The following is a 143,609-nucleotide window of genomic DNA, read 5'->3' on the forward strand; positions in this document are numbered from 1 at the left end:
CACCCACCCCCGTCCCGCACCCGTTTTTTAAAACTTTCTTTCTTAAATTTTATAATCTTATTTCCATAAGTATCAACCTATTTTAATATAATATTACTCTTTAGAAACATATTTATTATAATTATTTTGCTCTTTTGAAAAAAGTTTATTAGATAAATAATTATTAATATAATTATTGTGTTTTTGTTGCTATGAAAAAATGAAAAAATATGCATTTTTTAAATATTTTATGAAAAATAAAGTTTTCGCGGGTGGGGGTGGGGGCGGAGCCGGGAGTTGAGGGCGGGGTTGGGTGTTCAATTTTTACCCCTGCTATGGTTTGGGGACGGAGGCGGGGGCGGGTACGGGTGCATGGAAGCGGGGGCGGGGACGGGGATTCTCAAACCCGCCCCCGGTCCGCCCCGTTGCCATGTCTACGTATTGGTCATTACAGGACATGCAATTTCTATATAAGCAGATCCTCCTGCCATTGACTTTTAATTGATGCACTTTTCAGGTATAACAGTACGCAGAACTTTTTTTTTTACATCGTTGTTACCCCAAAATACAAATTTCCATTAGACCATTGGTTTTGTAAAAAATAAAAACAAATAACAATCGACGTTTCTGTAGCCCAAACTATATTTAGACACACCCATAAAAAATTTAACGTTTGCATTCACAGGCTATGGGTATACATCTGACACTGACTATTATATAAAAAAAATATAATCTTTTTAGTTTTTATGATTAATAAAATATATTATGTCAACAAATAATAATATACAGTACGTCGGCGTATTTTTGCATAAATATTACATATGCTAAGTTTAACAATGAGTACATCTTATACTACAAATAATTAGTATAAGTATAAATCCAAATACTTTAATCGTTATGTGTAATTAGTATAAGTATAAATCCAAATACTTTAATCGTTATGTGCAATGTTTAGATATTTCAAAATATATACAAAATTAACAACATTAAGATGATATTTTTTCCATATCAAATTTAAATTATAACCACGTTTATAATTTTAAGATAACATAATATAAAATCTATACATTTGATCAAAAACGTTTTTTATTTCCCGTGCTTGGCACGGGTCACTATACTAGTTGAATCTAAACTTCACTTACTCGTAACTCCGTGTTTGTGGTTTAGTTTTGTTGTTGTTTGGTTGGTTTTTTATGTTTATCATCTCATCCTTCGAGTTTGATAGGGGAAATAAAAATTATAGAAAAATGGTACATCAATTTGGTTTCTCAGATTAATGATTACTAGAAACCTATTGATTATTAATTTTTTTGGTATAATTACTAGGAACCTATTTTTTTTTTTTACGCTAAAGAAAAATATATTAGATAAAAAAGAAAGAGGTACAGAGACTAGGGGAAATTAGACATGACCCAGGAATACATCATGATGACCAAGTGGAACAACCGTAAATTATTCTAACAAAAATTCACACATCACGCGTGCAACCTAGTGAACCCGCGTACGTGCGTGAAACCAAGTTACAAATAAATATGACGAGTGAACACCTGCAAAGAACATTTAGGTTTTAAAATGGCGAATAGATTGATCGCCAGTACGGTACCAGAATCTAAGTGCCAACAGCTCCATAAATAAAATAGCAAGCTAAAAGCTCTTTAAACATTCCGTGCACAGTCAAGGACTAGCAAGGATACCAGGAACCTATTATTAGAGAAGAATGGTTACTAAAAAAATGCACTAATACCTATTGTTTTTGTTAATTAATGATTTCTCATTTTTTAATTTTTTAAAAAATAAATAAGAGAAATTAAAGAAAACAAATTCCTATTTAAGATCAGGGCAATATAAATTGAGATTTTTTTTATCTCTCAAAAAAAAAAAAGAAATTGAGATTTTTTTTTTATGCATAAGCTTGAGAGGTAAATATAAGAAGTAGAAGAAGTCAAGCAAAGATACTGGTACCATAGCAACTGTTATCTTAATATTAGACTTTTTGAAGCCCTGTTTTGGGTATCAATTGACACGTGCCACATCATAAAACAATACACCTATTAATCACAACTTATTAAAATATGTTTTTTTATCCTAAAATAGCTTTCAACAACTAAGCATTCAGAGAGAAGGAAAAGAGACCCATTTCACTTGAGGTTTCACCCAAAAAAAACAAAACACAAAAGATGCTACGTGTCGATGACCAATAGAAGAATATTTCCTCTTTCTCTCTTTTCCTTCTTTGCTTTCATCTTTTCCCCTTCCCCACCTCAAAAAAAAACACCATTTTTGGTGAAAAACAAACTATGTACTGTACAAACACAGGCGTGAGGTTTTGTTTTGGAATCAATTTCAAATTCGAATTTATCCCGCTCTGCAATTTCTGAACTATCATTTCTCTATCTGATTCAAATTTCCCCCTTAAAAGGTCAAACGAACATCCCTCTCTCAATTTGTTTCTTTCTTTTTCTTCTTTCACTATCTCTTCCTTCTTCACTGCTGAGTTCTTCCTTTTCATTGGCTTTGTTTTCGTTCTAGCACTGTACCAGACCAATCTATAGTAACAGAGCTCTTCTTCATTAAGGGTAAGCGGCTTTCTTTCATTATCTTACTCAAATTTCACCATTAAATCAAAAAACCCTAAATTTTATTTCTAACCTAGCCCTTATTTTTTCTTCAATCGTTGTTTTTGAATTTTTTGGGACAAGTTTGCTTCATTCCCAGTATAGCTGTGTTTGAGTAATGTATTTATGTGCCAATATTACACAGTTTATTTGACAGATTTGTTCTAATTTGATATTTTGACATGATATGGAATTTTGTCTTATTCTTTGTAGTTTGATATTTTTTGAAGGTTTGAGAAGGAAGCAGCCTATGAGCTTAGTAAAGTTGCTTGCAAGTAAGTTCAATTTTATGGAATTTTTCTTTCCTTATCCTAAATATTTGCCTTTTTCTTTGTACTGATCAAATATGTATTTCAAAGCTTAAACTTTCCTAGGGGGTACATTCGTATATGTTTTTCTTTGTAGGCTTTAGTATCGATTTCACGAAGGAGTAGCTTGCTACATGCTGATTTTTGTTGCAAGAGCAAGGTTTGTCTTTTTCTTCATTGTCTTTTGTGATTAATTTCAATCACCTTTAGTTTTTTTATATATTTGAAGTGAAGTTTGATTAGAGAACCTCTTTTCCTATATTGTCTGTCATATCGGCCATATGCTTAAGATTTTTAAAACTATCATTATTAATTGAAATATTATATTTTTTATAATCATGTCTGACCATATATGCAGTGAGTGCATTTCTAAATGTGTTGTTTTAAATAACATGCAAGCTCTCCAAATAGTGTTAATAATGATAGGAGTTAATTTCATGAACATAACTTCATTCTTGACTTTCTTGCGTTGTTAAACTTGTGTTTTTTACTTTCTGTCACTATATTTTAGTTGGTCACCTGGTCTTACATTTTTAAGGCACAATATGGATCAAACAAGGTTTGATTGTCATTTGTTTTTCCTAGAAACAGAGAGGTCAGTTGTAGTTTGTATGTAAAGTTAGTGTGCAATAATTTTCACAAAACAAAGGTTCTATTAATGATATATGGTACGACATTATCACATCATTTGATCCATGTATTAGTAGTTGTTGTTGTTGTTTTGGTTGACATTTTGAATTGAATTGATTATGTTTGGATGATTTTCCTCTAAAAACAAATTTTGATATCAGTGGGATATATACAAAAACACAAACTCACTAACATAGAAGAACAGAGGAGGAGAGAGTTTACTTCAACTCTATATTGCCATTCAAAAAAAAAAAAAAAAACTTCAACTCTATATTTCGTTCACTTAAATTGATTTTAGACAATGGCTGGTTCATGCCCTTTTATAATAGCCTTAAGAAATTACTAAACTTATATGCTAAGTAACTTGATCATTCGGTGTTTGGTGTAAAGGTGTATGCGTCTGCTTTTAACTTTCTTCTATATATAACATTGTGTTGGTTTCCATATCATGCATCTGATCTACTTCGTTTCATATGTCACTTTTTTTATACTCATTTTTAACTTTTAATGCAAATTGCTTGCTTCTCATATAAATTCATGTCCTATATAGAAGACAAATAAGGAATTAGTATTTTGGTATTTTTTTATTTTTTTTAAAAGTTAAAGTTGTTAGATCTGTTGAGTTGATCAGAATATGTTTTTAGAAGAAATATGACATAATCAATATCAGAGATTATTTTTTAGGATCTTCTAAAAGAGTATTCCAAAACCATCAATTGAAAGATTTACTTAGAATGTTTCTGATAGTGGAAAAAAGGTTTTCTAATTTTGGAGAAAATCGATGGATAGAATTAACTGTATGATAAAGTATTGTGGGGATTTTAGGACAAATTGTCCTACTTTGTGCACATGATATTTGAATTGTTTAGTTGTTTGTTTATTTGTTTTTTTTTTCTTTCTCCATAGCTTTTGTGACACAGGCTATTCATCAATTTAAGAAAGAGCAAGTTCTCTTGCAGCAACAACTGATTCCTCTGGACATGCTCCGTTACATTATCTCAGTATAAGCAAGTATTTGACACTAAATTTATGTGGTGAAGCCTTTTTACTATAGGAAATGTTCAACTTTGTAAGATTTGAACAATTATGTAACATTCGAACCATCTATTATATTGTTTAAGACTAATGTGCAATGTTTATTTTTGGATTGGTTCCTTGGCAAAATCCAAATATATGATGCCACTAAATTCTAGAGTTAGACAAAAACTTAAATCTGAACAAGAGGATGACATACTATTATGAAATTGTAATTTCTTAATTTATATTTGTAATTTTTTTGGGTACAATAGAGGGACAATGATCCAGAGTGTTTTTTTGTTTTACATTAAGCTTTACAAATAAATCAACTGTAAAATATAGAGATGATTTAAAACAAATTAAGTATGAACAAATATAACATGTGATCTACATGAATCTAAATTAATAGTGTGATTAGACAAAAAGTTATTTGACAATAAGTTTTGGTAGCATGATTAGTGTTTTTTCCTAACTTTTGCTGCCTTTTTTTATTGGTGTTGGATGGATGAATAATTTCACATGAATTTTTCACTCTTACGATTGACTATAATTATTAATTTTTGTGTGCATTCTATCTCATTTGATCCCTCAAATTACTTTACAAATATTATTTCACTGGCTTATTTTGTTTAAGATTTGATTTCGTTGATATGTAATGAGATTATACTGTTAAACTATTAGATAGGTTGGCACTTTATAAAGTTATTACATGTGGTTAAACCGGTGGCAAGAAGATATATTTTCCTCAAATATTTGGAAGACTTGCAAATATCAAATAAGTGGATAATACGTATCAATCAAGTCAAATATTTATATGTGACTATTAAATGTGTGATGGCTTTATAAATGTAGTTATCTATGGTTAAATGGGGTTCAAAAGGATATATCCTCTCTGTTTGTTTTTTTTTTTGTCGATAAGAGGATATACTCTTAAGTGAGCAATTATCTCATCAAAAATTAAGATGATTAAAAACACTAAATTCATACACAATTTCTCAATCCGCAATTCAAAAACACAGGGGTTGTAAGATATATTGTAAAGTATAAAAATAAAATAAGTCAAAAAATTTCATTTGTTGAGTTAACATTTTATAATGTATTTTCATTAATACATATATGTTAATATCAATGTATTTTACATTAAGTATAACATATATATATATATATATATATATATATATATATATATATATATATATATATATATATATATATATATATATGGGTTATGATAGAAGACACCTTTTGTGAAGGTGTCTTTTATCAAGTTACTCTATGAGCATTTGCGAAAAGACACCAACTTACTTTTAGGAAGGTGTCCTTTATCAAAGTTATAACTAAAAAGTGAAAATCACACCTTAAGGTGTTGCTTGATAAAAGACACCACCAAAGGGTGTCTTGTAACATAACCCTATGTGTGTGTGTGTATATATATATATATATAAAAAATAATGTGTATATTTATAATTAACTTGCTTCCCGTGCGTTGCACGGGTGTAATCACTAGTCTTTGGGACAGTTGGAAGCCAAAGCGAGTATAGGGCGACACGTATGATAACTCGAGCAGTCTTTATCTCAATAGGATGTGGGCTTCTTTTGTGATGTTTTTCAATCTAATTGTTCAATAATTTAAAAAATTATTACCAATGAAATAGTTTTTTATTTTATTTTTATTTGATCAATAAATACTAACACACCTTTGTATCTTTCATAGGCTATTACAATTGATTCCTACCCTAAGCCACTCTCACTCGAAAAATACTTCCATGACATAGCTTGTGTGCCATTGGTGCCATTGGGAAAATCCAGGACATTGATGTGTGTGGATGTGTGTGATGTGTGTGTGTGGTGGAGATGCAATGGTACACAAGCTATGACACCAATGACACACAAGCTATGACACCAAAGTGGAGTCCACTCTCACTCTCATACTTGTTTCCTGTATTTTGAAGACATTTTTTAAATTTCACTTTTTTTTTTTAATTTAGTTAAAGGTAAGACCATTTACAATGGTCACCAACATTAAACAACCTTCAACACCCACTTTTTCAATTCTCAACACTCCACATCATTTTCTCTCTCTTAATTCAACACTCATTCAACTTTTACCTCTCCAATGGTTGTTTTCATTCAACACTCTACCCCACCACCTTTTATTTCTTATTCTTATTTAATTTTATATTTTGTTTTTATAATTACATAAAATTACAATTATCGATTATAATTAAATTAAAATAAAGAAACACTTAACAATTTATTTTTTTGTTTTTTGTAAAAACAAAATTTATTTAAATAATTTATTTTTATTTTCTTAACTTAAAATACATATAGAAAGATTAAAACTTCACTTAGTTTACTAATAGAAAGATAATAATAAGATTAAACAACCTTCAACACCCACTTTTTCAATTCTCAACACTCCACATCATTTTCTCTCTCTTAATTCAACACTCATTCAACTTTTACCTCTCCAATGGTTGTTTTCATTCAACACTCTACCCCACCACCTTTTATTTCTTATTCTTATTTAATTTTATATTTTGTTTTTATAATTACATAAAATTACAATTATCGATTATAATTAAATTAAAATAAAGAAACACTTAACAATTTATTTTTTTGTTTTTTGTAAAAACAAAATTTATTTAAATAATTTATTTTTATTTTCTTAACTTAAAATACATATAGAAAGATTAAAACTTCACTTAGTTTACTAATAGAAAGATAATAATAAGATGAAGATAGTGAAAAAACTTGGTTTTTTTTCTGTGTCCAAATCAAATGAACCAAGTCTCTATTTATAGAGAAAAAAAATCATGAATTTTGGTATTTTTATTTTTTTTAAATTATTTTAAAACGAAATAATTGATTTCCAATTATTAAAATTTTTAAAAACCGGGAAACCAATATAATCGCAACACGTGTCCCCCATCATTTCAGAATTTTCCTTCTCTCTCCGTAATCTGCACTTCACGCATCCTGTCTGCGCGTGTACTACACGCGCCATATTTGGTCCAATTAAGCCGAGACACATGGCAGATATGGCAGGATTCAACTGTGTTGAATGCATTCAACCTCTCTCTCATCCATGTCACATTCAACACACCATTAAACATACCATTGGAATGGAAAAGCTTGTTGAAACTCACATTCAACAGACCATTGTAAATGGTCTAATAAATAAAGAGTTATTTTAACTAATTTCAACAAACATTTATACCCCAAAATTTATAATCATTCTCCAAATTTTAGTATTGCACAAACTGATCAATAATCTCTTTTTAATAATTCGATTAATTTAATCTAAAACTATTCATCTACATGGTATATTTTGTTCCGGATTAGGGTATTACTTGCAAGGTGTTGTGATGAAGACGAGATTTTGTTTTTGTGACATCCTTTTTGTATGATGATTGTGGCTATCACAGAGTACTTCCTTCTCTGTGCAAAGATGTTTCTAGGAAGGTACGTACTATCAAGATAATAATTAATTGAATTTCTAAAGTTTATTTCAATTGTCCGAAATCAACTAATTGAATTGGATTTTATATTATTGCAGCTTGATCATCTGTACAGGTTTGTACCTTGTTGCATGGGAAAAAGCAAGGATTACAAGAACGCTTCAAATCCAAGTCTTGATGTGAGAAGTTTACCGGAGCAGAACCTACTGAAGGAGAAGGAGAGATGGACCTGCCTTAAGCGTAAAAAATCTAGAGCTTTGAGTCTTTAATTTGCTGGATAGTACTTTGTTTGCTGAAACTTTGAAGAAGAGGTGGACCTACCTTTAAGCATGATAAATCTAGAACTTAAGTTTTTAGTTTGTTGGAACTTTGTTTGGTGAACTTTGAAGAAGGAAAATGGGAAGGGTTATAGCAATATTAGTTGCAACAAATCTTGTTCGTTATATTTAATTTATGTTTTGTTAAAAAATTCAAGTTTTTTCTTGGATAGAGTCTTATAATAATATTATATACATTGCTAAAGTCTTGTGTTATTTACAATTAAACTGTATCATTGTTGTACCAAAAAAAAAAAAAACTGTATCATTGAAATTGATATGTCATGAAATAATTGAATTGATATTATTATATTTTATAATTGTTGTAAATGTGTTATAATATGTGTAATCACACGAGATCCAATATTTTCAGAAGCAACGAGTTGTTGGGATCTTGAAACTTGTGTATGAGTGCATGTGCGTGCGTGCATGCATGTGTAACTAATAAAAATAGAGCATCATATTCATATTTAACACAAGACACTCAAACTCTTAAGAATGATCATTTATGTGTTCATATGTGAATTATGAAATTTTTGATAAATGTGAAGTACTTTTGAATCTAATTTTACGCCTTTTACACAATATGAAATTTGTGATAAATGTGAAGTATTTTTGAATCCAATATTTTCAGAAGCAACGAGTTTTTGGGATCATAGAGTAAATAAACGAATATTATTAGATGTAATTGGACATCCTTTTGTAAAAACCGTTCAAATCAGATTTTGATTGGATTTTTCAAAACCGAACTAATCACATACATATATTTTAATTCTTATCCTTTTTATTAGTTTAATGTATTGCGTTAAATTATTATTCATTAGTTTCTAATTTTTTTTTATATTATTCATATATTTCAGAAAATAATTGATCATCGTCATTCGGTTACTTTAATATTATTATTAATATTTTTTGTAGATAAACGAAATAATAATAATTAAAAACTCTCACATTGAGAGAGAGCTCGAACCCTAGTCAAGATTTCATGTCTAGCTATTGTAGCATTTTTGCCAGTTGAGCGAAGACGTGTGGACTATTAATAATTTCTTTTATAATTTAGATATTCAAAAATCCATCTAAATTAAACCGCGTTAAATTGAATCGGATTGTTAAGCCATATCATATTGGAGGAGACAACATATTAGAACACGGTCTAATTGGTGCAAAACCCAAAATAACACACCACACGGATCAAACAAAAAAATTGTTTGTCTATTATCTTCACATCAATAAAACTTGAGTAAACACACACTTACATAAAGTCATAAACAAGTAAGTACATATTAGTACAACAGTAGTGCTATTGCTATATATATCTAGAGAAAAAGCTTTCCGAAATGGTCCCGACACACAATTCAAACAATCAAAATCGGTTCTTTCTGAAAAACACGGCAGTCATGCTTTTAATTTTTTTTTTTTTGGAAGAAGTCCATCATATAAATGTAAAATCTAAAGGCTGTTATGTTGCCAAATCAGTCGTGATCAGCTTCACGAATATTCCTTCGTTGTGTTTACTATTATCCTTTGAAAAATGCTAATTATAGCGAAAGTTTATATCAAGAAAACATCCCGACTATGTATTGCAGTTGGCTTTTATTGTGGATTTTCTATTTATTTGCACCAACATCCCTTGATTTCTGCCCAACTCTCTTTTCTCATTGGCTGATTTCTGCTCGGGATGAATTCTGGATGAATTTAGTCGCTTGATATAGCACAACTCTTATCCTTTTGTATAGCTGCCAAATCTCAAAGCATATCAATCAGAAATGGAAATTTTCTTAACCACAGTTACAAACAGAAACCAAAGAAGCCTAGATATTATCCTACCGCTAGTTTAAGGACACATACATACTCTTGAAGATGCAACATTTTGCTCCAAGGAAATCAGCTAGAAAGGCCATACACACTGCATCCTCCTATACACCATTACCTCATTACAGTACTAGAATTTGGTTTTAGGCCCAACATCATCTCAACACACATTTCATGCAAACGGCTTATATATAGAGCATGGATGGAGGCAGGAGTCTCAGTAACAGATCTTGTACATTCTCCTTCTGGTGGTTTCAAATCCAGCACTGAAGCCAAATACAGAAGCTTAGGAAACATTGCTTGTGGATTCAAACTCTGCCTCAGAGTCAGAGATACTATACCAATTCTCACACCTTATCATCTATTAACAAACTTGGCATCATTTCACACACACAATTTGACCCTTCATTTCAGTACTAAGCATACAGAGTTGGACATGATCTTAGTAAAAGATAAATGTCATATTAACTACAGTTTAGAGTCTCAAAGTCTGCCACATTCCTTCCCAAGATTAGTATGTGGATATTTTAAGTTATGATCTACGTACATACATTCTGTGAACTGCGATACACTCAAGTTCTTGATCAATTTCATTCACAAATCCACCCTGAATTTGTGAGAGTGAAAGTTATGTTAAGAGTAACGGAACTTGTTTGTTAATTGGGTCACAATTCAAACAAATTGAGTCATGACACCTAAACTTGACTAGTATTTAAAACTCTGAATCTTTTTTAACAGTTACACTCCATGTTCTTCTTGGTCTTGATCTACTTATGATTATTAGTTAACGATCAAATCTCAAGATTGGTGCTTTATTCATCTTCTCTCATGTCCAAAACACTTCAGATACATTTCAAGAATTGTCACTCCTGATTTCTACCTACTTCCTCTCTAATAGATTCGTTTATGATCTTATCTGGTATGACCATTCATCAAAAAACAAAAATATAATCTTTGCACTACCTATCTTATGCTCTTGTTGATCCTTTATCACTCCACACTCAGTACTATTCAAATAATGAACAGTCAATGTTGTTTGGTTTTATTTTTGTGAAAACTACTCATCAAAGCACAGGGTTAATGCTGGAATGTAACAATCTAAATTGCAACCTGATGATGAACTTCTGCTACCCGACGAACTGAATTATATATTGGTTTCTGAAGGAGCTCCAGGCTCCAGCTCTCTCTTCTCCTCAGATGTTGTTCTCCATTAATTAGGAGCATAGAAATTTCAACATAAATATAAAGATTTTGAAAGTTCAAACAGAATATGGAAAAACCAAATGAGTATGGGAAAAGTAAAAGACAAATATATGTAATGGAAACATGACACACAAGTAGTTGTTAACGTCGTTCACCCTCGCAAGTGTTTAATCAATGCACTTCCTTGTTTGGCAAGTAAATCCATTCACATGTCAATGATGCAAAATCTGAGGACCATGCTAGTTTCCTACATTTGGTTTCATTTAGATTTGAGGTGGGTCTAAACAGAATTTAAAATCTGCTTTACTGTTTTTTGTTATCTGCAAGCTTCTTAAAATATAAGGAATATGATCTGTTTTTTTTCTTCCGAAAACCTAGTAATGATACAGGCTTTGGAACCATAAAATCTTGGGATGATTTCAGTGGGAGGTTGTTAATGATAGAATGAAGTGTGGACTAGCCTTGTCTAGAAACACTACAGCAAAAATCAAAAACAGGAATTGACAAGTCCTTTCTTTTTCCCTACCACAGAAGGACAAAAATGAGAACTTCAGCAAAAATGTACTTCCTTTTCCTAACCATAATGTTTGCCCTCTATTAATATTAGAATGTGAGACGAGAAATAAATGGTCAATGTTTGGTTAAAAAGAAGAGTATAATAAACAGTATAAGGGAAATTGGATGCTTTTTTAAATGGAAGGCCAATCCAAAAACAAACAAAAAAAAAAAAACTAAACAAACTATTTATGTTCAACATATTCAATTCTGATATGCATGTGAATTATTCTCAATGCTAATACTGAAACTACAAACTATTACAAGTATTTTCCACTCTAGTTAGATCATTGGCTAACAAAAAGGAAATAGGTCAAAACACAATGACCATAAGTTAATTAATATACAAGTTACTCAACTAGAGAAAAATCAACATCATATTGTAGATGTCTAAAACACCATTCGAACTTGAGGAAACTTGTTCCATGAGAAGCTGGAAGCGTGATGCGCTTTTGCAATTTTTTATTATCCCCTGAATACACACTACATGTTGCAGATAAATGATCGATGACATACACTGAGTTTCTCTCATATCCCCACCTGTTCGGGTTGCTCAATGCATAGCAGTTACTCCTATCACTATCTGAACCAACGAATAATGCAATGTCGCCCAAAGTGTTCAGTTTGACATAATTCATGGTTGAGAAGTCTATCTTGTACACATTCCTTATCTCCTCGAACATTAAATCAACCACTAAAAGTTGTTCATCACAATTAACCAACCTAAGGTGGGAGAATGCTACATTGGGAGTACTCTTCAATTTTAGAAATTTAATATTTGCAGAATTCAAGCTGAGTACCCCTATGTTGGCCTTGTGAGTGACAACATATATTATATTATGCAAAACCACAAAGTCAACAACCCTCCCTTGATCTCCCGTTGTCGAATAAGTAGCCCAACCACAATTTCGAGATTGAAATACATGCAAACGACGTTCGCATAAAACCACCAAGACAAATTCCTTAGAGCATTTGCCAAAAGCAAGCAAGGCACGGTAAATAGAATAAGAAGATTTAACTTCAGAGATAGGGGTATTGATTACCTTCTTTATTCTTGTAAATGGATTGATTAGCATAAATGAATTATTGCACTTCGTCGTGATAAAATATCCACTAGAAAATGTAACATATGAGCAGAGGAAGCCCTTCATCATCTCCAATTGATAAACTTTTTGGTCCGGTATGCTAATAAAGGAATACGATTCCTTGACATGATCCAAAATTTGAAGAAGTAAGGGTTCTTGGGATGCCAAAAAATTTCTCCCATAATTTTCATGAAAAGCCCTCCAATTCTTGCACACACCGGCAAACTGAAAGTGGTCGTCAAAATCTAGTTCTTTCGAAATGATATCAAGCACATCCCAAGGAAGTTCACGGTTCTCTTCTACTTTCTTCACCTTTTTTCCTTTGTATCACAATAATGACAATGTTAGGTAATATATAAGCATATGTTTTATTTATTTATCTGCAACATAAAATGCATGAACCCCTAACCCCTATTTTAATCCTCCAAAGATAATGACTCCATCAGTTCATTACATGAAAAATTTATATCATCAATGTAGGACTCCATTATACTCAATCAAACAAAGATTAAACAATTTAAACATGACACTATATATAACAATGGTGGATGGCAACAAATAAAAAACCATGGCATTACGGCATATATACATGGTAGAATCATGGCGGATATATATAGCAAAAAAAAGTGCAGAAAAATATATCAACATATGAGAAGTGCAATGAATAATGATAAACTACTAACCAGTTGTCAGAGGTGTGATCTGATGTTGCTTGAATCCGAAACTTAAATGTGTATGCCGTTTAAACAACATCTTCACTTTTGCTTTAAAAAACCTTTTAGGATTTGTATATATATAACTTCGTAGGAGTTTGAAAAACTGGTCATTCTTTTTCCTGATGTATTGTTCATGGCGAACTCTAGAAGACTCGTCGTAGTTTAGGGGGATGTTCATCTTTATGGCAGACAGGGATTAAGATTTAAGAGTGTGTTAAGATACTGATGGAAGTGAAAGGAAGTTTGTGTTTTTTTGTGTTGTCTTCATATTATTATATAATAATAATAATCTGTTTTATTTTATGATCAAATCTATTTGATTGTATTTTATGATCAAATCTATTTGATTGTTTCAAATAAAAAAGATTTTGAACAAATTTAAATATGATTGTGTCACGTTTGAGTGTTGTTGATATGATATTGATTGGTGGTAATTAATACAACTCTGTTTTTGGAAGGTCAAGGGAGGCTTCAGCCAATTTATGCATGAATGAATTATCGTGTCAATTTGATCCATAATAAACTAATAAAATTAATTATAAGTTTCTAAACTATACTCCTATATCCATTTTGTTGGTCTCTTTTGAAGGACTAAATTGATGATGAAGGTATAATTTCATGACATTTTAGTTAATTTTAATAGTTTAAAGATTAAAAGATTAAATTGGTAATAGAATGATATATTAAAAATTATATATATATATATTTAAGAAGCTAATGAAAATATATTAAAAACCAAGGACATCTTCTTTAGCACAAGTTGTGCTAGAGCAACTAAATGTCGAAATTGTTTACATTACAAGGTCCAAGCCACTACAACAACGAAAAGGAGAAATTAAAAGACTGCTTTTAAACATGATAAAGGATTTTGCCGCCAAAAAAGATAATCAGAATCGAATAAGACATAATACGACTTTAACCACCAATAAGTATGCATCTTAACCTTTTCACACAAGCCTGAATAAGTATACTCTATTGTTGAAATATCATGCCATTTATTTCCTTCTAGATAATGCAGAGAACTGAAATCCATAATATATTAAAGGCTATGCGAGAATTTTTAAAGGACCCATCTAACCCATCAAATTGCAAAAGGTGATCATGTGTGTTTTCATGAAAAGCTGTCGAGATGCCTAACCAACTAGAGACCACTAACCAATGTTCTCCAAACACAATGCAATTAATAAAAATGTGATCTTTATCTTCCACAATATCAAACAACACCACAAAAATTACCAGAAACTGCCAAAATATGAGGTTGAACCAAACTATCGTTAGTTGGAATCCGGTTCAACATCAAACTCCAAACCAAAATGTTAAATTATCATCTTTATTATTTTCTTTATCTCAAATTATTTGTCTATTTTTTTGGTAAATAGACGAAATGACAAAACCATTATAAACCCACACATATAAGTAGGGGTGTCGGGGTTCGAACCCAATCAATGCGTCTAGCCTAACAATTTCAGCATTTCGCCGGTTGAGCTAGGACTTGTCTGGTCAAATTATTTGTCTATTTTATAATATTAAATACAACATTTATTTATGTTCATTAGCATACCCCTATTTTATTACATTTATGACATAGTATTTATTAATAAAAAAGTATGGAAAATGTTAACTTGTGCCCTCAGGGCACAAGATAAGGATCTTAAAATAGAATATAAAAATAAATATTACATTGAAAATATAAGTTTTGAAGTTTTTAAGGTTATGAATGCACAATTTCCAAGATTAAGTTTCTACATTTAGTTTCTTATTTTGTGCCCTTAGGGCACAAGTTAACAAGACCCAAAAAGTATATTAGGATACCGGAAGTGAGATTGGCAAAACCAAACTTCGATAATACATGTTTTCTCCTCAAAATAATACATGTTTTCTAAACCACTAGCAATATATTTATTAATGTTAATATCCTTCCTTCAAAAAACAAAATTTATCCAGATATCTTGATAGCTTGATCTGATCATTGTGTTTGTTATAGTTTCCCATCTGTATTTAAGCTGCTCTCATCTTTTACAGTACAACATATTTATTAGTATTAACTTATGTTTGGTTCCGGTAGTCATACTTGATTTTCGAGGTCTAAAATTGATTTTAACGTCTTTGATTGTTCTTGTGTAAACTTGATTTTGGCCAAAGAAATAATTCTAACTTAAAATTATGATTTATAGTTTTTGATTATAAAAATGATTTTAAGGTAAATTTTATTTTTCAAATCACTTGAGTTCAACTTACTTCTAAAGTAAAATCAATTTTATAAAATCAACTCATTAGATTCAATATTTTCAACACCAAACCAAAGATGCACTCAATTGATACACATAGTCAGATATACATGTGATATTTAATGTTCAGAGATGGGGAAAAAAAACTGAAGAATCAATACAAACTTTTATTTTTCCAAATTAACATTCTTACAAGTATGCAAAATGAAAAAACACTCACTTAGATTTTCCATTTCTATAGTACACGTAAGGAACATTATTAGATTCGGGTAAAACTAACCTCTTGAAAAGGGAAACAAATATTTCCTATTATTAATCACATTTCTAAAAATCTTTCCACCGCATCTTCCACCACAGAAGTAAGGAAAGATTTGCTATTTTTATTCCTAACAGAGCAATTAGCACGAATTTCTCCTTTGGTTCCAGTCAAAACATTAAGCTGTCCCATTTTAAGCATAGCAGCAACAAATTTCTCAAAGAACAAAGATTGATTCACAGCAAAGTTAGTAACAATATCCTTAGTCCTCTTATCAGTGTATAAATCTTGGTCCGAAGTAAAGAGAGCCTGACGGTTCATAAGATCAACATAGTATTTGTTATCAAATTTGTTGGGACTACGAATATCTAGAACTGTGGTGTTATCAGTGTTGGAAGTAGGACAAGTTTGTTTAAGGTTTATGCCATAGGTTTTGTCCATGACAGGGTCTTGTTTTGGGTAGAGTCTGTTTGTGAAAGAACTGCAGTGGCTTATGCCTATTGTGTGACCACCTGAGAGTGCTACTACATCTGTAGGGTTAAGGTTTTTTGTGGCAAGTGAGTTTAAGATTGTTGTTGTGTTGCTTGATGGTGAAGGAAGATTGTCTAATGTTACCTCCTGTGTTGCAAATGTTAATCCATCTCTCCTTCCTAAGGGAATTTTGTAGTCTGGTCCTCCTGACTGCAATGTAAAAACATGTATATGATTAATGATTTACTAATGTAAAAGCTTTAGTAACATTAATTTTCCAACTTCTCACAAAAATAAAGGTTTACTTACTAGGAAAACAGCATCACGAGCGGCAATGGCAGTGATATCAGCACAAGAGACGATTCTTCCACACTGCTTCTCTATATTACTACGAAGTTTTTCGATTATCTTGAAGGCCTCGGTCCTAAGACTCAAGTTTGGTGGTGCATCTTTCTCACTTGGCTCACTTGCTGATCCATCCAATAATACTGATCCATCACAACCCTGCATTTTCATTTTTTTAACCATAAATAACCAAATATAATAAGTTTGGATTTCCAAAGTTAGCTAAACAGATTCATGCTAATTTAATCACCACATATGTCAATAAAACATTGTATAGAAGCTGTACATTTTCACGGAAACACAAGCATTGTAATGCCTAATTAGTATTGTTTATAGTTAAGATGCACCTAACTAATTAGCTAAATATACATTAATTGTGTTTACCTGAACAAAGCAGTCATGGAAGTGAAGGCGAAGCAAGCCAGCAGCTTGACCAACATCATCATTGAAGATCTTCTTGAGCTCTTTTCTGATGATAGATTCAAGCTTAGGACATTTTGAATCGTAGAAGGTCCATGATAGTCCCTTCACTATAGGAGGAGGTTTGGCTTGTGCTTCAGACACTTTGATGTGAGAAAATGAAAGAAAGGTATGGATTAGAAGAAAGGTGAAGAAAGCACTCCTACAAGAAGCATAAGCCATTGTGATATGTAGAAATTAGAAAGGTAATGATTCAGATGTAATAGGCACACTAGTGTTTATAGTAATATGGGGTTGTTGGATGTACATGAATATATTTGAGCATGACAATGTGGAAAACTTATGAATTAAATTATTAATATCTTTTTGAGATTTTAGCATATAGTACTAATTTAATGAAAAATGTATTGGAATACAAAGTTTGACACAAAATGGAACACCGTCCTTTTTTTTGGACAATTTCAAAATATTATATATAACTTAAACACAAGATTGTGTCATTAACCAATTTTATTATTTCATTATTCACTAATATGTATGTTAGTATGTTACTAACCATTTATGTCAACATATTCACAAATTGCCAGAAGTATATATACTTTTATAAAATAAAGTGGTTATGGAGTACTCTTAATGGTCTATGGTGTTCCATTTCATGTCAAAAGTTGTGGTCCAGTAAACACAACTGTAATTTAAATTGAGTTTGACAAATTTTATTTTTCTTGAACATAAATTCTCAGCAGCCTGTGTTGATTATTCAAGGACGTCTCCTAAGCACACAGATTTATTTATTTATTTATTTTTGATTGCAGAAGCACACAGATTTATTAGACATTATACATGACTTGATCAAAATAAAATTTTGTTAAGGACACTTCTCCATTTTGTGTGTCCCTTAATATAAGAGTTAGTCTTACATCGTCACAACTTCAAATTAAGAATGTTTAAACACATTTACACAAATAAAAAAGTTTTAAAAAAAGGTAATTAATCACATCATTTGATATTAGTTAATTTTTTTAATTAAATTCTTTTATATTTGTATGAGTGTGCCTAAATATATTTTACCTGGGGTTGTGTCGAAATAAGTATATTCTCTAGTATATGATGGTTTTTAAAATTCCACATGATTTGTTTACAAAAACGTTTATATTTGATTTATAATTGAAAAACATAAAATATTTTTCTTTCTTTATAAAGCGATAGTTTTTTTTTTTTTTTTTTTTACAGATTATAATGCGATAGTTGTAGAGGTAAATTTATAAAAGTAATACATTTCTAACAATTTTATTACTACAATTATTTTTATTAATAATATTCATAAATTTTGTTAGTGCCTCTCCTAATGAGGGCAGAGGTAAATATCACTTTCTTAGACAAAAGTGTCTCCTTTAACTTTATATTGATATATTGATGTCTTAAAAATATTTGTTTACATTCTCCTTAATTCTTAATAGATAGAATCCTTGGATGAAGATTAGACATGATATATTTTTTTTTAATAGCCCTCTAATTTATAAGGGAAGGGGGGTCCTAGTAATTCAGAATTTGGTTTGATGGTATGACCAAGTTTGAAAGTGCCCTTAACATGGGAGCTCTGTGCAGTCTACTGTGGGGATAGACTTAGCGCCCTTAACAACTGTCCTTGTTTGAATTTAAGAACGAAACAAAGAACAGAAGTTAGCACAAAGCATCACGTCTATTTTCATAGATTCCATTCAATTTTGATGGCAACTTGGCAAATACAATAAGCCCTTTTGTCAACAAAACAAAAAAAAAAAACTAACAGAAAATGTGAGAATTTTTTACGGTTAATGATCACCGGAATTCTGAACTTCATATACAACATACAAATTGCTTAAGATTTTTGCTCTCCACCCAGCACGTTTTGCTCGCACCCTGCAAGCGTACCAAAAATACCCTTGCGCAAGTTAAGTCACGTAGCGTGACTTAACTAACGTACGTTGTATTTATGCGTGACTTAAGTCACGCACTACGCGAGTTAAGTCGCGCAAATAAGGTTGATTTTTTACTTTTTTTTAATGCCCTCTTGAGGTCAAAACTTATTTGATACCCTCTTCGGTATATGCCAAATAGCTCCTGGGGAAAATAGTGATCAGCCCTGGGGAAAACGACATCAAGATGCCCTTTTCCCGACCGGACCGACCACTACTTCCCCCAGAAGCCACTGGTATATACCTAAAGCGGTATAACCACCCTAGAAACTAATAAGAAACAAAGAAGCAGAGCAAGAAGAAGAGAAAGAGTGGGATGATAAAATGTGAGGAAAAGAGGAAGCATGTGAGGGTTTTTATAGCGGGTATGAGGTATATAGCAATTAATGAGTCAAAAAACGTGGTCAAATGTGAAGGAAAACGTGCAAAAACCATTGAAGACCATTGACTACCATCCAAGAAACGTTTGTGCCTCAGTTTTTAGAACCAGCCAATTTACGCAAGTTAACTTGCGCAGTGCTTATAACGTGCGTGACTTAATGAGGTGCTCTGCCTTGTTTAAGAAAGCACGCAGCGTGAGTTAACTAACGCTACGCATGTTAACTCACGCAGCGTTAGTTAACTTGCGTAACAATTAACACTTGCGCAAGTTAACTTGCGCAAGGGTATTTTTGGTAGGCTTGTAGGGTGCGAGCAAAACGTGCTGGGTGGAGAGCAATAATCATTGCTTAAACCAATCTAAGTTTGGGTCAAGAGGATCATTATCTTAGTTGGGTCTAGCATAAAAAGGAATTAAGAGGCTATCTTGTCATCAGAGTGGCAATATATTTTTTAAAGAAACTTTAAATTGAAAGGATAATGTCTCGGTTTAAAGTAGGGAATGAAGTAATGAACACATTAAAGTTCAAAGAACGATTACATAAGGATATACATTTATCTCCTTTAAAGAAACTAACAGAACTAAAATTTAAAGGTTCTGAATTCAAGATATATCTTTTTACCATTAAATCAACTATACTTAGTGTGTGTTTGGTATGGCGGCGGCGAGAATTGATTTTGATAGAATTGAGTTTGAGAGAATTGATTTTGATTAAAAGTGAGTTGAATGTGAATTGATTTCTGTTTGGATATACTTTTTTAAAAGTGATTATTGTGAGTTGATGTTGTTTGGATAGTTTGAATCAAAATTGATTTTACATGTGTAATGACCAAACTATCCTTTTAATTGTAATTAGAAATAAATATTTCATTCTCATTAGATAATTATTTCAACTTGTCATAAAAATAATTTTATTGCTTAAAAACATTTTAAAATAAATTAATTTATAAGAGTCATTTTTAATAAAAAAAATTATCAATTGAGTGATTTTTTAATATATAAGCTTAAAAAGATGTCTCTAAAAAAAAGCTTCAAATGATGTAAAAAAAAGTAACAGGGCGCCGTAATAAATAAATTGGGGATTAAAAAGTACTCCCTCCGTCCCAATTTATTTGACCTCTTGGCTCATTTCACACAGATTAAGAAAAATGTATAAATAAAGGGGAAAGTGGAATATATTGTATTGAGAATGATAAAAGTAGTATTATTTAGTGTTATATTGTATTGGGAATGATGAAAGTTGTATTGAAAATTGAAATGAGTCAGTTATTTTGGGACACTTTTTTTTAGAAAATATGTCAGTTATTCCGGGACGGAGGGAGTACACATCAAGACCTTAGTTAAGAAGATTGGACCTTATCCTCTAGCCATTATCCTTATCCACGTACAGGCTTCTCTAACCAAGAGAAACACCACTCCCACTCACAGCAAATGAAAGCTTACTCCATTGAAGCACCAATTATGACACCACTCATGCGAAAAACACTACATAACCCCCAACTATTCCATGGTTTTGAAATTCTATTGCAAACATTCATCTCTTCTTCTTTAAAGCTCACATCTCTCAGTTCTTCCATTTATTTCAGATTTTTTTTCCCAAAATTTTTAATTTCTCATTCTTGTTTCGATTGAGCCTTTTCCTCATTCTTCCTCCTTCATTTTAATTTTTCACCAGATCTGCAAAAATGAGCAGAAAGTGTTCCAGAATAGAGGGAGAAAAAAAGTGGAGCTAGAAGAAGCATGGGTAAAAAGGGAAAAGTATATTTGTCAGGAAAAACAAATTTGCAACCACGTTTGAGTTGCCGCAGAAGCTAAGAAATGTGGCTTCTTCTAAACCCACGTTTTGGGTCTAAAAGTGAGTTTCCAGAATTGCTTTTGGTTGCATCCAAACATCTCAGAAAATGATAAAACTGAGTTTGGGCTTGCAAACGTGGGTTTGGGGAGCGGAAACGCTCAACCAAACAGACACTTAGTGTCTGTTTGGTTGAGCGTTTCCGCTCCCCAAACCCACGTTTGCAAGCCCAAACTCAGTTTTATCATTTTCTGAGATGTTTGGATGCAACCAAAAGCAATTCTGGAAACTCACTTTTAGACCCAAAACGTGGGTTTAGAAGAAGCCACATTTCTTAGCTTCTGCGGCAACTCAAACGTGGTTGCAAATTTGTTTTTCCTGACAAATATACTTTTCCCTTTTTACCCATGCTTCTTCTAGCTCCACTTTTTTTCTCCCTCTATTCTGGAACACTTTCTGCTCATTTTTGCAGATCTGGTGAAAAATTAAAATGAAGGAGGAAGAATGAGGAAAAGGCTCAATCGAAACAAGAATGAGAAATTAAAAATTTTGGGAAAAAAAATCTGAAATAAATGGAAGAACTGAGAGATGTGAGCTTTAAAGAAGAAGAGATGAATGTTTGCAATAGAATTTCAAAACCATGGAATAGTTGGGGGTTATGTAGTGTTTTTCGCATGAGTGGTGTCATAATTGGTGCTTCAATGGAGTAAGCTTTCATTTGCTGTGAGTGGGAGTGGTGTTTCTCTTGGTTAGAGAAGCCTGTACGTGGATAAGGATAATGGCTAGAGGATAAGGTCCAATCTTCTTAACTAAGGTCTTGATGTGTACTCCCTCCGTCCCGGAATAACTGACATATTTTCTAAAAAAAAGTGTCCCAAAATAACTGACTCATTTCAATTTTCAATACAACTTTCATCATTCCCAATACAATATAACACTAAATAATACTACTTTTATCATTCTCAATACAATATATTCCACTTTCCCCTTTATTTATACATTTTTCTTAATCTGTGTGAAATGAGCCAAGAGGTCAAATAAATTGGGACGGAGGGAGTACTTTTTAATCCCCAATTTATTTATTACGGCGCCCTGTTACTTTTTTTTACATCATTTGAAGCTTTTTTTTAGAGACATCTTTTTAAGCTTATATATTAAAAAATCACTCAATTGATAATTTTTTTTATTAAAAATGACTCTTATAAATTAATTTATTTTAAAATGTTTTTAAGCAATAAAATTATTTTTATGACAAGTTGAAATAATTATCTAATGAGAATGAAATATTTATTTCTAATTACAATTAAAAGGATAGTTTGGTCATTACACATGTAAAATCAATTTTGATTCAAACTATCCAAACAACATCAACTCACAATAATCACTTTTAAAAAAGTATATCCAAACAGAAATCAATTCACATTCAACTCACTTTTAATCAAAATCAATTCTCTCAAACTCAATTCTATCAAAATCAATTCTCGCCGCCGCCATACCAAACACACACTTAATAACAAAGTAAAATTTGAATCTTTAAGAATATGTCTATATTTGTTGGGTACAAACAAACTAATGGATGAGAAATAATCTAGTAGATTAAAAATCAAATTATTTGGTAAAATTTCAGGTTGAATTACCTGATAAATATAAAATAACATACGAATGTATTGTTAATTACTATTTATTTAAATTATAAATTCAAACCCTGTTTGAAGTAGAACACAAAAAGAGATAAACTAGTAGAAAAGTGATATAAGCCCGCGAGAGAACGACTATTATCTAACAAGTTTACTGTTTTAAAAAAAAAAAAAAACAAGTTTACTTTAATCATTTAAACTTATTAGTTTATTATCCAATTCATTTTAAATGTTAGTTTCAAATAATTTTAAAATTTAAATAAAAAATTACACAGAACTCAATTAGGGCAATTCAAGTTTGTTTGAACCGATAAAAGTTAAACCACGTAATTTTTATTTTTTTGGTCAGGTAGTGTAGTGGCTAGAATTCACCTCATAAGGTGAATAAGTGGGGTCTGCATATAATAATGCATTGTCCTACCAACTGAGCTATGTTCACGGGACTAAACCACGTAATTTACATGTGATGGATATATTAACTTCATGAAATTTACAAAATAAAATAATATTATTGGAACCGTTTAATAACATATAAATTGTTAACATTTTGAACGAAGTAACCAAATAAAACCGTTGAACATAGACTCATTTTCAGTCAAAGAAAATATATGGAATCATTTTTAAAAGGATGTGATAATGAATTTAATATATCCATTTCTTTTTTTTGACCGAATATATATTCATTCTCTTATAAATTTTGAGTCCTTTATCGTTAAGTAAATAAAAATAAAATAAATCCAACATCTCTTTATTCTTTCATAGTCGTCGATATTTCAAGGTTGAAAACAAACAATGAAAGGAAATTAACAAACAGTCCGTTTTGGAGTCTATGAAAAACATAAAACAACCGATTTGATTTGCATCCAATGGCCTTCTTATAAGCCGGTAAGGATGTTAACTCCTATGTTTTGTTCTTATTGAGTGCCTCTAACTCCACTTTGGCAACATTTTTCTAATTTTCATCATCATATTTTGAGGGTTCGAAAAATAGATTTAAGGGATAAAGCAAAGTGTTTATGTGCATAAGAGAGATACAAGTTTCAGCACATGATGATAAGTCAAAGATATGTTTGTAGATATTCAGGTGGTTTGTGAATTCTAGTAGATTCTCCAAGTGGTGGATTATGATTTATTTGTGGAACATTATGTGATAAGTTTGATTCAGTCATTTAGACAAATGAGAATGCCCAGAATGAAAAGGTAGAGAAGCACTGTAATCATTAGACGAATGTAATGAATGTTGTGGAGGTGGATCATGAGATGTATGAGGGTGAAATATTACATGTCAGTGTTTAAGTTTTTTATGTGGTCGAGGCATCATTCGATCCTATTTAACCTGGTTAAATACTTATAAAAATTTAATATTCAGACCGGATCAACTAACTGGGTTCGCTTTAATATGATTCAGTGATGAGGAGGTTCAACAAATGATTTGGTGGTTCGACCATTAACTTAATGACTCAATACCTCTGCTGAGTCGATGATCGAACTAAGTTAATACATTAAATTTAAAGTGTGAACTTGCTCAAAAATAAAAAATTAAAACACTTTTGATATTCATTCTAACAATTTATTGGGGATAATATTCAGCATTGTCATTTAATATCGTAGATTTTAACTATTTTTAAAATCATTCAAATTTTAAATTAATTATTAGAAAAATTATTTTTCAACAGACCTGTGAACACATGCATTATACACGCGTCGGAGATTGGCCACTGACGCACGGATAACATTAAACCCACCTTCTCTTTTCATTCTTCTTTTCCTTTGTGGTTCTCTTCTATACTTTCCTCTGCCTATGGAACAAAATCCTAATAACTAATTGACTATGTCTATGGAGTGAATTGCTTGGAATATAAAAATAAAAATACAATCAATAACAATAATATGATATGCAATTTCCTTCCAACAAAAATGAAGGTTGGGCCAGATGACAGGGTTGGGAAGTAGGGATATCTTGGCAGTAGATTGCAACTGGAATACCTCCACTTATTGAGAGCGCTGCTCTGGTAAGACAGCACTAACCTGAACTCTTCAGGTCATTCCGTCCCGAGCCTTGAGTCCGAATCAATCAAAGGGATATCTTGGCAGTAGATTGCAACTGGAGCCAGATGACAGGGTTGGGAAGTAGGGATATCTTGGCAGTAGATTGCAACTGGAATACCTCCACTTATTGAGAGCGCTGCTCTGGTAAGACAGCACTAACCTGAACTCTTCAGGTCATTCCGTCCCGAGCCTTGAGTCCGAATCAATCAAAACCCATCTCAGGACACTCCCTTCAAGGCTGCTCCGTCCAAGATTCTTCCGACACAACAACACATGTCACCGGCCACTTCCAACACCTTATTACCCCCACTTGGGTCATAGGCATGCGCAACCAAGCCCGGTATCCTCGATGCTCAAACTGCTCACATATAAACACTCACACAATTTCTTAATTGAACGATGTGGGACTTGTAATTAGAATTGTTTTGTTTTGTTTTGTCCTATGCATAAATATATGACTCACTCAATCATGTAACCAATGGGTCAATTAGGAACGATGCCTCAAGAATATACTTTGCATATATCTAGTTAACATAAACTGCAAAATTGGACTTCCTTAATATTGTATGCATATTGGATAGCATGTACATTATTAGGATGGATATGATCCATACTCTAATTTTAATTGGAGTCTCCACTAATATATGGTGGAATTGATCTTTCAAATTAATCTTTGAATCGGATTTCGTTTATTTTTAGTTTTAGAGAAATATTTTGATGTAAAAATGAGTTCAAACTGAATTTACATATTTGTAATTAAGAAATAACTCTTACCCTTTATCTCTGCGCACAAAAAAACACTTATCCTTTATCTTTTTTCATTGTTTAAACATTCCGATTTTGAAAGGAGAAATCATGGTAATCCCATTGATCAAAAGTCCAGTTAATTATCATATCAACTAGAATTTAAACTTGAGTTCTACTAAATAATTTATCCTCATTAGCCATTTGGTTTTGAGAACTTTTATATTAGAATAAAACTTAATTAGAACAAAACTCATAAATTTATAAGCCTAAGGCAAAGCGCAATTTAAGATTTACACCTCCTAGTTAGGCAACTCAATTGGCAACACAACAAGAACAACAAATGTACTCACTTATGGATAGCATTTATCAACCGAATTGTTTTTGATTAATCAACTGAATGAAAACTAATATAATTAATTTTATAGCAATAATACAATTTAAATACATCAACTAATCCTACTTGCAACAGTATTTCATTTGAATGTTTCTATTTACATGAATGTGATGATCAATTCTCAATTCTAAACTCAATAAAGCATACTTCTTCATATGAGCATTGAGTCTAATAATTTGACAACCTCTGGCATTTCAGGTCTATCTTTCTGTAACTCACCAGTACACATACAAGCAATACGTACATACTCCCGAACACTCTCCTCCTTCAACCCTTCTTCTCTTGGAATATTTACATCCAACATCTCTATTTCAGTGTTCCTTTCCTTCATCTTTCTTGCCCAATTAACAAGCCCAATATCATTTCCTTCCAATTTCACTGCCAAGTTCGGCCTATGGCCCGACACGGTTTCAATCATCAACACCCCGAAACTATACACATCCACTTTCGGGTTTGCTACATTAGACCCATCTCGATACTCTGGTGGCATGTAACCGATAGTGCCCGCCACCTGCGTTGACACGTGCGAATGCGATTTATCCATCCTACGTGCGAGCCCGAAATCAGCTATATGGGCCTCAAACTTAGAGTCCAACAAAACATTACTGGCCTTGATATCTCGATGAATAATGGGCTTTTCAAGCCCGTGTAAATAACAAAGCCCATGAGCAACACCACGCATGATTTTGACACGTGTTTCCCAAGACAAAGGAGAACGAACAAAATCGATTGAAATGGAAACCTCATCGTTTTGGTGAGTGGAAGAGGTTGGAGATGATTCATGAAGCCATTGATCGAGGTTTCCTTTTTCAACGAACTCGTAAACGAGTAACCGTTCAGGTCCAGAAGCCCAATACCCGAGAATTTTCACGATGTTGTGATGGCGGAGTTTGCTTAGCGTTTCCATCTCCGCTGCAAATTCACGGAAGCCTTGAAAAGCGTCAGGGGAGAGTTTTTTGACGGCGACGGTGTCGCCGGTGGAGAGACGAGCTTTGTAAACATAGCCGAAGCTACCGTCGCCGACGATGAGGGTATTGGAGAAATTGTCTGTGGCGCGTGAGAGTTCTTCCATGGAGATTTTGAGATTTGGATCCCATGACCAGCTGGCGTCGACGGGGAGGGAGGAGGAGCTGGTTGGATAGTGATTTGGGTTTCGAAGTGGTCGGGTTCGGATCTGGTTGTTACGGCGGGTTTGGGTGGTTTTGCGGTGTTGGCAGAGGAGGATGATGGCGGCGAGTATGACTGTGACGACGAAGAAACTGCCGATGGCGGCGAGAACGACTAGGGCAGCGTGATCCATGCAAGGCAAGAGAGAGAGAGAGAGAGAGAGAGAGAGAGAGAGAGAGAGAGAGAATAAATTTATTTAGAGATTTGAGAGAGAAGGGAAGAAAAAAATGGAATGAATGGTGTATGTAAGTTGAGTGGAAGGAATAAAAGGGTTTCGTGGAAAGTGTTGTTTGCAAGAGAGTTGACTAGACCAGTCAATGCCTTTAGTTTTGCTTCTCTGGACTTAATCATTCAAACTATACATACTCTGTTTTCTTGTTTTTTATTTTTAACATTTGGAATGCTGAATTGGAGCAATTATAATCTGTTATTAGTTGGTATTAGTTGACTTTAGAGGCTTGGAGTGAATGATTGAGTTTCCCTACCATCATACATAACATTGACTTTCATGACAATAAATTTAAGAGCACCTTCTGTTAAAACAAAAAATGAATTTCATTGATGCTCAAAGGTAATGTCATACTTAAATCACCTATGATGGGTTGCAGGTGCTCAAACTAATGTCAATGCTGTTTTATGGTGGACTACTTGTTGAAGCAGTCCACTAGTGCCCCTGTAAAAATATCAATCTGAGTCCAATTTCACACAGCTTCATGAATTTTGTGTAGTTATTAACCATATTTTTTTAGCGATTTAACGATACATAAATAAACAGTAAACTTATTTATTTTTTCAATAAGACAAGATAAACAGTAAACTTAGATAACTTCTCCAGTTGACAAACTGCAAGTGCTGGTGCACTAGGTAGCATAACATGGCAAAATAACAGACAAAGATTTTGGATTTGTTTATCAGGTCCTATGTTCTGTTATGAATTTCGGAAAAATAAAAATGTTCTCAGAGTTAGTGCTGGTGCACTAGGTAGCATTAACATGGAAAAATAACACACAGATTTTGGATTTGTTTATCAGGTCCTAGGTTCTGTTATGAACTTCGGAAAAAATAAAAATGTTCTCAGAGTTGTCCATGTATTCTGTGAATCATCAATTACGGATTAGATGAGGGCGAGAACGTCAAAAGCTTCATTTTGTCTTCGTTATCGACTTCAGTACCTTTTGCTTGGCCGGGTGCCCTTTGAGGAGTACAAGCAACATTTTTAATAATTGACGAGTAAAGATCAAACTCCGCCTTGAGTTTTAGGCAGGAAGCCTGTATCCACTTCTCTGCTACTGTTGTAGATACACTGTCTTGGGTATCCTTCTCGTGTTCTTCAATGGCAGGCCGTATTTCATTGTATAAAGAATCAAGGGCTTCCGTAGCGTCATCTTTTCTTTTCTGCATGGAAAATCTTTAAATGAGATGAACATAAAACCAGAGAATATAAATGACAATCACATGCTGCACATAATGAAACGACAATGAAGCATGTACGGATAAAGCAACAATGACCGTGATTCATGACAGTTCTCATTCAAGCTATGCCTGAAAATTCAATTATTTTGGCAATGAAGTTCAAATTGATGTTCTGTTATTTGTGACAGATGATGTGTGCATTTGGCAGAAATTATAACAGATCTATGTTCTTACAAATTATAACAAGGGTCTTCCAGATCGTACTATGAAATGACAACTAAATTATTAAAATAATCATCTTTGGAACTACAAAGTTAAAATACCAGGTAACTAAGTTTTAGTCCACTAGTAACATAATTGAAAGCTAGATGATGATATTCAGGAATTGTCACTTAAGAGAAATGCATAAGAAACGTCATACCTCATAATCTAAAATCTCCTCCTGTGCTTCCTTTGATGCTAAAAGGCCAGCTGCATACTTTGCATCAATTTTCTTCTGTATGCGATTTTTAAGCTTTCCCCCCTTTGATCTTTTGGTAGAGATGGACTTTCCTCCTGCAGTGTTACTTCGAATGCGCGATATCGCATTTTTTTGGGGAAGATCCTGTTTGGTATCTTGGGAGTACAACCTCATGTCCTCGCTTTCTATTTCAGTTTTCATTTTCTGAATACCTAAGCCATTGATCCCAATTGAATTCAGTGGTTGAATATTTAAAACAGTGGACTCCGATGGTTCTTCAGCTTTCAGTATAATAGCCATGGATTGTTCACTCTGTCCACCAACATTTGACGTGAGTTCATCCTCCGCAGAGTCATATAAAGGAATTTTCTCAATTGAGTATCTGTAGTCAACAGCATAAACCAAAACTTTAAAACCAGGATATGACAAGAAATATGAAATGAAGTAATCATGCAAAAAAGACAGTAAAATAAGAATACAACTTTGATATTGCAGAAGTTATATGGTTTTGGATAAAGAGGAAGGAAGAGATTGAATAAAATACTTTGAATTGCTTTCAGGTTTGATATAATGATCTGATACAAAAAACTAAGCACAAAAGTGGGGGCAGATTCAATCAAGCACAAGTTTCCGTGCTAGGATCTCATCATTATGGGGTCTTGGAGTGGGGAATGATTGTCATATACATAGATATCCAGTCAGTAACAGATAAAACGAAAGCAGCCTTTTAGAGATGAATACAGCACAGAAAAGAATAAATTATAAATTACCTGTCATCATCATCTTCCCATAGATAAGTATCCTCCTGCTCCGATTATTCCAAACACGAGGAAGAAGAGTAGATTGATTAAAACCAATAATAATCAATGAAAAAGAGAAGGAAATGAAGCTATTTCAATTGTTACAACTGCTAGATCTTTTTCATAAAATAAAAAAAAATAAAAAACATCATTTGAGCATGCATTCCACTATATCAAAACTTACATAATCAAATCAAATACAAGAGCCTGCCTCATTATTTATTAACACTGAATTTTCAATTTACAGTACTGTTTAACTTCAACCGTAATATATCAAAAGAATTAAAAACACCTAGCCATCACCTTTCAAGCTATTAGTGGGTCTTAAAAACTCATGGTCTACAACAGTCAACATCATGCCCATGCATTTAAAAGGCTTAACTAATAAAAAATTGCGATGAATTTGCTTTCAAGCGTTTTAACATTTATAGGTTACTAGTAATATTAACTAAAACTCACTTGAAAACCACGAGATTTTGCTCCAAGGAATTCAGAACATTTGAGCGCACCACAGAGGCAGCGAACCTTTGCACCTCCAAACCATTCAAAATTATAGTCATATGCCAGTTCAGTTCCAATAGGAATATCTTCCAGTGCAAATATTCCAACTCTTATTTCCCCCATGACATTCCATTTTCTTGTCTCGCAGTTTGGTTGACTGCAAACATAAAAGCATTCAGTTGATGTCAAACCTTGGGCGGTGGGAAATAGGAGGATAACAAAACAGGTCTACAATACTTGCATATTGGCAGGTCCATTTCATTTAATATTAGGATTTTTGTTTGAAGAGGTTTACCAGGAATGGTTTATAAATCTTGCAAGGCTTCCTTTTCTAGTTGCATCGATAGATTCAGACGCATTAAGAGAAATGATAAATGCATCCTTAAGACCTGCAAAAGCAAACAAAAGTTTTACAAAAACATAAAGCTAAATACTAATCAGATAGAAACGTTGATTTTATTGATGTTTGACCTTGAGTTTCATAAGTATGGGATCTGCGCTTGGCTTCTTTGCATGATATTACTTCTCCACAGTATTCAATGACAAACTGTCCTGCCTGTATGAAATAAAGAAACAAATAAATAAATGAGCGTATGGCACTACTGAAATAAAAGAAAAATAACCATATTAAGGCCTGAATTTCCCCAGTATATGATTACCTTAATTTCCTCATCAGCCAAAAGACCCCACCCTCGGCCTTCAGTTTTAAATAACTTGGTTTTTGCATATTCACATTTCTGAAATTTCTGCAAGCATGAGACATGGAACATGAATATATTTCATCTAGAGAAGAGAGAAAGAAAACGAGAATATTTCTTTAGGTACAAGCTATTGAATTCATCTTCCGATTGCAATGATATCTATAGCCGCACTACTTAGAAGAAAAGTTGTACAGAGTAACCAATTGTAACTACAGACTGCTATTAACTAACTAGTTCGTTCATAACTGAATGCCAGTTATGCCAGTTAAGTTAACTGACTAGAAACATCTAAAACATTTCTTGATATCAGAATATATCATATATGAATTGACGTAAGCTTCAATGCATCATCTGAAGTAAAGTTTAAGTAGGTCAAAGATTAAAAAAAGTATGCAATGAAAATAGGATATGAAAAAATTCAAGACGAGCAAACTTGACTGCTACTAAGAAACTTGTAGAACAAAATAACCAGGGAAAGCAGAATACAAATATGCAACAAATTATCCACTCGAAAAAAAATATGCAACAAATTATGACAAGTGCCTTCAGAGACACAGGTTAAAGCAAATAGTAATAACTAATAAATTCTCTTGACCAACTTTTTATCTACCAGCAGGATGGTTATAGTGCGAAAGACTAACAAATATCATCACAAACAGACCCAAACACGAACTCACCTGATTTTTACAAAGGATGCCACAAGGGCAAAATCCAGGGGTGCATTCAGTGCTGGTCAATACATTTAGACACCCATCTCCACAGGCACTGTCGGGATCATCTTCATCATACCTGCATTCACATATAGCAATATCCTCCTCCTTCTGCTTCTTATGCCTGCACAGAGATAAAGAGAAGTGTAAATGCATTAATATAACATTAAGATTTCTCAAGAATGCTGATTCAATAGTCATTCGATTTTCCATTCATCTGGCCTGGTCCTTGTACCATAGGCCATAGCCTTTGAATTGGTGGAATTGGTGGTGAGGGATCTAAATTCCAATGGGCTGGTATTCCATTGTTTGGATTTAAATAGGATATAATACAATTCGATTGGATAGACTCCATTATACTCCACACTCCACCTTTCCTACCCTCCAAATCAAAGGGTACAAGGTTGGAGTTAAATTTTTAATTGATTAAGTTAGAAAACTATATTCCTATATACAATATAATGTTCTGCTACTGCATGATGTTGTTACCAACTTCCTCTTCTGTATTATGAAGCAGGAAGGCACTAGATAACTTGTGACAGCGGGAGATTTTATGAGTTCGTCAACAGAATGGAATTGGAAGTGAAGTGGCTAGTGCGATATTTGATTTCAGGGCATCGGCAATGAACCACCTTCCATCCCACTGACTAAAAACTATCCCACAAGGCCAGAAGTCGGATGAAATTTCTAGAGAGTTTACTCTTTTAGGCGAATAGCAATAAGGATATTAGAGAAAGCTCAGCACTAAATCAATTGAAAGCTAAAAAACAAAAGATTCAGCACTAAAACAATTTAGTAGAACTAAAACAAAGGGATTTTTCACTAAAGATCCAGCATAAGCGGGGGGAAATGCATAGCCCATGAGAATGATGGTTTTTACTTTGTAAAGCTGTCCTGACGGTCTTCGCAAGAGTATGCGTACTGCTATCACAGTTCAAGCTATTCATCTAAATTTACATTAAAGATGAAAGAGAGAGGTGTACTCTTACAAAAGCAGAGGGATGATTTTATTTCGTACGTAGCAGCCTATCTAACAAATACAAGCACTGCGCAAGATTAATTTGGCGAAGTACACAAGCAAAAAATGCTCAAAATATTTTGGTTGCGAGGCGGAAGGGCAAAATCTGAAGCTAGTGAACAAATAATAAAGGTTTTATAATCAGAAAAAGAGAGGGATAAGAGAATTGGTATGAACATGACACATCAAAACATTTTAAACAAAATGAAAATATCCACTAGCTGGGAGATTAATTCAATATGGAAAAGTTTCGGGATGAAAAAAATTGATATATCCGCCGGCTGGTAGAGTTTGTATATGTGGTCGCCCAGTATGACATAGGTCAAAATATCTATTAGCTACGCGATTCTTACCGGAAGTTACATTGAAGAATATATCCATTGAAGGAAGATTGGACAATGGGGATCTTTACCTAATGATGCGGAGCGAATTCGGCATTTCTTGCTAGTTCTTCTCCCAATCTCGGACTCAGCCGTTTAGCCGATTCGCGCCTTTACTCTCTGTCTCAATCGAGCCGGTCAGATAGAGAAGTCAGGCACTCGATTGACATAAAGGAAGGTTCCGCCGTTAATTGATCGATCGATGTTACCGGGAAGCAGCAACAGAGACAGATTGAGTACTAAAGCTTCTTAGCAATCAAACTTATGTTAATTGAGAAGAGAACCTACAAGGGCCGGCCCAAGGGTAAGACCACTGAATCCCTTGCTTTCGGCCCACCAACAAAAATTGATTTGTCTTCAGTTTTATAAAGAAAAAAAGGCCTCATACGCAGATAAAAAAGTCTCGTATTATAAAATTTGATTTAAGCCTCAGCGAATATTGAAAATTATTGGACCGGACCTGGAACCTACCATAAGAGAGAAACTAATCCAAAGTAAGCCTAATTGAATACAGAAAAGTTCAAGACAGAGCAACATCAAACTATCCTATAACCTAAATAACTCATAACAGTAATGCAACTGATAATTAACATAGCGAACCAGTAATTAACATAACCAGTTAGTAATGCTACCGAGTGATAATATTTTTAACAAAGTTTAGAATCAAATTATATATTCCAATCATAAGTAGAAGATAGCAAATTAAATTGAATGACCTAAATAAATGATAAGAAAATGAATACTAAGTTACTAACCTTCGCATAAAAAAATCATTTTGATTGATATGAATGTATTGAGGCAAATCTTCAGCAGCATGAGGTTCCTTCAAAATAATAATAATAATAATAATAATAATAATAATAATAATAATAATAATAATAATAATAATAATAATAATAATAATGTACTTGTTATCACATAAAGTCGAATATGAAGGAAACAAAATTGTAATAAAGAGGGAAAAGAAAATTACCATATCAATGAATAACCTGAGAACAAAAGTTGGCAATAAGAGGAATGGGAAAATGGAAACGAAGCTTGCAGAAGCGAGAAAAGGGGTTGGGGGTGTGAAACTAAACTCAATAATGAAAATGATCGAAGAAATTTGAATAGGGAATTTGATATCTGCTAGAAACTAAACTCTTCTTGCGTTTGCGTTGGAACTGTAGTGGTAGCGGTGCTTTCCTCACTTCCCTTTTTCACCAACAAATTTTACTGTATGATATCTCGCGCGTATTAAGTTTTGGGTTAATTATGTTTCTAGTCCCTATAAAATAACGACCTTGTAAGTTTAGTCCCTACTTAATTTTAATAGCATTTTTAGTCCCTAATTTTGTTTTTCTGCACTGAGTATTAGTCCCTACTCAATTCAAATTTGTTTAATTTATGCTTAAACTCTTAAATTTTTGAACAATTTTTTGCAGACATGTTTAGAACATTACTAATAGTTCGTCCGCAAAAAATTATCGCAAAATTTGATTTCTACATCCAGATTTTATTACTTTTTATCTTTAACTTTTGTCGTTTTAAAAAATTCATATTTAATTCATTTCATGTCAGAAAATTCTAAATTTTAGTAAACGAACCTTTCATAGTGTTCTAATCTTGTCTCAAAAAAATCGTTCAAAAATTTAAGAGTTTAAGGATAATTAATCAAACTTTGTTTTAGCAGGGACTAAAATTATAAGTAAATTTTTTTTATAGGGACTAAAAATGCTATTAAAATTAAGTAGGGACTAAACTTACAAGGTCGCTATTTTATAGGGACTAGAAACATAATTAACCCTTAAGTTTTTACAGCTGGTGTAAAAAAAAAAAAATCATCTGCATTCAATAAAGAGAAATTCTTACATGAACTGATACCTAAGAGATCATTCTTACACCCAATCAATTAAAATCAAACATCTCATTAAAATAATAAAAATAATTAATATCATAATTTTTTTTCATTATTTTTAATATTTCTCTCTCCTTTTTCCACTTTCTTTAACCAACAAAACCCACCCACCACCATTTATTGTTTTCATTTCCTTAATTAAAATCACATTTTTTTAAAGTTAATAACATGTGTCGTATTTTTATTGGTTGGGTGTCTTAGGTAAGAGTTCGTGCAATAATATCTCTTCAATAAAATCAGATTCTAGTGCTATTTTGTAACAAAAAATAAATAAATTCTAGTGCTATTTTTTGTGTTAGTGTGTAAAATATCTTTACAAATGTATGTGTATCTTGAGTGTATAGAAATCAATATCATGATCTAAATCCTTATTAGATATCAAATATTGTATAAATGTTTAGTTGGATAAAATCTCAATTTACTTCTTAAGTATTATCGTCTCCAATTTAGTCTTTAAAATGTATATGAAACAATCAGATATTTTCGAAGGGACAATTCTTAAAATTTATAAAATCTATCAATTTAGTACATAGATTATATGAAAATCTATTATGTTAGTCTTCACATCTTAATAGCAACACATATTGAAATTTGTCGTGAGAGTCTCTAACATAGCATAGAATAAAGTGATAATTTCGTATAATTTAAAACTTATTTATTATTTGTATATATTTAAGTAACTAAGTTGAAGCGAGACTGATATTTGGTGTAAATTGATGGTTTATTCGGTCTTGATGAGTGTATCTCTCTCTTTTTTTGGTAGATAGACGAAATGGCAAAGCCATTATAAACTCACACACACAAGTGGAGGTACCGGGGTTCGAACCCCGGTCATGGCATCCGACCTAACAAGTTCGGCATTTTGTCAGTTGAGCTAGGACTTCTGGATGAGTATATCTCTCTTTTATTCGATAATTTCTATATTAAACTACACTCGCAATCTTAAATTATAAACGCATTTATCGGTCATACATTTTTTTTTCTATAAATCATCAAGTTTTTTTTTTCTCTAGAAGAGTTTAACTTATTTCACTGGCAATTGTCTGAGCGATACAAGGAAAAGCATAAATTACAAATAGTGGCAACTATATAAGAATGTCCTTTGCTAACAGATGAAAAACTATATTGACTTGTCGACTAATGAACTCAATTTTGATTGAAAGATAGTTTTACAATTATTGATGATGTCGCCTAACTCTAATTTATTTGAGGAAGGGGAAGAATATTGTATAACACCTACTTAGAGTCAATTCAAAAACAACTTCAATCCATTGAAAGACTTCTAACTCGTTTAGTGCACAAAGTAAACCAAGTTTCACCAACTTGGACAAGAAGCGCAATAGAAATTAGGGGTGAGAATAGGTTAGACTGAGTTAGGATTTGCAAGGCCTAAGCCAAAAAATTAAGGCTTAAGCCCAAAAATATAAGGCTTAAGCTTGGTCTGTCGACTATTTTAAGCTTATTTTTTGAAGACTGCTCTTTAGACATCAAAGACTGTTATCACACACATGTAAATAACCTTCAATACCCCCTCAACTGCAGTTGGTTGTGTTAATTTTTCCTTTGTAGCGAACTGTAGTTAAACATCGTTGGGGGTATTTTGGTCATTTGCAGGTGTGATATCAAATATTTCCGAGTAAACATCAATCTTCGTTTTCATAGGCTTGTGCAATGACCTTTTAAAAGTTTGTTATGGTCTGCTAGCTTGTTTAAAAGTCTATATTATATGAATATCTTAAAATAAAGATTTTGATCTAAGGTTAAATTGACTGCGAATTCATAATTAATGAGATTAAACTCCATTTTGATATTTAACATGAATTTTTAGAGAATTTGACTATATATTATATCGTATTTCAATTCTAGTTTATAATAAAGTATTTAAATAAAATATTTAAATATGCGAAAAATCAATGTATACAAATAAACTTAATTTACTAAAGAGATTAACAAATTTACAATAATTTAATTAAACTTACAAAATGTAATGAAATAATATTATTCATGAAAAAATATTATTATATTTACTTAGGTAGCCCAATCTGATAGGCCTACGGGGCTTTTCTTATGGCCCGTGACCTGACATTTTTAGCTACATAGACTTTTAAAAAAGTCTAAGCCTTCGCTATCTAGAAAAAAGTTTGGTCTAGTCTGGTCTGTCGCAGGTCAGACCGTAAGCCCCTATAGGTCGGTCTCGTCTATTCTTATTCCTAATATGAATGTTCACGATACGATTTTGATAGGTTTTGAGGTAAAAAAAAAAATCATTTGATCCAAAATAAAAATTATGCATGGTTTTGTGTAGTTGGCACTTTTTTTTTTAAGAAAAAAACCTGATCTTGTCTCATCCAATTAAACACGGTTTTATTTGAATCGAAATTCAGATACCTAAAATACAATTGTAATTTTTTTATTAATATCACACAAACACAATAAAATTATAGATCTAATAAAAATATATTTGAAATTAATATTATGGAATGAAAATATTCGATTATGTTTGAAACATATGAAGTGTTAAAAATATAGATTAAAATAAACTAATATGTATTGTTATTTTTTTATAAAAAAAAAAAGAAGAAGCAAGAAACAATAAATTAATAATGCAGGATATTATACTAATAAAAAATAAATAAGTATGATTATTTTTTTACAAAAACAAAACGATATTCATTCATTCAAATTGATTGAATATGTCCTTGTGAGTTTAGCTCAGTTGGTATGGACAATGCATGAAATATGCAAGGTCAGGGTTCTGCAAGGTCCGGCCACCACAAAAAAAAAATTGATTGAACATATGAGATACAATAACATGATCAATCAACATCGCTAAAAACGTAAAGGGTAAATCTGCGAATAAACTCACAACACCCAATTTAGTAGCATAAAACGACAAAATGCCTACAAATAATATGATAAAATCTAAATCACCAGAATACTCGTGCTTCCGGATCTACAACATTGTTGTCCAAGTCGTTGATTGAATTTGTGATTGACTGAAACTGATATTTCAATATGAACTAAACGAACATGACAACAAGACGCAAAATCAAACAACGACGAACAATACAACGCCGCACTCAGACGATGAAACCACAAAAAATACAAAAAAAAAACTCGATATATGTGAAAATCACTTATTTAGACCGAAAGAAATGAAAAAAATAAATGCAGAGATATGATTCTAGGTCAAAAATTGTGCTAATACCACCATCCTCAATAAGTGAAAGAGAAAAAGAATTTAGAGAGAACTTGACGTTTCTCTCACTAAAAAACTAGAGTCGACTTTGAATTAATAAGTATTAAACTTACTTATTTGCTTTAATTTTGGAAAAAATTATCCAAAATCATAGTCGATGGAGCAATTTATACAAAATGATATCCAAACACATTTAATAATATTTAATTTTGTGCTGATTTCAAAAATTTTGGATAAATTTACCATTTTATTTTAGATCAGTTCAAATTTAAACAACCTTAAAAAAGTAACCAAAAAAAAAAAACAACCTTAAAATGAAGGATACCACCACAAGGTCCTAGCAATCAAAAGTTACATTCCTCATTCTTTGATGTTTTGTTATATCAACTATTGTATAACCGTAATTGGTGTAAATTGGATGTTATTTTGACGGATCAAATACTTAGATGGCCTATATAATGAACATATTGCCAAATGTATGGAAGCTATGAGAAATGAATATTGTGTTAGATTTAATAACAATCAATCATTTGTAAAAAAAAAAAAATCATGTTTCTAAAATAAAAAATACAAATATTAGTTACGAAATGAGCAATAAATTGAGCCCATAAAATCACTTGTAGTCATTGTTGCAAAGGGGGAGAATTTCAAAGTGGAAACCATTTTTACACTTTTTTCTGCATAGTTAGTTACATGTAGCGTACTCCAGCTCAGATTAAAGGAAAAGCCATGTGGGAGTGTTGCATCCAGATTACAGAACAAGAAAGGCACAATTAAGAATAAAAGATCTGCTATGCTTAAAAAAGCTGACTTTGCTATGAGAATACCTTGGTTTGGGTAATGCTTTAAACAACAACTTGGGTAAGGACTATTTATCATTATTTTTATGAGGAAAAGGTAAAAAAATTTGGCAAGGGATGAACGTTAAAGCATCTCAATCTGCCACGGTCAAGCTAAGACCAACAAAGCCAGGTTGGACACTTCTCTTTTGTCATTTGCCTCTCTGCTTTTTTGGACCCATGCATTGCCATCTCAAACCGTTATTTACTTTAATATTGGAAAAGGTATAGATTTCATGTAAAGAGAAAATGATACTATTACGAAAAATAAAATATTTATATTAGGTATGTACTATATGATTACCGTAAAAAATGTTAATATATGGCGGTGAAAATTAAATTTAAACAATTTTTTCTATGTAAAACTTGAGCAACAACGGTCGAACGACTATGTAAGACTTAATCACTTACATTTGAATTTTAACAATTTTTTTTTTAAGTTTGAGTCACTCCTAAGAGAATTTGACGTCACAATTTCATCAAAAACTTTAAGACATATATGTGTATGATTTTATTCTTTTATATCCTCTATTTTTAATTGATGGGAGAATAATCATTCACACTTGAATTTCAACAATCTCTCCTTCAAGTGTGAGCCACCCACGTCATTAGATTTGATCCACACAATGATCTCAATTCCACTACCCAGCAAGTTGAACCATGATTTAAAAGTTTAGGACCCAAAGAGATTTTGACATCACATCTTTATAAAAAATCTTTACCTTATGTGGGTTATCTATCTTATATATCTAAAATGTCTTTCATCTTTAACCGATATGAGAGTAACCACTCACACTTGAATTTTAATATTTGTTATTTTCATTCTTTAAAAAAAAATATTTGTTATTTTCATTAAACAACTACCAACCTCATTGATGGTTTAGGACACAATTTGTATACAACCAAATACAAAATTTTAGACTTGAAGTCAATTTATTTGTGTTAGCGGAAGATACAATCATATGTGTAACGATAAATACTTCTTTGATTACAAACTTAAATAAAATGGATTTAGACATAGACGCAAGTGGAAAAAATTAAAATAAAAATGAATTAAAAATGTCTTTTTTAAAATAATCAAATAATATGTATTTTGATGTGTCTAAAATAAAGTATATTAATCGGTATATGGTTAAATCTTTTTATCTAGGCTTGTGATCAAGACTCGTGTGTGAAAGTGTAGAAATACATTTTCATTTGAATAAAACAAACTTCTGCACTAATTTCTTGTCATGACCAACCTTACACACCCTGTGACAAATGAAAAACAATCGAGTATCTCATCAGAACCATTTTGGATCATGCCCCTATAACATGGACCCCACTAGTAGTGGGGTAAAACTAAAAAATAAATAGTCAGAACAATTTTCACTGTGACATAGACAGTGACATGAGTCATATAATGAAATGAAATGAAATGAAAGAAGCACAAGTTTTCTTTTTCACCACACAATATTTATTAGTATTTTTATTTCCTCAGCTCAAAAACTGAAAAACCACACTTTCTTTCCTTTTTCTTTCTTTTTCTTCTGCTTGAAGCTTTTGCATCGCATTCTAAAACAAAACAAAGCCCACAAATTTTGACCCTTAATCCAACGCACTCTGATTCAACTGAATGCAAATGAACAGTTTCCATTTCTGGGTCTTACCCTTTTTCTCTTTCTCTCTCCCTGCTTAGTTTCAACCAGCAGGAGGAGTATTCATGGCAGCAAAGCGCGTGTACCAAGTTTGGAAAGGAAGTAATGTAAAGTTCTCTTCTTTTCCTCATTCTTTCTTCTATTTTTAGCTCATTTTTCATTTGGGTATGTTCTAGATTTCTGGGTCTGTGATTTCTTTAGTAGGCTTTGAATTTCTGAGCTAGTTTTTGTTGCTGGAATGTGTAAGCAAAGTAAAAATGAGATTTTTATTTAACATGAAGTGTATTTTCTTCTTTGAATTATTAGTTAGGTGTATGTTGAATGTTGAGTATTATTGGGATGCTGAGATTGTGTTTTTTTTGTTTGTTTTGGGAATTCTACAATTGTATAATCAGTGGGTCAACCAAGTGATTCGGGAGAATCCGAGTTCGAATCCAGACTCAAACATATTTGGCTAGACTTTACTTAGCTTTGGACCGAACTTTGTACTTATGATTACGAGGTCTCATTTCCTAGGAACCGGAGGGTTAAAACCAAAAAAATTGTGAGTGTTGGGTCTGTATTCTGCCTGTGCCTGATTACAGCTGGCTTGCTCCTCAGTATATTTGTTATTATTGGGGAGAGGTAGCTAAAGCAATACTTCAGCTTTTGATCAATTTTCCATTTGTATCTTTGGATGTTTGTTTTCATGTAAAACAATAAAATCATGTCAGATATGATTACAATCACTGGCTTGCTCCTTCAGTTATGCTTTCAATGTTTGTTGATTATTGAAGAAGGATGACATTCATGTCAGGTGTTTTTTTGTTGGTGATTATGTGCTTTGAGTAGAGCTATCATGGAGGTCATTTGCATTCTCCCTGTGAAGTGACTTCTGACTGTTGGCTTCAAATGCGAGCGATTAAGTCCCACATCGATTATGAATGAGAGCAGTGTTGGATATATAAGAGAGGTGACCATATACATAATGCCTTAATGTTTTGGGTGGAGATGCAGTGTCAAGGTCTCTTAGGGTCCTGGAATTTGAGCCCATTCCCGCTCCCGGCACTCCCCTAGACTATGGACTCCCCAACACTAACTAAATATAAATTGTAAAGTTTGTGAGTAAAATATTAAATTGGTTGGATTAAATGGTCTGGAGGACTTGAGCAGTGATTATGTTTCATGTTTTGTTTTACCCCATTGATAAAGTAAAGGGTGAGAACCCAAAGAAATAATGACTTCTGAAGTCTGAAAGATATAGTGCATGATAGGATTATTAGCACGTACATCAAATTATAGTTGAACTCTTTAAGTCTTAATAGAAGTATATGCATAAACATGGTAAAATATAAGTTGATATTGATACTATATATAGGCCACTCCTCTGTTGCACACTTGCACCTACTGAAGTGTTTTGGTTTTCTAGTCAACATTGGGTTTGTAGTTTGTACTATTAATGCATCAGGGCTTTTTCTTTATATATTTTTCAGATTGGTTTCCAATCTCCTATACTGTCTTTTTTGAACAATGTAGCATTCTGTTAATGCTGTAATCTTTTGGCTGATTTCAGAAGTTCTTTTCTTTCTTGTGAATTATTTTCAGCTAATTATTAATTTTTACCATATCTCGTAATTATCTCCTGAATCTTTTGCAGAAATTCATATTGGGAGGGAGGTTGGTATTTGGACCTGATGCCAGGTCCCTGCTTATCACTCTGTTGTTGATTATTGTTCCAGTTATCATCTTTTGTGTATTTGTAGCAAGGCATCTTCGGCATGCATTTTCTTCATATTATTCAGGATATGCTATTTTAGTAGTGGCAATTCTCTTTACTATCCACGTAAGTTCTGTTAAATGTTTCTTTCATTTTTTAATGTGTTTATCCATTTATTTCCATTGTTGGGACTTGGTTTGTGTTTAAGGTCCATAGTCTCAATTTAAATAAGTTAGTGTATCCTAATATATTATATATATTTACCATCTTCCTACTTACCTGTTAGATGAAGCACGGACACTCCTCGAATTAGGTGTGTTCGACGCGTGTCCGACACGACACCGACACATATGATTAACTAAATTATGTCATTTTCTCAAATTATTACCGGTGTCGGTTTTTGTATCGTGTCCGTGTTTGTGTCTCACGATGCATCTATTAATGTTTTTTTCCTAATACTGTTTGATTTTACTAAAGGAAGGTCGAGAGCTGTTTTTGTGACAGTTTTATTCTTATGTTATTGATTTTCTCCAATCTTTTGTAACGATCTATATACACAGTATAATCCCACAGTATATATTTTTAGGTCCTGGTGCTTCTCTGTTTTACTTCTGCACGTGATCCGGGTATCATTCCGAGGAATTCACATCCACCAGAAGAAGAGTTTCGTTATGAATCTTCTACAGTAGCCGGACAACAAACACCAAGCCTTCAGTTCCCACGAACAAAAGAAGTAATGGTCAATGGCCTTCCTGTAAAGGTGAAATATTGTGAAACTTGTATGCTGTATCGCCCTCCTCGTTGCTCGCATTGCTCCATATGCAACAACTGTGTTGAACGTTTCGATCACCATTGCCCTTGGGTGGGCCAATGCATCGGTCTGGTACGATATTCACAGTCATTTATGATACATGTTTTCTTCTTCATTGATGTGCTTGGGTTGTTACTCGTTTGCTTTTGTTCTAATTTTTTTTGGGTTTTTCCAATGTGCAGAGGAACTACCGTTACTTCTTCATGTTTGTTTCTTCGGCAACAATTCTGTGCATCTATGTGTTTTCCTTCTCAGCATTTTACATCAAGGTTCTGATGGATAATAATGATATTGGGACGGTGTGGAAGGCGATAAAAGAATCCCCTGCATCTGTGATTTTAATGGCTTATTGTTTCATCTCTTTGTGGTTTGTTGGTGGACTAACTGGTTTTCATTTGTACCTTATAAGCACAAACCAGGTCAGTCAATTTCTCTTTTACATTTCTGTTTTCTATATCATTTATTGTATCTCATTTATTGGGGTACTCTTAGAGTAGTTTGTAACTATGCAAACCAAGGAAATCTGAAAGGGCGATTTTCAAAGAATTAATTCCAAAGTGTATTAATTAGAAATACAATATTCTTTGTGACTGCAAATCTTTTGAATGCACAAGGCATGCTATGGGATAAAAACTATATCATGTCTATGTTCATATATCTTATTAACTGTACTATTTTGTTATGTGGAAATTAATACGCAAAGGTCTGCGTTCCATGAATATTTTCATCATTCAGATTAGTGCTCTTTGTTTTACAGACGACCTATGAAAACTTCCGATACAGAGCTGATGGCCGGATCAATGTTTTTAATCGAGGTTGTTTAAATAATTTTCTGGAAGTGTTTTGCACAGAAATAAAGCCCTCAAGGAACAATTTCAGGGCTTTTGTTCAAGAGGAGGTACAAAGGCCGCTGACTACAGTCATTTCCCGGGGACGTGAACCAGATGATTTAGGTGGAGATCGCCGTCCTAAGGTTGAAGATGATCTAGATATCGGTGAAGATCTATTGAAGATATCACAGCGTAGGAATATTGAGCAACTCGACGAGGACATTCAGAATAGAAGGAGCAATGGTGCGCCCCATAATACAGCTGAACCCGATTCAATTTTGTCATCAGATCATCGAGCTACCACAATACGATCTGATGCTAGGCACTCGAGTTGGGAAAGAAGTGGAAACTGGGAAATTGCACAAGATGTCTTTGCCAATTCAAATGTCACCGAAAGCAGAAACTATGTCTCATCAAAGGAAATGCGCCAATGACAGGTACAGTTTGTCTTTACGATATCTTAACGATGTCGAACATAGCTAATGTGGGATTACTTGGATAGTAAAGGTGGAAAAGAAGTGCTCCTTTGATCAGATTTTGAATTGGAAGGAGTTAAGTAGTTGAACTTTCGGTATAAAAACTAAGATTACCTTTTGTGGTTATACTAGCTATTTGGGAAGGCATATAAATACATGTTTGTAGTTGTTTAAGAGACAAAGTGTCTTGGTTATGTTTCCCCCATTTTTTAACTGTCCAATATGTGGATCTCATCTTTATTTGGCTTTATTCTTTGTGTAAATAATTAGTTATGATACTGAAATTTTTTTGCTACATATATTTCGTTTTAGGCACTGTAAAAAGTGGATTATCCTTGGTATTAATGTGCTGACGGTTCTGTGGAGTATTCTCTATAGGCAAGTCAAAGATCGAAAATATGACCACTTGCTTAAAAGATCCGAATTCCTTGCCACTTGGACCACATGCTTCTAATTATATTTTGTTTTCCTATTACATTTAATACATATTACTCCCTCCGTCCCGGATTAACTGAGCCTAAAGCTCATTTCACACGTATTAAGAAAAATGTATAAATGAAGGATAGAAAAAAATAGTTTTAAATGCACTTGTTAAGTATTGATATATTCTCCGCTATCATAAATGTAAAGTGGAATATATTGAATTGGAAATGATGAAAGTAGTATTAATTAAAGTTATAAAGGGAAAAAAGTAATTAATATTGTATTGAAATGTGAAATGACTCAGTTATATTGAGACAGTTTTTTTTTGCAAATGGCTCAGTTATTATGGGACGGAGGGAGTATGATGAATACATAAACTAATTCTCTCCATAAAACGTGTAAAATTGTATCAATTGTGAAAAACTTAAGGGTCTTGTTAACCAATGCCCCTGAAGTTAATGGATCATATACTCAAGGACACGGACTCAGTTAGTAATGAAAACAAGAGTGAAGATCCCATTTTAATCTCAAAAACTGTGAGACCCAACTTATCTTCTGATAAAAGTAAAAGTAATTTTTAGTACATAAGAGAAAGGAAAAAAAGATAACTAGGTCCATACCATACCTACCGATAGAAAATCGACAATTAGGTCTCTAAAAAGAAATAAAAATATACAATTTGACCCCACAACAAAAAATGTTTCTAAGTAATCTATTCTTTAATAAAATGTTTATTTTTGTTATTTTTCTTCTTTAAGATTCAAACAAAGTCATTTAATGACAGCCATTATTCAATTAAACATCAACAATAATCGACAAATCTAAAAGAGATCCATAACATATCTAAAAAGTTAGTATCATTAATGTATCAAAAATAAGATACATGTTATCAATAATAACATTATTTTGACGTAGATAGTAGTTGTTCGATTGGCTAAAGAAGAAAAAAAAATAAAAATTAGTTATTTGATTCGGTTAGCAAACATGGGCCAATAAAGAACAATCGAATGCAATTCTACTTTGAAGGTTGCTTTTTTGACAACGAATACTCCCAATTGACACATGGAAATGACCTTAATACCCCTGGCGGTAGTTAACAACTGCTGGTAAACACGCCGGTTGTTAACTACCGCTGAGTTCTGCATCTTAAGCACGCAGCAAACTTCCAGTAAGTTACAACACAGACTTCCAACCAAGTTCAAACCAAGACAAACCCAACTTCACCCCACATTCAATTGCACGGATTTGAAGCAAATTTCTTCAAGTAATTACACAAGTAAGTAACTTTCTTCCTATTTACATGTAATGTAGGCTGTTTAGGTTGTTAGTTTTCATAATTTTAGCAAAATGTTTAGGGTTTAGGTTAGGTTTAGGTTAGGTATGAAAATTGGAAATTATGATAGAATTAGATGTTGTTTAGGCTTGGTTATGCTGGCATTGTTGTTTAGAGTAGGTTTATGTTCAATGTAGTTGAATTTGATGTTGAAATAACACTAATTGTGCTAGTATTTTAAAATGCACTTAAGGTGTTTGATGAAATGCCTACGTGAAATAATCTTGCTTTTTTTGTGATTTTTTTTCCAAATATGTTAAATTTAATAATGTATATATGTTATATTGGATTTTGAATATGTGAATATGTGAATATGTGAAATTTGTTGTGTTATGTTATGTTGGATTTTGAATATGTTATATGTTATGTTGAATTTTGAATATGTTATGTTAAAATGCACTTAAGGTGTTGGATTTTTTGGCAACTTATTTATGTTTTTTAAAATTTGATATGTTACATGTTACTTGCTATGTTCAATGCCTTAAAAGTTTTAAATACATTTTTGCTTATTTTGCCTAGTTTGATTAGTTTGGTCATAATGATGTAATAACCAAGTTTGATTCTAAGTTGTTGAATGATTCTAAGTTTCATTGTCCACGCATTTTTTTTTCCAGATATGGCTGGGGAGGAGGATGCACGTGAGCGTCGTATTAGAGAGGGTAGGGTCCGCAAAGGGAAAGTTGCCATGACAAATAGCGCTTGGAAGGAGCTTGAGGCTGAACGTCCATATGTTCCAAAGCCTCAGAGACATAGGGACTTGAGTATAGGTGGAGGAGAGGGGTCGGATTCACAGGCACATATGGATTACTCCTCCCACGTGGTTGATCCGACACCGGCGCATGACCAGGGTGTGTATGAGGAGGGTTTTAGTGGATATGATCGGATGGAGGAGGATCAGATGTTTTATCAGCCGGAGGCCGATGCACAGGATGAGGAGGCGGGATATGATGAGGGGGTGCCAGAGGATGTAGTGGCAGATTATATGGAGGCACAAAATGTTATTCCCGAGGGTGAGCCTGAGCGTCAGCCTCGGCCACGACGAGGTGGTCGTGTTCGGCATATACCGCCCTATCCTGCTGGAGAGGCTCCCTTTCCTGGAGGACCTCAGACCTTGGCATTGTTGTCCGATTACTCGAGGCACGTGGCGAACCCTCTTTGGGTGAACCACAATAATGTAAGTGTTTAAATTGTTTAAAATTCTTTAAATGTTTTAATTAATTATATTAGGTAGCGTAAGTGATTTAATTAATTAATATAACGTAGCGTAAGTTGTTTAATTAATTATATTAGGTAGCGTAAGTGATTTAATTAATTAATATAACGTAGCGTAAGTTGTTTAATTAATTAATATAACGTAGCGTAAGTGATTTAATTAATTAAAATTAGGTAGCGTAAGTTGTTTAATTAATTAATATAACGTAGCGTAAGTTGTTTAATTAATTATATTAGGTAGCGTAAGTGATTTAATTAATTAAAATTAGGTAGCGTAAGTTGTTTAATTAATTAATATAACGTAGCGTAAGTGATTTAATCAATTAATATAACGTATCGTAAGTTGTTTAATTAATTATATTAGGTAGCGTAAGTGATTTAATTAATTAAAATTAGGTAGCGTAAGTTGTTTAATTAATTAATATAACGTAGCGTAAGTGATTTAATTAATTAAAATTAGGTAGCGTAAGTTGTTTAATTAATTAATATAACGTAGCGTAAGTGATTTAATTAATTAATATAACGTAGCGTAAGTTGTTTAATTAATTATATTAGGTAGCGTAAGTGATTTAATTAATTAATATAACATAGCGTAAGTGATTTGAATCATTTAAAATAGTGACAATGTCTTATTTAACTTGAATTTCAGATGTGGCATGATCAAACGGGTTATAAGTGCATAAACGCAGGGAAGAGGTTGAAGGAGCTCGATAAGCCGGAGGAGGCTTTGAGATGGTTTTGGGACCCTGTGGAGGGGTCTGGCCTCCATGGTTTGATACACGTTGGGTATGCGACTGTGACCCATGCGATGATACGTGCTCTGTGCGAGAGGTGGCACACGGAGACGAGTAGTTTTCATCTACCTGTGGGGGAGATGACGATCACTCTGGATGATGTGCATAATCTCCTGCACATTCCTATTTACGGCCGCATGTTGGAGCACGATGAGTCGATGGATTGGGACCAATCGATTGATATGATGACCAGGCTTTTGGGCATGTCAGATGCTGATGCCAGAGATCAGGTTAGGGAGGAATCTCCTGGTCATATCAGTTATCCCGCACTGAAGCGGGTTTATGAGGAGCACCTGACTGAGGCTAGACGGCTTGAGCGCCCACAGTCGAGGGAGGAGATGCAAGAGAGAGCTAGGAGGAGGGCGTGCGGTGTAAGGAGTTTCCTTTTATATCTCGTCGGTTGTGCACTGTTCACTAACAAAGCGAACAGACACATCGACTTGATATATCTGGATTGCATGGCGGACTTGGGGGCGATTGGGAAGTGGTCGTGGGGAGGGATGACCTTAGCCTACCTCTATGATTATCTGGATGATTCTGTTATCTTGAATAACAGAACGATGGCTGGCTCTGCGACTCTTTTGATGGTAATATTTATCTTAATTTCTTTATGAATTTATTTTATAAATTTTATTATAATGTTAGACTATTATTTTGTGTATTAACTACTTTATTGAATATTTAACTCGAATAATTATTTTTGTGTATTATTTATTTTGTTGCAGGGATGGATTTTGGAGCATTTGCCAGGTCCTTACCCAAGGAAGCGTAACCGGGATTGGGACCCGCGGACACCATGTGCTGGGAGATGGCTCACTACCAAAGGGCATACGGATGTGCACCATTACCGCGTAGTCCTGGATCGCTTGGAGGTGGATGATGTCAGGTTTTCTACCTATGATGATCGCAGAGACGTGCGCCCATTTAGCATGCTGTGCACTTACTCTGGATGGCTCATGTGCGGGAAGGAGAGGGTGTACCGTCATTTGCCTGAGCGGGTGAAGAGGCAGTTCTCCTTTGTGTAGGACATTCCCAGACATCCTTCAGCTGTCCCTCAGGTGCCTACACAGATGCTGACTACCGTGTTGATGGACGCTACTGCATGGTTAGTAGGTGGTTGGGTAGATGGGTGTCAGACACCATGGCATCATGTTCCTGGCTACATGGCTTGGTTTGCCACAGTCTCTCACCCTCGCATTCTCCCACTTGATGAGGGATCCCCTCCCAGACCGGCGAACGTGGAGCAGCTGATTGAGGAGGAGCATGCCAGGGAGATGCCTGACACACTGACCATCGTCCGGGATGTGGCTCACATAGCCCGAGATATTGCGGCCAGGCATGGCGAGATGACCAAAGAGGAGGTTGTCCAGGAGGTCCTGCGGATAGTTAGTGCTACTGAGCCCGTCCTTACTTATCAGATTTCCAGGCGGCGCAGGGGGCAGCAGAGGCAGGGTAGGCAGGGCTGATTAGTATTAGGATTTTTTTTTGTATTTTTTTGACTATGATGATCATGATGTGTTATTATGACATGTTCGATACATTTTCCTATTTATATGACATATACGTACGTTCGTTCATTTTATATTATTTCTTGCGTTTTAATTTTACCATGTTCCTGTTAAATATTGGATGAATATGTTTAGGTATTATTAGATGAAAATTTTAGAAGAATTTTCAATTGGTTATTGGTTATTTGATAAATTTTTTAGATGAAAATGAATATGAAAATGAAAATTGGTTAGGAAACCTTCAGGAAAATGGAAATGAGCTTCTGGAAAATGGGCAAGCACGTAGCGGCAGTTAACAACCGCTACCTTCAGCTTCGGCGGTAGTTAACGGGCAAGCACGTAGCGGCAGTTAACAACCGCTACCTTCAGCTTCGGCGGTAGTTAACAACCGCTGGGTACCAACGGCAGTTAACAGCCGGCGTGTTTTCCAGCGGCAGTTAACAACCGCTGGGGGCATTAAGGTCATTTCCATGTGTCAATTGGAAGTATTCCTTGTCAGAAAAGCAACCTTCTTCTACTTTTTGACTGAAAAATGAAGTAAGGCCAGCAAAGAAGTTAAATAATTGGATCAGCGTTTCCCAAGCATCGCAATCGCTGTGATTTGCTAAAAATACGTTAATTAACCTAAATTAGAATTTCCGTTACTATAAAACACTCCAACACCTATGAAACCAAACACACTCCCGTCAAACCAAGGAACCCTATTTAAAAAAAAAAAAAATGAATTCTTCAACAATTTGTTCCATGTTCCTTGGTTTGATTCTAATCTCTCAATCACCATTTGCAGCAAATGCAAGAGTACTTCTTGATTTAGGAGAAGAAGAAGGACCACTAGTTTCCTTAGTTTGCGCTGCTTCATACAACACGGTAGAATGTAACAAGGTTCTATCAAGCCCACAAATCGCGAAAGCCAAGGATTACAAACAACTCTCAAAGGCTATGGTTGAAATCGCCCTGAAAAAAGCAACAGAAGGACAAGCTTTCCTTAAAGGATTGGCTCAAAAAAATCCAAAACTTGAAACATGTGCAGGTTTTGCTTATGATATTACTGTTGAGTCTTTCAGAAATTGCTTGGTTGATATTGATGAGGATCCTCAAGGTGCTAGTTATGATAGCAAAAATGCTGGTGAGGGACCAAATCAATGCAATGCAATGATGGATGCAGATCATATTGTTAACCCTGCTGTTACTGCTCTTAACAGTCAAATCGCATTCCTTAGCGATCTTGCATCCATAGCCGTTGATAAACTCTAAATTGCATTCCTTGCATGATTATGTTATTTCGGGTATACTTAACCCAAAATGAGAAGAATATTGTGATGGTTAATTTTGGTTTGGATGTATTTTAATTTTAGGGTCTCCTTAATTTGGTGTGATGATTTATATGGAGGGAGAGTCGTTTAATAAAGTAAATTAGCAATTTGTTGCTATTCTAGTATGCTACCGTGTTCCGAATATTTATTGTAGAGTAATTTTTTTTTGACAGAAACAAGATTACTCCCTCCGTTTTTAAATATAAGCAAATTTGACTTTTTATGTTATTCTATTAATGATGTATGTGGTCCATAATATATACCACATACATCATTAATTGAATGAAACTAAAAAGTTAAATTTGCTTATATTTAAAAACGGAGGGAGTAATTCATTTCATTAATAATATCAGTTTCAATACAAGATGACATATAATCATGAACTTGGGAACAAACATAAGATAATGACTTCCTAGCTAACAAATGGGCAACATTATTTGTTTGTCTCCTAACGAAACTTATCTTAAAGTTTTGAAATTTTTGAAGTGAAGCTTTGCATACATCAAGAATAGCTCCAAACATGGAATTGGTCCCGAGAGTGCTAGAGATGCCACCAACCACTTGCTTGCAGTCAAGTTCAATAGACACCGAAGGTAGTCTCATAGTACCAAGCCAGTTTATTGCTTCCTTGAGACCATGTGCTTCCGCCTCATGAGGTTGTGGAAGGCCCTTATACCAAGCTGTCTTTGCCGCTATGTAATGCCCCTGGAATATGGCTGCGTCAACATTACATTTCATTTCTCCCTTGCGCTATGTTAACCCTTGCTTCCGCTGTGTTAACCCTTACGCTTGGAATATGGTTGCGTCAACATTGCATTTCATTTCTCCCGTTGTCGGTTTACTCCACTGCTCTTGCCTTTGCTCTCCAAGGTCGATGGTGCGATGGTTGTCCTGTGTCTTCTTCCTTGGCTGTCCCAAACTTGTTGCCATTGTAACAACACTTCCCGCGCCGTTTGCACTAAAATGTGTGGCTGAGTTTCAATGTCGTTCCATAGCTTGTCGTTTCACCACTTCCAAATGCACCACAATGTCATCACAAAGCTTAGGAGTTGTTCATGCTGCAAAAAATCTAGTAGTTGGAAGAAGAGAGATACGAATCCATCCACAATTTCCAAATTTCCCTTATGACATGCCAAAGACCTGCTGCACTGCAAACTAGTTCTAACTTTTCACATCCAAAGAAAACACGTCAGTCGTTTTCGAAAGAGCTATTACAATGCACACAACGATCACTACAATGAACACCGTGAGTTTGAAGCCTACATCTTGTAGGAAGACACTCTCTGTCTCCCCTCCAAAGAAACACCTTAACTTTTTGTGGAATTTTAAGCCTCTAAAGTTTCAACCAACTTCCCTCCATTCTCCATTCTTTATTGTTCACTAAATGCTCCATTATGTAGTGATATGCTGAATTTACATTATAGTTCCCATGAGTCATAAATGGCCAAAATTGTTTGTCCGCACTCACCTCATCAATAAGAGGCATCGCTAAAATATTTTTGGCATCTTTTTCATTGAACATTGTCTTCACCTCATCTTCTCTCCACACTTTACCATTTGAGTCAATCAAGTCTCGTACTACCAAGCCTCCCTTCCCCATAGGTACCGCGGTTGTCACATACGACCTCCCTTCATCCTTAATCCATGGATCATACCATACTCTTATTCTTGACCCATCACCCACTCTCCATCCGAGGCTACCTCTAACTACTACCTGTGAAACATGGATACTACGCCAAACGAAACTTGAGTTATGACCCAATTTTGCACCCACAAAATCCCCCATTGGAAAATATCTAGCTTTAAAGACCTTAGAAACTATAGTATCTTGGTTGGTTTCTAACCTCCAACCTTGCCTCCCTAGCATAGCTAGATTAAAACCATACAAATTTCGGAAACCCATACCGCCATATTCTTTTCTCATTGATTTAATATATACTATATATATAAAGAAAACAACTCCTTTCAACTCTTTTGGACTGACTTTTTTCTTTCCAAAAATATCTTCAATTTTGAATACAAATAACACATGTAATAAATAGATAAGAATAAATTTAAATATTAAAAAAATGTAACAAACACGATATATATATATATATATATATATATATATATATATATATATATATATATATATGTCTGGTTTTTTTCCTTTATCATTTAAAAAGTTTAACAAACTATATGAGTATATTTATACTTACTTTTTCATTATCCCAATTATACCCTTAAACAATTTTTCTTTAATAAAGATTGATGTTGGTGTCATTAAAAAAAGAATTTAGATTATATTTTTTGGCTATATTGTTGGTGTCATTGAAATAGATAATCATGATTAGTTTGGTTTTTTATAACTAAAAACAACAATAATTAATATTTTTAGTTTTAATCAAAATGAAAATTTCATAAAAAAAAACACCGTTCATAATTTTCTAAACGTGCCGGTCTTTTCCCAAGTATAAAATAATGGGTATGGCTAGGATTGCTTTGTTTTCTTTATCAGCAACCTGCTGTACAGTTTTCAATATTAAATGACCAAGGTCCGCCAAAAACAAAATAAAAATTAAATGACCCAGACTACAAAACAAATTTGAGGCTATTGTCCCTTAAAAAAACTAAATAAATTTGATGGTATTGTTATGTGTTTTGACATTTTTCATTAATTAATAAGCTTAGAATGTATTCATAAATAATATCAAAGCCTTTTTTTGCATTTTTTTAATATCTTATCGATACAAAATTTATAACATTGTTTAAAAATGGTTAATCTTTATCAGAAAATATATGAGACACACAAATATAAAATAAATTTATTTTACACATACATCTATATTGATACATAGTCACACCACTTAATGAATTAAAAACATAAGATTTGTCATCATACTTTTTGAGAAAATGATTTGTCATACTTATTAAATAAAAAAATAAAATGACAACACATTATTGGATGCAATTGTTCAATTCTTTTTATATTAGTCAGTGTATAAATTAATTTATTTATCAATGAGTAATTAAGTCTAGAAAAAAAGTCTAGAAGGATAAACTAAACTTTCACAATATGATAAATTCATGTTTAAAGAAATATTCACATTTAATGTTACTTCAGTTTTTTTTTGTTTTTGCTATTTTTTTTTGTTTTTGAGAAAACCGTGATGTAACTATTCCCTACTGAAAATAATTCATTAGTTCGAACACGCTAATAATTTACTTTTTTATTCTCATTTTCAAAGGAAAAAATGATTATTTTATGTTGACAATTGGCTAGATAGCATTTGGATCATAAATTTACCGGTATTAACCGGTAGGAACATGTGAGCCCAAGATGAGGAAATTTCCCACTTGTCCCATGTTAAAACTCGTCTTTGATCACATAGCAGCAAATTAGGGGTTGAAGGGGGAGGTCTTGGATTCAATTACCGCTTACAATTGCCTATAAAAAAAACATAGCAAATTAGGGGTTGAAGGAGGAGGTCTTGGATTCAATAGACATAAACTAACATTTACAATTGCCTATAAAATACATAGCAAATTATGGGTAAGAGAAGCTGTTGTCTATAACATGAGTCCAAATTTGTCCCTAGAACAAACTCCATGCTCTACTGGTTAATACGAATGAAAATTGCTTTTCTAACTTCAAAAGCTTCCTAATAACACATGAAAAATACAAAATTGTCTCAAACGGTAGTTAACTACCGTTGGCATATCCGGTAGCAGTTAACTACCGCTGAGGCCAGCGGTAGTTAACTACCGTTGCGTTCCTGGTTCACATTCTAGTAGCTTTCTCCTTTCCTTTTCCCCCACATTTGAACCTGTTTATACATACCATTTTGAACACATTTTTTCAATCATTTTCATCCAATTTCACATTCATCAATTCTAAAACATATAAAAAGTAAAAATAATTTTAACATGATAAAAATAAAACGCAAGAAATAATATAAAAGGTACGAAAATGTCATAGAAGTATCACAATGTACGCAAATGTCATTATAATACATCACCATCATCAAAGTCAAAATGTACATAAAAAAGCCTAATGATAATCAACCCTGCTGCCTACGATGCCTATGCCCCCTGCGCTGCCTGGCAATCCGATACATAAGGGCATGGCGAGCAGTACTGCCAATCCGGATCATCTCCTGCACCAACTCCTCTTTAGTCATCTTGACGCTCATGGCCACAACATTATCCGATATCTGCATGACATCCCTGATGATCGTCGATTTGTCACGCATCTCTTTGGCATGCTCCTCCTCCATATATAAGTTGCTCCCGGTTCGCCGGCCTGGGAGGAGATCCGTCATCAGGTGGGATAATCCGAGGGTGAGAGACTTTGGCATACTAAGCCATGTAGTCAGGCTCATGCTGCCATGCTCTCTCACACCTCTCTCCCCAATCAGTGTAGCACCACTGACGAGGGTCTCTGAACACAGTAGCCACCATCTCCGCATGAATCTTAAAGACATCTGACGGATGTCTGGGGACGTCATGTATATATCCAAACTGCCTCTTCACCCGCTCAGGTAAATGACGGTACACCCTCTCCTTCCTGCACATCAGCCATCCCGAGTAAGTGCAAATGGTCTGAAAAGGGTGCACCGCTCTGTGATCATCATATGTATACCACTTCACGTCATCCACCTCTAAGCAATCCAGGAGTCGGCGGTAATGGTGCACAACTGTATGCCCTCTGCTAGTAAGCCATCTCCCGACACATGGTCTCTCCGGCTTCCAGCTCTTGTTAGGCTTCCTTGGGTACGAACCTAGCAAATGCTCCAAAATCCATCCCGGCGGAAAAAATAATACACAAAAATAAATATTTGAATTAAATCCTAAATAAATCTAACAAAATGATAAATAAATTATAAAAACTTCACAAAAATATTAAAATAAAATCCTAAATAAATGTAGACGAACTTAGAAAAAAAATCTAACATAATGATAATTTTTTTTTTTATAAAAACTTAAAAAAAATATTAAAAAAATTCATAAATAGATGAAGATGAATATTAAATTATTATCATAAGAAGGGTCACACATCCAGTCATCGTCTTGTTACACAGACAGACATAATCATCAAGATAATCATACAGGTAAGTTAAGGTCATCCCTCCCCATGAACACTTCTCAATAGCATTCAAGTCCACCATACAATCAAGATATATCACGTCGATGTGTCTGTTCGTTTTGTTAGTGAACAACACACTACCAACAATATATAGAAGGAAACTCCTCACACAACAACTCCTCGTCCTATCCCTCTCCAGCATCTCCTCCCTCGTATGTGAGTCCTCCAGCCGTCTAGCTTCTGTCAAGTGCTCCTCATAAAGCCGCTTCAGCGCGGGATAACTAATATGAGCACCATACTCACTCTTTGACGCAGCACAAGCAACAACATCTGACATGCCCAACAACATAGTTATCAGTATAATCCCATGGTCCCGATCCACTTCTGCGTCATGATCCAGCATGCGGCCCTCAATGGGAAGGTGGAGGAGATTAGACACATCGTCCAAAGTAATCGTCATCTCCCCCACAGGTAGATGAAAAACTACTGGTCTTGAATATCTAGTGTATATCAGATCATTGTAAGCCAGACGCCTCCATAGGATCCCAAAACTACCTAAAATTCTCCTCCGACTTAGAAAGCTCTCTCACCTTTCTCCCTGAATTTACACTACGATACTCCTTATCATACCACATATGAAAATCAAATCAATTAAGAAATTACCACTACAAAATTTAATCACTTTAAATCGCCTAAAACTAAATCACTAACATTTAATACTTAATAACTAAATACTAAATCACCTAAAACTATTAACATTTAATAAAACTATTAACATTTAATAAGAGAAAGAAAAAAAAGATAACTAGGTCCATACCATACCTAACGTTAGAAAATCGACAATTAGGTCTCTAAAAAGAAATAAAAATATACAATTTGACCCCACAACAAAAAATGTTTCTAAGTTATCTATTCTTTAATAAAAAAATATGTTTATTTTTGTTATTTTTTCATTTTTAAGATTCAAACAAAGTCATTTAATGACAACCTTTATTCAATTAAACATCAACAATACTCGACAAAATCTAAAAGAGATCCATGAAATATCTAAAAAGTTAGTATCAATAATGTATAAAAAATAAGATACATGTTACTTAATTCATAATTACAATAAGATATTTTTTTGACAAAAGTTACAATAATATACTTCCGTAGATTTTTTTTTGCATAAATATATATTTACGTAGATAGTAGTTGTTTGATTGGCTAAGGAAGAAAGAAAATAAAAATTAGTTATTTGATTCAGTTAACAAACATGGGGCAAATAAAAAACAATCGAATGCAATTCTATTTTTTGACTGAAAAATGAAAGGCCAGCAAGTAAGTTAAATTATTGGAGCAGCGAGCGTTTCCCAAGCATCGCAATCGCTGTGATTTCTTAAAAGTACGTTACCCTAAATTAGAATTTCCGTTACTATAAAACACTCAAACACCTATGAAACCAAACACACTCCCGTCAAACCAAGGAACCCTAATTAAAAAATAATTAAAAAAATGAATTCTTCAACAATTTGTTCCTTGTTCCTTGGTTTGATCCTAATTTCTCAATCACCACTTGCAGCAAATGCAAGACTTCTTGGTTTAGTAGGAGGAGGAGGACCATTAGTTTCCTTAATTTGCGCTGCTTCATCCAACAAGGCAGAATGTAGCAATGTTCTATCGAGCCCACAAATAGCGCAAGCCAAGGATAACAAACAACTCTCAATAGCTGTCGTTGAAATCGCCATAAAAAAATCTGTCGAAGGACAAGCTTTTCTTAAAGGATTGGCACAAAAAAATCCAAAACTTGAAACATGTGCAGGTTTTGCTTATGATGGAGTAGTTGGGTCTTTCAAAAGTTGCTTGGGTGAAATCACTGAGGATCCTCAAACTGCTAGTTATGATTGCAAAGTTGCTGTTGATGGACCTAGTCAATGTGATAGAGTAATGGCTGATGAGCATATTGTTAACCCTGCTATTACTGCTCTTAACAAGCAAATCGCATTCCTTAGTGAACTTGCATCCAAAGCCGTTGATAAACTTTAAATTGGATTCCTTGCATGGTTGTGTTATTTTGGGTATACTTAGCCCAAAATGAGAAGAAGATTGTGATGGTTAATTTTGGTTTGGATGTATTTTAATTTTAGGGTCTCCTTAATTTGGTGTGATGATGTATATGGAGGGAGAGTCAGTCGTTTAATAAAGTAAATTAATATATAGCAATTTGTTGCTATTCTAGCATTCTACCGTGTTCCGAATATTTATTGTTGAGTAATTTTTTTTATTTCTTTCTCTTTGCAACAATTGTATTTTATTGCAGATTAATTTCTTGATAAAACATGACATATAAAATGTAGATTGGAAGCATTTGATCACATAGCAAATTAGGGGTTGAAGGAGGAGGTCTTGGATTCAATTTACATAAACTAACATTTACAATTGCCTATAAAAAAAAAAAAAAACATAGCAAATTATGGGTAAGAGAAGCCGTTGTCTCTAACACTAGTCTAAATTTTTATCGGATCCTTTTTTAGACACGAATTTGTCCCTATACTTGAACAAACTCTATACTTTACAGGTTAATCCGAAGGACAATTGAAACAAAATTGTAAGGAGACCATTAAAAAATCTATCTATATATCTTATATCTTATATAATAAAGCTTAACCCCTAAAGCTATTTCTAACCTTAATATTTTCCCCCCATTTCTCCCTCCACTTTTCTGAGCCATTGGATTTTCCACATTTAGGCGCCATTCAATTTTAGCCATTGATCATCTTACTTAATTAATGTCAGCCGAATTTTGTTATCAAGTTTGCTATAATTTTGGCCATCCGAATCCTTATTATTTTTTTTTGAATTCCTATCCTCCTTTTTTTTTATTCCTATCATCCTTTTTTTTTCGAATCCTTATTTTTTTTAATTCCTATCCTCCTTTTTTTTATTCCTATCCTCCTTTTGGCCGGCCGAATCCTTATTATTTTTTTTTTGAATTCCTATCCTCCTTTTTTTTTTTATTCCTATCCTTCTTTTTTTTTTTAAGCAAATATTTTCTACACTTTTAGGTTTGCAATTATTTAACATAACAAATTCCATCTAAAAAAATGCATCGCACCAATTTTATTCCTATCCTCCTGCCTTTTTTTTCATGAAGCAAATATTTTCTACCCTAATCTATTTATCTATAAAAGTTAACCCGAAAGCTTATTTTAGCTCTAATTTTAACCTAAACCCTATTGCTGAAATTTACTGTTTTAACCCTAAAACTTAATTCCGATTTGTTTAACCCTATTAACCCTATTTTTTTGCAAGCCAAAAATCGTATTGTTCCTAATCGTTTCCTACTAAACAGATAAACATAAAAAAAATCACTCCTATTAACAAATTGTTCCTATCCACTCCTATTAACAAAATATTATTAACAATAAAAACAACAAATCTGTTGCATATCCACTCTTATCTGTCGCTACAGTCCTTCTTAACAAATTCCACTCCCATTTATCTGTTGTATATCCACTCCTATTTTTTTGACAATACAGATCGCTCCAACCTTTATCAACAAATCTGTTGCATATCCACTCTTATCTGTCGCTACAGTCCTTCTTAACAAATTCCACTACCATTTATCTGTTGCATATCCACTCCTATTTTTTTTGACAATACAGATCGCTCCAACCTTTATTAACAAAATTAACAAAATTTTCTTGCGTTAATTTCGGTCATTCCTGCCAACTACCCACTGATCCATTAAACATTTAATGTGGCCTTCCATATCTCTCCATGCAGCAAGTGAATTTGTATTCCACGAGAAGTCTCTCCAACTCCCCAATTCATTGTGTACACATGTCACCATGATTCAAATTCATTTTGTCTATGAGTCCGGTATAAATAGTGGCGTGCACATACCTTTGTGGTACAGTTAATCTTAATGGATTTCCATACAATTTCTGTTCTAATCAATCTAGTCATGCTAATCAGTTGCTTGGTGTTTTTTTGTGCAGCTCCTTTGAATCTAAATCCAGTCACTGATTTTGACAAAATTGTGAATGAATTACGACTTCAATACAAAAGGATTTGCATTCAGTTTCATGTTAGGGATGTAAGAATGCAACAGTGTCGTTTTTTTTCCTGTGTTGGACTTGAATCAATGTGGTAACAATTTGTTATTCTCTTTTTATGCAGGGCGCTAGAAGGCCTACTCAAGAAGCAGCAAGGATGATCTTTAATTTCCTGTCTTCTGTATCACTCAGTTTCTTAAGGTTGTACCAGCGCCGCTCCTCCTGTTTACCTCACCGTCGTCTTGAATATTTTGTCGTTGAGGTAATTTTCTCTCATCATTTTTATTCATGTGCAATTCCTTTTCTTTTGAGGATAGTTGGTTTATCTTCAATTGTTGACCTTTTTCTTAATGTGTATCCGAATGGCTAAAATGAATTATTGATTCGTTCGAGGTACAAATTGTTTTCTTAATTTGCTTTGGAATAGTGAGTTTTAGGACTGTTCTTCATCGACAACATGGTTTGGGCTACAATTACATTGATGTTGTCCCTCCTCACTATTGCAGATTCAAGTGTGTATTGTCTTTAATATTCATCCAAATTCCCTCCTCTACAAATTATGTAAGTTGAATCATCTTTCATTTTCATTTTTTATTTTGTTTTATGGGTTTGATTAGAAACAGTTTAATAATCTTTTTGGGGATTTTTACCAAAAAAATTCTTCAACAATGATTGATAAGGAGGATAATACTTCAGAGCCTTTTGATGCAGAGACAAAAAGTTGGGTATATTGTGTTATTTGAAGCCATCCGAACTATATAAAATTATAAATAGGATTTCACCTTTAATTTATCCCATCAACCTATAAATAGAGTGATCACTCATGACTCTGACATCAAGAAGGGCATATATAACTCCATTTTGCATATTAGTTTTAGTCCTTTTTATTTTTGAAATAATATTAGCTTTAGTCCTTGATATCTAAGTTCTTTGTATATTCCAAAACATTTTTTCCCCAATATAATGGAATTGGGGAGCCAAAAAACTATATGTAATAGCACTAATCCTCATTTGAAATATATGAATCTTTTTTTTTTTTGCAAAAAAAGCTTAAGTGTGTTTTATTGGATGAATATATGAATCTTTTGTTGTTTTTTTCATGCATAAACTTTTGATCATAAAGATAAAATAGGGCGTTGAATAAGTGTTAGGGAATATGAGATGTGTACATGTATCATTGTGTTGTTGTTTCTTACAAGTTAAAGCTGTTTCTTTTTTACTGGTATTAATTTTTTTCTTTCACATTGACAGATTCATATTGTAGCATTTCAGAAAGAGAATGCAACCAAAAAGCTTTTCAGAAAGAGAAAAGAAATAGGATACTCATAGCATGATTCTCAATGGAAGAAAGATAGTAGCAATGACCAAAAAATAGAAAGTTTAAGCCACTCCACATTATTATTGTTGAGATTCTGAAATGGAAAATTCTATTGCTTAATGGTAAAAAATGGGAAATTCTTTGTATATATCTCTAAACTTAATACATATATTTAAACTTATATATAAATAATTATTCTTCTGGATTATATAATTGACTTTAAGCCTCAATGTGGAATCTCTAACAATCAGTTTAGTCATCATCCAAAAAAGTACATGGGTACCATACCACCTATAAATGGTTGTTTCAAGGGATCCTATTGTAAACTGAAAAAAGGACATCAACAATTTTACTTGAAATTTTAGTTAATATCAGTAAAATATGTGGTTTTTTTTATAGTTAACAGGTCTTAATTATTAGTTATAGTTCTACTTATTTTGATTTTCGAGATCATGCTAACATGTGTGTTAATTTTCCTTTTAAAAAAATATTTTCCTAACTTTTGTTATCAAAAAGCAAACAAATAAGCTTAATAAATTACTCCCTCTGGTCACATTTATAAGCAAAAAATCACTTTTTAGATTCATTCAATACTTAATGTATTTGGTCAATATATAGGCCAAATTCATAATTTATTCAATGAACCTAAAAAGTGCATTTTTGCTTATAAATGTGACCGGGGGAGTATGTTTTTGGATCTGCTAAAAGTAAATAGATGTTTTGGTAAGATTCAAATGTTATGAAGATTTTTATTTTTATTGCAACATTTATCTCTATTAATTTCTTTTGTAATTTTTAATAGTGTCAACCTGTTTTGTAATTTTAAATTTTTGACATTTCACCATCAAATAATGGCCATAACCGATGAAATCAATTTTCAATTCATTTTATTTTTTAATTTTTATATGACTTCTATTAAACTATATATGTTTACATTGTTGCGACTTATTCGTTTAACTTCTTCTTGGAAAGACCCGTGCGGTAGCACGGGTCAAGAGTCTAGTAAAAGTTAACCAGTAAGCTAATGTTAGCCCTAATTTTAACCTAAAAATGTATGCTAACTTTACTGAATTACCCCTTATTTAATTAACTGATCCCAAAACCCTAACAATTTTTCCTCTCTCTTTGGTATGTATATTTTCCTCTCTTTCTCACAAGTGTTTCTTCTTCTTCCTCTTATCATCATCACCACCGCCAACCCTCTCCCCCTAATCCATCGGCGGCGACAAAGGTCACCACGACGATACTGGTGGTCGGAGCAGAAGGGGAGAACACACGATTACAAAATCGAGGTTTTTGAAATGAACTAATCATTTTGGGACTTCTCCTTCAATTTTGATTTCTCTTCTAATCAGGTAATTACATCTGATGTCACTGAAATTATAATCAACCACCTTAACAGAGAGGTTTCAGTTTCAGTCTCTTCTCTACTCTTTCTAGGGTTTCTTTACCCCCTTTTCCCCCAATTCATTTCCACCAATTTCTCCTCTGCCGAACCTCCCCTCAAATCCCCAATCCATTGTTCTTCAATCGGTGAGTACAAAAAATCAAAATCACGAAGAAAAAAAATAATGAAGGAAAAGTTTCAAAAAAAAATCGCCAATTTGATTTTTTTGTCGTGATTCTAACGAATTATTTGATCAATTGTTCTTGATTTCAGGTTTGGTCGCTCTTTGAAGAATCAACATGTATTCTTCCAGAGGGAGTGGCAATTATGGCCAATCTTACACAGGTCAATCTGCATATGGCCAAAATGTAAGGGTTTTGTATTTTTCATGAATTGTATTTTTTTTTTTGAATTAAAACACACTTTTTTTTTGTTTTGGAAAAAAATTTTGATGTGTAAAAATTGGATTTTTATATATAATTTGGTAGATTATGAGGTTGATTTTGTATAGTGTGACTGTAGTTGAGTGATAATTATTCTGGAGCTTCTGCTGGAGGACATGATGCTGCTCACCATTCTACAGCTTCGAGACATTTAGGTATATTAGGTAGTTCTCAGGAAGCTGCTGATGTTGGTAGTTATAGTAGGGCTCATGCTTCTGTCGTTGCTCAGTATGGAGGTCTGCATATGGCCAAAATGTAAGGGTTTTGTATTTTTCATGAATTGTATACTTTTTTTGAATTAAAAGACACTTTTTTTTTGTTTTGGAAATAAATTTTGATGTGTAAAAATTGGATTTTTATATATAATTTGGTAGATTATGAGGTTGATTTTGTAAATTGTGACTGTAGTTGAGTGCTAATTATTTTGGAGCTTCTGCTGGAGCACATGATGCTGCTCACCATTCTGCAGCTTCGAGACATTCAGGTATATTAGGTAGTTCTCAGGAAGCTGCTGATGTTGGTAGTTATAGTAGGGCTCATGCTTCTGTTGCTCAGTATGGAGGACAATATAGTTCTGTTTATGGTTCTGCTGCGTTGAGCACCGCACCGCAGGTTAGCATTTTATAAATCTTTCGATACGTTTAATGTGGATGTTTTCTTAATTGTTTTTCCTTTGAACTTCTTAATATGCATTATCTTATGGAATAGTTCTTTATGGAATAGATTATGAAAGTCAGTTAGTTACTTTTGCAGGATTCAATTGCAAGAAATAAAGAGTGGAGCAAAACAACCATTGTAAAGATTACTTCCCATATGCCATCAATTACTAAATGACGCGGATTATACAAAGAACAGCGTAAATCACATACTTAAACACAAATTTTGAAGGTTAATTAAAAAGGAAGAAGCTAGAAATTTTTATTTTATGGTATTGTTTATGTGAGTAGTTATTATCGAGATTTTTACTATTGAGATATTTATGGTTGTGACATTGCTCGCTGAGGTGCCAATTAAAAAGTAGCTAAAAGCACACATATATACGAATGAAAATGCTTTTCGTCTGTCACAATTTGACTTTAGGATAAGTTTGATATATTTCATGTGAATTGGCTACGTGAGCTTGATGACAGCAAGAGGGCATATGATACAAACATTAATTTTTGAAGTTACTAAAACATGAATTGTGAATTAGTAGAAGATTGTGAATTGCCAGTATATTTTATATATTATAACATATGATGACATGATTCTACAGGGTAGTATATTTTATCTCTACAAGATGAAAACATAAAACTAGAATGATTTTGTTGAAGGTAAAAAATCTGCTACATATTATGAGGCAGAAGGCTACAGATTCCAAATTGGCAGGAGTTAAGATAAATTGTACTACTTATATGATCAAACCCTTAATTGATCCACTTGGTCTTGCCATGTAATCTTCCTTTTCCCCACCCTACTTGATCCTTCTCCACTGCTTCTGCAAACTGAAAGCTTGGTATCATTGTGCAGCTCTTCATTCACAACTCTATTTGCATTCTTCTTTTGTTCTTCAATCCACATGGACTGATTATCTCCCTCCAATTTTTCATCACATTCTGTTAAGGTTACACGGAGAGAAATACCAAAGCCTTCTTCATCGGTTATCTCAAACATTCCATGAAATGAAATTGCAATTGTGCTGGAATGGAATCTATTTGTGCATGCTGCTTCAAAGGTTTGTTAATAACATTTCAAGCAATAAGAGGATCAAATGCAATTAGTACCTAAAAGTTGTTAATTAAGCTCAATTGTTTTTCTACATATTTGGCAGGAAAGCATGTATGAATCTTGACACATTGAAAGTACGTGTGGCAGCTGGTCTGGATGATGCAATCTCTTTTGTCGTCGATTATTATGGCGTGCAGCCTTCTGTTGCTCATGAGCTGCCTCCTTTGCTCATGAGCTTCCCTTCATTTTCTTGATTCCAATTTGCTGTTGAGCAAATGCACATTATCATTGTGAATAGGAAAGTATTAAATTATGTTCTGCAACATTTTCTCTTTTTGCACACAAACAATTTGGAATTAAACGAGCTCTTTCCAAATTGAATTAGTGACTATCTTCTCTTTTTGCCCTTGCTCTTTCCTTTTCATTGTTGGTTTTGAAGTGAGCTTACCTGAGTTTAAACATTAATAGTTATAATAACTACCATCAATGTGTGACTATGTTTTATTAGCAAATTCCACATTTTTTTCCTCGAACTCGCATTTTGTTTTTTCACTTTCTCTGTATTCAGGTTTTCCGAGAGACACAAATTGCCTAGCTTCTGTTTGACGCATAAATTGAAGGGAGCTCCCTGTTACTTTCGTTTCCGTCTTTTAAAGTCAGCTAAGTTGAATTCTGAACCTTCAGGTACATACTCTACTCTAATCTACCTTTTTTTGTTGTTCATGTAGCTATTATCATTTTAAAGATAGAAGTTTTATGCTGAAAACTATTTGAAATCAAAGTCTTCAAATTCATGAGCAGTAGCTAGCATATTCTTTGAATTCAATATATTCAGAACCCTATCTTTATTAACAGGAAAACACAGAGAGGTTCTCGAAGGACATTACACACAACAGAACCTCAGTCGATGCTTCTACACGGTTATTGGAATTGAAAGTTATATAAAACAAAGCTTCATTTTGTGTCATTGATTTACGACATTCACTGAATTGAGGACTGACTTAATAGAGAGTTGATTCAATCTGTACGAAATGTGACTGATACGACGTTGTTAAGCAAAACAAATCCAATTTCTTCAGCTACACCATATTCTTGAAATCCAACATGTCAACGCAGACATCATTTTTGTGTTTCAGGTCAAATCTTGATCTCCCTCCTCTCTTCAATTTCTTTCTCATTTTATCGCAAATTCACATTGTCTTCTAACTTATCAATGCGATTTTATATATTTATTTTGAATTTCTTCACAAATTTTTGATTAAAAGTATAATGTGGGTTGCATTTTCATAAGGTGATTTTCTGTTTTTGTCAGTGTTTAGTGTTAGAATAGATGTCTTAAGCTGAGCCAAATTCTTCTATTTTATAATTTTTGATGATATTGTTGTCTTATCTGCTGTTCATAGTAATATGCAATTAGTTTTTATCTGCTACGTTGTGAGGAAAATAAAATTGGATATTTTTGTTCTCTAATTAGAAATTAGATTGATTAAGTTATCTGTAACTTATATTATAATACCTGCATTTACATCCTCTGCCTAAACTTTAACTATATAAATGCTTTTCTAAATGAGTTGCTAGCATCATTGATTTATATGTGTCTTCCAAGTTATAACCCATACAATGAAGATAGAAATTCATACAGCGATTAAGCTTGAGTTTGTTGATTGTACTGCATAATTGTAGACATGCCTTCTAAGCTCTTATTACTTGAAATCTGAATTTATTTGTCTTCACCACCCTGCTGTTGTTGCTGTGTAATTCCTTGATGCTTCTTTATCTATTATCATTTTAAAAAGAAGAATGGAAAAAAGAAGAAATTCATTGACATTGCTCTTGAGGATTTAGAGTAAATCTTAGTATTCTGTCTCTTTTATATTTCAGTTGTATTCTTGCACTATCCTTTAATTTTATCTCCTTCATTTTCCATGGACTTTGTTGGTGTATGCATGTTTAGCTTTATAATCTAACATTTGATTACATACAGAAACAATCGAATAAACTGCTCTTTGTGGAGTGATTTTGTTGAAAAAATAGAGTCATATTTTGCAACACATGACATGTCTTCACCATTTATTATGATCCTTCGGTTTGGCAAGTTAAGGAAGTATTTAGGTGCCATTTTAGTTCTAAGGTTATTTTAAATGGAGATTTACCTGAGGTTGATGCATGTAAGAGTGGGTAAGATTAACTATGGTATACAATTTAGTATTCTTACCTGGATTATAGATTATCATGTGCGTATAATTTAATCTTCATGCTAAACTACTGTATAAAATAGGATGAACAATGGAGAAATTGAATTGACTCAAACTATTAATCAGAAGTTTGTACAGAACATTGTAGCATTGACTGAGTATTTGGTTAAAACAAAGCTGATGACAATTGAAAATCTGATCGAGTCAACCGAGGTATTTCTTACAACCTGGCTTTTAATTATTTTTTGAAATAATTGCACAGCACCTTAAGTACCTTTTTTTTAATGTTGTTTTAACTTATATAGGCATGTTGCGGATCAGTGTTGGCGACCATTTGTGAGATTGAAACAGGTGCTGAATGGTATTTTCGATCATGTACTGAATGTGCATCATTGGTTACTATTGTTGCTGGTGTTGATCGTAATGATGTTACTCAGGGCAAAGTTAATGATGATTCTGTCTTGGTAAAATTCTACAAATAGCCCTACACATACTGAGTATAAAAACGACCACATGGTAATTTTGATTTCCCCGTTTGCAGGAAGCAACATAGAATGCATATTCGTGCAGCCGAGATGAAGTGGTGGAAACTCCTACGAGCAAACCAAGTCTAAAGAGGTCATCCAACAGTGCCAATTCAAGTGACAATGTCCGTATGGAAGATGGAGATGCTTCTGCTAATAAGCCAGCCAAATTTGTCTGTGTGAAAATTGAAAGTGTTGAATGAAGATGAAAGTTAACGGATAAAATAATGCTTAGCAACATAGATTGTGGTGGTGTTGTACTTGATTTGGCGCTAGACTATTTTTTGGATTTTGTTGTTTCATTTTGTTTAATGTTTTTGAAACCTATCATTTGCACTATGTTAAGTTGCGATTTATCCCATGGTTATTATTATGAATCCTGATAATTGTGTGTTTTGGTTAATGTCAGTGGTAATTTTACTTTTCATTTTATAATGAAATATTTTTTATAAAAAATATACACTAGGTTAATTAGTCAATATAGGCGATTTATCTCACTATTATATTGCTTTATTAGTCAATATACACAGTGGCTTCGTATAGACTCATGTTTGCCATCAATCACAAATGATATTATTTCTTTGATTTTTTTAAAAGTTACAAAATGAATTGCAGGAAAGACATAAGTAAATGCAACAAATGTATGAGAGAATAGTACAAGTCTATGAGATAAGTACATGCTCACTTATCTATGAAGAATTTTTCCAGAAGTTTAACTCTACATATTTAATTTCAACGCTTGAAAACATTTTAGAATGATTTTTAATAGAACGGGTCAAAAGTCCATAATTACTTAAAGAGTCAACTATGGTAGTCATTTGTTCTGCGCCCCTAAACTCTATTTACAAGCCAATTCTTAAGTCAAACAAAATGCCCTATCAAAAATATTAATTTCATTTTATTCATATTAATCTTTATCCTGCGTCCCTACACCCTATTTATAAGCCAATTCTTAAGTCAAACAAAAATGCCCTATATTAAAAATATTAATTTCATTTTATTCATATTAATCTTTATCTCAAAATGTTGGCCATAATTTTATTCCACTTCAACTGCATCCTTTTGTTCTGCGCCCCCCTCCCTATTTACATGCCAATGTCGCAATATCACGGGTTACTTCGAGGGGTGGTTTAAAGATATTGATTAATGACGAGGACAGCGATGATACCGATGTTGCTTCAAATGTGGTCTACAGGGAAGTTTTCCGTAATGTGTATGACTTTTTTGTGTACTATTCATTTTCTTACTTATTGAAACTATTTGCATGTCAACGAACTTCAGTTTCTCTTTTAAAATTATATGTTATGTCAAAGTAACAGGAACTACGTACTAGAATTATGGAACAATAACAAAGTCTATTGTAATTGACATTATGGTTTGATTTACGACAATTTTTACATTCAAGCAAACTACATTGTTTTATTTTTACAGTGAATATTAGCTTCTTAAAATGACCCGTGCGGTAGCACGGGTCGATGGTCTAGTATGACTAAAAGGTTGAAAATGGAAATATTGAATTCTTTTTAAAGTATTTTATCCAACCTTAACTTATCCCTAAATTTTAGCCAGACCAATTCTTTAAACATGAACAGATTATAAAGGACACAAATCTATGTAATAGAATTCGATGATTATTTAAATTTTAAGGGGGAGTGGATGATTATTTCATTGATCGGTACCATCATTAGCAATTTAGGATGATATATGTTCTCTTCAACAAATAAGGAATGAAACTATGCACAATAAATCAGAGATAATAATTGTACGAACTTAGATTATTATTTTTCTTGAAAGGATTTGTTAATTATTGTACGGACTTAGATTCTCTTCATTGAAATTTCTCTCAATTTTTTTTAAGTGAAATCTCAACCATCAAACATGATGAAAATTAGATTAAAAGCAAAAGTGGCTGGTGTATTTAAACGGTGTAGATTAAAAATTGAGAGAATCTAAATCCCAATTGTACGATGAAATCTATCTATGTGAGGACAACTAGAAAATTTCATCCTATACTCCAACTATTATACTTATACCCCTACAAATAATCAAAAATACAAATTTTAACCCTTTTTAAAATTCCATCCATTCAATCATCAAGTTTTGCAAAAATCCAATACTGTTGACAAGTTTCTTGAAATTATTACCATACCGGAAAACTTGATTAAAATATATTTTTTGGAATAGTTGATTAAAGGATTTTGTAATCAAATAGAATTAACAATACGAAATCAACATGGTTCTTTTTAAGCATATTCATGATTATTATTAGTTATTCTTCATAAACTTATATAAGTATTAACTAGAATTTCATTGAAATAAATAAAAAAAATCTCTATAGCTCTTTGTTAATCCTTAGAACCCTCTAAACCCATCTTTCACTTTATGCAAAATGTTCTTGTTAATCTTTATAAATATAATATAACTCCCGTGTACGTAATCTCACACCATTGCCATTTCTTATCACTGAAAAATCATCAAAACATAATCAAACAAAAACAAATACATCTACGAGCAACAACACTTCACTAAAAGGGGTGAAGAAGACACAAATGGTCGAGGCAAAAAAACCAAAGCGCCGTTGATTCAACCGCTGATTTCCAGATCTTAGGGAAGGAGACGAACAATAACAAAATGTTGCCACTGGATTCAAAATAACAAATATGGATGAAACTAATAAATCATAGTCCATCTACCATGGTGGTTTTGGTGGGATAAGAGAAAGAAAGAAAATTTTGTAGAAAGGGATTTAAAATAACAAAAAGGCTAGGACTAGGATCCTTGTTTTTGATGATCTCTAATCATATCATACTTATTTCTAATATGAATAACATTGCTAACAATTTGTGCCAACCCTAATCTTGATGGTTTTGGCTCCAAACTGTTCTGGCCGTTAGATGCATCTGATGATCTATACCCAATCCATATGTTCCCAATAAACACAGTCTTTCAATTTCAGCTCACAACTGCATTGGTAACATACACACGTTCCTGTTACCGATAAACATCTTCCCAACTACATTGAGACTCTGATTCTCATTCATTTTGTATTGAATTGTGTTGATTTCTAGCATCTAAGATTTCTTTCACCGCCGTCTTCCTCCTCACAGGTAATCTCGGCACCACCTTCCTCCGATAGCATCACCTCCTTCTTCTAGCGGCGTCATATGCATCTATTCTAACATCTTCTCTCCTTCAATTTTAGCTCCATTCGGTTTTCTCTCAAAACCCTAACTCGATTCGGCGAATCACCTACCTCGATTTGGTTTGCTCTGATCGATCACCGTTCATCGCGGTTTGTCTCACCAGTTTCGCATCTTCGTCCTCCGCCCCTGTCAAAGGTAAACTCGCTGTTGGGTTTTCATGTTGAAAAGAATTGTGTTGATTTCTAGCATCTGAGATTTGTCTTCCTAATTTTTGTGTCTACTGTCACAACATGTCTTTCTTAGGCTGCTGAGAATGATGGCAACTTTCCAAGTCAAAGCCCCTACACAAGCATAACAAGATGGGCTCTCTAAAATTTCTCCTCTTAGTTTTGTTATGATAGTATTTTCTGTTATTTTTCATCATTATAACTAACTTTCATTTTGCTTGCAGATCGAAATTTATGGTGTTTTCTCTTAGTTTTTTAATGATAGTATTTTCTGTTATTTTTCATCATTAGTTTTATGATTTTGGCTTAACTGATAACCATTGATAATATTGTGTAGTTCTGAGTTTTACCAACCTGCACAATTAGTTAAGCTCCTACCATGTTCGAAAATGTAAATGTAATCACAGTTATGTTGGAAGTGCTTACATGATTTCAATATGCTAATATGATTTCAGTTATGTAAATCACTATACTTCTTCGAAACATAACAGATGGGACAGGTATGAGATAATCTCATTGAAATTATATAGAGCCTATTAATTTGTAGTCTTTGTTCCCCATGCCTCATCTAAATTACAATCTGTCATTTGGTTCAATATGCCTTTTTCTTGAGATTTTTTATTTGGTATTGTTCTTTTTAACTATGGATCAATCTGAAGCATTTTTTTTGACTTCATGTTGGAGTGTGTGTTGATGTCTAAGCTATAACTCCTTGGCATCTTTGAACCTAGCCAAAAAAAAAGTAGATTTTTTTCTCTATGTTTGATATATGTACCATTATAAATGATAATTTGGAAGGAGGAATAACCAATGTAGCACCCTCACACCAACAGTGAGAGGTAAATGAGCTATTAATTATGTTTTGACTAAATTAGGAGCTAATGCTTGACCGCAAAATATGTATCTTGACTCTATTTGGTCTTTGTTTTTAAATTGAATGGGAAGTACTTTGAGATATTTGGCAGAAAAGTACCTTATGAAGTTTAAATGTTTTTGTGATTTATGTGTATTTTAGGATAAGGCTCCCTTCATTGCTAAGGTTGGGAAGTTGAAGGAGGAGTATGAGAAGACAATGTGTGCTTACAATATGGGAATTGTAATTACTTCTATAACTTTTCTGTTACTGTGAATTTTTACTGCTCTTATTTTACTTGGATTTATAGTAACTTTTTCCTGATTTGAACTAATTTTGATGTCTTGGACTGAGAAGACTGCTTCGGAGGAAGAAGGATCTGATAAGTCTAAGTCTGAATTTGATGTTTTAGACTGAGAAGAATGCTTCAGAGTTGAAGAAAATTATGGCTAATGAGAAAGTTGCTGAGATTCTTATGGCTGATCCGAAGCGGGCTAAGAGGTGCTGTAATTGAATTATTCAACGTTTTAGTTAGTAATGTCAATATGGATGGTTAATTTAACTTGGATATTTTTTTGGGTTATTTCAGGATTTTGGCTAACAGGCAATCGGCTGCGCGTTCCATTGAGCTTAAGATGCGATATATTTTGGAGCTAGAACACAAGGTTCAGACTCTGAAGACTGAAGGGTTGTTTCTTCTCCAATTTCAGAATATGACACCTCTCCTGCTGAGTTTGCTTCAGCAATTGCTGAGTTATGAAGCCTAGAACCGAGAAAGCAGTGTTGGTAGCACAGATTCCAAATCTTTATTGATCATTTCTCTTGAAATCCTTTGATTACTAAGAAGCTAATCATGTGTTAAATTATTATGATAGCGGAGACCAAGAATTCGTTGTGTCGTTGCTAGGTTCTCGAGCACTCATTCGTGAACTTGCTGATGACCTGAAGTTCAAGATTACAGTCCCATATGGAGCTTGGTTCCACAAAGGCCAGGTATTATTATTTTTTTTTAACAGTTTAACCATTTTCTGCATTTCGAAAAATAAGTTCAGTATTCTATAGTATGGTTATGCAATTTTTTCGGTCCAGTTTTCCAAATCAGCAGTGGTTTTTGTCACTGTTGTCAAATAAAGGCTATAGTGGCGCTATTGCGTAGTGGAATTTAAGCAAATCATTATTGTTATGAGATACTCTATTTAGCAGTGCTATAGCATTGTAGCTTTGTAGAATTTAAACAAACCATTATTTTCTGCGATTCGTGGTTGACATCACTGGTTTTGATAAGAGTTGATTAATTGCATTGCATATCTATGTGTAGGATGGAGGTTTGGCAACTTTGAGTATGGAAATTTGTTAACTTTCGCCACCGTACGGGGAGCAGCTCACATGGTACCCTATGCACAACCTTCTAGAGCACTGCATCTATTCAGTTCCTTTGTGAATGGTAGGAGATTGCCAAACACAACAAGACCTTCAATTGAAGGATGGAAAAAAAATGGGATGATGAGTCTGCCAACTGTATATAACATGTGGAAATAGCAGATTGTATAGTCCAGTTGATTATTATTATTAGATTTGAAGAATTCATCGCAAAAAAGATGTAGCAATGAAAAAGAAAATTGTTAAAGAGTTTTGTAGGACCTTAGCAAACTGTATTTGGAAAATAAATTTATAAGGGGAATTGGGAAACTACATTAGTCCATTCTTTTTATTTTTTATGATATTTATTCACCATATTGTTCTTTACACAATTTGTTCTGAAATGCCTTCAGTTTGGATCAGTTTTCGACTTGAACCAATCAACAGCATTCTTAAAATATAGTCTTTTAAATGATAAACGCATTTATGCACAAGCAGAAGTTTTGAAATTCATTGTTTACTTATGTAAGGATATAAAAAAACATTTGTGAAACCAGGTTAGCTATGCGTAAAGTTAATATAAAAAAACAATTTGTAAAACCAGGTTAGCTATGCGTAAAGTGCAGCCATTATCTTAAATAGCGGTGACTCTAAAACCATTGCAGTTTTTAGGCTGTTTGTAACTTAAAGTATATGCATATTAATGCAGTTGATAACTCAATTCATTGCAAGAACGTTGATCCAAAATCTCATCTAACTAGGATTTCCCCGGTTGCTCCTGGAAAGTTTGTTATAACAAGTCGTATAGGCCATCCTACATTGGACAAGTATGTAACCCCATATGCTAACGAGAATCCGTATAGACGTATGTGCAACGATGAAATGAAGGAACCTTATGTTTGTGAATCAGTTTCGGGTATGGTTGGAAGCATTTTGTCAATTCTTGCTAATTTATTATATGTTGATTGTTTTTGTCTAAAATGTGTTTTTTCTGGCTGCACTACACTTCAAATGTTGTTTACAAAGAAATTTTTCGCGATGTACCAACATGAACTCAATTTTAATTGTATTTTATTAGTCACATTGTATTGGTACTAAAGCACCTTTTTTATTTTTTTATTTGAATGATGTATTTGCCGTCAATATGACCCGTGCGGCAGCACGGGTGCAAGGTCTAGTTTTTCCTAAAATTCCGAAAAATCTGTGCCAATTTTCGGACACTTGATAGGGTGAATGTTTGAAGGGTGTGATTTTAGAAAGGTTAAAATTGGTATTTATAATGGTTTGTATGGATAGGGGTATAATCGTTTGGGTGCATGGTAAAACTTCTTGACAACTAACTATACAAATTTAATACAGAGTTGATCCACGTGATGACTTGATGGATCGTGAGTATGTGATGAGCCACGAGTATCATGTATGTCAAATATGCCCCCTAAAAATCAAGTTCGTGTTGTTGGTAAGTTCATCTTGTTGGAAAAATCTTCAAATATGGATGTTGCAAGGGGTTAAGAGATCCACATGTCGGTCTATGGGGGAAACATGAGAGACTTTAAGACTTTGTTTGGGAGTTTGGAAGAAAAGAGACTTTGAAAAAAAAGGAAGAAAGAAGTGGAAAGAATGGAGAGCATTGGGAGGGGAGGGCTTTAAGGGGTTTACTTTTCTTCATAATACAAAATTTTCTTAATCTGGGGAACTAAAAATTGCATTGGAGAAACGTTTTAGGGGATTTGGGTAAATTTTTCAAATCCAATATATATTGTTATAATACTCGCCAAATTAAAAGTACATTAATCATTAGTACTCCCTCCGTCCCATAATAACCGAGTCATTTGCAACTGACTCAGTTAAATTGGGACGGAGTGAGTATTATTTTAACATTAACTAGAAAAACACACTTAATAAATTTGAAAGATTTATCTATTTTTTCTTCTAATCTTATCCTTCCAAAACACTCCCTTCCCTTTTCCTCCAAACTTCTAAACAAAGCCTAAGTTTTCTATCCCGAACTTATTTTCAAACATAATGATAATCCGTGAAGATGTGTTTCATCTTAGAGTGGTAAAAGGACAAAAAATTGATGGACCGCGAGTACACCATTATGGTCCAATACAAACTCATACTTTGCAGGTCAATTGAAATAGAAAAGTAGTCGATCTTAGAGTATGTGATGGACCATGAACTTCATATAAAATTTTCCAAACTATCTCTTGAAGCTTCAGAAAGATACACATTTGAGGACTGCCTCTGCGGATTACCATTGAGCTTTTCATTTTTATTGGAAAAGGTTTTTTTTTTTTTTTTTTTACCACATTTTAGTGGGAAAAGCTTAATAAATAAAGGCAAGGTCTTATTATTGTACATTTGTACTTCTTACAAATATTTTATTAATAAAAGTTCATGGTTTTGAGTTAAACCTTAAACTTTGGTATCATGTTAAGTCCTTGCAATTGATCTCACCCTCATTGGTCCCTTAAACTAACCATAACGAGATAGATTTTTTTTTATTTTTTATTTCATTTTACAGCAATTTAATTTTAACAAAACAAACTTAATTCATATCATTAATATAAAAGAATTCAATATTATGAGGAAATAATACGACGATTAGCTCAAGAAATAATCGCCCTTGCATGGGCTGCCCAACCATATTCACATGTTGTCGAACAAACTTTACCTTAAAGTTAGAAAAATAAGACAAACTAGTTTTAATGTTATAAATTATCGATCCATACTAAAATATAAGTCGTTTTAGATAAAATAATTGTCCCAAAATATAAGTCATTTTATAATACCAATGATTTTTTTTCTATCAAAGATAGTTTTGTAAAATGATTCGTAATTTCTTTTCCTTACACAAAATTAATAACATTTCTTAATAGGTGTGAAATAAACGAAACGACTTATAATTCGGGAAGTCAAGTGTGCACCTCCTCTTCAACCATGGACATCTTTGCAACCAAAACTCTCAATCGCTGTTTCTCACACAACAACCACGTGAAGTAATACCCCGCTTCATGATGAAGATTGGCATCCACATTACACCCAAGCTATTCTTGATTAGGCTTCTCTTACCACAAGCTTTTACTGCAATTTTATCACTGGATATTAAAATCAGCAATTGCATCAAGACAAGTGGGTATCAACTCAAAAACTTGGGTACTAAAATATGAGATGCTACATTCACTTGTAATATCCCAACATGCAATTGCTTTATGAAGATCCTTGCACCAAATGAAGTTGAAATCAAACTTGATTTCACTTTCCCTACACCTCTTGGCCGAACTTTTCCATCATTCTCTCAACTTGGAGGTTTTGTGTAAATCAAGCTAGAATAGTAGTTGGATGTATGTATTGTTGAGTGATTGTGGCTTGAATTGGTGATTAGAGGCAAGGAACAACAAGAAGGGTTTAAGCTGAAGCTTGGATGCATAAGTTGGAATTGGAAGCTTTGAAAGTATCCAAAATTCAATAGGTGAGTTCCTTTAACTAGAACCCAACTTTGGGTAGCTTATGTATATGCATCGTGAGAACTATTGTATTAGGTTTAATTTTTGCTTGTGTAGTTGCCCTAAAATGTGTTAGTCTTGTTGTTATGTCTGTACTGGAAATGCGATGATGTTTGCATCAATGGCAACTGGTTACACTATAAGTCTAGCCTTGTAAAAAACTGATTTTTGAGCATTAGTATCCGATTACACATTGTAGTGCAACCAGTTACAGGGGCAAGGCAGAGGCTTGATGCAACCGGTTACACCTTTCTGTGTAACTGGTTGTCATGTGTGGAAAATGTTGAAATATTTGCTTCTATGTTTTGTAATTGGCTGCCGCGGATCCTACGGAAACATTACAAACCTAATGACATTACATTAACGCAAGAGAGAATGAATTACATGTTTAATATAGTGGGAAATATTACTAACCTAATAGGAATGTTTATGTTAGAATATGATTAAGTATGATTTCATAAAATTTCTCAGATAAGTCATGTCCCTCGCAGGCTTCAGGATTAGGCTGTATTAGATTTTCCTAAAAGGGAAATCCACACAATAGTAGGAGGAGTTTCGGCTCTAGCCTGATTGATAGATATTTTAGACGAGAGTCAGATGAGTGTTTCAGGGTTATTCCACCCGGTAATTACATAAAAGCAATTCAGGTAATTTTGTATGGTACACACTATCTGTTAATAATGAATATGATAATGTGAATTAGACCAGATAGTATAGTATACATATTATTAGTGATCTTAGTATTCCCCTGCTCAGTATCACCCTAGGATAGGTGGAGCTCATCGAGACATTATGTCTCATCCGAATCCTTTTATTTGTTTTCAGATACACATGTGGCTCGTGGCAAGGTTAAGCAGAAAGCAACGGAGTGAATTATGTTGATGTGTCTCATATATTAGTATTATGTTGCTAAATGTCATGTTTTGATATCATGTACTTTGTACGTTGCAGTTTGTACTTATTATGACATTGTATGAGACATTTGTGTATTGTATTTTCATTCAGATATGACTTGTATTGTAATTTAATATATCTAGTACTAAGTTTAACGTTCATATAAATATTCTAGATAAATTTTTATGGACGTTACATCACTTGTCTCGATAAATTATATCTTCAAATTAAAAAGAAAGAAAGAACATCAACTCAACAACCAAACTCAAACATATCAGGTCCAAAGGTTTCAAACAATGGTCCCGGTCGCGTATAGGATTTGCGATTTCGGTTGTCACCGATGTTGCATTGTGGATTTCGGTTGGTGTGAATTAATTAAAATATTACACCACTTTTATGTATTGTATAATTAAAGATAGATTTGAAGTTCTAAACTAAAGAAATAGCCTAAATGAGATAAATATGTACTAAAAATGTGATTTTCATCCATCCCAATTAAATCGGGGGGTTTCATTGTACCAAAAAAAAATCGGGGGGTTTCATCGCGATCTTCTTCCACTCTATAAAATCGGGGGAAACGGTAACTTCCAATACCTTGTTGTCGCGGTCATTCTCGTCGAGGGACCTTTTTTTAAAAAACCTTGATCAGGAACATATGATGCTTAAGAGCCAAACAGGAAAATGACACAATAGTTCAATTTACGAGTGAGCACCATTGAAGGGAAATCTAGATTATTGGATCTCCGTTTCCCAAGCATCACCATCGCTGTAATTTGCTAAAAATACGTTAATTACCCTAAATTAGAATTACCGTTACTATAAAACACCCCAACACCCATAAAACCAAACACTCTTCCTCAAACCAAGGAACCCTAATTAACAAAAAAAAAATGAATTCTTCAACAATTTGTTCCCTGTTCCTTGGTTTGGTCCTAATTTCTCAATCACCATTTGCAGCAAATGCAAGACTTCTTGGTTTAGGAGGAGGAGGAGGACCACTGGTTTCCTTACTTTGCGCTGCTTCATCCAACAAGGTAGAATGTAACAAGGTTCTATCCAGCCCACAAGTCGCGCAAGCCAAGAATAACAAACAACTCTCAAAGGCTGTCATTGAAATCGCCATAAAAAAAGCGGTCGAAGGACAAGCTTTTCTTAAAGGATTGGCAAAAAAAAAATCCAAAACTTGAAACATGTGCAGGTTTTGCTTATGATGGAGTAGTTGGGTCTTTCAAAAGCTGCTTGGGTGAAATCACTGAGGATCCTCAAACTGCTAGTTATGATTGCGGTGTTGTTGCTGATGGACCTACTCAATGCGATAGAATAATGGCTGATGAGCATATTGTTAACCCTGCTATTACTGCTCTTAACAAGCAAATCCTATTCCTTAGTTCTCTTGCATCCAGAGCCGTTGATAAACTTTAAATTGCATTCCTTGCATGGTTATGTTATTTTGGGTATAATCAACCCAAAATGAGAAGAAAAAGTCGTTTAATTTTAGGGTCTCCTTAATTTGGTTTGATGATGTATATGGAAGGAGAGTCATTTAATAAAGTAAATTAATAGCAATGTGTTGCTATTCTACCGTGTTCATTTATTGTTGAGTAATTTTTTTTGATTCTCTCTTAGCAACAATTGCATTTTATTGCAGATTAATTTCTTGATAAAACATGACATATAAAATGTAGATTAGAAGCATTTGATCACATAGCAAATTAGAGGTTGAAGGAGGAGGTCTTGGATTCAATTACCGCTTACAATTGCCAATAAAAAAAACGGCAAATTTTGGGTAAGAGATGCTGTTGTCTCTAACATGAGTTAAAATTTTTATTGGATCCTTTTTTAAACTCAAATTTGTCCCTAGACTTGAACAAACTCTATGCTATACGGGTTAAATTAAAGAGTCTATTTATAACGACACTAAGGTTATCCGAAGGACAATTGAAACAAAATTGTAAGGAGACCATTCAAAAATATGACTAAAAGTTGAAAATGGAAATATTGAATTCTTTTAAAGTATTTTACCCTACCTTATCTTATCCCTGAATTTTAGCTAGACCAATTCTTTAGACCATTACTCATCTTTAAACTTGAACATATAGATTATAAAGGATACAAATTGATGTAATAGAATTGGATGAGGGGGGAGTGGATGATTATTTCATTGATCGGTACCATCATTAGCATGATATATGCTCTCTTCAACAAATAAGGAATGAAACTGTGCACAATAAATCAGAGATAACACCGTACGGATTTAGATTCTCTCCATTGAAATTTATCTCAATTTTTTTAAGTGGAATCTCAACCATCAAACATGAGAGAGAAAATGAAAAGTAAATTAAAAGCAAAAGAGGTTGGTGTATTTAAACGGTGTAAATTGAAAATAGAAAAAAACATTGAGAGAATCCAAATCCCTATTTTTACAATGAAATCGACTATGAGATGACAACTAACAATATAAATCTAATGTAGATTTGATCCACGTGATGACTTGATGGACTGTGAGTATGTGATGGGCCGTGAGTATCATGTATGTCTAATATGCCCCCTCAAAATCAAGTTGTTGGTAAGTTCATCTTGTTGGAAAAATCTTCAAATATGGATGTTGCATATGGTTTAGTTGAGAGATCCGTAGGTTGGTCTATGATGAAGACATGAGAGACTTTAAGGTTTTGTTTGGGAGTTTGGAGGAAAAAGAAAATGAGAGCTTGAAAAAAGAAGAAAGAAGTGGAAAGAATGGAGAGCATTGGAAGGTGAAAGCTTTGAGGGGTATACTTTTTTTTTTATAATACAAAATTTATTTAATTTGGATACTTTTTTTTTATAATACAAAATTTATTTAATTTGGAGGAACTAAAAAATTTATTAGAGGAACGTTTTGGGGGGTTTGGGTAAATTTTTCGAATCCAATATATATTGTTATAATACTGGCAAAATTAAAAGCACATTAATCATAAATATTCTTTTATCATTCATTAGAAAAACACTCAAAAAATTTAAAAAATTTATCTACTTTTTCCTTTAATCTCATTCCTTTAAAGCGACCCCTCCCTTCCCTTCCAAACCCCCAAACAAATTCTAAGTTTTCTATCCCAAACTTGTTTTCAAACATAATGATAACTGTGAAGATGTGTTTTATCTTGGAGTGGTAAACATATAAAGGACATAATATTGATGGATGACGAGTACCGTATATGTCCAATACAAAACTTATACTTTGCAGGTCAATTGTGAAGGCGAGAAAAACACAAGAAGGGGGGTTGAATTGTGTTTTGGAAAATTCTTCGTTTCTCCTAAAAACTGAACACACTGATCAGAAGCTAAGTGAAACAGCTTCTGAAGTGATAATCAGGATCTGAACGCAGCGGAATAAAACAGAGAGAGAGAGAGAGAAGAAGAAAGACACAAAGCAATTATATTGGTTCCTTCCACAATCCGGAAGTAGTCCAGTCCCCCTTGCACTTCCAAGGAGATTTCACTAAATGTAATATCAGATTACAATTGCTCAAGCACACAACAAGAGACTTCCTTTGCTCAAGCACACTTTGCAAGAGTCTTCCTATGCTCAAGAACACAATCAAGAGACTTCTATGCTCAAGCACAACTGCAAGAGACTTCTAAACAAAATTACACAGAAAATTATTTAAGGTTGAACACTTGATATACAATCAGATGTGCTCACAATACAAAACAGATACAGACTCTAAAAACTTATACATGCATTCACTTACATGTAAAAATATTGAGAGTCTTTCGTTCAGCATTACCAAATCTCTAAGTCTTCACTCCTTTATATAGAGGTGTGAAAGAGACGTTGTGAAATTGCCAGCACATCAAAGAGTCGTTATTGAAGCTTGATCTTTCACTAATGATCTTTTGCCTGATTTGGTTGTTGTCCTATGAAGAACCAATTTGAAATCCATTCCCATTGTGAATGAACATCTTTGCAGGCATAGCTATTATTTTGGAGCTATTTTCTTGTCTTGTAGCGTGGACACAAAACAGAGTAGTGGAGAAGGTGGTTGTACAGTTCGTACAAAGTACAATGTCAACGTTTATTGAAGATAAGGTTCCAATGCCTTCAAATCTTCACCAAAATGACCGTTGCAACCATCCACTAGTCTTCTGCAGTGTTTTCGAATCCAATAGACAGCTTTTGAAGTGTTGATCCTTGAATCTTCAGCTTGTGGTGATAATTAGCTTCTGATGAGCTTCAGCTTCTGATGAAATCGCTTCTGAACTATCCGCTTCTGATGACTATCCGCTTCTGATGACCTTCAGCTTCTGATGACCTTCAGCTTTTGATGACCTTCAGCTTCTGATGACGTCATCATTCTTCAGGAGCAATTTTGTCTTCAGATGCACTTTCATATTCAGATGCACTTCTTTTCAGATGCTTTCAAGCTTCCTTTTCTAGATTCCTTAGCTCTCTTTTTGTTCTTCAGAACCTTTACATGATGTAAATTTTTAACTATGGTCATGTACACTTGAACAAATATTAGCTAGTCCAATTTACAATTTTTAATACATTGTTATCATCAAAACTCTTTAAGGTTCATTGTTAAACACATTTTGTTCCAACAAATTGAAATAGGGGATTTACTTTTTCCACCCTATCATCTTCTCGCGCGCCCTATTTTTTTGACGAAAATGCCTATGCGATTTTTGGATTTTAGAATCCAAATTGATTTTTTCCTTTGTTGGAAAAATAAGTTTCTCACCAATTCGGATTTTATAATCCGAAAACCTCAAAAAATAGGGCGCGTTCTTTGCTATTTTCGGATTATAGAATTCGAACACCCCCTAAACACAATTTTTCAAGGGAAAAACTGTTCCGATTATATAATTCGAACTATATCAACACAAATTCTGAGTCTGTTTGTAACATGGATAACCAGTTTAAGAACAATATTAATCTTTCTAACTATCATCCCTTTGTTTGGGTCATTGTTAGTTGTTCTTAGTAAAAAAATCCCGTTTTTAGGCTACTTGATCAGATTGCTCTAAAACTTCCCATAGAAGGGATTTCTTATGGGACTTCGTCTCTCAAAATCCAAAATTTCATCGTTTAGACCCATTTTTTATTTTTTTATTTTTATATTCTCAGAAAAATCCGAAAAAAATTTCATTAGTTTTGTTTGATTTTTAGAATTTTTTGGTGGAATATTTATATTTTATGATTTTATTTGACACGGTTTTTTTTTTATCATTTTTTACTTTGTTTTTAAAAACAAAATTCAAAACTCCTGAAATGTGAGAGATTCTAATTGCTGATTATACATAAGCATATTTCAAATTATAAAATCCGAACTTAGTTTGGATGTGTTCGGATTTTAGAATCCAAAATTCCATGAACATTTTAATAAAAATTATAGGACGCGCGAGAAGTAAATAGGGTGGAAAAAAATAAACCCCTCGAAATAAAGACGTAGTGGATCTTAGACTATGTGATGGTCCATGAACTTCATTTAAACTTTTCCAAACTATCTCTTGGAGATTAATGATGCACATTTGAGGACTGCCTCTGCGGATTACCATTGAGCTTTTCATTTTTAGTGGGAAAAACATAATAAGAAATAAAAGAAAGGTCTTATTATTGTACTGTTTACAAATATTTTACTAATAAAAGTTCATGGTTATGAATTAAACCTTAAACTTTGTACTCCTTTAATCTCTATATATAAACATTCATTTGATTAAAATTTTGTCCTTAATTTTAAGTCACTTTTCAAATTACTAAATGCATTAATTAATATATTTTTTCAAACATATCCGTAATTAATACTACTAACTTGTATTGAAATATGAAAAGTTAAATTTAACATACACATAAATAAAGGAGAATTTTGTAATATTAACACACAAAATAGACACGTTAATTGCACTAACAATTTTTCTTAAGAAATGTGAAAAGGCGAAGAGATCTTATACATTTGGGACATAAAGGGTATCATGTTAAGTCTTTGCGGTTGATATATCACCCTCATTAGTCCCTTAAACTAAGCATATATCAAGAGATAGATTTTTTTACCGCAATTTAATTCTAACAAAACAAACTTAATTCATATCATTAATATAAAATAATTCAATATTAAGAGGAACAAATTCAATAATATGGCGATTAGGTCAAGAAATAAATGCCCTTACATAAGTATGTGCAACCATATTCACTTGTTGTCGAACAAATTTTGCCTCAACGCTGGAAAAATAAGACAAACTAGTTTTGATGCTAGAAGTTATTCCACTTGCACAAATATAAGTCATTTAGAAAGAATAATTGTCCCAAACCCAAAATATAAGTCGTGTTTTTTTTTTGGTGGTCGGGGTTCGAACCCCGAACCTTGCATATTTTATACATTGTCTTTACCAACTGAACTAACCTCACGAGGACACATAAGTCGTTTTATAATACTAATGAAACGTTAATATTATTTTTCCTATTATACCTTTAACTATATTTATTGTTCTTTCTCTTTTTAATTCTTTAATTTATCTTTCAGATAACATTAAACAAAGATAATTTTATAAAATAATTCATAATTTCTTTTTCTCACATAAAACTTATTACATTACTTGTGAAATAACCAAAACAGATGAAGATTGGCACGGACATTACACCCAAGCCATTATTGATTAGGCTTGTCCCACCACAAGCTTTTACTGTATCAAGACAAGTAGGTATCAACTCAAAAACTTGGGTGTACTAAAATATGAGATGCTACATTCACATGTCCCGATAAATGATACCTTCAAATTAAGAAGAAAAAAAAAAGTCAACTCAACAACCAAACTCTAACATATCCGGACCAAGGTTTCAAATAAAATAACAGTTGCGTATATGATTTTGCAATTTTGACTGCCACGGATGTTGCGTTATGGATTTGCGGTTGGTGTGAATTACTTACATTACACTATTCTTATGTAATGTATAATTGAAGATAGATTTGAAGTTCTAAACTAGAAAAAGAGCGAACTTAAAACAGATAATTATGCACTAAAAATGTGATTTCCATCCATCTCAACTAAAAAAATAACAGGTTCTATGTATATTTTCTTGAACTTTTCTTTTGGTAGTAACAGTGTTTCGTTGCGGCTGTGACGGTGTATCCTCGTGATCTTTTTTCACTATAAAATCCATGAAACGGTAGCGTGAAATACCAATACCTTGTTGTCGCGGTCATTCTCGTCGAGGGACCTTTTTTTAAAAAACCTTGATCAGGACCATATGATGCTTAAGAGCCAAACAGGAAAATGATACAAGAGTTCAATTTACGAGTGAACACCATTGAAGGGAAATCTAGATTATTGGATCACCGTTTCCCAAGCATCACCGTCGCTGTGATTTGCTAAAAATACGTTAATTACCCTAAATTAGAATTTCCGTTGCTATAAAACACCCCAACACCTATGAAACCAAACACACTCTTCCTCAAACCAAGGAACCCTAATTAAAAAAAAAATGAATTCTTCAACAATTTGTTCCCTGTTCCTTGGTTTGATTCTAATTTCTCAATCACCATTTGCAGCAAATGCAAAACTTCTTGGTTTAGGAGGAGGAGGAGTACCACTAGTTTCCTTAATTTGCGCTGCTTCATCCAACAAGGTAGAATGCAGAAAGGTTCTATCAAGCCCACAAATCGCGCAAGCCAAGAATTACAAAGAACTCTCAAAGGCTATCACTGAAATCGCCATAAAAAAAGCAGTCGAAGGAGAAGCTTTCCTTAAAGGATTGGCACAGAAAAGTAAATCTGAAGCCCTTAACAGATGTGCAATTTCTTATAGTTCAATAGTTGGGAATTTCCATAGTTGCTTGAATTTTATTGCTGGGGATCCCGAGACTATTAGTTATGATTGCCAACTTGCTGCTGATAAACATACTGAATGCGAAAGTGCAATGGCTGGTACTGTTAACCGGGAGCAGATTCTCTCCCGTGTAATTTTTCTCCAGTTCTCTCCCGTGGCATATCTCAGCCGTTCATTTATTACAAGGAAAGATCAATGGATTGGAATTAAAACACATGAATGGCTTGTCGTTTTGCCCTTTGGTTTTTTCTCTCTTTTGTTTTTCTGTTCGTTTTGACTTATCTCCCGTTTTCACCTTTTTTTCCTCACAAAACCCACCTTAATCTTACTTGTTCAAAAGACCCATCCCCACTAATTGCAACTCCATCATCATCTTGGTCTCCACACCAACGCCGTTTGCAACCATTCATGATGGGATAACAGTGATTCGCGATGGGAAATCACCAACGCCATTTGCAACTGTGATTCACGATGGGATAACAATGATTTGGCGACGGGAAATTGAATTTGTGGTTGAAGTAGCGACAACCCCTTCCTAGGTCCAAACGAAACGTGTGGGGAATTCCGGGGTGGAGCAGGTGCGGCGGTTGAGCAGTGCGGTGGTGGAGAAGTCCCTCTTCCTTCCTTCTCCCATTCTTTGCATATAATTTTGTCAATGTTTAATATTTTTCTCTTGAGTTTGCTTCCATTTTCTTTTAAGCATGGTTAATTAATTTCTTGTTGATTCTGACTTATTGAATATCAAATTAATTTCAGGTTTATTTGCCTCTGGCTAGCTATCTTGAATACTATCAATTAGTTGCTTGGAAAGTATGACAATTGCTTAGATTATGGTATGACCAATAATGAGACATTTGAGGTCGATGAGGTGGTGGAGAATATTAAGACTATTTCTTGGATTTGCAGCTTGAAAAGATTAAAATTCTGATCGAGTTTGTAATACGGATGCTGTTGGAATCCTCAGAAATGCTTAAGTAGATAGTTTGGAGGGATTTCATTTCAGGCGTTTTGTTTCGTTTTTGTCTGTTTTCAGCTGCTGTCATGGTTGTTAACAGCTTCTGCAATGTCTATTTTTGGCTGCAGTTTGGTTATGTTTGATCCAATGTACTTTTTTGTGTCCTGTAGGTGTGGCTTTGTGTGTGGGGATGTATTTTTATAGCTTTGTTTTAGGCAGGCCCTGTAATTGCCTTTGCGCTGGGGTCTTGTAATTGTTCCTTTGACAATTAAAGAGGAAGAACTATTAGCTTGTATTAGGTTCTTTGTACATCAATGTATGGTTTTAACATGTGATCTTAAGATCTTGTACTTCGAAATTTCGATCAATGGAACCTTATTATTTGTATAGCTTGTACTTGTGATCAATGCAATATTTCGCTGCTTGTTGACAGTTTAAAATAACATATGAAACTGCTGTTACAGGTTTTGTCCATTAATATGAAAAGTTGGACACCAAAACTATAATTATGTGGCCATTGCACTGCTAGAATAGTGCAGAATAACAACACATAAAACTGCTGCTACAACAGTTAAAATTGCTGCTAGAATAGTGCAGAAAAACAAATTTTACACTGCTAGAATAGTGCAGAAAAACAACATAATTTATGCTATGGCTGGGGCAGTGCACTACTAGAATAGTGCAGAAAAATAAATTTTGCAGATGCAAAACCAACATGTATCAGCAATAAAAAGACATAGAAAGTTTGATCATATTCAAATTAAAAACTGAACTTGTCAAATTTAAAACTATTACAACCACCAAAGCTACTACAATTTTCACCAATTTCTCACAAAATCATAGACCAATCCACCAAAATAAAAGGCAAATACAGTAGTGGAGCGTACAAACAGATCCAGATACACAATAGTTTGGTAAATTAGCCACTAGTATGAAACCACTATAACAAAATCTCAGTTTTGCGATCAACTCTCCCGATCCAGTTGCGCTTGAGGAGGCCATTCTGACTTGCGATTTGAAACTTGGTGGAAGTCTCCACTTAACGATTGGAGATAAGTATCATTTTGTGAATCCTATACTATTGACAAAGTATAAACAACGGTTAAAAGGATTCTAAAAGGATATAAATGTTAAAACACAACAATGAAAACAGAAAAACTACCATTAATAGTCTAGTAAAACTATGAGAATTCGAAACAAATTGAGGTGGATGTGAGCTCGACACAACCGGTTGTGAACTCGACACAACAAACATGTTATTTGGAACAACATTATCCTACGTAACAGCAACACACAATGAAATTTAACTTTAGAAGCTAAAAGGCAGAGATTTATTAAATCCAATTTTTCCACTCTAACAGAAATAACAAACAAACAGTTAGCTATGGCTAACACAGAAAAGATGCTTGCACTAGTAAGTGTTCATGTTCTATCTTTAATCCTTAAGGGAAAAATCAAATGGAAAAGATTGCCCTTCTGATTATTAGTTTTCACTATTATTACTAGTCTGAAGTATGTTTAATGATAAATTAATGCATGGAATCAAATGAAATGAGAACAATGGATTGTTACCTGTTACCTTGAGACAATGGAGACAATGAATTTGAAACAATAGGGAGAGACAACGTTTAATACTGCTGCGGAGACAAAGATAACGGTGACGGCGATGGCAATCAAGGAGCACGTCGATGGTAATCAGCGGAGACAACGATAACGGTAACGGCGATGGCAATCAAGGAATACGTCGGTGGTAATCAATGGAGCACGGCGACGACGTTCATTGGTTCTATGTTGTTATGGAAGCTGAAGCGGTTTCTATTTTTCTCCGGGAAGCCAGAACGTGAAAAGGGATGGAAATGAAAATGACATATTAAAATGAATGAAGGGTTAAGATCAATTAAGGTGTCATTAAAAGGAATGGATGGCCAAGATTATTTCACAGGAGAAAACAGGAGGAAATTTCCACTGGAGTGGATCCTCTCCCCTGTTAACCCTGCTGTTACTGCTCTTAACCATCAAATCTCATTCTTGTGTGGGCTTATTTTCCAATCTATTAAAAAACTTCCGAACTACTAAAGCCGTCCCTGATTATCTAATTATAAGACCCTTTTGTGTTTTTTCTGTCTCTTTTATAAAACCCCTTTCAAATCTCACTTTACATTAATTATTTCTTTACCACTATATCTTTATTTATGTTGCATATTTTCTTGCATATTTTTCTACAATGTATAATAAATACTCTATGAAATATCCACTAATTCTCTTTCATATAAATGGTAAGCATGTAAAATAATAACAATTGTCAACAAAATTAATTCAACAATCAACTTTCTTAATTCCCTTGTTTTTCTCAAAAGGGTCCAATAATTAAGTACAGAGGTAATATTGATAAACTTTAAATTGCATTCCTTCCATGGTTATGTTATTTTGTGTATTCTCAACCCAAATGAGAAGAAGATTGTGATGGTTAATCTTGGTTTGGATGTATTCTAATTTTAGGGTCTCCTTAATTTGGTGCGAGTGCGATGATGTATATTCAGGGAGAGTCATTTAATAAAGTATATTAATATTATACCGTGTGTTCGGATATTTATCGTTGAGTAATTTTATTTCTTTCTCTTTGCAAGAATTATATTTTATTGCAGATTAATAAAACATGACATATAAAAAAATGTAGATTAGAAGCATTTCACATAGCAAGGATTCAATCCACATAAACTAACATTTACAATTGCCTATAAAAAACATAGCAAATTATGGGTAAGAGAAACTGTTGTCTCTAAAACGAGTCCAAAGTTTTATTGGATCCTTTTTTAAACTCAAATTTGTCCCTAGACTTGAACAAACTCTATGCTCTACAGGTTAAATTAAAGAGTCTATTTATAAGGCGATAATGAGTTGATCCGAAGGATAATTGAAACAAAATTGTAAGGAGACCATTCAAAAATATGACTAAAAGTTGAAAATGAATATATTTAATTCTTTTATAGTATTTTATCCAACCCTAACTTATCCCTAATTTTTTGCTAGACCAATTCTTTAGACCATAACTCATCTTTTTTTTTTTTTTTGAAGAAGCTAAAATGGAATTTATTAAAATCACAATGAATCCTAACTAGCACAAGGAATGCTAAGATAGGATTCGTAACATAGCAAAATAGTACAAAGGAAACAACCACCACTCATCTTTAAACGTGAACAAATAGATTATAAAGGATACAAATTGATGTAATAGAATTGGATAATTATTTAATTTTTGAGGGGGGAGTGGATGACTATTTCATTGATCGGTACCATCATTAGCATGATATATGCTATCTTCAACAAATAAGGAATGAAATTGTGCACAATAAATCAGAGATAACACCTTACAGATTTAGAGAGAAAATGAAAATTAAATTAAAAGGTAAAAAGGTTGGTGTATTTAAAGGGTATACAATGAAAATAGAAAAAAAAATTAAGAGATTCTAAATCCCAACTGTACAATGAAATCGTCTATGAGATGACAGCTAACAATACAAATTTAATGTAGTTTGATCCAAGTGATGACTTGATTAAGAGTGAGTATGTGATGGGCCATGAGTATCATGTATGTCCAATATGCCCCCTCAAAATCAAGTTATTGTTGGTAAGTTCATCCTGTTGGAAAAATCTTCAAATATGGATGTTGCAAGGGGTTTAGTTAAAAGATCCGTAGGTTGGTTTATGGGGAAGATTTGAAAGACTCTGTTTGGGAGTTTGGAGGGAAAAGAAAAGGAGAGTTTGAAAAAAAGAAAAAAGAAGTGGAAAGAATGGAGAACATTGGAAGGTGTGAGCTTTGAGGGGTTTACCTTTTTTTTTTTTTTTTATAATACAAAATTTCTTTAATTTGAAGGAACTAAAAATTGTATTAGAGGAATGTTTTGGGGGGTTTGGGTAAATTTTCCAAATCCAATATATATTGTTATAATACTCACAAAATTAAAAGTACATTAATCGTAAGTATTCTTTTATCATTCATTAGAAAAACACTAAAAAAATGTAAAAGATTTGTCTACTTTTTCCTTTAATCTCATCCCTCTAAAATGACCCCCTCCCTTCCCTTCCAAACTCCAAAACAAATTCTAAGTTTTCTATCCCAAACTTGTTTTCAAACATAATGATCATCTGTGAAGATGTGTTTCATCTTGGAGTTGTAAACGTATAAAGTACATAATATTAATGGACCGCGAGTACCATGCATGTACAATACAAAACTCATACTTTGCAGGTCAATTGAAATAGGGGATTTATTTTTCCCACCCTATCACCTTCTCGTGCGCCCTATGTTTTTTTTTACGAAAATGCCCATGTGATTTTCAAATTTTAGAATCCAAATTGAGTTTTTCCATTGTTATGGGCTGAAAAAAAAATGAGTTTTTTCACAAAATCGGATTTTGTAATCCAAAAACCTCAAAAAAATAGGATGTGTTCCTTACCTTTTAGGATTATAGAATCCGAACACCTCCTAAACATCCTTTTTCAAGAGAAAAACTGTTCGGATTATATAATCTTAACCGTATCAGCACAAATTCTGAGTCTGTTTGTAACATGGATAACCATTTTAAGGACAATATTAATCTTCATAACTCTCATCCTTCTGTTTTAGGCCATTGTTAGTTGTTCTTAGTTAAAAATCCAATTTTCGGCCAACTTAATCAGATTGCTCTGAAACTTCCACAGAAAATCAGAAGAAAAAAAATCAAGGATCAAGTCTCCCTTAGAAGAGACTTCTTATGGGACTCCGCCCCTCAAAATCCAAAATTCCATCCTTTAGACCCATTTTTCATTTATTTTTTTTTAGTTTTCCTTATTCTTAGAAAAATCCGAAAAAATTTCCATTAGTTTTATTTGATTTTTAGAATTTTTTGGTCGTATTTTTGTGATTTTATTTGACAGGTTATTATCATTTTTTACTTTTTTTTTATTGTTTTTAAAAGCAAAATTAAAAACTGGTGAAATGTGAGAGATTCTGATTGCTGATTATGCATAAGCATATTTCAGATTATAAAATCAGAACTTAGTTTGGATGTGTTCGAATTTTAGAATCCGAAATCTCATAGGCATTTTTATAAAAATTATAGGGCGTGCGAGAAGTAGATAGGGTGGAAAAAGTAAACCCCTTAAAATAGAGATGTAGTGGATCTTAGAGTATGTGATCGACCATGAACTTGACATAGACTTTTGAAAATTGCTATCCTCCCATCAAGATTTGCTCACTAACCCAACGTGACTTAAGTCACGTTGAACTCAACATGAGTTAAGTCACGCTGATTATGCGTCAACGTGACTTAACTCACGTAGGTCGTAACCCAGCATGAGTTAAGTCACGCAGGGCCTGTGTCCAGTACCAAAACAACTGTTTTGACATTTTTCTCTGATTTTCTTCATTCATTCATACTTTGATACATCAATTCCATCATTTTCATCCTTGTACTCATTCATTCATGCTATAGTTCATTCATTCATACATACATTCATTTATTCATTCAAAATGTAAATACGCAAAATAAACCGTAAATGAACCAATTAGATACGTTAATTGCACCAACAAATTTTGTTAAGAAATGCGAAAAGGCAAATGGATCTTATATATTGGGACAGAAGGAGTATCAAATTTAGTCTTTGCACTTGATCTCACCCTCATTAGTCCCATAAACTAAGAATATATCATGAGATAGATTTTTTTACTACAATTTAATTTTAACAAAAAAAAACTCAATTCAAATCATTAATAGAAAAGAATTAAATATTAAGAGGAACAATTTCAATAATATGGCGATTAAGAAATAATTGCCCTTACATAAGTATGTGCAACCATATTCACTTGTTGTCGAACAAATTTTGCCTCAACGCTAGAAATCCAAGACAACTTAGTTTTAATGCTAGAAATTATTCCATATTTACCAAAATATAAGTCATTTAGAAAAAATAATTGTCCCAAAACATAAGTCGTTTTATAATACTAATGAAACGTTAATATTATTTTTCTTGTTACCCCTTTAACTATATTTATTATTCTTTCTCTTTTTAATTCTTTAATCTATCTTTCAGGTAATATTAAACAAAGATAATTTTGTAAAATAATTCATAATTTCTTTTTCTCACATAAAACTTATTACATTACTTAATATGTGTTAAATAACCAAAACGATTTTTCAACCTTGGACTTCTATGTAACCAAAACTCTCCAACGTTGTTTCTCACACAACAACCACGTGAAGTAATACCCCGCTTCATGATGAAGATTGGCATCCACATTACACCCAAGCCATTCTTGATTAGGCTTCTCTTACCACAAGCTTTTCCCGCAATTTAATCACTGAATTTCTAAGTCAGCAACTGCATCAAGACAAGTAGGTATAAACTCAAAAACTTGGGCACTAGAATATGAGATGCTACATTCACTTGTCTCAATAAATGATATCTTCAAATTTAAAAAAAAAAAAAAAAAAGTCCACTCATCAACCAAACTCAAACATATCCGGACAAAGGTTTCAAATAAAATAACAGTTGCGTATATGATTTTTGCAATTTTGATTGCCACGGTCGTTGCGTTATGGATTGCGGTTGGTGTGAATTACTTACAATATTACACCAGTCTTATGTAATGTATAATTGAAGATAGATTTGAAGTTCTAAACTAGAGAAAGAGCGAACCTAAAGCAGATAATTATGCACTAAAAATGTGATTTTCATCCATCTCAATTAAAAAATAACGGGTTCTATGTATATTGTCATGAACAACGTTTTCTTTTGGTAGTAACAGTGTTTCGTTGTGGCTGTGACGGCATTTCCTCGTTATCTTTTTTCACTCTATAAAATTGGGGGAAACGGTAACGGCAACTACCAATACCTTGTTGTCGCGGTCATTCTCGTCGAGGGACTTTTTTTAAAAAACCTTTATCAGGACCATATGATGCATATGCTAGAGAGGAAAATGACACAAGAGTTCAATTTTCCAGCGTACCCCATTGAAGGGAAATTTAGATTATTGGATCACCATTTCCCAAGCATCACCATCGCTGTGATTTGCTAAAAATATGTTAATTACCCTAAATTAGAATTTCTGTTACTACAAAACACCCCAACAGCTATGAAACCAAACACACTCTTCCTCAAACCAAGGAACCCTAATTTAAAAAGAAAAATGAATTCTTCAACAATTTGTTCCATGTTCCTTGGTTTGATTCTAATTTCTCAATCACCATTCACAGCAAATGCAAGATTTCTTGATTTAGGAGGAGGAGGAGGAGGAGGAGGAGGAGGAGGAGTACCACTAGTTTCCTTATTTTGCGGCAGTTGATACAACAAGGTAGAATGCAGCAAGGTTCTATCAAGCCCACAAACCGCGCAAGCCAAGAATTACAAAGAACTCTCAAAGGCTATCACTGAAATCGCCATGAAAAAAGCAGTCGAAGGAGAAGCTTTCCTTAAAGGATTGGCACAGAAAAGTAAATCTCAAGCGCTTGACACATGTGCAAATTCTTATAGATCAGTAGTTTTTGATTTCAAATGTTGCTTCGATTTTATTGAAGGGGATCCTAATACTATTAGTTATGATTGCGAAATTGCTGCTGATAAACCTCCTCTATGCGATGGCGCAATGGCTGGTACTAACCCTGCTGTTACTGCTCTTAACCGTCAAATCTCATTCCTTATTGGGCTTATTTCCTCAGCTATTGCTCAACTTCCAAACTATTATTTAACGGAGGGGGTAGTAAATTGATTTCCTTTCATGGCTACGTTATTTCGGGAAAACTCAACCCAAATTGAGAAGAAGATTGTGATGGTTTGGATGTATTCTAGTTTTAGGGTCTCCTTAATTTGGTGCGATGATGTATCTGGAGGGAGAGTCATTTAACAAAGTAAATTAATAGCAATTTGTTGCTATTCTACCGTGTTCGAATATGGATATTTATTTTTATTTTTATTTCATTGGCCACAAGTATAATTCATTTAACTTGGGAGAGTCATTTTTATTTTTGTTTTGCTTAACACATCATATTTAATTAAAAATAAATAAAAAAACACAAAAATTTAAAAATTTAAAAAATGTGAAAATTAATTTTCGAAAATTTTAAAAAATAAAAAAAATCGAAATAAAATATTAAGATTTTTTTTCTCAAAAAAATAAAAAATCTGGAACTTAACTTTCAAAATAAAAAATTTAGAAAAGATATTTCTTAAATTAGAAAAACATATTTGAAATTAAAAAAGTTCAGGTTTTTTTCAAAATAAAAAGTCTAAAAAACATTTTTCGAAATAAAACTTTTTATTTTTTCCAGAATAAAAACAAAAAATTAGAAAAAGTCAAAAGTTTTATTTCGAAAAAATATATTTTATTTTTTAAATATATAATTTTATTACAAATATAAAAAAAATATTTTTAAATATTTTTATTTTTAAATAAGATAAAAACTTATCTTATTTTTAAATATATATTTTATTTGACAGGTTATTATCAATTTTTACTTTGTTTTTTTGGTTGTGTTTGAAAGCAAAATTCAAAACTGGTGAAATGTGAGAGATTCTGATCGATTATCATAAGCATATTTCGGATTATAAAATCCGAACTTAGTTTGGATCTGTTCGAATTTTAGAATCCGAAATCCCATAGGCATTTTCGTAAAAATTATAGGACGTGCGAGAAGTAGATATGGTGGGAAAAGTAAACCCCTTGAAATAGAGATGTAGTGGATCTTAAAGTATTGGATGGACCATGAACTTCATTTAAACTTTTCCAAACTATCTCTTATTCAAAACGATGCACATTTGAGGACTGCCTCTGCGGATTACTATTGAGCTTTCCATTTTTAGTGGGAAAAACTTAATAATAAATAAAAGAAAGGTCTTATTATTATACTGTTTACAAATATTTTATCAATAAAAGTCCATGGTTTCGAATTAAACCTTAAACTTTGTACTCCATCTATCTCTATATATAAACACTCATTTCATTAAAAATTTGTCTTTAATTTTAAGTCACTTTTCAAATTACTAAATGCATTGATTATTTTATTTTTTTTTTCAAACATACCACTAATTAATACTACTAACTTGAATTTAAATATGAAAAGTTAAATTTAATACACACACAAACAAATGACAATTTGATAATATTAACACACAAAATAGACATGTTAATTGCACCAACAACTTTTGTTAACAAATGTGAAAAGGCAAATGGATCTTATATACTGGGACACGGAAGGAGTATCAAATTTAGTCTTTGCACTTGATCTCACCCTCATTAGTCCCTTAAACTAAGCATTTATCACGAGCTAGACTTTTTTACCACAATTTATTTTTAGCAAAACAAACTTGATTCATATCATTAATAGAAAAGAATTCAATTTTAAGAGGAACAATTTCAATAATATGACGATTAAGAAATAACTGCCCTTACATAAGTGTCCTTGTGAGTTTAACTCAATTGGCATAGACAATGCATAATATATGCAATGTCCGGGGTTCAAATCCCTGCCACCACCAAAAAAATAAAAAAAAAGTATACGCAACCATATTCACTTGTTGTCGAACAAATTTTGCCTCAACGCTAGAAATCTAAGACAAACTAGTTTTAATGCAAGAAATTATTCCATATTTACCAAAATATAAGTCATTTAGAAAAAATGATTGTCCCAAAACATAGGTCGTTTTATAATACGAATGAAACATTAATATTATTTTTCCTTTTATACCTTTAACTATATTTATTATTCTTTTTCTTTTTAATTTTTTAATTTATCTTTCAGGTAACATTAAACAAAGATAATTTTATAAAATAATTCATAATTTCTTTTTAACGCATAAAACTTATTACATTACTTAATATGTGTTAAATAACCAAATTGACTCTTCAACCTTGGACTTCTATGTAACCAAAACTCTCCAACGTTGTTTCTCACACAACAACCACGTGAAGTAATACCCCGCTTCATGATGAAGATTGGCATCCACATTACACCCAAGCCATTCTTGATTAGGCTTCTCTTACCACAAGCTTTTACTGCAATTAAATCACTGCATTTCTAAGTCAGCAACTGCATCAAGACAAGTAGGTATCAACTCAAAAACTTGGGTACTAGAATATGAGATGCTACCTTCAGTTGTCTCAATAAATGATATCTTCAAATTAAAATAAAAATAAAGTCAACTCAGCAATCAAACTCAAACATATACCAAGGTTTCAAATAAAATAACAGTTGCGTATATGATTTTGCAATTTTGATTGCCATGAACGTTACGTTATGGATTGCGGTTGGTGTGAATTACTTACAATATTACACCAGTCTTATGTAATGTATAATTGAAGATAGATTTGAAGTTCTAAACTAGAGTAAGAGCGAACCTAAAGCAGATAATTATGCACTAAAAATGTGATTTTCATCCATCTTAATTACAAAATAACGAGTTCTATGTATATTGTCATGAGCAGTGTTTTCTTTTGGTAATAACGGTGTTTCGTTGCAGCTGTGACGACGTTTCCTCGTGATCTTTTTTCACTCTATAAAATCGGGGGAAACGGTAACGGCAACTACCAATACCTTGTTGTCGCGGTCATTCTCATCTAGGGACCTTTTTTTAAAAAAAAAACTTTATCAAGACCATATGATGCTTAAGAGCTAAACAGGAAAATGACACAAGAGTTCAATTTTCTATTGAACCCCATTGAAGGGAAAACTAGATTATTGGATCACCATTTCCCAAGCATCACAACAATCACTGTGATTTGCTAAAAATACGTTAATTACCCTAAATTAAAATTTCCGTTACTACAAAACACCCCAACACCTATGAAACCAAACACACTCTTCCTCAAACCAAGGAACCCTAATTAAAAAAAATGAATTCTTCAACAATTTGTTCCATCTTCCTTGGTTTGATTCTAATTTCTCAATCACCATTTGCAGCAAATGCAAGACTTCTTGATTTAGGAGGAGGAGGAGTACCACTAGTTTCCTTACTTTGCGGCCGTTCATCTGACAAGGTAGAATGCATCAAGGTTCTATCAGCCCACAAACCGCGCAAGCCAAGAATAACAAAGAACTCTCAAAGGCTGTCGCTGAAATCGCCATTAAAAAAGCGGTCGAAGGAGAAGCTTTCCTTAAAGGATTGGCACAGAAAAGTAAATCTCAAGCGCTTGACACATGTGCAACTTCTTATAGTTCAGTAGTTCGGGATTTCAAAAATTGCTGGGATTTTGCTGATGGGGATTCTAATACTATTAGTTATGATTGCGTAATTGCTGCTGATCAACCTACTCTATGCGATAGTGTAATGGCTGGTACGGTTAACCCTGCTGTTACTGCTCTTAACCGTCAAACCTTATTCCTTTGTGGGCTTATTTACGAAGCTATTTTTAAACTTCCGAACTATTTGACGGAGGGGGGTAAGCAATTGATGTTTTGTTAATGTTTGGGGTAATTGCCTATTTACTCAACTTTGAATTGCATTCCTTTCATGGATATGTTATTATGGGAAAAACTACCCAAAATGAGAAGAAGATTGTGATGGTTAATCTCGGTTTGGATTTATTCTAATTTTAGGGTCTCCTTAATTTGGTGTGATAATGTATATGGAGGGAGAGTCATTTAATAAAGTAAATTAATAGCAATTTGTTGCTATTCTACCGTGTTCGGATATTTATTGTTGAGTAATTTTATTTCTTTTTCTTTGCAAGAATTATATTTTATTGCAGATTAATAAAACATGACATAAATTTAGATTAGAAGCATTTCACATAGCAAATTAGGGGTTGAAGGAGGAGGTCTTGGATTCAATTCACATAAACTAACATTTACAATTGTCTATAAAAAAAACATAGCAAATTATGTGTAAGAGAAGCTGTTGTCTCTAACATGAGTCCAAATTTTTATTGGATCCTTTTTTAAACTCAAATTTGTCCCTAGACTTGAACAAACTACATGCGTACGGGTTAAATTAAAGAGTCTATTTATAAGACGATGCTGAGTTTGTTCAAAAAAAAGACGATGCTGAGTCTATGCGAAGGACAATTGAAACAATTGTATGGAGACCATTCAATTGAAACAATTTTGATATTTTATACCAAAATCTTTTATTCTAAAAATGGATTTTCATATACTCTCCTGATACGTATCGGGAAGTATCGGGCAGGTATCGGTGCAGGATACACAGGGGATACGATTTTGAAGTATCTGGGCTTCACAGTCCCCGGGTCACACAAAACCCGATCTAACCTGTCCTTTGTACACTATATTACTTGACTCAAAAAATAGTAATATTAATCACCTAAAAAAACTTCTAATTGCTTAAAAATCTTTTATTAAATTATTTTTAAAATTTTATGACAATAAATGTTTTCATTAATTTTATTTTATTTTTTCACTTTCATATAAAAAATATCTACTAGTTTTTTTATTTTTGTTTCCGTTTTATTTTTAGAAAAAAAAATTAATAATAGAAAAATTAAAAAATTGACTTGCTTTCCAAGACAACCCACCCGGTTTATTTATTTATGACACTAAAATAAGTTTATCAAACAAAACAAAAATCATACGCTAATTTTACATAACTAGTATGAAGCCCGTGCCAAGCACGGGTAAGAATTGTTATCTGCGATTCCATCTTTTTTTTTTATAATAATTAACATTGACCATTTGTAATAAAAATTGAAAATAAAAATACAGTGCATTTTGTGAAGTATATAAGCCACGGAAAATATTTGATGGTTATTTGAGCCATATTGATAGCAAAATTGTGTGTGAAATAAATCAAGCTCAAATATTGTTACAAAAACAAAACAGGATATACCAACCCAAATATACTTGACCGATGACAACAAAGTTTGTGTTAATTGTTTGAAATCGAAGGTATGGATATGTAAGAATGAATTGGATTATTTTTTTATATTAGGTAACTTGACAATCATTGGTTAATGCATGCAAGTATTGTCTTCTAATCCATGACCACTTTGTACCATATTCATTCTCGGTATGAGAATTGCCATAATAAAGTTTTTGGCCAAATCATTGACTATTACCCTATCTGATCAATGTTTTTCATTTTTAAGCCTCAGTTTGTGGTTTGGAATACCTTAGCACTTTATGTCATTCAAAAAACTCATTAGCATAGGCATCTTTTCCTAAACCTCAACTTGTGGTTTGAAATACGTGAACACTTTATCTCATTCAAAAACTAATTAGCATAGCATCTTTTTTTAAGCCTCAACTTGTGGTTTGAAATACATAAACACTTAATGTCATTCAAAAACTCGTTAGTAAACTACTCCCTGTGTATACCATTTTTTTCTTTGATTTACAAACAACAATCGAGCTCAAGTATTCTTTCTCTCTTTTTTAAGGGAATCAAATATTCTTCCTCAATCTCTAGGATTAATTTTTTTAGGAATTATGCAAGATTGTGTTGGTATAAAAAATGGTTGAAAATTTTATTAAATACAAAAACCAACAATGAAAAATGTATGATGTTAAAAAAAAACAACAAACTTCATTGTCCATATGTTGCATTATCATTATTACCGTGCAAAGACACAACAATAGCAGACTTATATCAGAATTTGGATATATTAACAAAACGATCAGAGGTAGTCAAAAGTACAACATTGAATAGAGAGAAAATGTGACATCTAACCAAATCCACCATATATCTATATTCGTAGATACAATCTTCTAGTGAATGTTAGTTTCACCGAATGTTCTAGTGAAGGTTATTTGGAACATCTACAACAGTAGTAAACTAAAAAGAATCTTTACCTGAGTCTCACATGTACACATCATTTATTTATAATTTTTTTAAGAAAATTTCGAATAAGGATTCAACGATTCAAATGGTAGTAAATTAAAAAGAGTCCTTAAATTGATCCGACTAATATGTACTTTAATGTGTGCATTTATAAAATAAATAAAAAGAAATTGAAAAGAGTAAAAATCACATGAATTTGAGATGGTAGAACTGACATTTATCTACATTATTTCTTATTATGATTGTTGGAGCCGTTATTTGTTGAAGAGAGAGTCCTTATATAATGGTCGGTAGCTAATAAATACTAATTTTTTCTTCCTTCAAAGAGGTCCTTGTTAGTTTTAGGTCTATGTTAAGTAAAGGACTCTCCATTGGAGATGCTCTATGTTCAAATCACATTATTATCTTTCTTTCCCCATGCTATGTTTTTAATCCCATATAACATTGCATAACACCGACTCTTAAAATGTGATAGGGTATACAGGGGTGGAGGGTATTGTCGTGTCGGGGTGGCCTTGGCTACCCAATTTTCTTTAGTTCATTTAATTATTTTATAAGTTAGTGTATTTTTATATTTTGCTACACTAATAAAGTAGATTTAGTTACCCTAAATAGTTTATTTGCGAAAAGTATTAGCAGATATATGAAAGACAAAAATATCATTTGATATTTAAATTTATTTTGCTTGTTTTGACACTTTCAATCTTTATAGTAACTACACACATAGTTTTATAAACAAAAAAAAATGTAAAGATAATAATCGTAAAAATATTTTTTATTTTTTCTATATAATTTTGTCCCCTCATAAAATTTCGATTAGATTCGTCACTGACGGTATAGCGGTAGCCATTTTTTCAAAGACTAAAAACATAGTACAAAGTAAACATAAAAAATAAAAAATATCAAAATTTAAGATTTTTTCATACCTAAGAATTAAAGATCCTACAATGGAATAAAATTAGAACATAAAAAGGGTTCGAATTGACATGTACATCCTTAAAAAAAGATAATGGTTTTAAGAAAAATGATTTGAGAAATTTCACCTTGAAACCCTAAACTTGGTTTTCTGAAACAAATATATTTACATCTGTTGTATTCTATAACGGTACCCTCATATGGATGCTTAACGAATCAATTAGTTACTATACATAAAATTTAAGTAGTTTATGCAAATGAATTTCATTAAGACTACAATAAGATAGAGTGCAGTCCAACTATCTGTTTGTGACGTTACTATACTCTCCGAAAATGTAATATGCATGCAGATGTTCTTGCTAAGATAGAGTGCAGTCCAACTATCTGTTTGTGACGTTATATGAACCTCCTATTAATTTGTATAATCTGCTCCTTGCTAATGCATGAAGTGTAGTATTTCTTAGGGAGTAGTGCCCTTTTGTTTTTGGTTTTCTTTCTTCTCTTTTTACCTCTATTGTAACAAACAAAAAAAGCATTGGAAATCAAATAAATTGCTAAAAACAGAGTCAATTAGATTAGATGTGGTTGAAATGGAGGATCGAATTTAATTCTATACTGCTAATATAGATTTTAAAATTTTGAAATTTTATATTTATATGTAGATAAGAATGAAGGTCATATGCACAACCATTGAAATGGAAACTTGTTTTTAATACTCCCTCCGTTTCAAAATGAATGTCGTTTTAGGTGTTTACACACATATTAAGAAATGCAATGATTAAGAGAAAAAGAATGGTTATTTTACCAAATTATCCTTATTAACTATTGGTTAGTTTTAAAAGTAATACTTTGGAAGTAGTGTGCAGAGTATTAATTGGAGGGTACAATTGAAAAGAAAAAGTTGTTATTGCATTGGAAACTGAAAGCGACACTCATTTTGAAACAATTTTTTTTGGGTAAAGCGACACTCATTTTGAAACGGAGGGAGTATTTGATTATGCATTGATTGAATTCCATTTTCATTTGTTGGTAGTATTAATGCACCATACCAGAATAAAAGCATGAAGAAGTCAAAATGCTAAATATGTGGTTAATTACATGACTAAATTGTATTTCGTTTTAAAACAACATTAATCGATAAATGCACCACAATATAAATTATACAAAAAATATAGACCATAGAATTTCATTCATGAAATTGAAAGAAAACAATCAAAACAAACTGGAAGTTAGACATCATATATATATGGAAAAAGTAAAAGCCATAGAAATGAAAATTTTAGAAAGAGAAAGAAATCTCCTTCAAAAAAGAAAGAGAAAGAAATCAAATAGAAAATGCAAGAAAGGGCAAGGAAGAATGCAATAGAAGCTCTGAAATTTATTTTGGTAGAGAAGAAAACCCCAACAATAGAAATGAGAAAGAATTTGTAACAAAAAAAAAAAATAAAAAGAGAGAGAGAGAAAGAAGATATAAATAAGACTAAATGTCCTTATTTAAGGTTTTGCGAAAATTTAAATTCCAAATTAAATGCCAATAAAAATTCTCATTTACTTTTTAATATTGTAAATGCCAGATTTTTAAAAAAAAAGTGATTCCTTTAAATTATTTATAGTATTTACGTTATATTCCTTTTACAGAAATATTTTTGTTTTTAATTCATATGAGTCATTAATTATATTTTTAAATTTATATTAATTTGTTTTAGTTTAATGGGTATCAATATCATTAAAAATATGACACATAGTTAGAAGCTTGAGGTTAAGCCACATAAGATTAGACATTAAATGATTTTCTTTTGACAAAAATCCCAAATTATTTAGATTGAATTTATGTTTTGTCATATTGTATCACCCTGCAGTTACTTAGCTAAAGAAAATTATCAAAATGATGATTTGATGGATCATTTCCATTTACTTTTAACAATATCAAAATGAATCAATTACATTAAATTGCAATTATCTTCCATCAAACAAATTAAAAAACGAATAATATTTACATGGATCGTTCTACAAAAAGAAAAAGGATTTATTGAAATCGAAAGATTGAAACAGCAGCATTACATTATACCAAAAATACGATTAAAAGAATCAATTTCACCAAGACAAACAATCCAAGAATGAAGACACAAAGAAAAGTTTGGACTCGGCAATTACATCAATAGAACATTGTTCAAAATAGAAAATCAAGATTTAAATAAATAAAATTTCCCTAGAATTAAAAAAGATAATAAATTCCCTAAAAAAAAAAAGTAAATTGTAATTTAAAAAGATAGTAAACAAAACAAAAGGGACTTAGTGGTGTTCCCTGGACCTTGCGGAAGACCATATAGTATTGATGATTTTTCTCTACTTCTAAGGAGTGGTCTTTTTAAGGGGTTCATAGATCACTTTTCTCTAATTCTCTCTTATTTTTAACATAGACCTCCTGCCTTCATTCTCTTTTCCGGAAAAGTCAAGTTGTGTCCAATAATATGTGTCACTATATATGAATAGATAAATATAAATGTTTGATGGAAATTTTTTCAATTCATAAATCTTAACCTGTGCAGAACTAAAAATTCAGATTAATCCTGTATGAACCATTATTTGAATGTTCGTCATATTGTATTACTGTGCAAAAACTTGGCTAAAGACAATTTAAAAAAAAAATGAAGATTGGCTGTATCTTTTCCATTTACTTTTTTTTTTTTTGAAAATAATCTTTTCCATTTACTTTTAACAATGTTAAAATGAATGAATTACATTAAACTGCATTTAAGTTACATCAAATCAAATAAATTAAAAAAGAATAATATACTTTGACGAATGGAAAACTAATAATATTAAAATCGATGGTTCTAAAAAAATATCGATTTATTGAAATAGCAACGATATTCTACCAGAAATACAATTAAAAGATTAAAATTTCACAAAGAGGTGCAATCCGAACGGACAGAAAAATTGGGCTCGACAATTGCAACAAAAGAAAATTGTTTAAAATACAAATCAATATTTAAATAAATAATTTTTCTTAGATTTCAAAAAGTAGTAAATCACTAAATTGTAATTAAAAAGAAATAGATAGTAAAGAATACAAAGGGACTTGGCTGTGTTCCCTTGACCTTGCAGAATCGTATATTCTTGATGATCATTTTCTACTTCTAAGGAGCGGCCTTATTAAGGGGTTCATATATTACTGTTCTCTACTTCGCTTTGATTTTAAACATAGATCTTTTGCCTTCATTCTCCTTTTTGGAAAAATGAAAGTGTCCTCTTAATGAATTCAATTTGAGGAGGCATAACAAATAAAAAGAGTAAAATATCCATGCAGAAAAAAAAAAAAGGATATGTGAATAGACTTCAAAATCAAAATTTGAGGAGGCATAACAAATAAAAAGAGTAAAGTATCCATGCAGAAAAAAAGAAAGAAGGATATGTGAATAGACTACTTCAAAATCAAAATCAAAATTGTGTACAAAACTATTGACAATATGTACATTATATATTAAAAAAATTATTAGGTTCAAATGCTCTCAGCAAATAAAGGCTGTAATTTCTAGGCATGACATGTGCATTAAACTTGAAATTAATTACTTGAAATAATAATGTACAATACATTTGAAATTTGAAAGTTAATAATTTTTTGGAAAGGTTGAAAGTTAATAATAAAAACCTATTAAATGGATTTTATTGGCGACATCTTTAAACGGAAATCAAATGAAATGATTTTAATTTGAATTAGTTGATTTGAATTAAGTTGACTTAGAAAATTATTAAATGTTAATTAGGCTAATAAACTGCCACGTGTACTCTAGAATGAAGAAGGTCTCAATTGTTTATATTGTAGATTGAGGTTTTTTTTTTTCTTTGACAAATTTTCATAACCTGAATTGTCAATCTTTGGCCATTGTTGTCCGCAACCACAGTCAATTGGAGGTAAATGTCTCTCTGCCCATTATTCACTTTGTTTATAGGTTGAATTCTTTTTACGTGTCAACCCTCCGGTTCAAATTCGGGTTTTTTAGAACAATTTTTTCAGGAGAGTTCGATAATCATTTGAGTCCATTCATTTGTTTTATTTTATTCTGTCATGTTTTGCTTTACTATGCTATTCTGCGTGAGACAACCAAAGAAGAATAGCAGTTAATGGGATCATATGGTGTTTTGAGTCTGAAATTATTTTATTATGTCATGAAATTCAGTCATGTTTCTTTCATACAGTTAGGGATACATAATTTGGTATGTTTATAAGCTTTAATCTTAATCTTTTAAACTCTTTATTTGCCATAATTGTTTTTGTATCAATAACAGTAAAGTTAATTCTCGATTTGCACAGAAGATACTCCAAGCTTTTCGACCACAAGGGACCATTGAGTTCATTCTTAAGTTATGGTACGTTTATATAACTTTGTTGTGAAAGTTCCTTTCGTTGTCTAATTTTTGAAGAGTTTGAGTATAAGGACAAGAAATGTATATCATATTCATTCTTGTTTGACTTACATGCATAAAGAAAATTAGACTTAACTGATGGAACAACCTATATATATTAGAAATCTTTGTTTTTTTTTTTTTTTTTACTTGAAAAGATAAAATTGCAAATATTGTTTATTAGGCTCTTGTCAAGTATTTGGATTTTAGGTGTCCTGGTCTATGGTAGGAAAAACTAAAGTTGCAGATTAAAAAAGGTGCTTATAATGTATTTTTTGCCAACCAAGACTAGTTTATATAGGAAAAAGCTGTTATTAAGTATTTTTTTCTCTCATGATTTTTTGTTCAAATTTCATAAAAGCATGTAGTTTAACATATGCTTGCCCGCAGTTAAACTCAAATCATATAATATGCCTAATTATAGCTGCGAATTGTGCTTAGTAATTAGAATCTACCTATAACGTGCCAAAAAACAAAATTGAAAACATAATCATTTATTGGTGAGGTTGGTCTTGTAAGTGAGATGCAAGTAAATAGAATCAATCTTCCATATATAAATGTTCTTTTTCTACAATTCCATTTCTGAAAAGCACCCTGTTTCTTGCAAAACATAAATCATACAGGCTGCTAAGATTCTTGCCAACTTGATTGTAATTGGTGGGAGCATCTTGGCAAGAGGAGTTGTTGCAGCGTATCGTCAAGCACTTCAAAGTAAGCTGTGTATATTCATGTTAGATGATATATTTGCAATTTTTTAGACAAACTTGTAAGGTGGTTTACAGTTTAGTTCTGTGGTTTCTTTTACAGCTTTGGATGTATACCATTTGCCAATGTTGCTAAAATTGATTATAATTTATATATCTCCAACAATGATTTCAATGTATCCAACATAGATATCAATTAGTTACTTGTTTCGCACAAGCAAATCTAATCCTTTTTTTGAGAAGTAATCACTACTTAACATTTTTTTTTAATCAGAAAATAAATCACAACGAAGGATTTTCCTTCAAAAAAGAAATTTTATGAGGACATTGTGTAAAATAGCTATATGTGAAAGCAAATATTTTGGCGCGTATGTGAAAGTAGGCATTACATCTTACATAGGCTTCACAATGACTGATATCTTAATGCTTTGGCGCCCTACTAGTTGGAACAGATTTCCAACGTCTCATCCAACCTATAATAATGGACTATTGTTGTTGCTTATGATATTTGAATGATAATTGTGATATGTATTCATAATATATCGTACTTTTTTTGGTAACTGTTGAGGATGACTCAAAATTTGGTGTTTTGGAGTTTTGGAGGAACAGAGAAATCGTGACACGATTTCGTGAGCGTGGCACGATTTTGGTATGTCGTGAACATGTTTTCTGGATGTTCAATCGTGACACGATTTTGGGAAAACGTGACACGATTTTCGGCTTGCTGGGCAAGTTTTCAGGATAAGGTTGGTCGTACCTTGGGTCGTACGTATCAACCGTGTCACGATTTGGACAAACGTGACACGATTTTGACAGATCTGAAACACGTTTTAAGCACTCCATGACCCATTTTGTTGGGGAAGCTTAGTAAATCTCATGGAAACCAAAGGAGGGAACTTTTAGGGTTTTAGATACTAAAGGTTGAGGGTCTTTGGGTGAGGTTCAAAGCTTCAAGATGTGAATCTTGGAGAACCAAAAGAGGGGGCTCTTGGGAAAAGGGTTGGTGCCTTTTGGGGAAGATTCATGGGGTTGGGAAACACATGAGTGAAGAGTCTTTTGTAAGCAACATGGGTGAGTCTTGTGAAACCAAAAGAGAAGATCCTTAGTGAAATCAAAGGCTAAGGGTTGGTTCTCTTTTGGGGGTTAGATTCTAGTGTTGGGAAACAATTGTAAACACCTTGGGAGAGTGAAAATTCATGAGTGTCTTGTTCATTGGTGAGATTGGGGAAATGGGTAGAAATTAGGGTTGTTCTTTGTGAGCTTGTTGAAGCTAATTTCTTGTAACCCATTTGTATCTCTTTGTAAGAACTCATTGATAGTGGATTGGAGAGATCAATCTCTCCCCCAGAGTAGGTCAAGTTGGACCGAACTGGGTGAACATTTCTTGGTGTTGTTATTTTTCTTTACTCTCTTTATCTTGTTTATTCCTTGGTTGGATTGTGGTTTTGTTATGCACTTGGTTTATAGACTAGGTCTATATTGTTGTTGTTGCTTGTGGTTAATTTTGGTTATTGGTGGTTGCCATTGATACTTGCTCCACACATCATAGTTTGTATTGGTGTGAAATTTGAGTCCGGAATTCACAACAATTGGCGCCCACCGTGGGGCAAGGGGAGAAGTTTGTCAAGTGTGCACCATGGGTACCAAAGGTTGCATCTTGGAGATGGAAGCAAGCATGGTTCAATGGAAGTGTATGGAAGCATTGAAGGTTGAGGTTTCGAAGCCGGTCATCCTAGCACAATCGAAGAAGGAAAAGTATGAAGAGAGGAGGTCATGATGGTGATGTCGTGGCGGTGATGTGTGTGTTCCCAATTATCAAGTTCAGCTTGGAGAGGCGGTGTGAAGAATACTCGCGATCAACCTTTGAGGTGGAGTGGCAAGGTGGAAGCATAGTGTGTGTACGCATTCGGAAGTTGAGGTAGAGAAAGCTCAACTTGAGGTGGAGTTGATGACACCGGGAATGGTACGACTATGGAGGCCTTGGGTGTTATGCTCTAGTTGTGAGCATGTGAATTCTTCAAGAGGACGGAAGGCATTCCGGGGGTTGAAGAATGTTTGGCATGGCTTGTGGAATTACCGGAAAAGGCCAATGGTAATTGGAGGCAAGTGAATCTTCGGGAGGACGGGTTTGATCACTCCGGGGGCCGAAGAGGTTATGGTGTAGGCTTGTGGAACTACCTAAAAATCCTAGTGTAGTTGGATGCAAGGAACTTCAAGAGGGCGGAAGGCATTCCGAGGTTTGAAGAGGTAAGGGTGAATTCTTGTGGAGCTACTTGGTGTAGTTGGATGCAAGGGAAAAGAAAAGGGAATTGATGGTTGATGGTTAAAGTGGCATCACCACAAATTTAGAGTCAAGGTGGAGAATTGTTGAGGATGACTCAAAATTTGGTGTTTTGGAGTTTTGGAGGAACAGAGAAATCGTGACATGATTTCGTGAGCGTGGCACGATTTTGGTATGTCGTGAACATGTTTTCTGGATGTTCAATCGTGACACGATTTTGGGAAAACGTGACACGATTTTCGGCTTGCTGGGCAAGTTTTCAGGATAAGGTTGGTCGTACCTTGGGTCGTACGTATCAACCGTGTCACGATTTGGACAAACGTGACACGATTTTGACAGATCTGAAACACGTTTTAAGCACTCCATGACCCATTTTGTTGGGGAAGCTTGGTAAATCTCATGGAAACCAAAGGAGGGAACTTTTAGGGTTTTAGATACTAAAGGTTGAGGGTCTTTGGGTGAGGTTCAAAGCTTCAAGATGTGAATCTTGGAGAACCAAAAGAGGGGGCTCTTGGGAAAAGGGTTGGTGCCTTTTGGGGAAGATTCATGGGGTTGGGAAACACATGAGTGAAGAGTCTTTTGTAAGCAACATGGGTGAGTCTTGTGAAACCAAAAGAGAAGATCCTTAGTGAAATCAAAGGCTAAGGGTTGGTTCTCTTTTGGGGGTTAGATTCTAGTGTTGGGAAACAATTGTAAACACCTTGGGAGAGTGAAAATTCATGAGTGTCTTGTTCATTGGTGAGATTGGGAAAATGGGTAGAAATTAGGGTTGTTCTTTGTGAGCTTGTTGAAGCTAATTTCTTGTAACCCATTTGTATCTCTTTGTAAGAACTCATTGATAGTGGATTGGAGAGATCAATCTCTCCCCCAGAGTAGGTCAAGTTGGACCGAACTGGGTGAACATTTCTTGGTGTTGTTATTTTTCTTTACTCTCTTTATCTTGTTTATTCCTTGGTTGGATTGTGGTTTTGTTATGCACTTGGTTTATAGACTAGGTCTATATTGTTGTTGTTGCTTGTGGTTAATTTTGGTTATTGGTGGTTGCCATTGATACTTGCTCCACACATCATAGTTTGTATTGGTGTGAAATTTGAGTCCGGAATTCACAACAGTAACTATGTGATTGGCGTGAAGTATTCTCTGACTTTTGCCGAACACTAATTTCTGTCAAGGAACCTTGTTGGTTACCCTTAGTGGGGTTTCCTCTCCCCAAGCATGTTTTCACAATGTGTTATACTTGATCATGTTGGTAGGCTTCAGCTAAAAATGAAATTCAAAATCAAATTACAATATTTTGATGTAATGGATGTGATGTGAGGATTCTGCTAATTCTTTGTGACGATATTTTTTTGCAACCATGTTCCTTCTCTTCTAATGTTTAATTGGAACTCTTTCTAGGAGATACATAAGGTTAAATTGAAGTACTCTTCTTGTTAGTGAGCTTTTTCAATTTTGCTAATGTATTAGGTATCTTTTGTTGTCTCTGCAATCCATTGAATCCAATAAAAGAAAAATGTTCAGAAAATGTACTATGCCAGAATTTTAAGGCCAAGTGCCTAACACTACCTGATAAGTTATAGATTGGTAATCATAATTTAGACCTCTCATCTTAACTCATCATTCTTTTAATCTAATCTTCATGAAAGATTAGTTTTTTTCTTGTTACGGGATGAAAAATTAGTAAATTAATTATCAACGCGTTTTGATTGACATGAAATTTTATAAGACTGGTATACTCGTTAGAATTTTGACTTCAGGGATAGAAATTCATTTCATATTCTACTTAAAAGTATTAAGCAGTGGGAGTATTAAGATTTCATAAATGCTGATTTTGTTATTTGATACTGGCACTATATACATAGAGGGACAGATTTATACCCTTTATCTTGTCATATTCTTATCGTTACTTTGTTACAGATGCTACCAAAAATGGTGCCGCGCAAGAGACAATACAAAATGCGGTCCATAGAGGAAGCAAAATGATGACAGTGGAAGAGGCTCGACTGATTCTTGGCGTGACAGAGAAAACATCCTGGGAAGATATTGTAAAGGTTATTTTATCAATTTGTGTCTCGCTTCTTATCCGTTTATTGTGACGTGTAAATGTGCTCAAAACATACATTTATGTTGTGCAGAAATTTGAAACTATGTTTGAGAAAAATGCCAAGAGCTTTTACCTTCAATCCAAACTCTATCGAGCCAAGGAATTTCTAGAGGCTCTCCAACGAGACAAGGGTCACCCCTTGTGAGAACTACGGTTTAGTGTCATCTTACAACAATGATACAAATCCCCTTGTGTCATTACTTTGGCCTGATTATATACCATGTTTGTATCATCAATGTTTTTAGACTAAAATTATCTTTACCATACAATGAGATTTTAATTAAGTAATTGAGATTGACTGCAGAAATAATAAGAGCTGCCTCAAGTATTGAAGCTTTTGCTATTCCTCCAAAATGGATTGTTGAATATTCTCTTTTGAAATAAATCATTAATATGGTGTTGTGAGACCATTTGCGTCAAACAAACAAGAAAGCGAGTATTTACTCTTACACTGTGAATTAATTATAATTGTTAGACCATTGAAAATGTTTAACTTTAATTATATTTACATTTAAAATCACATATATGATTTTTTTTTTTTGGTTACAAAATCACATATATGATTGAGTTTGATTTGTTTAAGATGTGAAATATTTTACACCGAAAATGTATCAAAATTAAACTCTTACAATGATATTATTTGATTTTTTTACTAATGATTATAAGAGCTTGATATATGTTTTTTGACAGAAACAAAATGGTATTCATCTATTTAAATTGATAGAGTGCATCAAATACAATCACATATTCAACATCGCTAAAAACGTAAAAAATGAATTTGCGAACAAACTTACGTCACCCAAGTACTTACATCACCCAAGTAAATAATATACAACAACAAAATGCCTACACATAATATAATAAACTCAAAGTGATCGGAATAATCTACAGCGTTGACGCCTACATTTAATTTGTAATTGAATGAAGCCGGCCTTTCAATAGGAAACAAACACGGCAAAAAGACGGATAATCAAACAACGCCGCACAAGACGATGAACGCCACAACACCGCTCTCAAACAACCAAATCACAAAAAAACACAAGAAAACTTGAACTTGATCTATGTGGAAACCACTTATTTAGATTAAAAAAATACAATAAAAAAGATGTTCATGAGTGATTCTAGGCCAAAAAAATGACTCAAAAGCACCCCTCTTCGGTGAGTGTGGATGAGAAAGAGAACTTTGGGAGAATGTGAAATTTATCTTTCTAACCACAACTATGACGTTGAACAACCAAGGTATCACACTGATACTTCTATTGCTAGATTTTGGCCCCCAAGTTTCAATTGGTTGATTTTGGTGCCTCAAGTTTCACAATTGTTTGATTTTTGCCCCAAAAATCTCAATTGCTCAAATTTAGCACCTCAAGTTTATTATCTTGAGTAAATTACACTCCCTCTTACATTCCCTTTCCCTCTTATGTTAAAATATACACTCCCCTCCCTTGAAAAGTAAAATTTATATTCCCCTCCCCTGTAAGATGCTTGAATTACAACCCTCTCCCTTAATAATTAAATATGCACTACAATTTAATCTATTTTAGCATAAATAAATATTTTTATGATATATATTAATTTTGAGCCACCATTTAAGAAAAATAAATTCATTTCTTTATAATTTAAATGTCAATGATAATTAAATTTAAATATTTTTCTATTAATTTTATAATTTAGAGTATAAAATTAAATTTTAAATAACCATACTTTATTGTCTTTAGTAATTTTTCACATATTTTAATTTTATTTTTGGTTGTTTCCTATTTTATAATAGACTTTGAAGCTATATGTTAATGAAATTATGAATCAAAAATAGCAAAAAATATGTACTCAAATTTTGAATATATTAAAATAGACCAACAATACTATTTTTTTCGAAGTGTGTTAGATTATTTTTTTTTTTTTACACTATTAGAAACTAAAAAACAAAATATTGAGGGAGTAAAGTGTAGATTTTAACATAAGAGGGGAGGGGGATGTAATTCAAGCTTCTCTTAGAGGATGGAAGTGAAATATTTTCTAATATGTTTTGAATAAGAGAGGAGGGGAGTGTATATTTTAACATAAGAGGGGAGGGGAGTGTAATTTACTCTATTATCTTTTGTATTTCCTACTTCTCCATTAATATTTTGACTGAAAAAACACTGACGTGATATTCTAAAATATTCCTCATCTCCATCAAAAAGTGATTCTTCCTATAATTCATCACCATATGCACCAAATTCATCATCCATTCCATCTAATTTTGTTAAGTTTCATCTATTAGATGTTGAAACAAAACCCTAATTTTCTTCAACTTGTTGTTCATTGCTTTTGTTAATATTTCCATCTCTTGAAGCATAAAAAATGGCAAAAAATTGTGCAAGCTCACGTAATATTTCTAATATATCAATTGATAGGAAAGGCCACATTTTCAGAGGAATCGATGTTGAATGACCACCCACCTTCCTTTGCCATGAATATTAGAAAAATTGTGCAAGTTCGCGTAATATTTCTAATCAATTGATATATTAGAAATATTACGTGGCCTTGCACAATTTTTTGCCATTTATTTACTACATTGTTATTTTTGACTACCTAATTTACATCCATGCCTTATTTAGATTGTGTGGACTTGAGCCTTGTGGTGCATTTTGTTTGCTGGCTGTACGAAATTTTTGAAATTACATTCTGTGTTTTTATTGATATTATTTTTGACAGCATCTTTGAATTACATATACTTTATTTACCTTGTATGCAAAATTAACCAACGTAGCTTGGTCCAGTTGGTAAGGGGTTGGCTCATACCCTACAAGGGCGTGAGTTCAACTTCCACGGCCAGCGTTAGGACCTCATTGGTGGGCAATATCTTCGTAATCTGCAAACGCTCTTTGAGCCTTTAGGCTTTCTGTGGCCCTGGTAGCATCATCAAAGCATCACAATCGACCACCTTCAAACATAACCATTGGTGACAGTTGAAGATAAACCAATCTTTAGGGTTATGCAACAACTGTTCATCCAAATTTGCGTAGAAGACATGCTCCAAAGCCCCGATACTCCAAAAATCACGAAGTATCGTATCCGATACGTATCCGATACCGATACGTCCCGATACGCGTATCAGAGAAGTATTGGGTAATTAATTTAATTTAAAAAATATTTAAATTACCGATACGTATCGGATACGGCTAACTTATACAACCGATACGGCTAAACTTACCGATACTTCATTCGATACGTGTACACTATTTTTTATTATTATTTTAGCTTTCACTTTTTTTTTTTTGAATAAAGCTTTTACTTAGCCGACTACATTTTATAAGAAGAATAATAAGTAGTAGTGGAAGTGCAGCTGTCTCCCTCATTCTAAAAAACATGGATCTGGAATGAAACTCCTCACCGCCAGCGATTCTCCTTATCTCCTCCAGTCCTTCTAACCTGCCGATTGCTCCATCTCAACATCAACAACAAAACCTCCATCAACATCTTCATGTTCTCTACTCTGATTCTCTTCTCTCTACTGCTCTATTTTCTATTTACTTCTATTCTCTATGTTTTGTTTTTCTCCCTTGAATATCTTCTTTTCTCTTTAATCTTCTCTTTTGTTTCACAAAAAATGTTTACTTTCTTCTTAATAAGATTGTTTGTATTAATGATTGTCTTTAGCATATGTAAACAATAAACCCTAGATTTATTTTTTCTTTTTATTCATAATACCAACCTCTTGTTAATGTTTTATTATTGTTTCTTTTGTTAATAGTTATGCCTCCAATAGAAGAAAGTGTTACTAGTTGGTTTGCTTCAAAAGAACCCCAAGATGATAGTAAACCACTATGGAGATTTGTCACTGTTGTGCAGAATAATGATTCTGCAGGTGGAAACAAGCTTTGGAAGTGCAACTTTTGTCAAAAAGAGGTGAGGAGTTCATACTCTATAGCGAGATTTCACTTATTGAAAATTGCTGGTGAAGGAGTTCAGGTATGTTCTTCATCATGTTCTGAGAGAAATTGGAGTACTTACTCTTTTATTCAATCTTTGAAAAGAAATAAAATGGATCGAAAAAGGGCTGAAGATTTGGTTTATGTGCATACTAATGTTGGAGTTGGAATTGAATTAGCTGAGTTATCTTTAGATGAACCGGAGTTGGAGGCTACAATGTTCTTTGATGATGGAAACGGAGGAGAGGAGACCGATACAATCCGTGTTTCCTCTGAAGTAGTGAATGTTGGACTATGATGTTCTTTATGAATAGCTAAACTATGTCCTTTTTGGGTAGTGTTGATGATGATTTTTTTGGATAGTACTAATGATGTCCTTTTATAACAGTACATAACTTAAGATATGTAAATGTCACTTGTTTGCTCATTTTGAGTAATTTGAATGGTAATTTATTATCAATTTTAGTAATGTTTATATATTGTGCATTTATATATTTAATTTTAAATTTAATATTTTAAACGTATCCCAGCCGTATCGTATCGGGAATTTTGCAAATTTTTCCGTATCGCCGTATCGGTATCGTATCGTATCGGTATCGTGTCGGGTATCGGGGCTTCATAGAAGACATGTAAAATGTTAGAAAAGTTAAATTATCCAAAACACTATTCTTTGACTAATCTTTTGTACCCTGACGGTGTATATAAATTAAACTCATTTTTAAAGGATAACAAAAGCTTAAAATAGTTGAGAAACATCCCTTATTCACTCATTGACACTGCAAATTAATTTAGCTAAGGAATATAGTTTAGGGGAAGTAATATGTTGGAGAATTTTGTGGCTGGCAAGTGCATCAACAAAGAACTATCCACATGCTATCAAGGTAACAACTAGTATCTTCTGCTGGGAGTAAATGGTACAATTTAAACTTTATTGCCTTTCATTTAAGCATATAAAAAAAGATGCATTTATGGATTAGTTGGGATCTATCCATTAAATAGGTCTCAAGCAGTCTGGATCTGATTGGTATTTGGTTTTCTTAATGGGAGAGGCATCTAGGGAATTAATGAATCTCTAATTGAACTACAAGTATTCAATAGACTTGTACTCTCCACTACTTTGATGTCCAATGATACCTACTTACATTCTATTAGTTGTATTGTATTTATATTTTATCATCCCTCTGATTGCTAACTGACTAACTGTGGTTGGTTGGTTAGTAATTACATCTATTACAATTGTACATCAAATGTAGCATCCAATTTCTGAGTATGGCCATTAATTATTATCTGTCTTATTGATGACAATGGGTGCATTAGTAGTGTTTTAAGTTTGCCTTCACTATATTCAGAGACCTATAGTTTTTATTGAACTGATAAGATTTCACCCAGTGTATGTAATTGGTTCAGCCAAATGAAGCTCAGGAACAATAATGGCGTGATAATCATGTTGTCGATATTTGGTTAGTACAATATTAAAGGGTTGATCAAGCTGGAAGCTTCATTGGTTAGATTTGTTGGAAAAATTTAGGAAAGTTTGATCCGACCTAGGAACTAGAAAAGACAAAGGCTTTGTTGGAGGAACCAGGCGAAGAAGTTAGTTTGGATGATATGTGATATGTTATGTTTTGTTTTATTACGTGTTTTACTTTGTTCAATTATGTCGTTTGTTGTATTTGAAATTGTTATATTTAATGTTTGGATTATATATTTAATGTTTTACACCTCTTGGAACACCTTCCCTTTCATCATCATTTTTGTTATTAAGTTGTTTACGTCTTTGGATTATGTTTTGTATTTTTTTTCTATGTTATTCACCATGAGAACCCTCCAAAGATCAAGCTTAAACACAGTCTGGGACAGTTCGGATTATATAATCTGAAATGTTTCTAAGGAATTCGGCATATATAATCTAAACCTTCCCAGACTGTGGACGGTGGCATTACACCAAAGGTATGGATAGTTTGTGGTGTGTTTAATGTTATTTTTGGTCGGTTTAGGCATTGTAAACGATTTCCTTTGAATATAATTACAATCTAGGATAGGTTTATAGCTATAAATAGCTATGTATGCTTCAACATATTCATTCATTCTTCAATTATCATCCTTTCTTGCTTTTTCTTTCTCATTTTTTAGTTGGAATTGTTTATGATATCATAGTCACTGTTGATCGCTCATATGATCCCTGAAAATTGCTTTGTAATTTATGTGAGGATCGTACGACAGTCAACAAAAACATTTGATATCAATTACGACACATTTTCTTTTTATTTTGCTAAGTTTTAGATTTTAGAATCTAAAATTCCCTACAATCTGGTTCGGAATTCATAATATGAACAAAGGGTATTTTCAAGAAAAAATAGGGCGCACGAATAAGCTATAGGGTGTAAAAGTAATAGTATAAAAAAAAGGTTCCAAGCACAAATCCACTTTCTTTTGAAACAATTATCCTAAAAGGTCATTTCTTTATCGGCCCCCCCAAAATATTTTATGCCCCCCAAATTTCCCAATTTGCCCTTAATTCAATCTTCCTGTGTATATCTCCCGGATTCATATTTATAAGTTCAGCACACGTTATTGTTTCTTCTTCCTTTTTGTGAGTTCCAAATCGACCTATTCTACACAAGCCCTGCAATTTTTTACTTATGAAATCTTCAACAATAGCCTAATATGTGAAGTCTAATCATGGGTGTGTGATTTGAATCTCGGACTTGCAGTCGTCTTATTGCAATTGGATTTGTGTGTTCGTTTTTGAAAATTGATTTTTTTTCCACAAGGTTGTGGTAAAACCCCTCGGGTCCTTAACAATGCCAAGCAAATAACAGACTTGAAAGTGCAAAAACTATCACTACAAGAAACATTACCTTTTGCCAGGGATTTTGACAGGAGTTTGAAACCCCTGGTAAATATGCCAGGGAAAATGCCTAGGATAACCCCTGGAAAAAAGACGTGGGACCGCATGAAGTAAACCAGGGACAAATCCGTCGTTTTATGTATGATATCCCTGGTTTTTTTTTGGCGCCACATTTGAATTCAAAGTGGGAGACAAGACTGAAGAATGGCAGACCATGGCAGGTAATAAACCAGGGGTAATGCGACGGACAGCCCGTCGGTCTGCCAGAATCTCTGCAAAATTGCAGTTGAGTTGACCGGTGCTTGCCAAAAGCTGATAAAGGTAATAATCGAGGGGTAAGGCCGTGGCTTTTTGCATGATTTTCGTGGCTTTTTGTCTGAAAAATATGACCATTCTGAGCTACCTATGCCTAGCCTGTGCTTGCAAAAAGTGAGGGGTTATTCCGTCGGATTTTCCCTAGTTTTTGTTTTGCCATATAAAAGCATGCACCGGTGCTGTTGCTCATTTGCAGAAGACTTAGAAAAAATTTCATCTCATTTATCTCATATAAACTACACTTATCAGCAACACCAAACCTCTTAAATTTGGCAAAACTCTTTTAACTTATATTTTCATGTTTCTATTTTTTGTTACAATACCACTAATATTTTAATTTCATTTGTATTAGTGTCAAAGTTATACCACCTCCTGTTGATTCTTGCTAAGCTTGTTCTCCGGATCTGTTATTTGTCAAGTCTCAACAAGTTAGTAGTTTCTCTACTTCAAAATAATGTTGTTGTTGTACATGTTGATTGTTGTAGATGATTTTTTTCGAATTTTTTATTGTTTTTAAATATACGATATTGTTTATTTTTTATGTATATGATGTTATAATTATTTGCATCGTCTGTTTTTTTTTCTGCAAATATATTACGGATTTTAGGTAATAAATTAGCTTTATGTTAGTGAAAAATACTGCAATTAGAGAAAAAAATCATATTATTAATTCTGTAATTTTTATTTATAATTTCGAATTTTAAATGCATGTATTGATATAATATGTATATGTTATTGTTTTTTGGAAATATGTTGTTAGATGAAATTATTTGTAAAAAATATATATGTTTTAATGTTTAATAATAAATATGTATGATGATTTTGTTTGGAAGATATACATGTTCAATATGTTATTGTTTGGTAGATTTGTTGATTATATGTATATTAATTTATAGTTATAGTAGAATGTCAAGAAAAAAAATGGTCAGACACTAAGCTTTATAGTATATTCTGTTTTTTTTTAATAATAAACTGTAATTTTTTTTAAGAAAAATAGGAGCTGTTTCTTAAGAAAAATAGGACCTGCTTATTTTTTTTCTAAGAACATTTCGGTACTGTTTTTAAAAAATAATAATAATTTAGAGAATATTGTTTTTAAATTTGTGTATTCAAAAATCTGATATTTTTTAAAAGTAAAACTGTTTGTTAAACTAAATCTGTTATTAATTTTTTTTTTGAGGGATAAAAATATATTTTTTTAATTTTAAAAACTGGTTTTTAAATATATATTTTTGTAAAATACGTTTTATTAATTAAAATTATTTATAAAATATTTAATTAAATAATAAAAAATTCAGTTTTATAAATAAAACATATTTTTTTTAAAAATAATATACCATTTGCCAGGGGTTAAACCCCTCGCAAGTCCCTAGTTTTTTGCTGATCTGATTTGACCTTCCATCAGTCAGTCAGTGCGTCAGCAGAGCAGACAATACCAAAGTGAGGGAATATGCCAGGGGTTATGACAGGGACAAAACCAGGCCATATACCAGGGGTTGAGCCCCTCGTTTTTTTCCAGGGGTGTAACCCCTGGCAAAATGTTTGCGACGAGCACTTTTGCGAGTGCTTCCGCCCCTGGGAAATTCCCTCACAAACGTCCCGTTTGCCAGGGATTCTGTCTTTTTTTCAGGGATTTTGCGAGGGAAAAGGTAATGTTTCTTGTAGTGTCAAAAACCAATGAAAATTATGCAGATTTTCAATGTGATAGGAAAAAGTACGATTTACAGGCTAATTGATAGCAATTGAGTGAAGATTAACACTCTTTGTTGGAATGATTGTGATCTTCCTAACTAGTTCTGTATATATCTCCCTAACATATCCGGTTTATATCTCCCTAACGTATTCCGTAGTTATCTTCCTAACTAGCTCAGTATATATCTACCTTAGGTTGTATAAAAGGTCAAATTCGGTATTTTAGGGGGCCTTTGGAGATTTTGGGAGGGCTTAGAAAGAAATCTTCATCCTAAAAAACCGCCGTACTGAACTCAAGTGCAAAAAGGCACCGCTTTGCTTAAGATTAGAGTTTAGGGTTTGCCTCCTCTTTGCAACGATTCACTAACAACACAATGATATTTCAAGTTTCTGAAAGCGATACCAAGTTTTGCAAAATTATTGATGAAGACTGCCTTCGAAACGACGATTTGATGATTACAGCTTTGAGTAGTAAATTTTGGGATAATATTTCTAGCCCTATATGTCTTCAGCTTCCTGATAAAACCACATGGCTATTGGATTGGAAACAACATGATGATACTCATGTGTTATTAAACAAGTGGAAGGCATTTGCTGAAGCTTATTCTTTGAAGCATAATCAAGTTTTGCACTTCAACTACGTTGAAGCCTCATATCCCATCAGCATATTTAACCTATCCATTTTTGATGAAACTGGCACGGAAATATGTTACCCCATGCTATCCTCCTTGTTTTCCCCATGGGAAACCAAAACAACAAAACCTGCAGTTTCTTATTATCATCTCAATAGAATGAAGAAAACCAACCAACAAGAGGAGCCTAAACGCTATCGCAGCCTTCTTGCTGAGATATCTGGACAAACTCCATCTCAAATGACAATGCCCGTTGAGTATGCAGATTTTTATACCGCAAAACCTAAAAAAAGAGGTACATGAGTTTCTTTCTTCCCCGTTTTGTTTCCTTAAATTAAGTTGTTTTTAATTTTTACGGATTTCATTAATCAAAATAGTAGCAATACAATCCGGCAACAAATCAAAAACTTGAGTGTTGACCGTATATAGCTGTCTTAGTTAATTCGTGGACTACCATATTGGTTTGCCTTCTATAGAACTCAACCAACGAGTTTGAACATAAGTGGAAAAAAAATCTCTAATGATTAAAAAATCATAGGGTAGGGAGACTATGAAGCACGAACACTTTTCAGATTAGGTGTATCTCGTGTGGTACATGTGTCGTATCTGACACTGACACTTATAGTTACACTGCATTATATGATTTACTTAAATTATTAGTTTTATCGGCGTGTCGGTGTCGGTGTCCATGTCCGTTAGTAGGGAGACAACCACTACTTTTGCATCAACCTCAAATATATCATTGTTAAGCCCCACTTAACCCATCCATTTGAAAGCTTGCAACAGACCAGAGGCCTCCGCATCCCCCTCCTTGACTTGAAGAGAGGAAGGAAAAGAGATAGTTTTTACCTTGTTAAATTCCCCTCATGACTTCTAATGCACATATCGATACCAACTTTGTTATGCATAAAAGTTGCATCTACATTACAATTCAACATGCCAAAGAGAGATGTCTTCCAACGAACAATTACTTGTCGAGCGGCTGCACTAGTGTTTGGGTTCCGTTGTAATTTTGCTCACTGCCATTTATTGAGGAAGGATGCAGCACAATGATATATTTTAGTAACATTTTCACCCACTTCATCCCACAATTTTAAATACCAGCTTTCTCATAAACTCCACAATGTTGTACACCGCATTCTACGTCTCACTTGAGACATGTTTGGGGAAACTTTAAAATACAAATCAACAATTATATCCACATGTAAAATATGTGGTTCTATCATATCTCGTATTCTAAGAGATTTCCAAATTTCTATAGCAACATGACGTGTGTGTGCGCGCGCGTGCATCAAAAACTACAACTTTGATGGTAAAAGATAAAAAAACTGTTATATATGTGTTGCTTTCATTCTGCATCTCAAATTATTTTAATAGGTAGAAGAAGAGAAGTCCCCTATAACATTAGGGGATCGTCTACTATGAAACAAAGGAAGGTTTCAGAAGCTATTGAATGTAGCACTGGAGCATTGGAGAGAGCCAAGGCTTGCCGCAGTCACAACAAATCTTTCATTCGTCAAATGCGCCCATCACACATTCAAAGAAATGTGCTGGTAAGTTTGTGCTACATTTCTGGTTCGCTTCATTTTTTTGTTGAAAGTATGTGAATCAAATATTAAATCCAATAACAAGTTATAATAATTGAATTTGTCAAAGAAAAAACAAGTTATAATATTGAAATATAATTGGAGCTTAATTCTGCGATTGGTAATGTTGTTTTTGCTAATGATAAAAACTGTCAAAACAGGTCATACCGCGCAACTTCTTAACAACATGTCAACAACAGGAGAGTGCTATGTTTTGGGTTGTTGAGGCGAAGAGATTTTGGCATGTCAAGTTAAAGCTTAACTCTTGCAATGGACAAATATCTTTTAATGATGGTTGGAAGAATTTTGTCACGGACAATAAATTGAAACTAGGTGATGTGTGTGTTTTTCAGCTAGTTGAGGCACCAAGACTTTTTTTTGAAGTTGTTATCTTTCGTGCAAGAGAACAATAAATTAAATCCCTCCTCATATTCACGGTACTTTTGATCTTTTACAATCAAATTTGCAGTTTTTGATGCACACGTATTTATTTGCGCGCCAAGACTAATTAAATTAATTTTCCATGTGGTCACCGATTACGATTAGCCGAACAAACCAGTTGAGTTCTTATGAAAACATGTCATTGATAAGCCAAAGATGTGACGCGACAAGTTAGGCAGAGATCATTGCTTGTGTGATCCTCGTCCAAAGTAATTGTACTCAAATTTCTCAATGGATTGTTTTAAGATACATTGACTTAATTTATTTCCATACCTTATTTAAAATGTTTGGGACTTACGTTAAGTCTTCTGGTGCACCTTTGGTTGCTAGCTAGTTTCACTTTTGAAGGTTATGGTTTTGATGTAAAATACATCTGTCTTTGATTTGATGAGTTCGAAAGCATTGTGATTTTTGCTTGTATTGTAGCTATATGTTTGTGGTGTGGTGTCTCTAATTTCTGTCTTTTTTATTTACATAAACAATGGAACAAGAGTGGTAATTGCTCTCAACAGGATTTGAATATTGAGCAAATGGATTTATATCTACTCCCCTCAAATGTGACTAGCTGACCTCTTAAATTTATGGGAATTTTTTCTTTATATGCTCATCTCAAAAGATTTATTATGTTTAAATCCATTTGCTCAATATTCAAATCCTCATAATAACTCTAATTTCTGTTTGCTTGCATAACAGGCTGTCAGTTACTTCATTCTGAACATGCTGAACATTTCCTTTCCTTACTTAGTTGATTCTTATGTTATGGACCCTATGTTGGTGCTGTCCCTTTTGTACCTTGGTTTTTGAATAAATGGATAATGAGGAAAACTAAAGGAACAAATATCATATTCCTTGTTTAACTTGCATGCAATAGGAAGATTATGTGTATCTGATGGAACCAGATACATTAGAAATCCTTGATTTTCTTTAATTTTTTAACAAGATAAAGTTGTAAAGTGTGTTTATTAGTAAGCTCTTACGGTGAGTATTTAGTTAGAACATATGACCGTGTGTGATAATTTGATTTCCCATTCATTTTTTAATCAGTGGCCCGTTTGTTATATTTCAATTGTTTACTGATAATTCTGTTTTGCTTTCACTGAAATGCCATAATTTATGAAATTCGACCTTTAGCATTTATTTTTAGAGAAATAATATTTGTACAACCATTTTATAATAATTTTTGTGACAATTTTCTCTCTTATACTCAAGTTATGTTTTTACTTTTTCTCTCTATTGTTTTGGTTTTCGTGTCGATACATAGTTTTCTTTGTAAAAATATGGTTGTCCATTAGATTATCAAACAAATAGATGATCAATTTACACAACTCTTATTTACAATTAAATGAACTAAAATGTTGATGGAGGGATTATTTGATAAGTCAAAATCAAAATCAGGGTAAACAAACTGTGATCATGATTCATGTTTGACATTATCTATTGTGTTGGGGAGTTGTAATTGATTGCCACCGTAAAACAGTGTAATTTTACTTTCTTTATTTCTTTTAAATGGCCAATTATTTGCAAATAATTGTTAGATTTATGTTTCTTCTTAGAAAATCTTTGAACTTATGACCTTCAAACACTTCAATTTTTTGTAAAAAAAAAAAAACAGTTCAGTTTTTAACTCAAATAAGTTAAATTATCCAACCTTCCTATACTTGAAGTAAGCACAATAAGAATACTCAGCCTCATGAGGAAGCTAAGCGATTAGGGTTTTAGTCTCTGATTAGGTCGTGTATTGGGAGTAATTCCAAGGGTGTTATTCATAGCATATATGGCCTTGTTTTGGAATGGTGTTTCACCGCTTTCCGAAAAACAAAATTACATACCAAAAATGATAAAAAAAAATAAAAAAAAAAAGCTTTTTGGGAAATACATATTTGACTATCATGTGGGGTTGAACTGATCTAGATTAGGAAATGTTGGAGTAAGGGTGAAAAAAATGCGTAAAAAGTTAAATGATAAAAAGGGTAATATTGGGATTTTTGATAAATTGCAAGGGAAAAGGTATAGATGTAAGGGTATAGGGTAAAATTTCCAAAAAAACTAAAGTCTAAGTCTGGCCTATTAGCCTATCAAAAACTTTATCTTAAGTCTGGCCTTTTTAAAAACCAGGTTTGACATATTAACATGTCTAAAAGCTGAATTTATACTAAAAAGTTTAAATAGAACATTTGACATATTTATAAAAAGACTAATAAGCATGTATTTCTTAAACGGCCAAAGGGTAAATAAAATTTTGTAAAACATGTACATCCATTTTTTTCCCACTTTATAAGCATATATTGCATGTATATTTAATAAAATTTTGAAGAGCTTTAACATCCATGTTGTAGAGGCTGGCTAATAGGGTTCCTTACTTTGTAATTTGAGATAAGATGAGAATAATAATAGCAACTTAGTTGAAATTAAAATAAGAGAGTAATACTAAGTCTTTTGTAACTCTTTTTTTTTAATTCATTGGAAATCTCAAATTGCAAAAAATAAATAAATTGTGGTATTGAAAATTCGAAGGAACCAAAAATGTACTAATATAATGAAGTATATATATTACACATATATGTGTCGGTCTGGTAGGCCTAGTAGGCTTTTCAATTACCTTTAGCCTGACTTATTTAAATTAATGAGCTTTTTAAAAAGCTTAAGTCTAACATAATTATAAATGAATTAGTTTGAACCGAACTTTATTGAACCATAAACTCTTGACGAACCGTCTGACCTATTCCTACCCTAGTTTCCATGTTTAAAAAACTTTAGATTAGCATAACTATTTTCTACGAGAACAGGGAGATTAATATAACAAATCTTACATCATGTTCCAATTATTGATGTCATTGAACCTATGCGTTCAGTCCATATTCTCACGTTTATTGAAAGAAAAAACCTATGCGTTCAGTCCATATTCTCACGTTTATTGAAAGAAAAAACCATATTCTCACGTAAACTTGAGACGCACTTCAGTTTAATTAGTACTTATCCTTTTCTGGGCTAACAATACTTAGGCTCTGTTTGGTAAAATTAGCTGATAGCTGATAAGCTAGCTGATAGCTTTTAGCTGATAAGCTAGTTGAAGTGTTTGGTAAAATTAGCTGATAGCTTTTGCTTTGAATAATAAGGGTAAATATGGAAGAAAAATTGAGAAGCTAAAAGCTATAAGCTACTTGAAGTAGCTTCTGAAAAATAGCTTATAAGCTCCTGAAATAAGCTATAAGCTCGTTGTACCAAACAGAGCTTTTGTGTTACCAAACAAAGCTTTTTTTGTCAAATGAGCTTATAAGCTAAAAGCTAAAAGCTCTTTTTGGTGGTTTACCAAACAGAGCCTTATCCTTTTACTGCTTATTATTTCAACGTCCATCTCTAACACTTATTTTATTTCATCGAAGCATATATATTGTCAAATATCGTTACCAACACACCAAGTTTCATGATTCGTCACACTAACATGACTTATACAAAAGCCCAAAAAAATAAAAAATAAAAAATAAAAGGAAAAACAAATATGGCATATTGAACTTGATAAACGATACTTGCAAATCCAACTATTTGTAACTTCAATTTTAATAAAATGAAGTAATTCGTATATTCTATGTGTGATTTAAGTTTTGGGGTGTCAACTTCAACCAAAGTTGTATTTTGCATGCACTACTTTGTTTGAAGTTCCACAATAACACTCATATAGATATTTAAAGAGTTTTGCTACTATAGATTCATTTTATTTTATTAACGTTTATTTTATTTTTTTGACAAAAGTAAACGATATTCATTCATTCAAATTGATAGAGTATATCGATACAATACAAATCCAAATTCGCTAAAAACAAAAATGATGAATGTGCCTACAAGTATGACTAATATGACTATATTCAAGTCTCCGGAATACTCATGTATCCGGATCTGCAATGTTGACGACGCCAAAGTCATTGTCATTGATCGGATCTGCACTTGCTCAAAGCTAATCTTTCAACCTGAATCAAATAAACACCGCACTAAGACGGGAAATCAAATAAACACCGCACTAAGACGGCAAATCAAAAACACACCACACAAAGGCGGGAAATCAAAACAAACAGAGTCGTTCAGAGACGACGAAATCACAAAAACAAACAAAAGAAAACAGAAGATATGTGAAATCACTTATTTAATTAGGGTAGAAGGAAAAAACAACTCGGAGGAGTGATTTTTGGGTCAAAATTGACCCTAAATCACCCCTCTGACAAGAAGAAGAAAAAGAAGAAGAAGAAGAAGAAGAAGAAGGGGTGACAGCAAGGGTTTGAGAAGGAGAGAAGAGAGAAAGGAAGAATACAATTTATTATTAACGTTTATTTTAGCAACTAACAAATTTTTATTTGGACTAATAGACCAATTTTTTTACATTAAAATATATTTAAATACATGGGACTAAGGTAATTTTGAAATTCTTATTAACTGTTTTCACATCCCTTTTCGATCTCTCCGTTGATTTCTATGAAAAAGAAGAAGGGAAAAAAAACTTTTTTATTGGTTAAAATGGACTCCCTTCTTCCTTACTCTCAACATTCTACAACTCTGAAATTGGAAGAAGAAAAATGATTATTTCTTGCTAATTTAATGTTTGGCTTAATTTCTCTATTTGTATTACTTTCTCCGTCATTTTTATATGAATAGTTTACAAAAAAATTGTGGGTATTAAGGAAAGTGGCTGAAATAATAAATTTGTTTAAAATGTGTGTAACTATTACTAAATTATCTTTGGTGTATTAATGTATTTAGTGCTGATTTTCTATATTACAATATAAACTAGTAGTATTAATGAATGATATTTGAAAAAACGAGTAAGAAATATCTCTAAAAATTTGTAGAGAGTCTTCTATTTAGAAGACAAAGATATGTTTGTAAATTTGAACGTGACCTCATTGTGAAAGACCGTATTTATGTAACAATATGATCTCATTCACCGGTCTCCATTATTACTCACAAACTTTTTATTGGAGTGAGCTTTAATGGTTAATTTATATATTGATTGAATTTGGCTTTCTCTCATAACTTTGATATAAATATATAGCGGATAAGTATCACAATTCTTGAACTCTCACTACCAATTGAAACTAAATGTTGTTTTGTTTTTAGCTTTGAACTAAGCTTGAAATAAGAGATGCTGCTGCCTGCTAGGTTTCATATACCTGACTTTTTATCTAACCCTGTCTAGCTAGGAGTGAAAATAGGATAAACTAGGCTTAGAGCTTTTAAAGTCTGAACTTCAGTCTATTTATTCTTCAACAATTTAATACCTGACCTTAACTTTGTTTACTTACTAATATATTTCTTTTGTCTCAAAATATAAGCAAAAATTTATCAACATAATTTTATGTATTTGACATAAATTTTAAACTAAATACATTAACTTTTGTTGATCAATTTTTATTTATATTTTAGAACAGATGAAGTATTTGGCTTTGTCTTGCAAGTGTCTAAGCGCAAGTTCCAAATGCTCCATTATAAGGAAGCATATAGTCGAAAGTTCATATATATACTTTTATCATTGATCTTACACAAATTTATGTTATTATAATATAAATGGAGTTTTGAGAAATTATTAACGTGTTTCATCTTAGATTTGGTGGTTTTTCTACGTTACTCTTGTTGAATTAGGAGTAATTTATCTCTATTAAAGAAAAATCATGTTTTCTTCATCTTTTTTATCATCAGTTGTCATTTTTATCTTATGAACATTAAACTTCTTCATTCTCTTTGTTTAGCACGTGATTTTCAGCTCATTTGTTCCATATTCCAATCCTACTAATTATTAGAGGTAAATTGCCTCCAATTCATCAAGGGGTAATGTTGGCCTCGCCAATATAATTTTTTCTTACAACCATTTTCATATCAAGAACATCACACTTCTACATTTCCATCATTCTACATGTGATCTCTATCTCATTTATTCAAGAATCGAATCATACGTGTTGTTAAGGGTAAATTACATATAATTCATCAAAGGTTAACGTGAGCCTCACCTAGATTTGGTAGGTTATGTTCATGGACCACAAACAAAATTTAATGTATAAAAATAATTGATAACTTCTTTTTTTTACACAACAATTAATTGTCAACTAGAATAATAAAGATAGGATTCAGAAATTAGAATAGATTTTTTTTTTTTACAAAATTAGAATAGGTTTAAAGTCTAAAAGACTTTTTCAATAATTTAGAACCTAATATTTTTAATTTATAAAAAAAGACTTTCAAAGACTTTGATTTTTTTTATACAACAAGTAGCCAAGAAGTCCAAAACTTTGATTAATTATTCAGCTAGTAACCCTAACTTGTCCCAAACTTAATGTGATTTAGACCTTAGACTACAAAACAGGTTGCCTAACTTTAGTTCTACCCCTAAATTCTACTACATTTTATCATCACTCAATCTTCAATTATTTTAAGAGAAATGTTATTTGTACAACCATTTTTGTACAACTTTTATACAACTTTCTCTCTTATACTCACATTATCTTTTTATTCTCTCTCTTCCTTTTTCTCTCTTCATTGTTTTTGACCAATGAGAAGAGAGAAGAACAAGGTTGTACCAAAAGTTGTACTAAAATAGTTGTTCAAATATCATTACTCTTATTTTAATCCCAATAATAACATAAACAAATAACCAAAACTACATGCCGAATTCAATGAACTCCAAATCATCCAAAATCAAGAAGAAAATAAAAATAAATAAATAAAAGTTGTTTTTTGTTGTTGTTTGCAAGTATGTCAAAAGAAATAAAAAATAGTATTTAAAAAATAAAACAAGAAAATTAAAGAAGTTATGTATATTATATTCCATTATCAACTAGAAGAAGGTGGAGGAGGAGGAGGATAACCACCCGTATCTGACCATGTTGAAGGTGGAAAATGGGACCCACCACTGTATCCTCCACCGCGAGAGTGATCTTCCGGTGGCCGGAAAAACTCCATTTGCTGACCAGGAAACAGGGGAAGTGAAACAGAGGATAATTGACTGGAAGGTGAAAATGCAGTTGAAGATGAAGAAGATGACAAAGAAAGTGACGGGGAAGGCGACAACATCGATGAAGATGAATGTATCGCCGCCATTTGTGATTCGTAGAACCATTGTTCAAGTCCTTGAAAATCACCGGAACCTTTCAGAAGCTGAGAATATTGATAATAGTCTCTCAACATATCAGAAGAGCTTTGAAACTGAACAAACGGTTGTTGTTGTGGCTGCATTTGTGGTGGTGCAGGTGAATAATGTGTTGCTGGAGAAACAGAAGATGTTGAAGTATTCGCCGGAAAAGTTGGTCTTGTTGCTGGAACATTTTCAGGGAAATTGAGTTTTGCTCTGTTTCCTCTGAATCTTAATGCAGCTTCATCGTAAGCTCTTGCTGCAGCTTCTGCAGTTTCAAATGTTCCAAGCCATACTCTTGCTGCTTTGTGTGGATCTCGAATTTCTGCTGCCCATTTTCCCCATGGTCTCTGTCTCACTCCTCTGTATCTTCTTCTTCTCTCTCCGGTTTCTTCTTCATTTGTTGTCGATGCTGCTTCACTCGATTGTGTTACATTGCTTGTACTTGAAGTTGTTGTTGCTTCTGTTACCGTTTTTTCAAATAAATTAAATAGAAGATCATAAGGTACAATTATATATATTGAACAATTTGAACTAAACAATGGTTTTTCATTTCCAATACTGTTTTAGAGACTATTGTATATTATTAAGTTTCATTTTTGTTTTTTGTCAAAGCTCACCCACAGCGAGATTTTGGATTTGAACCCGAATGAAAGTGCTTAGCCTATCAATATCGGCATTAGCAATCAAGCGGATCTTACCGACTATTTAGTTTCACTTGTTAATGAAAATTTTAATATCCATGCAATATAAGTTGAAATAGTTTTTCCAAGATGGGATCAAGATTTGTAAAAAAAAAAAAAAAAAAAAAAAAAGTCAACTGGTTATGTTTATGTGTACTTTGCAACATTAGATTTGGTTGATATAGGTTAATGTTGCTTGCACCCTTTCTATAGCAAATGTTACTTGTTGGTTTATTAAAATGGTTCCTTGTTAACTACTAAACCTTTTTATTGATCCTTCACTAAAAAAAAAAAAAAAACTTTTTCTTGACTGTTCTTTAGCATCTCAACACACATATTATATTGCTCCTTCTGGACATTAGTGTTGTACTTAGAATAACATGTTTTGGTCATGTGAAATTTAAGGGGATTAATAATAGTACTTTTCATAGATTGTTCCATTTACCATATTAAAAAACAAGTTGAATGAATTTTGGTCAACATTAAATTTAGAAAAAAAAGTTTAACAAAAAATGAAGGAATTCTTATGTCAATTATTTATGATGAAGATGATAATACAATTGTGTATGTAGACGTAAAAGGAGAGAAAATGAAAGCAATAGTACCTGATGATGAGTTTCCCTGTGAAAAAGGTAATCTAAAATCAGCAATATTTCTCATATCTTGTTGAGAAGAACCACCAACAGCATCATCATTATGAAGACCATCTTCACGCACTCTTTTGTGTCCAACCCATGAACTAGACCCCAAAAGAGCAGCACTAGAAGAATACATACGAGGAGAATTAGAACTAGAAGAGACAGGGACAAAACCTGACATCATAGGAAAATAACCACTTCCTTGTTGGACTTGGACCCACTCATTTTGGGCCTGGCCCAATCCATGCTGAGTCGGCGCTGAAACCATAGGACAAGACATTGCCACCTCTCCATACTGCTGTTGGTTCAATCCATGTGACCCTGAAGCTTCTTCCTCTTTCTCATCACCACCATGTTCCTCCTCCTTCAACCTCGCGAACTTTCCTGTATCCCTTTGCTGCGCCACTTTTTTTTCTTTCTATTTATATATCAATTACATGTAACCTTAACTATGCTTTTGATATGCAACAAAATCTTTCAACCTCGAATTTCTTTTGAATTCTGAGTTCTGAGAAATTTTACACAAGCACCACCCTCTATGTTACAAATTTTTTTCAACTTTTGTTTTGGGATCAGAAACTGTTTTTGATTTTGATTCTACAAAAATTACTAAGGAAAAATATCTAAACAAATAGATATATATAAAAAGGTTTGCGTCTCTTTTTGATAATTTTTTGGCGTGCAAGTTGACACACCTAGATACGTTCAAACTGAAAATTGATATGTTGGTGGCAAAATTGGAACTGAGTAGCACCACCCTGTGCAAATCTTTACTTATGTCGGTTTCTTGTTCTAAAATAGTGGAGAAAGAAAGAGATAAAAGGAAACAGTGATCATTTTTGGTTTGAGTTCTATACCCATAAGGAGTCAAAACAAGCATTTATATAATAATAAGGGTTTTGTTACAAGCCACCCTTTGGTGGTGTCTTTTATCAAGTCACACTTTAAGGTGTGATTTTCACTTTTTAGTTATAACTTTGCTAAAAGACACCTTCATAAAAGTAAGTTGGTGTATTTTCGCAAATGCTCATAGAGTAACTTGATAAAAGACACCTTCACAAAAGGTGTCTTCTATCATAACCCTAATAATAATATACAATATGTGATGTGCTCACACACATACCTTTGTACGAACATATTTTGATTTTAGGAAAATGTTTTCTAAACATATATATCATATCATGTAGGTTTATACACCTTTGAATTATGAAAAAAAGAGAGAAAAAAATGAGTGATATGATAGTTTATTAATGTGATAATAAGAGAGGTAAAGAAAAAATGGGGCGTTGGAGAGATATAAAAAAGTTAGCGTGTTTAAATATTCATTTAAATTAATTTCATAAGTTGCTTTTAAAAGATATTTTAGTGAGCATATGAAAATAAGCTAATACACTACATGACGGCATATATGACATAAGCAGGGCAAATTATACTGTCTTTGGAAAATTGTTGGTAAATTATATATAGTCGATTAAAATTTTATTAAACTTAACTCCGTTGGTAAAAATATTAAATTATATATGTAGGATGCAGATTCAAATTTTAGACATTTTATTTATTCATTGTAAGAGACAGGTACGGATGCATGTTGGCACATATGTGGACTTGTGCCTACGCAAAATTTTTAGAAACACTTTTTTTAGTAGTATTTTTTTTTTTTGGTTACATACACTTTTTTTAGTAGTATAATGAATTAATAGTTGACATTTTGATCATATGGCCTACACGTATTACAAATTATTTCTCTCTTGGTCCACACATATCATCATATATCTCAAATTCTTCTTTGATAATATGAATATTATCAAGAATCAAATACGAAAGTGTAAATTATACTCTCCTCCCCTCAAAGATGCAAAATTTTTAGAAACACTTTTTTTAGTAGTATTTTTTTTTTTTGGTTACATACACTTTTTTTAGTAGTATAATGAATTAATAGTTGACATTTTGATCATATGGCCTACACGTATTACAAATTATTTCTCTCTTGGTCCACACATATCATCATATATCTCAAATTCTTCTTTGATAATATGAATATTATCAAGAATCAAATACGAAAGTGTAAATTATACTCTCCTCCCCTCAAAGATGCTTGAATTACACTCCCCTCCCCTCTCTCTTATGTTAAAATATACATTCTCCTTCCTTCAAAAGTAAAATTTATACTCCCCTCCCCTATAAGATGTTTGAATTACAACCCCCTCCCTTAATAATTAAATATGGACTACACATTAATCTATTTTAACATAAATAAATATTTGTATAATATATATATTAATTTTGCATCACTATTTAAAAAATATAAATTCGTTTCTTTATAATCTAAATGTCAATGACAATTAAATTTAAATATTTTGTTATTAAATTTATAATTTAGACTATAAAATTCACTTTAAAATAACCACACTTAATCGGCTTTAGTAATTTTTCACATATTTTAATTTTATTTTGGGTTGTTTCATATTTTATAATAGGGTTTAAAATTATATGTTAATGAAATTGTGAATAAAAAATAGAGAAAGATATGTATTCAAAATTTGATTATATTAAAATGAACCCGAAATGCTATTTTTGTTTGAAGTGTGTTGGATTATTTTTTTTGTTAGATTATTAGAAAATAAAAAAAATATTGAGGGACTAAATCGTAGATTTTAACATAAGAGGGGAATGAAATGTAATTCAAGCTTTTCTCAAGGGATGAGAGTGAAATATTTTCTAATATGTTTTGAATAGGAGGTGGGAGAAGTTTATATTTTCACATAAGCGGGGAGGAGAGTGTAATTTAAGCATCTTTGAGGGGATGGGAGTATAATTTACTCAATACGAAATTGTGTGAGAAATGACCGGTTAAATGATTGTTTAGTTATTTATATAGAGAAATATATTTTTATTGATATTGAAAATGAGATATCATTCAAAATTTATATAAAAAATTATATAGGATAATTTTATATATGGTGCTTCCACTATTAAAAAATTATGGGGATCCGCACCGGTAAGAGATGAATTTTTAGCTACCAATACTTGATAAAATAAAAATAAAAAATTGTGTCGATAGGTAAATTGCTGTAGATAAAATGTCCATGTGGTAAATTCAAAGAAACCAATTTAACTATGTGTTTTATTTGTTTTGGATCTAATGATTTGTGGCTAGTCTATAAATATCTAACGGATGGGTAGGGTGCAAAGTAAGAGTGCATAATAAGGCCAAATGTAAGTAATAAAAATAAGTGATGGGTGAATGTTACAGATTTGCCTAAATATAAAAAGTAAATTTTAAGATAAGATTTAAGCCGTAAACAGACGTGGATTAGGTTGGGAATAATAATCCTACTTGCTGTTGAGTTTGTCTTTGTCAAAGCAATTTGCATTTAAAAAAGGTGAAAGAATCGTTTGAAATTCTATTAATTTTCCTGATAAAATTTAGTTTAAGATTATTTTCTTATACCAAACGGAAAAGCTTGGAAGTCAAAACACGGCTCTGAGAGGAGGGCAGTTCCATGCATATATAGGTGTAGGTGATCAACAATACTGTTCTTTAAATTTATATACCAAACAGAATATAGTATAGCATTTGACCTAGTGTCTATACCTATAATTGTGTCATGACTTGACTAGTATAATAGAAAGGGGAGGGTATATGTTAAATAAATCTAAACACAAGCTGAGTTAGGTGATCTGAACTCAGATTATTCATCTTCTATTATACGTTTTTTGAGGGAGAGATATATACACATTCGCTAGTACACATGTAGAAAATTTAAAATTCAGCAGAGTAAGTTAATTAAAATATGACAAAATTTATTTTTTGACACAAAATGACAAAATTTAGGATTTCACTTTGATGACTTTAGAATTTCCTAACCTTAGTTTATTTAGAGGATGAATAAATTATTAAAATTAATTAATTAGATGATAGAGATTGATTCGTTAAAAAAGATATAAGAACAAAGTCATCAAGGTACAATGCTACAAAGTTACTCAAGTAAAACCTCAAAATTTATGTAAAGCTCTTTTTGTACTATTTTTGTTGTCCCTCACTCGTTGTATTTATATCATTGAAGAGTTCGGGGAAACTTGACTAGTACAATGACATGACGTGGATCATTGTATATTAATTCTCTAATCAACAACAACTTCTCTCATTATTCAATTGTATGTATGCTTTCATTAGACACTTTCCTTTAAACAAAAAAGAAACAATTTTTGATTGGTGTTTTTATGGAAGAAAGACCAATCGAACTTAAGAAAAAATTATAAGATAAGAGAGGTGTTCCTGGAGAATTGGACATCAAATTTTTTCCTTCAAAATTGTCCTTTTCTTCTATATTCTTTCTCGTTTCTGACTTGTAAGTCTGAAACCCATGAGAGCCTAACGGAGTGATGGTGGAGGGTGGAGAGAGAGAGAGTGAAATTTGCTCCAGCTTGAGGCCAGTGACGGGAAGAAGGGACCATCAAGAGTGGTTGGAATGGAGCAGTTTGTGAAAGCAAAGAATAGAGGAAGAAGATTGAAAAGGAGAATAACCGTAATAGAAAATATTAATAATAATGTGTAAATTACATATTTGCCCTTCATTTTGGCATGTTTTTAGAAAAAAATGGTGGTTTGTTTTGTCCAAATAAAAGGGTGTTCAATGCTAACACACACCTTCATATAAATTGATGGGTGTGTTGTAGCATTCCCCTATATATATATATATATATATATATATATATATATATATATATATATATTACATCTTTACAAAAATTTGTGGATTACATGCAGTCATGTAGTTAGTGAAGAATCAAATTGGGTCATTCAATTAAGATCAGACAGATTAGATCTAAAACAGTTTAAATAATAAGAAAAAGTTTGTTCAAGATCAAACGATCAAATCTCTTCTAACGCTTGTGAGTTTGTTGATTGTTATATTAGTATTGCTCTGTCTTGTCAGAATTTAAACCTTAGACTTTCAACTAAACCAAGTGAGCTACTCATCCCCATCATATATGATTTTTATGTAAATTTTCTATATAAGTGAAATTATTTGAGAAGAAATATATAAAAATTAATGTCTTTTAATGAAAATATTTAAGCTGTTATTATTTTGACACACTTCTATGGCATATCAAATCATTTTAGATTATTTATTTAAAAATTTAATTACATTATACCCCAATAATAAATTTTGCATAATATATAAGAGAATTACTTACTATCTTGAAATTTTATTGTGTACGATATTATGTAGAAAAATTATTTTAAAATTTTAATTTTGAAATTTTATTGTGTACGATATTATGTAGAAAAAATTATTTTAAAATTTTAATTTATTTAAAATAATTAAATATAAAAATATGACAAAACAATAAAATGATTGAATAATTATTAAAAAAATAAAATGATTGTATAATTGAATAATGAATATAGACCCTACAAAACCCCCGTACTAGAGTGTTGAGTTCAACAATTTTAAATTTAATAAAAAAAATCATTGAATAGTATATAGCACTATAAGTTTAAATTAATCCCTCAAAAAAAAAAGCACTATAAGTTTAAATTATAGAGATTTTACACGACTCAATTATACAAGACTGAGATAAGTTCTTGTGTTTTAGGATGAACGAAAATGAGAAGAAGAAAAAAAAATCCATCCACGTTACTTCGTTGGAAGAAACAAAAAAATTCACGTTCCCTTAATCCCTTGACATGATAGTTACCCTCATGAGCGCTAGCAGCACTGCGTAATTTATTTATTCACATAACCTAAGCTCTACTGATATTTTAGGTCGATTGCCTAAGGACATCTTAAGGAGGATCCACGTTACCAAATTGATGTCTAAAGTGGGAGGGTTGAAACTTGAAAGTAGCCAAATTAAAGTTCTATTATTCGGATGATTACTACATGCAATGGGCGTTAAACTTATCAAATGGTGAATATTATGAGCCAAAAGTCTTTCAACATATAACGAAGTATAATTACTACACCTGCTAACCTATGAGTTAGCTAAATACTTGACCTTGGAAGTTTTAAGGAACAATGGCGTATGAGATGGGTATGCTAGCTCTAGTTAAAAAAAAAAAAATTAAATGGGTATGCTAGCTCTAGTTAAAAAAAAAAAATTAAATGGGTATGCTAGCTCTAGTTGACGAAGTATTTCTATCGGATGTTGGAGATTAATATTTTGAGATACTAATACCGAGATACATTTAAGGAGATAATGGGTGAGACATACGTTACTCTTTGATGAGTTAGGGTAATTTACCCTTAATTACAAATACGATTTGATTTTGGAACGAAAGATATGTAAATCACGTCTTAAATTAAGAAGATAAAGAAATTTGATGTTTTTAAAATAAAAATAACTAATTGTAAAATGAAGAAAGTAGGATTTTTCTTTGATAGGGGTAAATTACCTCTAATTCATGGAGAGGTAACCTAGAAAAAACCAAGGTGATATGATCAATTAATAAGGTGTATTTGTTAAACACCGTCTTCATTGATCATATTTGTTAGTGGTTGTTTTAATATGTTCACTTTCAATCATGTTTAACATTCTGCTAATATTTTTGCTAATCTTCTTGTTTAAAAATGTTTGTTTTACATCATCATTATTTATAAATGAAACTAATTTTGATACACTATCAATGATTATAGTTGAAGTCAACTTATTTTTCAATAATATGATGCTTATGATTGATCCACTAGTAAACAAATATTTATTATACACACCATATAATTATATGATTTAATCTTTTATAGATCGCTGCATTTGTGCTTATTCATGCATTAGTACTCTATTTTTTGTGTGACCAGATTCATGCATTACGCTATTTCTATACTGAATCATTTTTCTCGTCGTAAAAATCATTGCCATCTTTCTGAATTATTAAGAAAATTGACGGTTAAGAAACTCTAATCTAATTATCTTAACCCTTAAAGCATTTCCTAAAACAGAGAGACACAGCCATATTTGATAGGCCAAGTAGCCAAACAATGTTTTCCAATTTGAAGGATGCAAAATGGCTGGTATAACCAACCAAAGCATTCACGATTGGGGGATGCTTTTCCTTTTTTCCTCTATGGTGAAGTTTAGGGTGACCAAACAAATCATATCCTTCACCGATTGATTAATTTGTCACCAAACTTTATTATAATTGCATCCAAAAACAACAACAACAACAACAACGCCTTATCCCACTAAGTGGGGTCGGCTATAATTGCATCCAAAAGATATATTTTTTTAAAAGATTAATGGATATCTTGTAAATAAAAATGATGGATATACATTATTTGTGTAAAGTAATTTTTTTACAAAAAGCTCGATCACATTTGTTTAATTTATCACACCATATTTGATCATTTTTTAATGAACACACTTATGCACTCCAAGAAAAAAAAATTGTACTGGAAAGTTGTAATTAGTTAACAGCCGTACAGTGAGCTTAGTGTTAGAAATTTTTGGTCTTCCATTGATTTATAAAATTAAACATTGATTGAATGGTATCTTGATGGGTCTTGGAATATCTATATTGTGATCAATAGATATTAGACATCACATGGTAGGTGTACTTGAATAATGTAGTCTATAGTTGAATGAATCCATGATGGGTGGAACCATTCAACTCTTTATGAAAGGGTATGGTTTGATACCTTGTGACTATTCATGAAAGAATTGGTAGAACCATTGTGACCCTACATGAAAGGGTGGGTCCCCTCTCCACTTTCTCTATAAATATGTCATAGGGCATATGCAAAAGATCGTCGATGTTATTACATACTTACCCATCAAAGTTTGAGAAAGAAGTAGAGGAAGATCCTATCCAACAGAATTGGAATTCAAGATCGTCAAAGAGCATACATACACGTTGACAATCAATGGCTTCAAAAGGTAAGTTCTAAACCCTCTTATTTAATTTTAATGGTGTCCTAATTCATGCAACTATGATCAAAGTTTATTGTTCAAGATGTGTAAATTATATTTCATGATATGTGATAAATATTAACATGTGGTATCAGAGCCTTAGTTGCATGTTTAGGATCCATATAAATACTTGAATATAGAACCGTGAATATAGACCTTTTTGAATGTGTAGGTTTTCTTATACCAAAATCAGACACTGTTCCCATTCCAAATCCTTTTCTAAATAATTCTAATTCATAAGAATATGAGAAGCAATTCTCTTTCTGGAAAATTGAATTGAAAGTGAAAAGTCGTGACTGTTCGCAAAAAAATCGCGACTGTTCGCGAAGGGTTGCAGTGAACCCGTTTCTGAAACAATTTTGGTTTCGACTTCATCTTTGTTCTTCTATTGTGTTTTAGGGCCAAAATATCATACATAGTTAATCCTATATCATACAGATCTCATATATATATCTTGATAATTGTTACGAACCTATCTTTGATGGTCAGTTTCCATATATACTAAAATAGGATAGGTCAATCTCCATGTGTAGTGCTTGAAATAAAAATGGTTAATATAAGTGATTAATTTTTGAGCAAATGTTATCCAATTTGGAATTCTATTAGTTGAAATGAGTGTATACCGCCACAGCGGCTCACTCATGAATATTGATAAAATTTCATGTGATTTTTTTTGGATTGTTTGTTTCTTGAATGATTTACAATTTAATTTACCCACAGGAAATTAAATTGGATTTAATTCTTAAAACATGATTTATTGGGAATGTGTAACGGTTAAAAATTCTTTCTGCCCACATGTGTTTGAATTTTTTGTCACTGTTGTTTGTATAATATATGCTCCACCCACAGGGGGGGTTTATATTGTATGTGCTTAGATTCCCTGTTATTGATTATTTGCTCATGATAATTAATCATTTTTATTTTTACTTTTCAGCCCCCATTTCCTTTTCCTTAAATAGTTCTGCAAACCAAATAGAGATTCTAAAGGGTTCACACAAAAGGAAGGCATTGATTACAAAGAAACATTCTCTCCTGTATCATCAAAGGATTATTTTAGAATTGTAATGGCTCTTGTGGCTCATTATGATTTGGAACTTCATCAAATGGATGTTAAAACGGCTTTCTTGAATGGAGATCTCTATGAGGATGTGACATGCTACAACCTGAGGGTTTCATAGAGAATAATAAAGAGCACTTGGTGTGTAAATTGAAGAAGTCTATATATGGTTTAAAACAAGCATCAAGACAGTGGTATATTAAGTTTGATGAAGTTGTTGCTTCCATGGGTTTTGAGGAGAATAAGGTGGATAAATGTATATATCTCAAGGTCTGTGGGAGTAAATTTATCTTTCTTGTTCTCTACGTAGATGACATTCTACTTGCCAGTAATAACCTATATTTACTTTTAGAAACCAAGAAAACCTTGTCCACTTCTTTTGATATGAAGGATCTAGGTGAAGCCTCTTTTGTCTTGGGTATTGAGATTCATAGAGACGGAAACCAAAAATTATTGGGCTTATCTTAAAAGGCATATATTGATAGAGTTCTGAAAAGATTTAATATGGAGACTTGCAAGCCTGGAGATGCTCCAATAGTTAAAGGAGATAAACTTAGTAAGGATCAATGTCCCAAGAACAACATTGAAATAAATGCAATGTCAAATGTTCCATATGCTAGCGCAGTAAGTAGCCTGATGTATGCTCAAGTATGTACAAGACCTGATTTATCTTTTGTCGTGAGTGTATTAGGTAGATATTTGTCTAATCCTGGATATGCTCATTAGGTTGCTGCTAAGAAGGTAATGCGATACCTCCAGAAGACAAAGAACTATATGCTTGTTTATAGGGAAGTTGATGATTTAAATGTCGTTGGATATTCCGATGCTGATTTCGCTGGATGCCCTGATGATGAGAAGTCAACTTCTGGATATATCTTCAAGATGGCTGGCGGTGCTATATCCTGGAAGAGCGTTAATCAAACTCTAACTGCCTCATCCACAATGCAAGCAGAGTTTGTTGCATTGTATGGTGTTGCAACCCATTCAATGTGGTTAAAGAATTTTATCTCAGCTCTTGGTATAGTTGATTCCATTTCTTGGCCATTGAAGATATTTTGTGATAATAGCTCGGCTGTCTTCTTTACCAAAAATAATAAAACGACTTCTGCTTCTAAACACATAAGGATTAAATTCTTAGTTATTAGACAAATGGTGGAGGATAATGAAATTGAGGTTGAGCACATATCCACCAAAGAAATGACTGCAGATCCATTAACTAAAGGGCTTAGGCCGGTTATATTTACAAAACATGTTGAAAATATGGGAATTGTAAAGTCCTTTGATGTTTTTAATTAGTGGGAGCAGACATTAATTGTATGTGTTCATCTTTTAAATTAATGAATTTATTCTCATTTTCGTTGGATTATTACTATCATGCTTAACATGCATAATTTTTTTATTTTTAATGGAAATTTTATTTGAGATTTGTCTCTGATTTCTCTTGTGGAAATGATGTTTCATATGAAATGTGATTTTAATCTCTTTGGGGAGATTGTCATTTCTTTCATGATAAAGAAATTGTGTTCGTAATGGAATAGTGTTTCATTTGAAATATGAATCTCTTTTAAGGGATTGATTGTACTTTCTTTGAAAGGTACAATGAGGACTTGTACACAATAGTATACAATGATCACAATATATATACTATGATGTGTATTGCATTAGTACGCTTATTTGGTGATCATGACAACAAGAAATGTTAGTTATGTGGTTGTGGGTGACATAAACTCTTAATAGTCTAATTTTCACCTATGGCTCTAACTGATAGGTTTTTTTGCTTGCCGGCATTGATCATGGTTATTTGTGATTTTAGTCAAGATACAAAAGTGGCCACTATTATTCAACCAATGTGTTTTTCTAAAGTTTTATTTTATTTTGGTTTTTTGTTTTGTTTTGTTTTCTTTTATTTATCAAATCAATGTTGCCCAAGTGGGAGAATGTTAGAAATTTTTGGTCTTCCATTGATTTATAAAATTAAACATTGGTTGAATGGTATCTTGATGGGTCTTGGAATATCTATATTGTGATCAATAGATATTAGACATCACATGGTAGGTGTACTTGAATAATGTAGCCTATAGTTGAATGAATCCATGATGGGTGGAACCAATCAACTCTTTATGAAAGGGTATGGTTTGATACCTTGTGACTATTCATGAAAGAATTGGTAGAACCATTGTGACCCTACATGAAAGGGTAGGTCCCCTCTCCACTTTCTCTATAAATATGTCTTGGGGCATATGCAAAAGATCGTCCATGTTATTACATACTTACCCATCAAAGTTTGAGAAAGAAGTAGAGGAAGATCCTATCCAACAAAATTGGAATTCAAGATCTTCAAAGAGCATACATACACGTTGACAATCAATGGCTTCAAGAGGTAAGTTCTAAACCCTCTTATTTAATTTTAATGGTGTCCTAATTCATGCAACTATGATCAAAGTTTATTGTTCAAGATGTGTAAATTATATTTCATGATATGTGATAAATATTAACACTTAGCTCAGTTGGTAGGGACAATGCGTAAAATATGCAAGGTTCGGCGTTTGAACCCCAGCCACCATAAAAAAAATCCAATTTTCAGATTTTTTTTTTAAATGTTTTATTTAGTGATCTATCAATAAATATATTTATTATTCTTGTGAGGAAGATTGTGGCTTTTCTTAAATTTAATAGGGGAAGGAGAAAAAAAAAGCCAAAAATATGGGGTGAGAAAAACAAAATAATGGAAGTAAAGAAGAACTTTTATTACCTTATAAAAAAAGAAAATGCTAACAAATGCTCTTAGGGTATTGTTTAAGGAATTAAAAGAAGAAACTTTTACATAGAAATTGTGTGTTTATTATTTTTGCATAGAAAATTGTGTGTTTATTATTTTTGCAAATATTTAACTTGTACCTCATTTGAATATAATAATTTTTTTTGGGTACTTATATAATATTTTTTTTAAATGAAAATATATCATATTATCACATAAGATATTGTCACAATATTTTAAAGGTAATGGTAAATTACTCAATTTTATTGGAGGTTCGTGTAAAATTTATTTATATTGACCATATGCACATCTCATTTCCGTATTCTTTAATATTATATCTCATATTAAAGAATAAGAAAATGGGATGTGCATATGGTCAATATAAATAAATTTTACACGAACCTCCAATAAAAATTGAGTAATTTACCATTACCTTTAAAATATTGTGACAATATATTTCATATTAAAGAATAAGGAAATAGGATATGCATATGGTCAATATAAATAAATTTTACACGAACCTCCAATAAAAACTGAGTAATTTACCATTACCTTTAAAATATTGTGACAATATATCTTATGTGATAATATGATATATTTTGATTTAAACTATTTTCTATTGATATATATCCCGTTAAACTTTTGAAGATTTTCAAAACCGAGTAAATAAGAGCATCCATAATGGTAGTAAACTAACAAAGATCATTAAACAGGTTCTACGTGTACATGTTATTTATTTATGGAGAATGTTAACCAGTGCCCTCCAGGGCATTGGTTAAGCAGGTAAAAGAGGTAAGATTTTATTAAAAAATTGTGTAATAATTAGTTAGTCAAAAGTAACAGTTTATATTTCCAAGACAACTTTTCTACTTTTGTATTTCTTAACCAGTGCCCCGGAGGCAGTGGTTAACAAGACACCTTAGCACCAAAG

At 32.7% G+C, this 143,609-nt stretch overlaps 14 protein-coding genes, 4 long non-coding RNA genes and 3 pseudogenes across 23 annotated transcripts; 15 read left to right on the forward strand and 6 right to left on the reverse strand.

Moving 5' to 3' along the window:
- The first annotated feature begins 2,413 nt into the window (after positions 1 to 2,413).
- Positions 2,414 to 4,679, forward strand: LOC146958238 (uncharacterized). The gene is made up of 4 exons (XR_015025008.1): positions 2,414 to 2,555; positions 2,825 to 2,869; positions 3,000 to 3,062; positions 4,439 to 4,679. It is a non-coding gene; the product is annotated as an uncharacterized LOC146958238 (long non-coding RNA).
- Positions 4,680 to 12,106: 7,427 nt separating this feature from the next.
- Positions 12,107 to 13,876, reverse strand: LOC146958239 (uncharacterized). The gene is made up of 2 exons (XM_085751823.1): positions 13,783 to 13,876; positions 12,107 to 13,302 (listed from the first exon to the last, which is right to left on the reverse strand). The coding sequence occupies exons 1-2, from the start codon at positions 13,874 to 13,876 to the stop codon at positions 12,248 to 12,250; spliced, it is 1,149 nt and encodes a 382-aa protein (XP_085607949.1). The 3' UTR covers positions 12,107 to 12,247.
- A 2,137-nt stretch (positions 13,877 to 16,013) lies between these two features.
- On the reverse strand, positions 16,014 to 18,510 carry LOC146958240 (peroxidase 12-like). The gene is made up of 3 exons (XM_085741343.1): positions 17,383 to 18,510; positions 16,963 to 17,157; positions 16,014 to 16,863 (listed from the first exon to the last, which is right to left on the reverse strand). The coding sequence occupies exons 1-3, from the start codon at positions 17,638 to 17,640 to the stop codon at positions 16,243 to 16,245; spliced, it is 1,074 nt and encodes a 357-aa protein (XP_085597469.1). The 5' UTR covers positions 17,641 to 18,510; the 3' UTR covers positions 16,014 to 16,242.
- Positions 18,511 to 26,371: 7,861 nt separating this feature from the next.
- Positions 26,372 to 27,922, reverse strand: LOC146958241 (Protein kinase superfamily protein). The gene has a single exon (XM_085739787.1). The coding sequence runs from the start codon at positions 27,669 to 27,671 to the stop codon at positions 26,523 to 26,525; it is 1,149 nt and encodes a 382-aa protein (XP_085595913.1). The 5' UTR covers positions 27,672 to 27,922; the 3' UTR covers positions 26,372 to 26,522.
- Positions 27,923 to 28,321: 399 nt separating this feature from the next.
- On the reverse strand, positions 28,322 to 34,694 carry LOC146958242 (histone-lysine N-methyltransferase ASHH1-like). Of its 2 annotated transcripts, none has more exons than XM_085739785.1 (10): positions 34,495 to 34,694; positions 34,277 to 34,344; positions 32,091 to 32,247; positions 31,372 to 31,458; positions 31,184 to 31,268; positions 31,008 to 31,101; positions 30,671 to 30,869; positions 30,182 to 30,216; positions 29,373 to 29,793; positions 28,322 to 28,933 (listed from the first exon to the last, which is right to left on the reverse strand). In XM_085739785.1, the coding sequence occupies exons 1-10, from the start codon at positions 34,495 to 34,497 to the stop codon at positions 28,646 to 28,648; spliced, it is 1,437 nt and encodes a 478-aa protein (XP_085595911.1). In that variant the 5' UTR covers positions 34,498 to 34,694; the 3' UTR covers positions 28,322 to 28,645. The 2 variants fall into 2 exon arrangements, with proteins under 2 accessions (XP_085595911.1, XP_085595912.1); XM_085739786.1 differs by having other exon boundaries at positions 33,554 to 34,344.
- A 6,206-nt stretch (positions 34,695 to 40,900) lies between these two features.
- LOC146958243 (protein S-acyltransferase 8-like) lies at positions 40,901 to 45,230 on the forward strand. Of its 2 annotated transcripts, none has more exons than XM_085741344.1 (5): positions 40,901 to 41,200; positions 42,730 to 42,915; positions 43,376 to 43,672; positions 43,783 to 44,019; positions 44,358 to 45,230. In XM_085741344.1, the coding sequence occupies exons 1-5, from the start codon at positions 41,159 to 41,161 to the stop codon at positions 44,862 to 44,864; spliced, it is 1,269 nt and encodes a 422-aa protein (XP_085597470.1). In that variant the 5' UTR covers positions 40,901 to 41,158; the 3' UTR covers positions 44,865 to 45,230. The 2 variants fall into 2 exon arrangements, with proteins under 2 accessions (XP_085597470.1, XP_085597471.1); XM_085741345.1 differs by lacking the exon at positions 40,901 to 41,200 and adding an exon at positions 41,328 to 42,045.
- A 4,508-nt stretch (positions 45,231 to 49,738) lies between these two features.
- On the forward strand, positions 49,739 to 50,134 carry LOC146958244 (uncharacterized). The gene has a single exon (XM_085751831.1). The coding sequence runs from the start codon at positions 49,739 to 49,741 to the stop codon at positions 50,132 to 50,134; it is 396 nt and encodes a 131-aa protein (XP_085607957.1).
- Positions 50,135 to 50,838: 704 nt separating this feature from the next.
- On the forward strand, positions 50,839 to 51,614 carry LOC146958245 (uncharacterized). The gene has a single exon (XM_085741346.1). It carries the CDS (start codon positions 50,897 to 50,899, stop codon positions 51,428 to 51,430), a length of 534 nt encoding a protein of 177 aa, XP_085597472.1. The 5' UTR covers positions 50,839 to 50,896; the 3' UTR covers positions 51,431 to 51,614.
- Positions 51,615 to 57,991: 6,377 nt separating this feature from the next.
- Positions 57,992 to 58,777, forward strand: LOC146958246 (uncharacterized). The gene has a single exon (XM_085741347.1). The coding sequence runs from the start codon at positions 58,052 to 58,054 to the stop codon at positions 58,580 to 58,582; it is 531 nt and encodes a 176-aa protein (XP_085597473.1). The 5' UTR covers positions 57,992 to 58,051; the 3' UTR covers positions 58,583 to 58,777.
- Positions 58,778 to 63,025: 4,248 nt separating this feature from the next.
- On the forward strand, positions 63,026 to 68,600 carry LOC146958247 (uncharacterized). 2 transcript variants are annotated; one of them, XM_085739788.1, is made up of 12 exons: positions 63,026 to 63,267; positions 63,573 to 63,667; positions 63,822 to 63,997; positions 64,151 to 64,354; positions 64,496 to 64,630; positions 64,998 to 65,237; positions 65,346 to 65,456; positions 65,553 to 66,133; positions 66,305 to 66,585; positions 67,728 to 67,857; positions 67,950 to 68,108; positions 68,186 to 68,600. In XM_085739788.1, the coding sequence occupies exons 9-12, from the start codon at positions 66,554 to 66,556 to the stop codon at positions 68,195 to 68,197; spliced, it is 333 nt and encodes a 110-aa protein (XP_085595914.1). In that variant the 5' UTR covers positions 63,026 to 63,267; positions 63,573 to 63,667; positions 63,822 to 63,997; positions 64,151 to 64,354; positions 64,496 to 64,630; positions 64,998 to 65,237; positions 65,346 to 65,456; positions 65,553 to 66,133; positions 66,305 to 66,553; the 3' UTR covers positions 68,198 to 68,600. The 2 variants fall into 2 exon arrangements, with proteins under 2 accessions (XP_085595914.1, XP_085595915.1); XM_085739789.1 differs by lacking the exons at positions 63,026 to 63,267; positions 63,573 to 63,667; positions 63,822 to 63,997; ... (4 more) ...; positions 65,553 to 66,133; positions 66,305 to 66,585 and adding an exon at positions 66,635 to 67,627.
- Positions 68,601 to 71,122: 2,522 nt separating this feature from the next.
- Positions 71,123 to 74,080, forward strand: LOC146958248 (bZIP transcription factor 29-like). Of its 3 annotated transcripts, none has more exons than XM_085739790.1 (8): positions 71,123 to 71,275; positions 71,371 to 71,506; positions 71,615 to 72,038; positions 72,554 to 72,634; positions 72,804 to 72,892; positions 72,981 to 73,177; positions 73,267 to 73,384; positions 73,710 to 74,080. In XM_085739790.1, exons 3-6 carry the CDS (start codon positions 72,030 to 72,032, stop codon positions 73,156 to 73,158), a joined length of 357 nt encoding a protein of 118 aa, XP_085595916.1. In that variant the 5' UTR covers positions 71,123 to 71,275; positions 71,371 to 71,506; positions 71,615 to 72,029; the 3' UTR covers positions 73,159 to 73,177; positions 73,267 to 73,384; positions 73,710 to 74,080. The 3 variants fall into 3 exon arrangements, with proteins under 3 accessions (XP_085595916.1, XP_085595917.1, XP_085595919.1); XM_085739791.1 differs by having other exon boundaries at positions 72,981 to 73,173; XM_085739793.1 differs by lacking the exons at positions 71,123 to 71,275; positions 71,371 to 71,506 and having other exon boundaries at positions 71,898 to 72,038; positions 72,996 to 73,177.
- A 4,901-nt stretch (positions 74,081 to 78,981) lies between these two features.
- LOC146958249 (uncharacterized) lies at positions 78,982 to 79,743 on the forward strand (annotated as a pseudogene).
- A 5,816-nt stretch (positions 79,744 to 85,559) lies between these two features.
- On the forward strand, positions 85,560 to 89,092 carry LOC146958250 (uncharacterized). The gene is made up of 2 exons (XM_085739794.1): positions 85,560 to 86,059; positions 88,883 to 89,092. The coding sequence occupies exons 1-2, from the start codon at positions 85,613 to 85,615 to the stop codon at positions 88,985 to 88,987; spliced, it is 552 nt and encodes a 183-aa protein (XP_085595920.1). The 5' UTR covers positions 85,560 to 85,612; the 3' UTR covers positions 88,988 to 89,092.
- On the forward strand, positions 86,230 to 87,300 carry LOC146958251 (uncharacterized). Its single transcript, XR_015024594.1, has 2 exons — positions 86,230 to 86,613; positions 86,713 to 87,300. It is a non-coding gene; the product is annotated as an uncharacterized LOC146958251 (long non-coding RNA).
- Positions 87,649 to 88,896, reverse strand: LOC146958252 (uncharacterized). Its single transcript, XR_015024595.1, has 2 exons — positions 88,484 to 88,896; positions 87,649 to 87,984 (listed from the first exon to the last, which is right to left on the reverse strand). It is a non-coding gene; the product is annotated as an uncharacterized LOC146958252 (long non-coding RNA).
- Positions 89,093 to 94,047: 4,955 nt separating the features above from the next.
- LOC146958253 (uncharacterized) lies at positions 94,048 to 94,822 on the forward strand (annotated as a pseudogene).
- Positions 94,823 to 97,721: 2,899 nt separating this feature from the next.
- Positions 97,722 to 98,577, forward strand: LOC146958254 (uncharacterized; annotated as a pseudogene).
- A 7,049-nt stretch (positions 98,578 to 105,626) lies between these two features.
- On the forward strand, positions 105,627 to 111,402 carry LOC146958255 (mitochondrial import inner membrane translocase subunit PAM16 like 2-like). The gene is made up of 4 exons (XM_085741348.1): positions 105,627 to 105,964; positions 106,624 to 106,711; positions 110,903 to 111,036; positions 111,121 to 111,402. The coding sequence occupies exons 1-4, from the start codon at positions 105,962 to 105,964 to the stop codon at positions 111,232 to 111,234; spliced, it is 339 nt and encodes a 112-aa protein (XP_085597474.1). The 5' UTR covers positions 105,627 to 105,961; the 3' UTR covers positions 111,235 to 111,402.
- Positions 111,403 to 114,104: 2,702 nt separating this feature from the next.
- Positions 114,105 to 115,472, forward strand: LOC146958256 (uncharacterized). The gene is made up of 2 exons (XR_015025009.1): positions 114,105 to 114,557; positions 114,826 to 115,472. It is a non-coding gene; the product is annotated as an uncharacterized LOC146958256 (long non-coding RNA).
- A 4,653-nt stretch (positions 115,473 to 120,125) lies between these two features.
- Positions 120,126 to 122,757, forward strand: LOC146958257 (B3 domain-containing transcription factor VRN1-like). The gene is given in 5 exon segments (XM_085741349.1): positions 120,126 to 120,788; positions 121,871 to 122,046; positions 122,241 to 122,320; positions 122,369 to 122,489; positions 122,492 to 122,757. Coding segments are annotated over 5 exon segments (1,026 nt in total). The 5' UTR covers positions 120,126 to 120,235; the 3' UTR covers positions 122,588 to 122,757.
- A 6,434-nt stretch (positions 122,758 to 129,191) lies between these two features.
- LOC146958258 (uncharacterized) lies at positions 129,192 to 131,814 on the reverse strand. The gene is made up of 2 exons (XM_085741350.1): positions 130,920 to 131,814; positions 129,192 to 130,094 (listed from the first exon to the last, which is right to left on the reverse strand). The coding sequence occupies exons 1-2, from the start codon at positions 131,230 to 131,232 to the stop codon at positions 129,334 to 129,336; spliced, it is 1,074 nt and encodes a 357-aa protein (XP_085597476.1). The 5' UTR covers positions 131,233 to 131,814; the 3' UTR covers positions 129,192 to 129,333.
- Positions 131,815 to 143,609: the final 11,795 nt, after the last annotated feature.

Source organism: Medicago sativa, chromosome 1 (genome assembly GCF_051527215.1).
Source record: "Medicago sativa cultivar Bolivia chromosome 1, Bolivia_mono, whole genome shotgun sequence".
NCBI lineage: Eukaryota > Viridiplantae > Streptophyta > Magnoliopsida > Fabales > Fabaceae > Medicago > Medicago sativa.

Excerpts from the sequence above, each read along its gene's own strand:
- LOC146958239 (XM_085751823.1), bottom strand. The coding sequence starts at position 13,876 with ATGAACATCCCCCTAAACTACGACGAGTCTTCTAGAGTTCGCCATGAA. Across the intron at positions 13,303-13,782 it reads GTTTTTCAAACTCCTACGAA|GAAAAAAGGTGAAGAAAGTA; the intron begins GTTATATATATA and ends TGTGATACAAAG.
- LOC146958240 (XM_085741343.1), bottom strand. The coding sequence starts at position 17,640 with ATGGCTTATGCTTCTTGTAGGAGTGCTTTCTTCACCTTTCTTCTAATC. Across the intron at positions 17,158-17,382 it reads TCCATGACTGCTTTGTTCAG|GGTTGTGATGGATCAGTATT; the intron begins GTAAACACAATT and ends ATGAAAATGCAG. Across the intron at positions 16,864-16,962 it reads CTCGTGATGCTGTTTTCCTA|TCAGGAGGACCAGACTACAA; the intron begins GTAAGTAAACCT and ends TTTACATTGCAG.
- LOC146958241 (XM_085739787.1), bottom strand. The coding sequence starts at position 27,671 with ATGGATCACGCTGCCCTAGTCGTTCTCGCCGCCATCGGCAGTTTCTTC.
- LOC146958242 (XM_085739785.1), bottom strand. Across the intron at positions 31,459-32,090 it reads GCATCCTTTGTAAAAATCAG|AAATTTCAGAAATGTGAATA; the intron begins GTGAGTTCGTGT and ends TCATGCTTGCAG. Across the intron at positions 28,934-29,372 it reads AGGAGATTTTAGATTATGAG|AAAAGAAAAGATGACGCTAC; the intron begins GTATGACGTTTC and ends TTTTCCATGCAG.
- LOC146958243 (XM_085741344.1), top strand. The coding sequence starts at position 41,159 with ATGGCAGCAAAGCGCGTGTACCAAGTTTGGAAAGGAAGTAAT. Across the intron at positions 41,201-42,729 it reads AAGTTTGGAAAGGAAGTAAT|AAATTCATATTGGGAGGGAG; the intron begins GTAAAGTTCTCT and ends AATCTTTTGCAG. Across the intron at positions 42,916-43,375 it reads CAATTCTCTTTACTATCCAC|GTCCTGGTGCTTCTCTGTTT; the intron begins GTAAGTTCTGTT and ends ATATATTTTTAG.
- LOC146958244 (XM_085751831.1), top strand. The coding sequence starts at position 49,739 with ATGCTGACTACCGTGTTGATGGACGCTACTGCATGGTTAGTAGGTGGT.
- LOC146958245 (XM_085741346.1), top strand. The coding sequence starts at position 50,897 with ATGAATTCTTCAACAATTTGTTCCATGTTCCTTGGTTTGATTCTAATC.
- LOC146958246 (XM_085741347.1), top strand. The coding sequence starts at position 58,052 with ATGAATTCTTCAACAATTTGTTCCTTGTTCCTTGGTTTGATCCTAATT.
- LOC146958247 (XM_085739788.1), top strand. The coding sequence starts at position 66,554 with ATGTCAACGCAGACATCATTTTTGTGTTTCAG. Across the intron at positions 66,586-67,727 it reads ACATCATTTTTGTGTTTCAG|GATGAACAATGGAGAAATTG; the intron begins GTCAAATCTTGA and ends TGTATAAAATAG. Across the intron at positions 67,858-67,949 it reads ATCTGATCGAGTCAACCGAG|GCATGTTGCGGATCAGTGTT; the intron begins GTATTTCTTACA and ends TAACTTATATAG.
- LOC146958248 (XM_085739790.1), top strand. Across the intron at positions 72,635-72,803 it reads GTGCTTACAATATGGGAATT|ACTGAGAAGAATGCTTCAGA; the intron begins GTAATTACTTCT and ends TTGATGTTTTAG. Across the intron at positions 72,893-72,980 it reads GATCCGAAGCGGGCTAAGAG|GATTTTGGCTAACAGGCAAT; the intron begins GTGCTGTAATTG and ends GGGTTATTTCAG.
- LOC146958250 (XM_085739794.1), top strand. The coding sequence starts at position 85,613 with ATGAATTCTTCAACAATTTGTTCCCTGTTCCTTGGTTTGATTCTAATT. Across the intron at positions 86,060-88,882 it reads AAAGTGCAATGGCTGGTACT|TGGATCCTCTCCCCTGTTAA; the intron begins GTTAACCGGGAG and ends TTTCCACTGGAG.
- LOC146958255 (XM_085741348.1), top strand. Across the intron at positions 106,712-110,902 it reads GTATCGTCAAGCACTTCAAA|ATGCTACCAAAAATGGTGCC; the intron begins GTAAGCTGTGTA and ends ACTTTGTTACAG. Across the intron at positions 111,037-111,120 it reads CCTGGGAAGATATTGTAAAG|AAATTTGAAACTATGTTTGA; the intron begins GTTATTTTATCA and ends TATGTTGTGCAG.
- LOC146958258 (XM_085741350.1), bottom strand. The coding sequence starts at position 131,232 with ATGTCTTGTCCTATGGTTTCAGCGCCGACTCAGCATGGATTGGGCCAG. Across the intron at positions 130,095-130,919 it reads ACAGGGAAACTCATCATCAG|AAGCAACAACAACTTCAAGT; the intron begins GTACTATTGCTT and ends AAACGGTAACAG.